The 125,197-nt window shown below is 45.8% G+C and overlaps 3 protein-coding genes across 5 annotated transcripts; 1 reads left to right on the forward strand and 2 right to left on the reverse strand.

Annotated features, from left to right (window-relative positions):
* Positions 1-6,422: 6,422 nt before the first annotated feature.
* Positions 6,423-25,847, forward strand: LOC116980161. Its single transcript, XM_033032270.1, has 7 exons — positions 6,423-6,545; positions 11,189-11,339; positions 16,637-16,730; positions 18,248-18,366; positions 20,613-20,755; positions 23,740-23,937; positions 25,229-25,847. Exons 1-7 carry the CDS (start codon positions 6,535-6,537, stop codon positions 25,338-25,340), a joined length of 828 nt encoding a protein of 275 aa, XP_032888161.1. The 5' UTR covers positions 6,423-6,534; the 3' UTR covers positions 25,341-25,847.
* A 5,417-nt stretch (positions 25,848-31,264) lies between these two features.
* Positions 31,265-59,412, reverse strand: LOC116979609 (transient receptor potential cation channel subfamily V member 6-like). The gene is made up of 15 exons (XM_033031206.1): positions 58,811-59,412; positions 57,963-58,057; positions 56,943-57,065; positions 55,418-55,558; positions 53,088-53,186; positions 51,313-51,485; positions 49,983-50,129; positions 44,801-45,007; positions 41,988-42,074; positions 41,797-41,873; positions 39,840-40,005; positions 38,224-38,290; positions 35,765-36,033; positions 31,759-31,868; positions 31,265-31,665 (listed from the first exon to the last, which is right to left on the reverse strand). The coding sequence occupies exons 1-15, from the start codon at positions 58,843-58,845 to the stop codon at positions 31,524-31,526; spliced, it is 1,938 nt and encodes a 645-aa protein (XP_032887097.1). The 5' UTR covers positions 58,846-59,412; the 3' UTR covers positions 31,265-31,523.
* A 10,104-nt stretch (positions 59,413-69,516) lies between these two features.
* On the reverse strand, positions 69,517-121,542 carry golim4 (golgi integral membrane protein 4). Of its 3 annotated transcripts, none has more exons than XM_033031208.1 (14): positions 120,841-121,541; positions 112,156-112,230; positions 103,162-103,211; positions 100,610-100,660; positions 98,834-98,984; positions 97,362-97,444; positions 95,443-95,526; positions 93,466-93,651; positions 90,524-90,862; positions 86,302-86,498; positions 84,595-84,677; positions 82,833-82,930; positions 73,451-73,513; positions 69,517-69,891 (listed from the first exon to the last, which is right to left on the reverse strand). In XM_033031208.1, the coding sequence occupies exons 1-14, from the start codon at positions 121,025-121,027 to the stop codon at positions 69,718-69,720; spliced, it is 1,821 nt and encodes a 606-aa protein (XP_032887099.1). In that variant the 5' UTR covers positions 121,028-121,541; the 3' UTR covers positions 69,517-69,717. The 3 variants fall into 3 exon arrangements, with proteins under 3 accessions (XP_032887099.1, XP_032887098.1, XP_032887100.1); XM_033031207.1 differs by having other exon boundaries at positions 100,610-100,663; XM_033031209.1 differs by lacking the exon at positions 73,451-73,513 and having other exon boundaries at positions 100,610-100,663; positions 120,841-121,542.
* Between the last annotated feature and the right edge of the window lie 3,655 nt (positions 121,543-125,197).

Here is a 125,197-nt window from a genome sequence, read left to right on the forward strand (position 1 = left end):
TAGGGCTCTTGAAGATAGCGGAGTCAGTGGGGATATGGGGAGAAGGCAAATCGTTATTGTTTGGATCTAAATAACTGCTTTAGCAAATTAAAAAAAGTAATTTTCTAATTGTTTGCTTAAGTTGTGGGTCCACCAGTTATGGAAACAGAGGAATTCTTGATGATAGTCTTGGGGAAAACACAAGATACTGGAGTAACTCAGCGAGTCAGGCAGCATCTGTGGAAGGGAATGGGCAAGTGCCGTGTCAGCGCGGGACCCTCCCTAGGACTGATCAGTCTGAAGAAGGGTCCCAATTCAAAAAAGTCACCTGTCCATTCCCTCCACAGATGCTGCCTGAGCCGCTGAGTTACTCCAGCACCTTGTGTTTTGTGCACCTCTTATACATTATCTCCTGAAAGATTTTTACAGAATCCTTTATAAGAATTCATGTTTTGCTCTTAAGGTCAAAACATGAATTCTTATTAAGGATACACAACATCAAATTCAAATTGGAGAAACAGCACCTCATATTTCACTTGGGCAGCATACAACACAGTGGTGTGAACATTGACTTCTTTAACTTCAAGCAGCCCTTGCTTTCCCTCTCTCTCTGTCCTTTCCTCATCCTTGTTCTCCGACCAGTTCCGCTGTCCTCCTGATTGAATTTTACTTTGTGCACCTCGTTGTCAGCTTCCCCTCAGCTAATCCATTCTACATTTTCATTAAACTTCTTTCCCTCCGATCGCTCGTTTTCACACCTCACCCTTCCATATCTCTATCTCCTGACTCTCAGTCTGAAGAAGGTCCTCGACCCGAAACATCACCCATTCCTTCTCTCCAGAGATGCTGCCTGTCCCGCTGAGTTACTCCAGCATTCTGTGTCTACCTTCGATGTAAAACCAACATCTGCAGTTCCTTCCCACCCATCAAATTTGATGTTTCTTAACATTGATAACTTATGTTTATTAAATTGAAGTGCAGAATCTTACTTTATAAAGTTAGGATTAACGTTCTTACCTTAGGTACTATGCTTGATCATGCTTGCATAAGATCTCACAGTCCAGTGTGAATGACTCCTGAATCAATGCTTGAAGGAGGGCTTTTATCTGTCTAATTGTTTTCAAAACAATCAGGTCAACTACTTGGCATTCTTCAATTGTATTGTGGACGCATATTTGTAGTTGCATCTAAGTGACAATAAACAGGAGGAATGACTGACCTGCGGAAAGGATATTTAGGCAGCTTTAACATTATCGCTCACCTTAGCTGTTATTGATCAGATAATCAGCAATGTGTTTTTGTGTTTTTTATGACTGTCAGCAGATCATAGAAACATAGAAAGTAGGTGCAGGAGGAGGCCATTCAGCCCTTAGAGCCAGCACCGCCATTCATTGTGATCATTGGTGATCGTTCCCTATCAATAACCCGTGCCTGCCTTCTCCCCATATCCCTTGACTCCACCAGCCCCTAGAGCTCTATCTAACTCTCTCTTAAATCCATCCAGTGATTTGGCCTCAACTGCCCTCAGTGGCAGGAAATTCCATAAATTCACACCTCTCTGGGTGAAAAGGTTTTTTCTCACCTCAGTCTTAAATGTTCTCCCCTTTATTCTAAGACTGTGAGAATAAAGGGGAGATCAGTTTCCCCTCCTGGGATAAATAATGTTTTTTTTAGTTTAGCGATACAACGCGGAAACAGGCCCTCCGGCCCACCGGGTCCGCGCCGACCAGCGATCCCCGCACACTAACACTACCCTACACACACTAGGGATCACTTTTACATTTACCCAAGCCAATTAACTTGCAAACCTGTGCGTCTTTGGAGTGTGGGAGGAAACCGAAAATCTCGTAGAAAGCCCACGCAGGTCACGGGCAGAACGTACAAACTCCGTACAGACAGCACCCGTAGTCGGGATCGAACCCGGGTCTCCGGCGCTGCATTCGCTGTAAGGCAGCAAGTATCATTTAGTATCAGTTTAAATAAAACATACTCTGGCAGTGGAGTGCGGCCAAACACAAATTGTAGGAACAGCACCTCATATTTCGCTTGGGCAGCTTACAACCCAGCAGTATGAATACTGATTTCTCTAATAATAATAATAATGGATGGGATTTATATAGCGCCTTTCTAATACTCAAGGCGCTTTACATCGCATTAGTCATTCACTCCTCAGTCACACTCGGTGGTGGTAAGCTACTTCTGTAGCCACAGCTGCCCTGGGGCAGACTGACGGAAGCGTGGCTGCCAATCTGCGCCTACGGCCCCTCCGACCACCACCAATCACTCACACACATTCACACAACTTCAAGTAACCCCCGCATTCCCTCTCTCTCCATCCCTTCCCCACCCAAGTCGTACCAGCTTCAAAGTCGTCTTGTTGAGTCTCATTGTCTGTAACTGGTTTTCACCCAGCCCACAGCTAACAATGGCCTGTTACATTTATCATCATTACTTTTTTGCATATCTTTCATTCATTTGTTCCACATCTCTCTACATCAGTCTGATGAAGGGTCTTCAGCCGAAACATCACCTATTCCTTCGCCCCAGAGATGCTGCCTGGCCCGTTGAGTTACTCCAGCTTTTTGTGTCTATCTTCGGTTTAAACCAGCATCTGCAGTTCCTTCCTACACATTAATTAAAAACATATTTGTTTCAGAAGAAACTGGCGACAGTTGAAGACCACAACTGGGAGAACAGATCTATGGCTGTGAGTTTCTTACGCAATTCTCTCAAGTCTAAAGTCAATTATTGAGAAATTGAAACAATTAGTGTTCATGTTTCATGCTCTGACTGATTTAACCTGGAGTAACAACATCTTGTAAACTCCTAAAGGAGCTGTCCCACTGCAGCGACCTAATCCGCGAGTTCAGAAGACTGTCTTCGACCTTCAAGCTCGAGGGCACTCGCCCGCAAAAACTCGAGCTGGATCGACCGTCAGCGATGAAACCGCGAGCTGGATCGGCCGACCGCACAACACACACACACACACACACACACACACACACACACAACCCCACAACACACACACACCACACACACACACACACACACACACACACTCACACACACACACACACACACACACACACACATCCACACACACACCACACACACCACACACACACCACACACACACACACCCACACACCACACACACACACACACACCTACACACACACACCCACACACCACACACACACACACACAAAGGCGGGGGCCATGGAAAGCGGGGAAGCGCTGCCTGAAATTCACACCCGCGATGAACAAGAAGGTAAAAGATGGCAGGCACATAATGGTAAGTCCTTTAAAGAGCACGGAGGGGGGGGGGGGGGGGGGGGGGGGGAGAGGGGGAGAGAGGGGGAGAGAAGGGGAGAGAAGGGGAGAGAAGGGGCGAGAAGGGGCGAGAGGGGGGGAGAAGGGGCGAGAAGGGGCGAGAGTGGGGGAGAAGGAGTGGATACACAGCAGACAACTTTTAATAATGTTTAGCAGGCATTTAACATTACCAGTCGGTTTACTTACCTTGTTTTCTCAACAAGCTTTATTTTCGACTACCCTCAAGTTCCTTCGACTACCCTCGATTACCTACGAATAACATGCCGACCTACTACAACCTACCTCGACTAAACCTACGAGTAAAAATATATAGATTTTTTTCCATGGCGACCTTTATTTACTTGCGGACATTTTTCAGCATGTTGAAAAATACACCACTACCTAGCTGAGGCCCCGAGTACGCGGGGACTACTCTCGAGCATGAAGGAGAGTTACGAAGACCTCCTAGGACCTCGTGTCGACCATGCTGCGAGTATGAGTCGAGGGCAAACTCGCCAGAACGCGCGGATTAGGTCCCTGCAGTGGGACAGCCCCTTTAGAGTGAAGATTGTTACACAGTTACTGAGACCACATTATATTGAACTCTAATTATTATTAGTTTAGTTTAGTTTAGAGATACAGCGCGGAAGCAGGTCCTTCGGCCGACCGAGTCCGCACTGACCAGCGATCCCCACACATTAACACTATCCTACACACATAGGGACAATTTACATTTATACCAAGTACATTGAGGAAAAACTGGAAAGAGTGGGCTTGTATTCACTGGAATTTAGAAGGATGAGGGGGTATCTTATAGAAACGTATACAATTATAAAAGGACTGGACAAGCTAGATGCAGGAAAAATGTTCCCAATGTTGGGCGAGTCCAGAACCAGGGGCCATAATCTTAGAATAAATGGGAGGCCATTTAAAACTGAGGTGAGAAAAAAACTTTTCACCCAGAGAGTTGTGAATTTGTGGAATTCTCTGCCACAGAGGGCAGTGGAGGCCAAGTCACTGGATGGATTTAAAAGAGAGTTAGATAGAGCTCTAGGGGCTAGTGGAGTCAAGGGATATGGGGAGAAGGAAGGCACGGGTTACTGATTGTGGACGATCAGCCATGATCACAATGAATGGCGGTGCTGGCTCGAAGGGCCGAATGGCCTCCTTCTGCACCTATTTTCTATGTTTCTCTGTTTCTAATTAGCCTACAAACCTGTCTGTCTTTGTAGTGTGGGAGCAAACCGAAGATCTCGGAGAAAACCCACGCAGGTCATGGGGAGAACGTACAAACTTCGTACCGACAGCACCCGTAGTCAGGATCGAACCCTGGCCTTTGGTGCTGTTAGCCTTGTAAGGCAGCAACTCTACCGCTGCGCCACCGTGCCATATAAGGAATCCAAATTTCTTTAGACTGGGCAATAACTTACAGGACTATTTATGGCGCTATACACACATGGGTTTATTGATGCAATAGTAAATGATTCAATTAACTTTTTGGCACTTTGTCGACGCCAGAAACATGGCGGGTCTCTGTGTACCGTCTAGGTGAGGACTGCTACTTGATTTTAATGGGTTCTGAGCAAAACAGACTATTTCACCGCACCCAGGTACAAGTGACAATGAAGTATCATTGAATTCCATTTGTTTAAACCAAAGTTATCTTTAGGGCCCACTTCTAAAATGTCCTGTAAGACCATAAGACAAAAACAATACCACAAAAAATATAGGTGCAGAATGAGGCCATTCAGCCCATCGAGTCCACTCCGCAACTCAATCAGCGCTGATATATTTTTTTCTATCAATCACATTTTTCTACCTTCATAGAGTCATACAGCATGGAAACTGGCCATTCGGCCCAACTTGCCCACACCAGTCAACCCAACATGTCCCAGCTTCACTAGTCCCACATGCCTGTGTTTGGTCCATATCCCTCCAAACCTGTCCTATCCATGTACCTGTCTAACTGCTTCTTAAATGTTGGGATAGTCCCTACCTCCTCTGGCGGCTTGTTCCATACATCAACCACCCTTTGTGTGAAAAAGCTACCCCTCAGATTCCTATTACATTTTATCCCCTTCACCTTAAACCTATGATCCTCGATTCACCTACTCTGGGCAAGAGACTCTGTTCATCTACCCGATCTATTCCTCTCGTGATCTTAAACAATATAACCATTGACTAATCAAGAACATATGAATCTCGGCTTTAAAAGTGTCCAATATCTTAAGCCAATAAATTCCACAGATTCACCACACTCTGCCTAAAGAAATTCCTCCTCATCTCCATTTTGAAGGATGTCCTTTGATTCTGAGGCTGTACCCTCTGGTCCTAGACTCTCCCAGTACGGGAAACATCTTTCCTCTAGGGTAGCTTACACCCCAGTGGTACGAACACTGACTTCTCTAACCTCATGTAGCCCTTGCTTTCCCTCTCTCTCCATCCCCTCCCCCTTCCCAGTTCTTTGACCAGTCTTAATGTCTCCGACTACATTTGATCTCTGTTTGCTTTGTTGTTACTTTCTCACAACTAACAATGATCTATAGGTGGTTTAAAAAATGCTGGAGTAACTCAGCGGGACAGGCAGCATCTCTGGAGAAAAGGAATGGGTGACGTTTCGGACCGAGACCCATTCTTCAGTCTGGCGTTGCTGGCTCGAAGGGCCGAATGGCCTCCTCCTGCACCTATTTTCTATTTTCTATGTTATATGACCAGAATCGTTACTCATTCGTTCTCTCCAGAGATGCTGCCTGCCCTGCTGAGTTACTCCAGCATTTTGTATCTACCTTCAATTTAAACCAGCATCTGCAGTTCTTTCCTAACGATGATCTATTCCACATCTTCCTTGATCTCCATTCCCCTTGGTCCTGTTTTTACACCCCACACTTCCTTATCTGTACACTTCTATGCACCGCCCTCTCCCCTGTCATCGGTCTGAAGAAGGGTCTCGACCCGAATCGTCACTCATTCCTTCTCTCCAGAGATGCTGCCTGTCCCGCTGAGTTACCCCAGCATTTTGTGTCTATCCTCTGTATGAGCTGGGTTAATCATCACCTCGTTGTGACCTGCAACCCAAGATGCATCTTAACGTCCATCTCATGTGTCCGGCACCGCAGCTTCACGACGTTGCCAGGCAACAGACCAGGCTGCTTCACCGCCTCATGGAGTCAGCACAATTAACCTTGTTTACATCGGTTGTCAATGTCCAAGCAGCTCAGAAAGCAACTGTAAAAGTGGCCCGACATGTCAGAAAGGTAAGAGCTGCAAAAGAGAGAGAGTTAGAATGACAAGGTTGCAACATCGAATAGGGCAAAGATCTCGATGGGACCTACTGAAGATAAAGTCTAGCAGGTTCATTACTTGTTGACTCCAAGCATAAATGTGTAGAGTTACTAACTGACGCAGCAAGAACAACTGTTACCTTGTCAAGGTTGTGTATATATTGGTATTGTGTTTCACAACTGTGAGTTTGGTTCTGGTCAAATAAGCGCTTTGCATTCTTGATTCAGTTACATCTGCTCAAATATCCGGTTACTATGGTTACTTCATGCAGAGTACTGAAGCATAATTGTAATCTAAACCTGAGCAGTCAGTCCTAATGAGCCTGTCCCACTTGGGCAACCTAATCCGCGAGTTCTGGCGAGTTTGCCCTCGACTCATACTCGCAGCATGGTCGACGCAAGGTCGTAGGAGGTCATCGTAACTCTGCTTCATGCTCAAGAGTGGTCTCCGCTTTCTCGAGGCCTCAGCTAGGCCGCGGTGTTTTTTTCAATATGTTAAAAAATGCCCGCGAGTAAAAAAAAGGTCACCATGAAAAAATCGATACTTTTTTTACTTGTAGGTTTAGTCGTAGTAGGTCGTAGTAGGCATGTTAGTCGTAAGTAATCGAGGGTAGTCAAAGGTAGTCGTAGATAGTCTTCATCATAGTCGAAGGGAGGTTGAAGGAGGTCGTCTTCACTCTCCACTATTCGGTGTCCAATTTTCCCGAAGTTAGTCGTAGTTAGTCGAAGCTGACCTGTGGGGCGCTGACCTGTGCGCGGCTGCCCAGCCAGCAGCTGTCTGTCTTTTCATCTTTTTTTAATTTTTAGTTAGTTAAAGTGTTTTTGTTTCTGGAGTTCTAGACTTTTTTATGTGGGGGGTGCGGGGGGGTGAAGGGGGAAACTACCTTTCAGGGTCCCTACCTGGTCGGAGAGGCAGCTTTTCTCCGGGCTGCAGCTTCGACCCGTCCTCGCGGCCTACCAGCAGGCCTGGAGCGGCGTTTCCTGTCGGGCACTGCCCAGAACCACGGCTTCGGCAGCGGCACAGCGCTGGAGCGCTATCGTGGAGCGGGCGATGCCTTGCCTGGGTCGCCGCGCTGGAGCTCCGGTGAGCTGAAGACCGCCGAGTAAAACATCGCGGAGCTGCGGGTTTGAGGAGCGGCCAGCTGCGGGCGGCGGCGCCGAACTTTACACCGGGAGCCTGGGATCTCTAGATGAGATCGCCAGTTGTGGAGCTCCAACCGGCGCGGCCTTGTTGGCTTTGGAAGCCGCGGCCTCCAGTACGGAAGCGGCCGTTCCAGGGTTCCCAGGCCGCTGCGAGGATTCTCCCGACGCCGGAGCAACATCACCCGGCGAGAACGGCCAGGAACATCGGGCCTCCATAGAGGCAACTGTGGAGGCCTCAATGGGCCCGACTATGGGTGAATTGGGGTTGGGGACTGGACATTGTGCCTTCCCTCATGGTGGGAGCCATTGTGGGGGGATGTTCTTTATGTTTAAATTTCTTATTAATGTTATGTCTGTATTCTTTCTTTATGTGCTGCATTGGCAAGAAGCATTTCACTACACCTAGGTGTATGTGACCAATAAATAACCTTTGAACCTTTGAACCTTTGATCTCCAACATAGTCGAAGGAGGTCGAAGGAGGTCTCCAACATAGTCGAAGGAGGTCTTCAATATGTCATTTTTTCAAACTCTTCTAAACTTGCCAATTAGGTCGCCCAAGTGGGACAGACCCTTAACTTTCCTCTCAAAACTAAACATTTTATATCAGAATTCAGGTTCAGAATCAAAGACTAATTTGTTGTCATTTGCACCAGGGTGCAATGGAATTCTTTGTTCGCATGAAGCCCACAGAGTAAACAGTACACAAACAATAATGGTAACTGCAATAGTGAAAACAATGACTGGTGTAAAACAGCAGAGTTGTGCAAAGATTGTGCAAAGAGAGTGCTCCGATCATTGGCCTGGTGACTTTGGCATCGTGGAGCTGTGGTCTGCGGAGCTTCTAGCCGCGAGCGTGGCGTGGACTTACCAACTACGGAGTCTGGGATCCCTTGCCGGGGATCGCCGGAGAAGAGCTCCGACTGCCGGCCTGCGGCCTATAACATCCTGAAGCCGCGGTCTCCGGTAGGAAAGTGCCGATTCGGGCACTCCAAGCCGCAGAGTGTGTTTGACCGTCCCGATGTAGGAGTTTGGATCATCACGACGAGAGGGTCTGTACATTGGGCCGTCCGTAGCGGCGACTACGGAGGGTTCATGGCCCCGACCACGGTTGAACAAAGGAGGAGGACTGACTGAACTTTGTTGCCTTCCACCACAGTGAGGAATGCTGTGGTGGATGTTTGTGTTGAATTCTATAGGGTATGGTGTGTTCTTTTTTTAAGTGTATCGCTGCTGGCAAATTCATTTCACTGCACCTTCGGGTGCCTGTGACAAATAAATTTGACTTTGACTTTGAAGATTGTCGTGCAAAATACAAATGGTGCAATAGAATATTAAAGTGTAACAGAATAACTGTAGCTCAGCGGTAGAGTTGATGTCTTACAGCGTTAGAGACCTAGGTTCCATCCTGACCACGGGTGCTGGCTGTACGGAGTTGGTACATTCTCCCTGTGACCGCATTGGTTTTCTCCAGGTGCTCCAGTTTCCTCCCAACACTCCAAGGCTTGTGTAATTTGTAAATTGTCTCTAGTGTGTGGAATGGTGCTACCGTACGGGGTGAGAGGTAGTTGGCGCGGATTCGATGGGCTGTGCTATATCTCTGAACTAGAGTCTAAAGAATGAGATAGAGTTTATGATAAGAGAATATGGCCGTGTCTATGGGAATGGGGTGTGAAAGAGGTGCTTGGTTCACTCTTGTGGTGATAGCAGTGGGGAAGAAGATGTTCTTGAGTCTGGACGTCCAAGCATCCAAGCTCCTGTGTCCTCTCCCAGAAGGTAGAAGAGAGAAAGGGAACGGCCAGGGTGGCGGGCATCCTCGATGATACCTTCCAGCCTTCAGGAAGATGAACTGGATGGAAGCCCATGACAGGCACAAAGTGCTGGGGTAACTCAGCGGGTCAGGCAACGGGTCCAGAAGACATGGATAGATGATGTTTCAGGTCCGGACTGAAGAAGGATCCCGACCCGAAAAGTCACCTATCCATGTTCTCCAGAGATGCTGCCTGACCCTTTGCGTTACTCCAGCATTTTGTGTCTATCTTTGGTAATAAGTCAGCATCTGCAGTTCATTTCTGTTACATTTTAGATGGGAGCCCATGATGATTGGGCTATGCATCAGGCAGCCAAGAGCAGACCAGTTGCCATCAGTGGGGGAACATCTCATCAGAATACTTTCTATCGTGCATGTGTAGATGTTGTGGACATGCCTTTTAATGATTTATTTCCCATACTTTGTTTCATTGTTATACATCCCGTCATCAAAAGTGGTATCATCGGTGAACTTAAAGATCAAATTCCAGCATCAGCAGTTTGGTATTTAGATTAGAGATACAATCTGGGAACAGGCCTTTCACCGAATCCATCCATCACCCATTCACACTTGTTCCATGTTATCCCACTTTCTCATCCGTTCCCCACATACAAGGGACAATTTACAGAGGGCCAATTGACCGACAAACCCGCACGTTTTTGGGATGCGGGAGGAAATCGAGGCACCCGGAGGAAACCCACACGGTCACAGGGAGAACGTACAAACTCCGTACAAGACAGAACCCGTAGTCAGGATTGAACCCTGGTCACGTGCGCTATAAGGCAGCAACTCTGCCACTGTACCACTGTACCCTGAGCCGCCAAGACAGAGGCTTGGAAGGCAAGTCCTGCGAAATGGTCTAGGATAATCTTGGTGGCAGAATAAAAACCAGATGTCCGTGAAACACTCATTGTGGGTTATGAAGGGTTTTGTGTTTCGAGTTTACAAAGTAATGAATGGACAAGGAAATAAAACCAACTTCACTTTGGATACATAGTCTGGATATTTTTTTGAAATTTGATAGGAATTATCTTGAATCAGATATCCTCATTGATTTGAATCAAATGAAGTTGATTCAAATCAACTCAAAATTGTTGAGATAGACAGTGCTGGAGTAACTCAGTGGGTCAGGCAGCATCAATGGAGAATAGAGATGGGTGACGTTTCAGGTCAGGCCCCTTCTGCAGACTGAAAGTAGAGGGGAGGGAACTGGAGGTAAGGAAAGGCCAAAACAAATCAGGGCCAGCAACAGTTGACCAAGGAAGGCTGGAGCCCACAATGGCCCATTGTTGGCTGGGGAAGAGTGATAACGAAGGGATACAAGGATGCGAACAGAGGAACTAGAAGGATGACTAGAGTGAGGGGGAGGGGAGGGGCGATTGTATGCAAGGGTTACTTGAAATTAGAGAAATCCACGTTCATACCGCTGCGGTGTAAGCTGCCCAAATGAAATATGAGGTGCTGTTCCTCTAATTTGCATGTGGCCTCACTCTGACCGTGGAGGAGGCTCAGGACAGAAAGGTAATTGGGAATGGGGTTGAGAGGGTGCGATAGATCAGCCATGATAGAATGGCGGAGTAGACTCGACGGGCCGAATGCCCCAATTCTGCTCTTTTTGTCTTATGAGCCGATGTTAACTCGTGCTCGAACAAATTTCTGTTGCAGTTCTTCAGGGGTGAACATGAGTCGTCGGACTCGGTCTAAGACTCAACCCTCGCCATGGTCCGACCTCAGTGACCGCAGCAACCCACAGGCCGTGCCCTGCGGACGCAGAGACACCTTGCAACAGCACAGTGATTCTGGAATAGCATCACCTGTAAGTCCCGCAAAGGCTTGCCCTCTCTGGCCAAACATGCAGACGGCAGCAACAATGGAAGAGAGTAGAAACTAAAATGTCAGACATTTTCAAATGGTTTTGCAGGTAGAAAAATAAAAAAATCACTGCTATATAACAATTGCGTTGTTAAACAAGGCAAGTGCTCTGAAAGTTCATATAATTTGTGGGATTTTGAATGAAAAAATGAACTGATGTTCAGTATGTTTCACTGCTATTGTCATGTACAGTGTTCAATCCAGTCATTGAAATTCATATTATAAAAACATAGAAACATAGAAAATAGGTGCAGGAGGAGGCCATTCGGCCCTTCAAGCCATACTTCATCTTTTCACCCTGTATTGCCCTTTTGTTACCTTCTGTTGTCCTTTAAAAGTTTACCAATCCTCTGGCTTCCCGCTACTCTCTGCTCTGTTATACACCTTATTCCATCCCTAACTTCCTTTGTCAGCCACGGTTACCTCCTACTCCCCTTAGAATCTTTCTTAATCTTTGGAATGAATATAGGAGCAGAGTTAGGTCATTCGGCCCATCAAGTCTACTTTGCTATTCAATCATGGCTGATCTCTCTTTCTCTCTTAATCCCATTCTCCTGCCTTCTCCCCATAACCCTTGGCACCCGTACTAAAGAAGAATGTGTCAATCTCCGCCTTAAAAATATCCATTGACATGGCCTCTGATGAATTCCACAGATTCACCACCCTCTGACAACCAAGCCGTCCACAGTGTTGATACAGGAGAGGGGAATAACGTCTAGTGCAAGATAAAGTCTAGTGAAGTCCGATAAAAGATTGTCCAAGGGTCTCCAATGAGGTGGATAGTAGGTCAGGACAGCTCAATAGCTGATGATAGGATGCCTAATAGCAGCTGGGAAGAAAATGTCCCAAATCTGGAATAACAGCTGGGAAGAAATTGTCGCTGAGCTGCATACGTGACAATGAAGAAGCATTGAAGCACTGGATGTTCATGTTTTGTGCAAGGCCAGGGACCAGGGGTGAAGTGCTTCACATAGCTCTGTGCATTATGCTGCGGGAAAAATTAAGTGGCTTGGAGTTAGGGAATTTGGGAATTTGAGGTGGCCCAAAGTTTGTATAACCAATGAACCAAGCTTTAAAGTGTGGCCACCTATATAATATAGGAAACACAACATCATTTGATAACGGCAAGATAATTTACTTTGGGGATAGAATAACCTTGGCTGGGATACCCAGAGAACATCCTTCCTTTCAGAGTGCGGTGGCGCAGCAGTAGAGCTACTGCCTTACAGCACCAGAGACCCAGGTTCAATCCTGACCACGGGTGCTGTCTGTACAGAGTTTGTACATTCTCCCTGTGACCTGTGTGGGTTTCCTCTGGGTGCTCTGGCTTCCTCCCACACTCCAAAGACGTACAGGTTTGAAGGTTAATTGGCTTAATTGGGTAAAATCATGAATTGTTCCCAGTGAGTGTTTGTGTACGGGGTCGGTGGGTTGAGGGGCCTGTTGCTGCGCTGTATCTCTAAGGTCTGAAGTCTAACAGTAATGAAAGACTTCCTCACAAAAAATAGAATGTATCGGAACCTTTCATTGATTTTTTAATTTTGTTTGAGCTCCAATTCTTTTGACCGGACAGTGAAATATAATTCCATGTCTGTGTGTAAATCATATTTGATTTATTAACCTCGATTTTGTAACCACAAATAAATGTGACAAGGAAGAAATTTCAAACAATAAATTTGGGGGTTACTCGCTCAACCGATGCGAAACATTTGAGTTCGATTTTTTTGTGTAATTTAGGTTATTCGGCGATTCCACGTGTACTTTTGGTTAAGAAAGAACTGCAGATGCTGGAAAAATCGAAGGTAGACAAAAATGCTGCAGAAACTCAGCGGGTGAGGCAGCATCTATGGAGTGAAAGAATATGTGACGTTTCGGGTCTCGACCTATTCCTTTGCTCCATAGATGCTGACTCACCCGCTGAGTTTCTCCAGCATTTTTGTCTACCTTCACGTGTATTTTTGCTCATTTCAACGATGGTTAATAATTCGCCACTTAAACACAGTTGTGATTGTGAACCTACAAATGGAGTTGGCTTTTTCCATTTACGAGCTTGGTCTTTGTTTTGGAAACATACTGCCTGCTCAGACTGCGCAACCTGCTTGCGGAAACAAGGTCGTATTTGATAATATAAATATCACGTGAAGGCAAGAGAGGAACCTGTCTAATAACAAGGGGTCACATTGAATATTGTTGAAGAGCTGTGAGTGTTTTAGTGTCATAAAGTATGTCCCGAAACGGAACAATGACATTCTTACCTGCTGCAGCACGACAGATGTGTAAACATGTTTAAGAAGGAACTGCAGATGCTGGAAAATCGAAGGTAGACAAAAATGCTGGAGAAACTCAGCGGGTGGGGCAGCATCTATGGAGCGAAGGAATAGGTGACGTTTCGGGTCGAGACCGTTGTTCACAGTACTCTGCAAAATCTGTAATAGAGTCATAGTCAAACAGCATGGAAACTGGCCCTTCGGCCCAACTTGCCCCCCCCGATCACATGTCCCATCAACACTAGTCCCACCTGCCTGTGTTTGGCCCATATCCCTCTAAACCTGTCCTATCCATGTACCTGTCTAAAATGTTTCTTAAACGTTATGATAGTCCCTGCCTCAACTACCTCCTCCGGCACCCAACACCCTTCGTGAGAAAAAGTTACCCCTCGGGTACCTCTCAATGCCTCAGGTATTAAATCTTTCCCCCCTCACCATAAACCTATGTCCCCTGGTCCTCGATTCACCTACTCTGAGCAAGAGACTCTGTGCATCTACCCGATCTATTCCTCTCAGTATTTTGAACACCTCTATAAGATCATGAATAAACAACAACAAAAAAAGTGTTGTTTTTTCAACTTACTGAACTTTTTTTTGTTGCTTAGTCATGTTCTTCTATATATATATATATATATATATATATATGTGTATATATATATATACACAGAGTGATCACTGGTCAGCGCAGACTCGGTGGGTCGAAGGGCCTGTTTCTGTACTGTTTCAAAAGTCTACAGAAATATATAAACCGTTAAAATTTACTTATCCAGCCCCTTAATTGCTTTCTCATTACACGTAGTTTAGATATTTTAGTTTAGTTTAGAGATGCAGCAATGATAACAGGCCCTTCGGCCCACCCAGTCCACGTTGACCTTCTATCACCTGTTCACACGAGTTCTATGTTACTCTACATCGTGTCATCCGCCTCCTACACACTTGAATAAACTCAGAGACTAAGAGCGCTCTAACAGTTCAGCGCACTCTATGGTGGCACTAACTGGTTGTTGATTGATTGAGCAACGAGGGGGATGGGTGGTTAGTAGGTTAGTTGGAGTTAGTTAGCTGAAATTGGAGAATTGAACGTTCATACCGCTGGGTTTAGTTTAGTTTAGTTTAGTTTAGAGATACAGAGCGGAAACAGGCCCTTCAGCGCACCCAGTCCGCACCGACCTGTGATCCCCGCACATTAACACTATCCAACACACAATTTACACATTCAGCAAGCCAATGAACCTACAAACCAGTGCATCTTTGGAGTGTGGGAGAAAATTGAAGATCTTGGAGAAAACGCACGCAAGTCACAGGAAGAACGTACAAACAGACATGCACCCGTAGTCAGGATCGAACCCGGCTCTCCGGCGCTGCAAGCGCTGTAAGGCAGCAACTCTACCGCTGCACCACCGTGCTGCTACCCAAGCGGAATACGAGGTACTGTTCCTCCAGTTTGCATGTGGGGTCAAGGGAAGAGCTTTCATGTCGCGACCCTGTTTCCACCAATCTTTCCACCACCACGCACAAGAAGCACAAGAACACCATTGTATGCAGATGCCGAGAAGTGTGGTCAGCTCTGGCTGAAAAACCTCTAATCTTGTGTGTGGACAATAACTAAGGGAGCCCGCCAGCGGCTTTTTTTCCCCAAGAAGACTGAGGAAGTTTGGCATGAACGCCAGCATCCTCACAAACTTCTACAGTTGCACCATCGAGAGTCTGCTGACGGGCTGCATCACAGTCTGGTACGGGAACTGTTCTGCCCACAGTCGCAAATCACTACAGAGAGTGGTGAAGGCGGCACAGCACATCACTGGCAACTGTCTCCTGGCCATTCAGGACATTTTCCACAGGCGGTGCCTGCTGAAGGTACACAGCATCATCAAGGACCACAGCCACCCAGCACACAGACTGTTGTCCTTGTTACCGTCAGGCAGACAATACAGGAGCATGGCTGCACGCACCACCAGACTTAAGAACAGTTTTTATCATCAGGCCATCAGGCTTCTGAACTCATAAACACATCATATATGTTGATTGCTTTATTTATTATTGTCTTTTACCTACCAATGTAGGTAAATAACCTTATCTTATTTTATCTTATTTTTTATCCTTGTTATATCATTGCTAAGGTGACCCGTGGTCTTGTCTAACACATTTCATTGTACCATTGACCCTGTGTTAACCTATGGATCATCGGGACAGAGCTACCAGCCTTGGAGGGCATCTACCACACGCGGTGCCTCAGGAAGGCCCTCAGCATCCATAAGGACTCATCACACCCCTGCCACGGTCTGTTTCAACTACTTCCCTCCGGCAGACGTTACAAGGCCTTCTACGCCCGAACCTCCAGACTCAGGAACAGTTTTATCCCAAGAGCTATAGCGGCTCTGAACCGGCCCTAATGAGTGCCCCCCCACCCACCCCCTTTGGACAGTCTCCCTCAGATGGTCACGTCAATCAATTCAGCTTGCTTATTTATGTATTGTATTTATTTACCTTTCTTGTACATCAGTGGAGCTGCATACTAAATCTCGTTGCACTGACGTGCAATGACAATAAAAGATATTATTATTATTATTATTATTATATAACAAATAAAACTGAACTGAACTGAGCCGGTAAGAATAAGAAGTTTGCATGTGAACTCACTCTGGCAATGGAAGAGGCCCAGGACAGAAAGGTCAGTGTTGGAATGGAAAAGGGAGTTTAAATGGTTGGCAACCGGGAGATCGCGTAGGCCTTGACAGGCCGAGACCACGTATTAGTAAGTAGCTGGGAGGCAAGATGATTTATTAACCACAAGATACAGCCAAGAAAATGTTTTTTTAATTAATCTGTATTGATTTAAGCAATTAATGTGGAATAATTTTGTGTCTTTTGAGCATATCATCTAGTATTAGATTAATTAAATATAATGGTGTTTAATTAACAGTGAAATGCTGGACAATTAAAATCTCTGAATTTCTTCATGGTTTTTTCGCAGTTACCATCTGGCAAATTTAAGTTTAAAATCTGGCACGAGATTGAAGGAAACAACATCAAAGGAACTCAACTACATTCTCCAAGAGTCAGAGAAGGTACATCAACATTAACAGAAAATACACAGTATAGAGGTATTGAGTGTAGATGTTGGGAGATCGTGTTGTAGTTATATAAGAAGACTCAAGGGTCAAGGGTCAAGAGTGTTTTATTGTCATATGTCCCAGATAGAACAATCAAATTCTTACTTGCTGCAGCACAACAGAATATATAATCATAATAAATAATATAACAAAAGCTCAGGAAAAAAAGAACAAACAGTAACAGTGCAATAATAATAATAACAGTCCATTGTAGTTCATGAGGTTGTCGTGTTTAATAGTCTGGTGGCTGTAGGGAAGAAGCTGTTCCTGAACCTGGACGTTACAGTTCTCAGGCTCCTCCTGTACCTTCTTCCCGATGGCAGTGGTGAGATGAGTGTGTGACCAGGATGGTGTGGGTCTGATGATGTTGGCTGCCTTTTTGAGGCAGCGACTGCGATAGATCCCTTCGATGGTGGGGAGGTCAGAGCCAGTGATGGCCTGGACAGTGGTCACAACTTTTTGCAGCCTTTTCTGCTCCTGGACGTTCACATTGCCGAACCAGGCCACGATGCCCATAAATATGCACGCCCAGGAATTTGAAGTTCTTGACTTGGTGAGGCCGCATTTAAAGTATTGTGTTCAGTTCTGGTCACCCTGTTATGGCAAAGATGTTGTTAACTGGAAAGTTGTACAGAGGAGATTTACGAGGATGTTGCCAGGACTCGAGGGTTTGAGCGAGAGAGAGACGTTGGACAGGCTGGGACTTTATTCCTTCGAGGGCAGGAGGTTGAGGGGTGATCTTATGGAGGTCACGGTGGCGCAGCGGTGGAGTTGCTGCCATACAGCGAATGCAGCGCCGGAGACCCGGGTTCGATCCCGACTACGGGTGCTGTCTGTACGTTCTCCCGGGACCTGCATGGGTTTTCTCCGAGATCTTCAGTTTCCTCCCACACTCCAAAGACGTATAGGTTTGTAGGTTAATTGGCTTGGTAAATGTTGAAAAAAAGTTGTCCCTAGTGGGTGTAGGATATCGCTGGTCGGCACAGACCCGGTGGGCCGAAGGGACTGTTTCCACGCTGTATCTCTAAACCTCTAAGGTGTATAAAATCACGAGCGGGATTTTGTTCAGTTTAGTTTAGAGATACAGCGCGGAAACAGGCCCTTGGCCCATGAGTAACAAAGGTCATGAATTAGGTCGGGAAAGTGGGACAGGCCCTTTACAGAGACCCGGGTTCGATCCTGACCATTGGTGCTGTCTGTACGGAGTTTGTACGTTCTGCCCGTGACCTGTGCGGGTTTTCACTGAGTGCTTCGGTTTCCTCCCACACTCCAAACATGTACAGGTTTGTAGGTCAATTAGCTTCTGTAAATTGTACTTTGTCCATAGTATGTGTGTGTGTGTGTAGTATGGTGCTAGTGTACGGGGTGATCGCTGGTCAGCATGGACTCGGTGGGCCGAAGGGCCTGTTTCAACGCTGTATCTCTAGACTAAACAAAAAAATATGAATTCAATACAATTTCCTCGTTAATAGGTCCTCCTCCTGGGGATCTCTTTCCCAAAGACGGGAAAAGATCTGCACTCGTGAAGAAGGAAAGTCGGGATGAAGAAGCAATGAAACAAAGAAGGCTGGAAAACTGGGAGAACTGTCTGGTATGGGTTGGCAATAGGGGCATTCGACTGTATAATAAAGGGATCCAATAAGGGCGGCGCGGTGGGTTTTCTCCGAGATCTTCACTTTCCTTCCAAAGACGTACAGGTTTGTAGGTCAATTGGCTTGGTAAAAATGTCCCGTGCATGAGTAGAGTAGGATTGTGGGCGGCGCCGACCTGCTGGGCTGAAGGACCTGTTTCCATCTTTCCTGTATCTCTAAACTAAACTAAACCGCTTGATAATGCATATTAAAGAAACTTTAATACAGCACAGGAACAAAAACTTTTCATTATATCACAGTACAGGTGATTCAAATAACTATCGTTATAATCGTATCCCTTATTGCCGATTGTCCTCTATAACCAAGCAAGGTATTCACTCCAACCACCTAGTGGTCACTCAAGAGACAAGTCAAGTCAAGAGAGTTTTATTGTCATGTGTCCCAGATAGGACAATGAAATTCTTGCTTGCTGCAGCACAACAGAATATGTAAACATAGTACATAACGGGAGATAAACGTTCAGTGTGTCTATATGCCATAGACCATATATATACACAATAAATAAACAGATAAAGTGCAATAGGCTGTTATTGTTCATAGTTTGTTTGATGTCGTGTTTAATAGCCTGATGGCTGTGGGGAAGAAGCTGTTCCTGAACCTGGATGTTCCAGATTTCAGGCTTCTGTACCTTCTTCCCGATTGCAACGGGGAGATGAGTGTGTGGCCAGGATGGTGTGGGTCTTTGATGATGTTGGCAGCCTTTTTGAGGCAGCGACTGCGATAGATCCCATCGATGGTGGGGAGGTCAGAGCCGATGATGGACTGGGCAGTGGTCACAACTTTCTGCAATCTTTTCCGCCCCTGGGCGTTCACTCCGTGAGACGGCGAGTTGCTTTCAAATACCAAGTTCTTATCAACAGCTAATAATGTTTAGTTTAGTATAGAGATACAGTGCAGAAACAGGCCCAGCGGCCCATTGTGTCTGCGCCGACCAGCGATCCCTGCACTCTAACACATACTATGGACCAAGCCAATTAAATTATAAACCTGCACCTGTCTTTCGAGCGTGGGAGGAAACCGAGGTTTCCCAGAGAAAACCCACGCAGGTCACTGGAAGAACGTACAAACTCCGTACAGACAGCACCCGTAGTACTGGAGTAACTCAGCGGGTCGGGCAGCATCTGTGGAGAAAACGAATAGGTGATGTTTTAGGTTGGGACCCTTCTTCAGACTGATTGTGGGTGAGAGAGAGAGAGAGAGCTGGGGGAGAGGAGAGGCAGGACAAAGTATGGCAGGTAACAGGTGGACACAGGTAAGGGGGGGCGGTGTTGTTGATAGGCAGACGGTTGGAACAAAAGCCAGAGATGGAGACAGAAGCTGTGAGACAAAAGGATGAAGAGCTGTGAATTGTGAAGCCAGAGGAAGGAATGAAGGAGGAGGCGTCCAAGTTGGACACTGGAGAAATGGAGTCATGGGATGGGGTGGAGGGGGTTTGGAGAAGAAAGGGGAAGAGTTGTTGGTCATTCAATGTTCATACCGTTGGGATGTGAGCTACCCAAGTGGAACATGAGGTGCTGCTCCTCCAGTTTGCCTGTGACCTAACTCTGACGATGGAGGAGGCCGAGGCCAGAAAGATCAGTATGGGCATAGGAAGGGGAGTTAAAATGGTTAGTAACTCGAAGATTCAGCAGGCGTTGGCAGACCGAGCTCAAGTGTTCAGTGAAACGGTCGCCAGGATGCTTGGTTTCGCCAATTTGCCAACTGCAGATGCTGGTCTAAACCAAAGATAGGCACAAAAAGCTGGAGTAACTCAGCGGGACAGGCAGCATCTCTGGAGAGAAGGAATGGGTGACGTTTCGGAACGGGACTCTCTGAAGAAGGGTCTTGACCCAAAACGTCACCCATTCCTTCTCTCCAGAGAAGGGTTTTGGCCCGAAACGTTGCCTATCTCCTTCGCTCCATAGATGCTGCTGCACCCGCTGAGTTTCTCCAGCACTTTTGTCTACCTTCGATTTTCCAGCATCTGCAGTTCCTTCTTAAACAACATGCTGCCTGTCCCGCTGAGTTACTCCAGCTTTTTGTGTCTATCTTCAATACAGTTTCATATTGGTCAGGATCACATTGCAGGCTACATTTCAATGCTGAACTCTCTCTAACCTTTCTTGCAACTTTGGTGAAAATCGGGGAGTTTTTATTTGTAAACGAAAGTTTGCTCTCTGATGAAGCTTTAATTTTCATCAAATAGGAAGTGAACCTATCTTATCAAGGCCTTGGTGACCCCTATCAGCTGGAAAACTTGTATAAGATTCTTCGCAGGTTGATCCGAGTGGAAAAGCTTCAACTGGCTGACAATTTCCTGACTGATCTCAGCTCTGTCAGACTCCCAAGGTAAAGACCAGCGTTCTTAACAACTAATATTCAGCCCAGTCCATCACATAGACCAGACTCAATAGACAATAGACAATAGGTGCAGGAGTAGGCCTTCGAGCTGGCACCACCATTCAGTGTGATCATGGCCAGAGCTGCCAACTCTCACGCATTGAGCGTGAGAATCACAGATTTCGCCCAATTCTCACGCTCTCACGCTGATCACAGAATGTCTCACGCTCTGTCGTGAGAAATTCTGTGACCAACGAGATTTTCAAAACTAATATCAACTGCTTGTGTGCGCGTCTGTTGACAAGACAGCAGCATTCTTATTCTCTGTTATTCTCACTTGACCGAACCGTCACACACCTCCAAACCATGTCCCAATGCAAATTTACATTGAAAGACACGGATCGGGCAGTGAATGAGTGTCACCCAGCACAGCAAGTGAGGCCATGTCCTGCTCCCAGCGGCTGTTGGAATTTAAGGATTTGTGGGAAGCGGCTGACATGAGCGAGGCTGGCGAGCGGCAGGAGAGAGGTACATAGGCTGTGAAACCGGGGGAGGGCTGCAGCTCCCCACTTTTCTGGCTGGACACGTTTCAATATCTCTGGCTTTGGACGAGGCGCTGCTGTGCTCTGAGCAACCTGGTCGTGGGTGTTGGAGAGCCGGGGAGGAGGGAGGGATGGAAGCAGAAGCAGTGGTGGGGGCAGATGCAGACGCAGGGGAGCTGGGCTGGCGAGTGTTTGCCGGGCTAGCGAGTCGCTCGCTGCAGCTCCGGCCATGGAGCAGCCTCAGTGCAAGAGGCACGGGCCGTCAGAGGCGTCGGGAGCGTTGCGCCGTGGCCATGAGAGTCTCTGTGCCGAATTCGCCCTGGTGACCGTCATGGACCAGGCTGCGGCTCGGTGCATCCTGGAGGACAACCAGTGGCTGCTAGAAGTAGGTACCAAGCACTGGGTAGAAGCGGTGGAAGATAGTGGCCTTCAAATGGGGGTGGTTGGGGAAAACATCCTGCTTGCCTGCTAGATTTTCACTTACTGTAACTTCTGTGGCAGAGAGTTGTGAATTCTCTGCCACAGAAGGCAGCGGAGGCCAATTCACTGGATGTTTTTGAGAGTTACATTTTGCTCTTGGAGCTAGTGAAATCAAGGGAAATGGGGAAAAAACAGGAAAGAGGTACTGATTTTAGATGAACAGCCAAGATCATATTGAATGGCAGTGCTGACTCGGGGCCGAATGGCCAATTCCTGCACCTATTTTCTATGTTTCTATGCCATTCTGAGGAATTTTGAGGCATTCATGCATGGTGGAGGTATAATGTAGTCATAGAGTGATACAGTGTGAAAACAGGCCCTTCGGCCCAACTTGCTCACACCCGCCATCATGTCCCAGCTACGCTACCTGCTTTTGGTCCATATCCCTACAAACCTGTCCTATCCATGTATCAGTCTAACTGTTTCTTAAATGTTAGGATAGTCTCCAACTATTTCCTCTGGCAGCTTGTTCCACACACCCACCACCCTTTGTGTGGAAAAAGTTATCCCTTAAAAAGTTACCTCTTAAAAATACTTCAAACAAACAGCATTGAAATCAACCCCCAAAATTCTAGTGTATACAAGCCCATTCGCTCCATTCTATCAACCTATGACAGTCCCACCATTCTATGACAACCTATGACATGAGCCTCGTGAACATATGCTGCACTCCCTCAATAACAAGAATGTCCGTCCTCAAATTTGGAGGCCAAACTGCACACAATATTCCAGGTGTGGTCTCACTTGGGCCCTGTACAACTGCAGAAGGACCTCTTTGCTCCTATACTCAACTCCTCTTGTTATGAAGGCCAACATGCAATTAGCTTTCTTCACTGCCTGCAGTACCTGCCTGCTCCCCACCATCGACTCCATCTACACTTCATGTTGATAAACACAAAATGCTGGAGTAACTCAGTGGGACATGCAGCATCTCTGGAGAGAAGGAAAGGGTCAAGACCATTTTTCAGACTGTCCTGACCCGAAACGTCACCCGATTCTTCCCTCCAGAGATGCTGCCTGTCCCGCTGAGCAACTCCAGCATTCTGCATCCATCTTCAGTGTAAACCAGCGTCTGCAGTTCCTCCCTATACACTTCATAGAAACATAGAAAATAGGTGCAGGAGTAGGCCATTCGGCCCTTCAAGCCTGCACCACCATTCAATATGATCATGGCTGATCATCCAACTCAGTATCCTATACCTGCCTTCTCTCCATATCCCCTGATCCCTTTAGCCACAAGGGCAACATCTAACTCCCTCTTAAATATGGCCAATGAACTGGCCTCAACTATGGCAGAGAATTCCAGAGATTCACCACTCTCTGTGTAAAAAATGTTTTTCTCATCTCAGTCCTAAAAGATTTCCCCTTTATCCTTAAACTGTGACCCCTTGTTCTGGACTTCCCCAACATCGGGAACAATCTTCCTGCATCTAGCCTGTCCAACCCCTTAAGAATTTTGTACGTTTCTATAAGACCCCCCCTCAATCTTCTAAATTCTAGCGAGTACAAGCCGAGGCTATCCAGTCTTTCTTCATATTGCCTCAGGAAATTAGCCAAGATAATCAAAGACTTGTCCCTCCCCTGTCATTCCACCTCTCCCTTCGTGTATGGCAGAAGATATGGAAGCTTGAAAACTCGCACCACCAGACTCAGGAACAGCTTCTTCCCCTCTGTTCTGAACGGTCCTTCCATAAGCTTGGGTACTGTCCAATTCACCTCCACCCCATGTGGACATTGGATGTCGTCTATGGAACTGATGCGCTACAATGCTGAGAACTATATTCTGCACTCGGGCATCTTCCCCTTTGCTATACCTATAGTAAAGAATTTCTGGCCCTAATTCTTAACATTTTATTCTTTTCCAGCAGACACCTGATTTTATATTTTGTCTCGATTTTTGAGAATTGTATTTATTTTTGCAAAAATACCCGAAACTTGGCTTGTGTGACAGATTCCAACTTTATTTTGCAGGTGTAAAGAACTGAATTTGAACAAAAATTATTTATCATCGTTTCAACAACTGCCGAAAATTCCCCAAATCCAGCACTTGTCACTAACTGAAAACAACATAACGACTTTGAGTGGACTTCATGATCTAGGACCATCTCCTATAAAGTCCCTTACGTTGAAACGGAATCCGTGTGAATTTCAGGACAACTATAGATGCAGGTATGAGCACCGTATCAGTGCTGGGAGAACCTACATTTTGTGGGGCGATGGAATCATTTAATTGCTTATGTGCAAAATCTATTTCATACTTGATGGTAGTTTAGTGGTACAGCGTCAATATAACCCCGAGTCCGCGCAGACCAGCGATCCCTGCACAGTAACACTATCCTGCACACACTAGGGACAATTTACATTTATACCAAGCCAATTCATCTACAATCCTGTACGTCTTTGGAGTGTGGAAGGAAACCAAAGATTTCGGAGGAAACCCACGCAGGTCACGGGTAGAACATACAAACTCTGCACAGACAGCGCCCGTAGTCAGGATCGAACCCGGGTCTCCGGCGCTTCAAGCGCTGTAAGGAAGCAACTCTACCACTGCGCCACCCAGACTAACCAGACTAACTGTGACCGCCCAGACTAACCATTAACACAGTCAGTGGAGACAATTAAAAATATAACTATTAGAATTATTTATTTCTAGTTCCAAGCTACTGTGCGTAAACAGGCCCTTCAGTCCATCAAGTCCATGCCGACCAGCGATCCCCACACTTTAACACTATCCTACACACACACTAGGGACACATTTACATTTTACATTTACACCAAGCCTATTAACCTACAAGCCTGTTCGTCTATGGAGTGTGGGAGGAAACCAGAGCTCCCGGAGAAAACCCACGTAGGTCACGTGGAGAACGTACAAACTCCGTACAGTCAGGATCGAACCAGGGTCTCTGGCGCTGTAAGGCAGCAACTCTACCGCTGCGCCACCGTGCCACCCCAATACAATTCTTCTTTCTACAATTAACCTAGATATCATGTGAAACAAATACCTGTGGCTGAAGTCTTCTTCCTGCCGTACATTTGTTAAGAGCTCAGTAAAGCCACGTGAAATTATGGTTGGGGTGAAATGGGTGTGACTCATGATGGGCCAAGGGGGGTGGAGGTGGGGGAACAAAGGCTTGTCTGTTTCTGCTTTGTGAGCGCTTGTTAGAAGTGTTTAACAATCACATCCTGCATGGTTCAGTTCAGAAAATGCCGACTATTACTGAGTTGAACGGCTGGTTTATGAACCGCTGGTTAAAATCCTGAAAGGTCAGACTGAACCAGAAAAAAAAAACCCACTCCCCTGACGAAGGGTCTCGACCCGAAACATCACCCATTCCTTCTCTCCAAGAGATGCTGCCCGTCCCACTGAGCTACTCCAGCACGTTGTGTCTCCAGCTTTTCGTGCTTTATCTACAAAATAAAACTTACGTTTGAATTGTGTGCTTTCTTATTTTTTTTTTAGAGTTTTCTCCTCATTGCCAAACCTAAAGACATTAGACGGTATTCCTAAACTGCCAGCTGATTGTTATCGACCAGAGACTCCTGTGAAGTCCAAAATGTGCACAGTTTCATAGCTCTTAGAGTCATCGAGTCACACAGCACGGAAACAGGCCCTTCGGCCCAACTCACCCATGCCGACCACTCCACGAACAATCCTATGGAGTTGCCTTTATCATCTTTAATTTTTTTTAATTGTCAGGCATTGCAAAATGTTTTAATACCCCGACCAATAAATAAATAGTTTGAGTATTTTTGTATCACTTTATTATGTATTTTTATCAGCGAAACTTTTAACTTCCATAAATGTTGTGTTTACAAAATTGTTCATGCAGTATATCATTGTTATTTGTGCAATAAACTTAATATTTATATAATCCTGATAAGATTAAATGTAGAATTACTGAACTGTACACAAAAATGAATTTTGCTGTGCCTCAGTACATGTGACAATCAAGTACCATTGACGGCTTTGTTCAAAATGTTTGCAAATAGCCAATAGACAGTAGAAAATAGGTGCAGGAGTAGGCCATTCGACCCTTCGAGCCAGCACCGCCATTCAATGTGATCATGGCTGATCATCCCCAAATCAGTACCCCGTTCCTGCCCTCCCCATATCCCCTGACTCCGCTATCTTTAAGAGCCCTATCTTGCTCTCTCTTGAAAGTATCCAGAGAACCGGCCTCCACCGCCCTCCGAGGCAGAGAATTCCACAGACTCACAACTCTCTGTGAGAAAAAGTTTCACCAGCTCCGTTCTAAATGGCTTACCACTTATTCTTAAACTGTGGCCCCAGGTTCTGGACTCCCCCAACATCGGGAACATGTTTCCTGTCTCTAGCGTGTCCAAACCCTTAACAATCTCATATGCTTCAATAAGATATCCTCTCATCCTTCTAAACTCCAGAGTGTACAAGCCAAGCCACTCCATTCTCTCAGCATATGACAGTCCCACCATCCCGGGAATTAACCTTGGGAACCAACACTGCACTCCCTCAATAGCAAGGTAATTATAGTTGGAAAAAGAACACTTCTTGTCCACCTTAGTTCATCCTCCTCTCCAGTAAGGTCCAAAAGTCAAAAACAAAATGCTGGAAGAACTCAGTGGGTCAGGCGGCATCTGTGGAGGAAATGGACTGACAACATTTCGGGTCGGGACCCTTCTTCAGACTTCAAGCCTGAGGAAAGTTGTCCTGACCCGAAACGTCGCCTAGCCATTCCCTCCACAGATGCTGCCTGAGCTGCTGAGTTCCTCCAGTACTTTGTGTTTCACTTAAGAATCCAGCGCCTCTACAGTCCCTTGTATCTCCCTTCTCCGTCAAGCAAGGCTACAGTTTTGCCCCAACTATTGTCCGCATTTTCTTGCTGCAATATTGCACCTCACCTCCAATGGGGCGCAGCACAGTGGCGCAGCGGTAGAGTTGCTGCCTTACAGCGCCAGAGACCCACGTTCAATCCTGACTACCGGTGCTGTCTGTATGGAGTTTGCACGTTCTCCCCTGTGACCATGTGGGTTGTCTCCACGCTTTCCAGCTTCCAACACTCCAAAGACGTACAGGTTTGTCGGTGAACTGACTTCGGTAAAAATTGTAAATTGTCCCCGGTATGTAGGATAGTGCTAGTGTGCGGGGGTGATCGCTGGGGCCTGGACTCGGTGGGGCTGAAGGGCCTGTTTCTGCGCTGTATCTCTAAAGGGCCTGTCCCACTTACGCAAATTTTTTTGGCGACTTGCCAGCACCCGTCATAGTCGCAGCAGGTCTATGAAAATTTTCAACATGTTGAAAATCCAGCGGCGACCAGAACAAGGTACGACTCTTTGTGCGACTACTCACGACCATACAGGCTTCACCCCGCGTGTCGCCAGGGTGTCGCCTGTATGCTCGTGAGTAGTCTCCTCAATCGCCCAGAGAGTCGTAGTGTCTTTCTGGTCGCCGTTGAATTTTCAACATGTTGAAAATTTTCAGCGACCTATGACGGTTTGCCGGCAATCGCCGAAAAAGTCGGGTAGATGGGACAGGCCCTTACAGCAAAGGAAATCTCCGAGTTGCTTTCTGATTTCATTACTATCGCAACTGTATCAATTGAAACACAGACATTTGCTGTTGCATATAAGATCGGAACAAGTATTAATCAGTTCATAATGAACTCAATTTCTGTCAATAATCCATGACAAAAGACTGGTCTCAAGTTAAGTCGAGTTTATTATCATGTGCATAGACACAAGGAGGTCTGGGTAGCATGAACAAATTCAGCTGGCAGCAGCATCGCAGCACAGCCAAACAAAACATACATAAACTATACAGAACTATACAGAACTCACACGTAAAATTTCCAAAAGGAAGAAAACTGTGCAAAACAAAAAGACATTAGTGCAAAAACATAATTGGCAGAAGAAACATGGTAATAGTCCATGGTAGTGCAAGAGGTGAACTGGCTGAATATAACCTATAGTTTTGACATTAAGCAGGAAGAATTCATCAATTGTCCTTCGAACAGCTTGTATTTTATTTGACCAACGCTAGACCACCTTGAGCAGAAGGGAGAGTCAATTGTACATATTGCATCATTTTTAAATATTAAATAAATTAAATTGAAATCGAGTAGAATCACAGTTGGGACTTTCAGAAAAAGCAATGCAGAACGTCACTATCACCAACATGTAGAATATTTGTATGAAGTATTGCACGCACTGCCCAATAGCCCTTTCCATTGAATTCAACATTTAACAGGTAGCTTGTATAAATCTGCCATTGTTCGCTGGGGCAGCGTGGTGGCACAGTGGTAGAGTTGCTGCCTTACAACGCTTTACAGAGCCAGAGACCCGGGTTCGATCCTGGCCACGGGTGCTTGTCTGTACTGAGTTTGTACGTTCTCCCCGTGACCTGCGTGGGTTTTCTCCTAGAACTTTGGTTTCCTCCCACACTCTAAAGATGTACAGGTTTGTAGGTTAATTGACTTAGTACAAATGTAAAAAATGTTCCCAATGTGTGTGGGATAGTGTTAATGTGCGGGGATCGCTGGTCGGTGCGGACTCGGTGGGCCGAAGGGCCTGTTTCCGAGCTGTATCTCTAAACTAATCTAAATGATCTACAACACAGAAATATGCTCTAATAGGTTCAGTTGAAGAACTGGGGAGAGATGATCTCAAATATGGGAAAGGACTTTGTTGAAAAAAAGCTGGTGGTTTGGAAGAACAGAGAGATGTGAAACATCAGAATGTAATTTCACTGACAGAGGGTAGACACAAAATGCTGGAGTAACTCAGCGGGACAGGCAGCATCTCTGGAGAGAAGGAATGGGTGACGTTTCAGGTCGAGACCCTTCTTCAGACTGAGAGTCAGGGGAGAGGGAGCGACGGAGATATGGAAGGGTAAGGTGTGAAAACACAGGGAAGGATGATTAAGGAAATGTAGAACGGTTCATTGTTAGCTGAGGGGAAGGTGACAACGAGGCACACAATGAGTAATATTTAATCAGGAGGACAGTGAAACTGGTCGTAGAACTGGGATGGGGGAGGGATAGAGAGAGATGGAAAGCAAGGATTACAGAGAAATCAATATTCACACTGGATTGCTTCACTGACTGGTGGATCTGTTTCACGGTTTTTGAATATATTACAGAAACAATGAATTGGATAACATATATAAGAAATTAAATTCAAAATGAGGACAGGTTATAAATACTATTTAATTATGTTTCCAAACGACATTAGCATTGTAAACTACTTTATTATATACGTTTTAAAGGGAAAAAATAGATTTGAATATTTGAACCGCAGCACTTGAAGGAAACACACATGGTCACGGGGAGAACGTGCAAACTCCAGACAAACAGCACCCGAGGTCAGGATTGAACCCAGGTCTCTGGAACTGTTAGGCAGCAGCCCTACCTGCTGTGCAAATGTGCCACCCCCCAGATTCACATCTGGATTGATGCAAAGAAACATGTGGGTGATGTTATAGATAGTTTAGGTTGGTTTAGAGATACAGTGCGGAAACATGCCCTTCGGCCCACCCGAACCGCACCGACCAGCGATCCCCACGCACACTAACACTATCCTACACACACACACACACACACACACTAGGTTCAATTTACAATTTTACCAAGCCAATTAACCTACAAACCTGTACGCCTTTGGAGTGTGGGAAGAAACTGGAGTTCCCTGAGAAAACCCACACGGGTCACGGGGAGAACGTACAAACTCCGTGCAGAAAGCACCTGTAGTCAGGATCGAACCCAAGGCTCTGACACTGTGAGGCAGCAACTCTACCGCTGCACCACTGTGATAGTGTTGATTCATCAAGTTAAGCATTGCAGAGATGGCAATGCAAATTATTTACATACATAGTTTCAGAAACATTTTTCTTCATTATTGTCTGTTGTCTACAAAGCAGGAATATATAAAATAGTCAAACATCACAAATAATCATAATACCACATAATGAGATGTGATTGGAAACTGTAGAGAAATAAAGTGCTGATTAACTGAAACAAAATGACTTGTTCTGAATTATTGGTGATGTTCCCTGCCACATTAAAACATTATTATTTGAAAGTATGAATAATACCATATCTTGCGGATAAACCCTGGTTAGGCCATGGAGGGTAAAATAAATGGTGATTAATGGTCAATAATGGTGCATTTTTTTCTATTTATGCTATTTATATTTCTTGTAGCGATACAACGTGGAAACAGGCACTCAGCACATCAAGGCCATGTCGACCAACAAATTTAAATCAGGTTTCAGTTAAATAAACATTGAACCCAACATTACAAATGAACAATTACAGGTAGCTAACATTTTAATTGTTGGTTGCAAAAACAACGAAGGAAAGATTTGGAATCTTTTCATTAGAGAAAGAAAATTAAGACCTTCGTTGGATATCAGGGTTAGACTTAGATAACTGGTGGCTTATCAAACACTAGTAAAACTAACCAGAGCCCGTGGCAATTCTTGATTAGTACGGGTGTCAGGGATTATGGGGAGAAGGCAGGAGAACTGTGTTGAAAGGAAGAAATAGATCAGCCATGATTGAATGGCGGAGTTGACTTGAAGGGCTGAATGGCCTAATTCTGCTCCTAGAACATATGAACATGAATTATGCAGACCAAGGAGTTGAACTTGGTCGATTGTGGAGAAGAGTCTATTGTGTATTTTCCTAATAGCCATCAGCTGCTTTGTGTTTTGTGGAAGTTACTGCCACAAATAGACAGATATGTTCATAGGGTCACACAGCACGGAAACAGGCCCTTCAGCCCAACTTGTCCATGCCGACCAAGCTACACCATCTACCAGCTGTGCAAATGTGCCACCCCCGGATTCACATCTGGATTGATGCAAAGAAACATCAGCTGCTCTTTGGCCCATATCCCTCTAAACCCGTCCAGTCCATGTACCTGTCCAAATATATTTTAATAAAATAAAATGAATTATGAGCAAACAACAGTAAATTGCCACTTTCAGTCTATAGACCTGATTGTATAGAGATATAGAAACCTCCAGGCCCAACACAAAGGGATGGGCAAAGATTGATATTCTCGGCAAACCAAGCCTAGTCCACGACATTTTAAGCAGAAGGACCCCAGTGGACAGCAGCCTCTGTGGAGGGAGATGGAAGGCTGGCATTTTGGATCGAGACCCAGCATTGGGACTGATGCACGGTCTCGACCCGAACTGTCAGCCACCCCCATGTCATCACAAATGCCGCACGGCTCGCTGACTTCCTCCAGAGTTTGTTTATCGCTCCAGATTCCTGCATTTGCCGTCTCTTGTGCCTCCACCAAACATTAAAATGGTTCAAATAAGATTGTGCAAGGCGAAGATAGACATAAAATGCTGGAGTCACCCAGCGGGACAGGCAGCATCTCTGGAGAGAAGGAATGGGTGAGGTTTCTGGTCGAGACTCTGGACTCGGAGTCTGAAGAAGGGTCTCGACCCATTCCTGAAGAAAGGTCTCGACCCATTCCTTTTCTCCGGAGATGCTGCCTGTCACTCCAGCGTTTTGTGTCTATCTTCGGTTGAAACCAGCATCTGCAGTTCCGCCCCACATAAAATTGTTCGAGGAATCGGCAGCAATGGTGCCAAAGTGGAAATGGTTGAGAGGTCCAAGTCCCTTGGTCTAAATAAATATCACCAATGACGCAACACTGTAATTGTTGATTTTTTTTTAACCTCGCTATTCATTTAAAATAACTAACACAGATTTAGCGATTTTAAAGAAAAGACATAACTCAACAGATGCGATGGACCGCGTTTCCTACAGTCTGGTAGATTCAGCAGATTCTTTCAAGTTTATGATTTTGCCAAGGTTTTTCCGGACTCGATCCCATTTGATGTTGTAGTATTTCTGGGTTGGCGCGCTGGTCTCTTCTTCAGTCTCCGGGAGAATCTCCTCAACCCTGCGTTATATAAAAAAAGGTTCAGATGCAAGATACACACTTGAGACGGATTATGAATTGGATAATAACGTTGAAAAGTAATTTTCTGAATACCCGATATACCACTTGTCATCGTCGAAGCCCAGCGATGATCCTGGAATTCCGGAGCGGACCTTCAGAAATGCTGGCACTCGCTGCTCCAGAAGCAGGATAATGGCTGCAAACTGATTAGTTATAGTTTTAGTTTAGTTCAGAGATACAGCGCGGAAGCAGGCCCTTCGGCCCACCGAGTCCGCGCCGGCCAGCGATCACCCTGCATTCTAATGCTATCCCACACACACACACACACACACACACAGACACACACACACACACACACACACAGACACACACAGACACACACACACACAGACACACTAGGGAAAATCTAAAACAATACCAAGCCAATTAACCCACTAACCAGCACGTCTTTGGAGTGAGGGAGGAAACCGATGCACCCAGAGAAAACACACGCAGATCACGGGTACAAGCTCCGTACAGATAGCACCCGCAGTCAGGGTCGAACACGGGTCTCTGGTGCTGTGAGGCAGCAACTCTACCGCTGCGACACCGTGTTACGATCAATTCTCAGGAGCTAGTTGTCGACTTCTGGAAGCAATGTGGAAAACCATGTGCCCCAATCAGCATCGATGGCCCCCATCGCAGAAGCGTCCACGTCGCGGGGCTGGAAACTGGAAGTATCCCGAGCTAATTCTGCTACCAACATCATCTATTGCAACAAGTGATGGCTCCCACTGATTGGCGCCGGAAGCTTGCGTCCTTGCGTCGAGGTCAACATTTGTAACATGGAAGATGGACACGAAAAAATAAATCAGCATCAATGGTGCCAGAGTGGAAATGGTTGAGGGCCTCAAGTTCCTTGGCATTAATACTTCCAATGATCTATCATGGACCATCCACACTATCGCTATTGCCAAGAAGGCAGAACAACGCCTCGACTTCCTCAGGAGACTGGGAAACATGGGCATGTCCTGCTCAATCAGGATTGCTCAAGGCTATATCCAGTAGCAGAGATGAGGGGGAACTTACTGGAGGGGTTATGTTTGATTTTCAGAAGCCTTCTAATAATAGAAACATAGAAAATAGGTGCAGGAGTAGGCCAGTCGGCCCTTCGAGCCAGCACCGCCATTCATAATGATCATCCAGAATCAGTACCCCGTTCCTGCTTTCTCCCCATATCCCTTCATTCCTTTAGCCCCAAGAGCAAAATCTAACTCTCTCTTGAATGACCCACACAAGAGGATGGAGAATAAGATTAGAATACATTGAAAGACACAGAGTGCTGGAGTAACTCAGCGGGTCAGGCAACATCTCTGGAGAAAAAGGATAGGTGACGTTACGGGTCGGGACCCTTCTTCAACCTGAAGGTGGGGGGGGGAGAAAAGACCAGGAATGATCAGGGCCAGACACAAGTGGTCATTATGGGCCAGAGAAGGTGTGGAGAAACAATGTGGAGCAACTGGGGTACTGGTAAAAACGACAAAGGTGGAGGAAGGGGGCAAAGAGGGAGGGGTTCATTCCACTAGATTGTAAGATATCCAAGCAAAATATGACAAATACATTTCCAACAGATAATCCTCCTTACATTTTCACCACCTCCAACGGGATCCAACCATTGGCCACATCTTCCCATCTCCTCCCGTCTGCTTTCCGCAGAGACCGCTCCCTCCGTAACTCCCTGGTCAATTCGTCCCTTCCCACCCGAACCACCCCCTCCCCTGGTACTTTCCCTTGCAACCGCAGGAAATGCTACACTTGTCGCTTTACCTCCCCCCTTGACTCCATCCAAGGACCCAAGCAGCCGTTCCAGGCGAGACAGAGGTTCACCTGCACCTCCTCCAACCTCATCTATTGCATCCGCTGCTCTAGGTGTCAGCTGCTCTACATCAGTGAGACCAAGCGCAGGCTTGGCGATCGCTTCGCCCAACACCTCCGCTCGGTTTGCACTAACCAACCTGATCTCCCGGTGGCTCAGCACTTCAACTCCCCCTCCCATTCTGAATCCGACCTTTCTGTCCTGGGCCTCCTCCAGAATGAGTCCCACCGTAAATTGGAGGAGCAGCACCTCATATTTCGCTTGGGTAGTTTACACCCCAGCGGTATGAACATTGACTTCTCCAATTTCAGGTGGTCCTTGCTTACTCCCTCCTTCCCCTCCCCAGCTCTCCCACAGCCCACTGTCTCTGCCTCTTCCTTTCTTCTTGTTTGGCCGAAGGGCCTGTTTCAAACCTGTATCTCTCCATGACTTGGAGTGAGGGAGGAAACCGTAGATCTTGAGAAAACCCACACAGGTCACGGGCAGAACGTACAAACTCCGTACAGACAGCACCCGTAGTCAAGATCGAACCAGGGTCTCTGGTGCTGTAATGCAGCAACTCTATCGCTGAGCCACCGTGCCATCTCTTATTTTACAGGCTGCAAATTTAGAGAATTAGAGGAGTTTTGTTTTGTTTTTTAAAGCAGAAGTTGGAAGGTGCCTGGAATACACCGGCAGGGGAGGTGGGTGAAGCAGATACTGTGGCAATGAATACGGGGCATTTAAGGGCCTGCCCACTTCCACAACCTAATTCACGACCTCTGCCGAGTTTGCCCTTGACTCATACTCGCAGCATAACGAGGTCGTAGGAGGTCGTAGGTCCTCATGGCATCAAGTAGGTCGTGCGTTTCTCTAGCGTGATGAAAAATGTCCACAAGTAAAAAAGGTTGTGAAAGTGGGACAGGCCCTTTTGGAAGACACTTGAACAGACAGGGAATAGAGGGATCGGGACCATTTGCAGGCAGATGAGGTCGTGCATCAGGGCCAGTTGATATGATGGTCGGTATAGGCATGGTGGGCTGAAGGGCCTGCACCTGTGCTCTATAGTTCCATGTGTAGGAAGGAACTGCAGATGGTGGTTTAAATCGAAGATAGACACAAAATGCTGGAGGAACTCAGCGGGACAGGCAGCATCTCTGAGAGAAGCTTCCCTTCTGAGTTACTCCTGCATTTTTGTGTCTATCTTCTGTATAGTTTCATGTTCTGTGGTGGGATTTAAGCGTACGTCAATGGTCCAGAACTCTGCCTGCCTGCCTAATACGGTTTGCATTACCTTGGTGTCAAATAATTTAAAAAACTGCCAAAGATAGATGCTTCCAAACAGTGAAGTGGTGCTAACTCACTATGGAGTACTTACCTGGTCAATTAATTTTGTCCTGACCCAAAACTTGGCCTGTCCATGCTTTTCACCCAGAGAGTTGTGAATCTATGGAATTCTACGGCACAGCAGGCAGTGGAGGCCAAATTCACCGGATGTTTTCAGGAGAGAGTTGGAAATAGCTCTTAGGGCTAATGGAGTCAAGGGATATATTGGGAGAAAGCAGGAACGGGGTACTGATTGTGGATTATCAGCCATGATCATATTGAATGGTGGCGCTGGCTCGAAGGGCGAATGACCTACTCCTGCAGCTATTTTCTATGTTTCTAAGCATTTACAACCCAGCGGTATGAACGTTGAATTCTCTAATTTTAGATAACTTACACAAAGGTTCCCCACCTCCCGTTTCTCCATTGAACGTCCATTAGCCAGTTCCACAGTTCACAACAATGTATCCGTCTTGGCATCACACCATCCCTGGCCAACAATTGGCCTATCGGGGAACCTCCCTGCCTAATGTCATCTGATTCCGGCCCTGATTTGTCCTGGTCTTCTTCTTGCTTCCAGTTCCTCCCCCCTACAATCAGTCTGAAGAAGGGTCCCGACCTGAAACATCACCTATCCATGTTCCCCAGAGATGCTGCCTGACCCGCTGAGTTACTCCAGCATTTTGGGACTTTTCTTGCAAACCAGCGTCCAACATTCATTGTCTCTACTTAACGTCGGGTTCATGAATGACAGGAGCAGAATTGGTCCATTCGGCCCATCAAGTCCACTCCGCCATTCAACCATGGCTGATCTATCTCTCCCTCCCTACCCCATTCTCCTGCCTTCTCCCCATAACCCCTGACACCCGTACTAATTAAGTCGATGGCTTTGTTTTATCTGCTGCATCCCAGGAAGAGTGTTTTAAGATAAAGTTGTACCTGGACTTTCCACAGTAGCTCGGCCTCTGAGATTATTCTCCAGTACGAGTCATCCATCATGGCTATCAGCAAATTTAACAGCAGAAGATAGACAAAGAGCATGTACAGGATATAGATGACGAAGACATTGCTTGGTGTTGGCTTATCGTAAGGAAGAGGGATATCCAATAATCCCATCATCAGTTCAAATGTAGTACGCAGCGTCATTGAAAAGTTTCTAAAATAAGGATAATCGGCCAAATCCAGAGTGAGAAACAGAATGTAAAAAGCTGTAAGAAAGAAAGAAAGAAAACTCAACTTAATTTGAGAAAATATAGAGACTTTAATCAAAATATACTGGGCTTGCAGGTTCTGCAGAGGAGCAGCAGAGGACACAGACCTTCATGGCCAGATCAAGATCCCTGCACTTACACCAACGGGAACTTGAAAATGGCGCCAAACTGTACTGTATCTGGGATGCGTATCTAAGTGCGTATGTACAGTGATACTTCTACTGAGATGAATACAAAAATGAATTTCATACCATACATAGAAACATGGAAACATAGAAAATAGGTGCAGGAGTAGGCCATTCGGCCCTTCGAGCCTGCACCGCCATGGCTGATCATCCAACTCAGTATCCTGTACCTGCCCTCTCTCCATACCCCCTGATCCCTTTAGCCACAAGGGCCACATCTAACGCCCTCTTAAATACAGCCAATGAACAGGCCTCAACTACCTTCTGTGGCAGAGAATTCCAGAGATTCACCACTCTCTGTGTGAAAAATGGTTCCCCCCTCAATCTTCTAAATTCTAGCGAGTACAAACCGAGTCTATCCAGTCTTTCTTCATATGAAAGTCCTGACATCCCAGGAATCAGTCTGGTGAACCTTCTCTATACTCCCTCTATGGCAATATACAATAAAGTACCATGCCTATGAAAGTGGTTTTGTTTACTTTCAGGCAACTGAACCATCCAAACACCAACTAGAGAGCAGCCCTGAACTACCATCGACATCACTGGAGACCCACGGGCTATCTTGCACCGGACTTTACTGGACTTACCTTTATCGTGTATCTGTACACTGTGGACAGCTTTATTGGCGTCTTCTGTCGGCTGGATAGCACTCGACGAAAACGCTTTTCACTGTACCTCAGGACACGTGACAATAATTAACTCAACTCAACTTCTAACTCAACTTTTAATAAAGAGTTTAAATTATTATTGTAAAGCAAGGTTTACAGAGCACAAATCGGATGCATATGGTCATAAGGTCACAAGTGATAGGAGCAGAACTTAGCCATTCGGCCCATCAAGTCTACTCTGCCATTCTATCATGGCTGATCTATCTAACCCCATTCACCTGCCTTCTCCCCATAACCCCGGACAGCCATACTAATCAAGAATCTATCTATCTCTGCCTCAAAAATATCCATTGACTTGACCTCCACAGGCAAAGAATTCCACAAATTCGCCACCCACTGACTACAGAAATTCCTCCTCACCTTCTTCTTAAAGGAACGTCCTTTAATTCTGAGGCTGTGACCTCTCGCCCTTGACTCTCCCACTCGTGAAAACATCTAGTGGCAACTAGTGGATGCAAAATGTTATCAACCTTCCCTTCTCTCCAGAGATGCTGCCTGTCCCGCTGAGTTACTCCATCATTTTGTATCTATCTCCGGTGTAAACCAGCATCTGCAGTCCCTTCCCACACGTCATTACTTTTAAGTTACACATCACATCACCTTGCTGAGATCAGCAGAATTTATTAACAAATATTTTACAGGCAGATAAGAACATGATGTACAACCCGTCAAATTACCTAAAATACCGATGATGATGATGATGATGATGATGATGATGATGATGATATTTTAATATTTGGAGCAGTATAAGGGTAAAGGAATTTTAAATTCATGGTGCTATATAAAATTTGTCTGCTGGATTGTGCAATATAATGTGCAATATTTCTACTATCTATTTATTTATTTTATTCATTGATTGTGCTGGTAATATGAGAGTTAATGGTTGATTGTGTTTTTGTTCTTTTAAATCTTTTTATCCTGGGCCTTCTATTGTATACCACTGAAGGAGATGCACTGACATTTTGTTGTACAGTTGCTGTGTAATTGACAATAAACGTATTCTAATTCTAATTCTAAAAAATAGTTTAAGTAGTCTGAACATGAAAAACACATTAAATCTTAAAACTGAAAGTATAAATAATACCATGCTGTAAAATTGACGAACTGCAAACATTAGCGTGGCATTTACCATAATCGTGCATGGAATATGTCCATGAATCAATACAATTAATATGGTTTATCAAAGCAATTCCTAAGTAGATTGACGAGGGAATCATTTCACATCTCTCGCGAAGAATTTTACTTTTACTCCAGCAGTAGATCAGCCTTTCAATACGTTGTTTCATTTCAATCAGTTTAAACGAGATATTTGGTTATTTAGATGAATTACGTACCGAAGGTGAATCCAATGATGCAGATGAACACCAGACAACCCCAATGCATAAGATCTCCAAATAATATCTGTGAGGAAATGAACATCCACAAATGTGATGCTCAGGCATAATGATACAAATTTACAGCTGAAATTTGATATATTTCTCTCAATATTCAAGATGACCCAACATTCAACAGTAATAGACTAATGGTCAAGAATGAGTATGTAAACAGGCATTCGGCCCACAGAGTCCGCACCGAACAGCGATCCTAAGGGCCTGTCCCACTTAGGCGATGTTTTAGGCGACTACAGGCGACTAGGCTGTCGCCACACGGTTGCCGGGGTGTCGCCTGTATGGTCGTGAGTCGTCTCCTCTGTCGCCCAAAGAGTCGTAGCGTCTTTCTGGTCGACGCTGGATTTTCAACATGTTGAACATTTTTCTGAGACAGTCGGTGACCGTGGGTTTGACGCCAGTGAGCGTAGCTTGACTTCTCCTGACGTAGGTGCTGTGGTAGTTGTCGCCAGGTGACCAAGTTTGTCGCCGGTGCCGACTTCAGTTTTTTTTTGTTAAAGTAGTGATTCTATTTCAAATTTTATGTCGAGGGGGGGGGGGGTCCAGTCGGCGTTTTTTCAGCGACCTGCTACGACTATGACAGTCGCCGGCAGGCACCTAAAAATAGCCTAAATAGTACTTTCCTAATAGTAAAGGACGAATATGTAAACAGGCCCTTCGACCCACTGAGTGCGCCGAATCAGCGATCCCATATATTAGCACTACCCTACACATGGGGATAACTTACTATTTTTACCGGTCAATTAACCCACAAACCTCTGTGTATTTGGAATGTGGGAGGAAACCTGATTCCTCATGATCAGGATTGAACCCGGGTCTCTGTAGATCAATCACTATTGCTGATTTGATCCATGTCTGGCTTTGCTGTTGTTCACCCGATCCGAAATCCAGTTCAAGTTTTTACTATACCCTCTGGTGGTGTGTGTCTAAAGGGCCTGGCACACTTGGCCATCAGTTGCGCCTCGTTTACATGTCAAAAATAGGTCGACACGTCGTTACGCACGAAGTCGCACGCAAATCACATGCCGTCTGGTGCGCGTGATGTCATTAGAATACCCTGCGGTGCGCGGCGATGTATGGTTACGCACGTGACATAACCATGCGTCACCACGCGATACACATGAGACGTCGGGACGTCAGCGTACGTACACAATTCGTCAGCATGCGTACGCGATACGTCACGCAGGTGGCGCGCCAGGATTTCGTGCAGCACGAAATCCAGGAGCGCCGCGCGATAGCACCCGCAACTCCACACTCGTCCACGCCTCTCCATGCGCCCATCACGCGCTACCCACATGCTGCCCATGCATCACAACGCGACAACCACATTTTTTGGACGTTACCTATTCCTTCGCTCCATAGATGCTGCCTCACCCACTGAGTTTCTCCAGCATTTTTATCCACCTTCGATCTTTCCAGCACCTGCAGTTCTTTCTTAAACAGTGTTATTCTACAGTCTCTGGCGCCGCAAGGCAGCAACTCTACCGCTGCTCCATTATATCGTACTGTTGATTCATCAGTGAACTCTAGTCAGAGTTAATGATCCCAGACCATTTCCTTACCTTTTGAATCAAAATGGAAAATTTCCCAAGTGTTTTAAAGCCTCTGGCAAAATAGATTGTGTTGCACCATCCAATGATCAGAGCAAAGGACATCGGAAAAGCTTCCTCATCTTCAGAAAGGAGTCTCATGACAACTGCCGCGATAATCAGGAGTGAGTAGCAGATCCTGGGACAATAAGACAATTAGTAAACGTCTGTTAAAAATTAAATAAAAACATAAAAAATAGGTGCAGGAGGAGGCCATTCGGCCCTTCGAGCCAGCGCCACCATTCATTGTGACCATGCTGATCGTCCCAAATCAATAACCCGTGCCTGCCTTCTCCCCATATCCCTTGATTCTACTAGGCCATAGAGCTCTATCTAACTCTCTCTTAAATCCATCCAGTGACTTGGCCTCCACTGCCCTCTGTGGCAGGGAATTCCACAAATTCACAACTCTCTGGGTGAAAAAGTATTTTCTCACCTCAGTCTTAAATGGCCTCCCCTTTATTCGCCCAACATTGGGAACATTATTCCTGCATCTAGCTTGTCCAGTCCTTTTATAATTTTATATGTTCCTATAAGATCCAAATGTGACGCAAAGTCCTGGAGGAACTCGACTGGTCAGGCAGCATCTCTGGAGAACATGGATAAGTTTCATATTCGTGTATCTCTCTAATTCTCGCACCTCCCACAACCTCCCACAACCAACAATGGGCCATTAGTACAACCATATATCTGTGGCCTCCGTTTGCTCTGGTATTTTATTTAATTCACGTGTTTAATAGATAATGTTTTATTATTAATGTTTAATGTTTTATGTGTCATTCCTAACTGTAACTGTATGTCGTTGACACTTGCGGGCGGAGCACCAAGGCAAATTCCTTGTATGTGAATACTTGGCCAATAACCTCATTCATTCATTCATTCATTCATTCATTCATTCATTGTGGGCTCCACCCTTCCTGAGGTCATCTGTTGCCGGCCCTGATTTGTTCTGGCCTTTTCTCACCTAGTCATAAGGTCGTAAGGTCATAAGGGATAGGGGCAGAATTAGGCCATTCAGCCCATCAAGTCCAATCCGCCATTCAATCATGGCTGATCTGTCTCTCCCTCCTAACCCCATTCTCCTGCCTTCTTCCTAGTCTGGCAGGGTTGAGCAGTGAAAATATGGAGCATTTTTAATTTCAGTTTAGGTTAGAGATATGGCATGGAAACAGGCCCTTCGGTCCGTGCCGACTAGCGACCCCCGCACATTAAATCTATCCTACACACACTAGGGACAATTTACACATACACCAAGCCAATTAACCTACAAACCTGTACGTCTTTGGGGTGTGGGAGGAAACCGAAGATCTCTGAGAAATCCCATGCGGTCACAGGGAGAAGGTACAAACTATGTACAGACAAGCACCCGTAGTCGGGATCGAACCTGGGTCTCCGGTGCTGCAAGCGCTGTAAGGCAGGAACTCTACCGCTGCGCCACCGTGCCGCCCACAAATAATTCATTTAAAACTGAAAGCATTTAGATGGGCACGTTAGTGTGCGGGGAATGGAGGGGTATAGACCGCATGTGGGCAGAGGAGTCCAGTTTAAGAAGGGTCTCGACTCCAAACATCGCCTATCAAACAAAGTGTGTACAGAAACAGCCCACTGAGACCATGCACAAGAGTCTGACGAAGGGTCTCGACCCAAAACGTCGCCTATTCCTTTTCTCCAGAGATGCTGCCCGACCCACTGAGTTACTCCAACACTGTGTGACTATTATATTTTTGTAAAACCACCATCTGCAGTTCCTTGTGTCCACATACCTAGGGTATGTGTTTCCTTTTGAGATCAGTTTAACTTGGCAAGAATTCCAGCACGGACATTTTGGGCTGAGGGGACCTGTTCCTGTGCAATATTCTTCTACGTTCTAATATTTTCCAACAAAACGACACCAAGAGTAAAGAGACCAAAAGAATGATGATGTTCTTACAATAATAATGGATAAGGACCTCCATTGGATGTGTTCGCCAAGTAATTTTTAAGTCCTATCTTGGATAAATACATCAGCTGAAACAAAGGTGATAGTTTCATTATATACACGCTCAATGCAACCACAGGAGAATCGGTCGGTCCCTATTTTGGGTTATTTTGATAGAGTTCTGAGGTAATATATCTACTCACCTCACTGATGAGTATTATTAAAGCCCCGACAACAGTTATAAGTTCACCCAGAAGTCTCAGGTAGTCTTCCTTTGTTTGATAGGATTCCTAAAATAATCAGAAGGTCATAGTCATTGGGTCTTACCACGTGGAAACAGGCCCTTTGGCCTGACTTGCTAGTCCCACCCGCCTGTGTTTGGCCCTTATCCCTCTAAACTTGTCCTATCCATGTACCTGTCTAAATGTTTCTCAAACGTCGCAATTGTACCTGCCTCGACCACCTCCTCCAGCAGCTCGTTCCACACACCTACCACCAACCTCTGGGTGAAAAAGTTACCCCTCAGGTTCCAACTAAATCTCTCCTCCCTCACCTTCAACCTATGTCCTCTGGTCCTCGATTCCCCCGACTCTGGGCAAGAGGATCTGTGAGTCTACCCGATCCATTCCTCTCATGATTTTATGCACCTCTATAAGATCACCCCTCAGCCTACTGCGCTCTGAGGAATAGAGTCCCAGCCTGCTCAAACTCTCCCTTCAGCTCAGGGCCTAGAGTCCTGACGACATCCTCATAAATGTTTTTTTTTTTTTTAAATTGATTATGGTTTTGTAGAACTATTTCCCAGCACAACATACAAACATAAAATAGCAAACTACCGAACATGAATTGAACATGAATAAGATTTTCAACAACAGAAATACACTCAATATCATCGCCCATATCCCTCGTTTCCCTTTCCCCCGACTCTCGACCCGAAATGCCAACTATTCCTATTCTCCGTTGATGCCGCCTGAACCGCTGAGTTGCTCCAGGTTTTTGTGTGTCCTTCTTCACTGAGTGACCATGTCAACTTAAAATACAATACTATAGAACTTTATTTATCCCAGGAGGGAAATTGGTCCGTCAACAGTCCTAAAACACAACCTGGGAGCCATTTATGTTTATTGTTGGCATATCATATTATTTTGCTTACATGTATCTTCTAGTATCATTCTGGATGCGCAGGGTGGTGTATATGTAAGGGCAGAGGGGACAGGAAGGGGCAGGTACAGGGAGAGAGTGCATACAGGTCTCACCAGACCAGGGACAGAGCAGCCAGCGACAACTTGCATGCAGAATTAGGAATGTTCATCTCTTTGTTTGTACAGCTACTTCAATAAACAACCAACTAAACTGGAACTAACGACTGGAAGATCTGTTCCGTTGGGTCTGCGTAAGATCATTCTACTGTACCTGTGCATTGATGGCAACTGGGAAAATTCGCCATTACACACCAACAAGGTCCACTTACCATGTAATTAAAGCGACAAGTGGAAAGTCCGGGACTGGGGATGTGCAAAGATTTGGGGAGTGGGAAGGGGAGTCGGTCTATCCCACGACAGAAGGGGCAGGAGTTGCACAGTTTTATTGGCCACAGGGAAAGATGATCTCCTGTGGCGTTCTGTGCTGTATCTTGGTGGGACCAGTCTGTTGCTGAAGGTGCTCCTCCGGGAGCTAACTAGACCATGCAAGGACACTTGTCAACTGTATACTGATCGATAAATTAACAAGAGCATATTGGCAATGATTTGTTATAGTTTGGGTTCACACAGATAAGCTTGCATACAAATTATCTTTCTTTTATCTGTGTTTCTGATGTATATAATGAGCTGCCACTGGGAGGCGTTGCACGAAGGAGGTATGATATGTAGGCCCCCTTCGGTCATGACTGACCATGGGTGATGCATCCTAGTTGTTGGCTGCTTGCTCCAAACCTCGGCTAGAGCAGCAGGTGATGTGTGATCCGATGCAAACCTGGGCAATTTCATATGGAGAACAGGCTGTTGCCCATGCAGCACGTCCCCCCCTCTACACATCACTGATCGATCCAAAGGAACAGCAAGGCCGTTACAGTTGCCGTCGCAGGAGCTGCCAGAGCGAGGTTGTAGACAACGACGAACTGCCTTAGGGGCTCCGACTCCGGATTTTCTTGAGGTTTACTCCTGGAGCCTTTTCCATGACTGGATATGGCCACAAGGCAGTGGAGGTTTTAAATCAGAGTTTTCCCTCTCCTAGATGGTCTGCCTTCCCAGGCTGACGAGCCCCATCTGCCCGAGACTCGTGGGGGCGGGAGCGCCTACGTTCCCGTGCAGGTCTATAGCACCTGCCCACTGCAGGTACGATAACAACATTTAAAATACATTTGGGCAGATGTAAAGGTTAAGAGGGGTGTGGGCAAATGGAGCATGAAGGTTGAAGGTGGCCGGGCAGGGGAGGAGAGGGTCGACGGTTCGCTGGGCGATCTGGCTGCAGGCGACGGCTGCAACGGGCCGCTATGGTCAGCTGTGGCCGGGACTTTGGAAAATGGTGCCAAAACCTGGTGACTCCTGCAGATGTTTAGTTTAGTTTGGAGATACAGCGTGGAAACAGGCCCTACAGCCCCTCGCGGACCAGCGATCCCCCCTGTACATTAACACTACCCTACACACACTAGGGCCAATTTTACATTTACACCAAGCCGATTGACCCGCACAGCTGCACATTTTTGGAGTGTGGGAGGAGGCCGGAGCACCTGGAGGAAAACCCACCAGGTCACGAGTAGAACGTACAAACAGCACCCGTAGTCGGGATCGAACCCAGCTCTCTGGCGCTGTCAGCCTTGCAAGGCACTGACTCTACCGCTGCACCGCCCTTGACATCTGTAGGAATTAAGTGCAGATGCTGGTTTACACCGAAGATGGACACAAAAATCTGCACCTTGGTACAGGTGGCAATGACCTAAAACTGAACTGATACTATAACTGAACTTCCACCACAAATATTGGCTTGGAGATCCTTGGTACTTAATTAGACTTACCACTAAAGTCTTCTGGATTTTAATAACATGTTCGCCAAACTGTCCTTGAGGAACTGGTTTCAATGGTCGGTGCAAGCTTGCGGCGGTGAATACCATGATGTACAGACTATAGGAAACCATCCACATGAAGAAATACTTGTTCGCAAATGAAATCCATTTCTGTTGCACCAGCTCCTTCACTGGTTTGGTTTCGATGAATTTGTGAACCTACAAAAAAAAAGACAACCATCTGATCGTTTTTATAATGAATTAAAAAGTTTGAAATGTCGGAGGTTTCATGATGAGCTATGAAGAAAAGATTAATGTGTCAGAAGTGATCATTGAGCTGAACAGCCTCTCGCCTCCTGCTTTGGTTGATGGAAAGATGCATGGCGTGGAGACAGGCCCTTCGGCCCACCAAGTCCATGCCAGCCATCGATCGCCCATGCACCCTAGTTCTGTTATCCCACTTTCTCATCATCAAAGGTCAAAGGGTCACAAGTGATAGGAGCGGAATTGGGCCACTCGGCCCCTTCAGGTCTACTCCACCATTCAATCATGGCCGATCTACCTTTCCCTCTCAACCCCATTCTCCTGCCTTCTCCCCACAACCCCTGACACCAAGACCCCAGGCAGCTGGATATGTGTGGAATGGAGGAATGTGGATCATTTGCAGGTGGATGAGATTAGTTTAAATTGACAACCACGTTCCACACAGACACAGTGGCCAAAAGGACCTGTTCCTATGCTGCACCCCTTCATGTTCCGTGCACATCTCATTATGTTTTACAATACCAGGTTAAGATTCAGGTTTTTGAATTAGAATTTCATCTACACTTCACGTTGCCCCGGCAAGGCCAGCAGCATAATCAAGAACGAGTCTCGCCCTGGCCACTCCCTCTTCTCCCCTCTCCCATCAGGCAAGAGGTACAGAAGTGTGAAAACACACACCTCCAGGTTCAGGGCCATTTCTCTAACTTCAAGTAACCCCGGCATTCCCTCTCTCTCCATCCCTCCCCCACAAAATCACACCAGCTTCTCGTTCTCACCTAGCAAACAGCTAACAATGGCCTGTTTCCTTTATCAACATCACTTTTTTGCATATCTTTCATTCATTTGTTCTACATCTCTCTATATCACCGTCCATATCTCTCGTTTCCCTTTCCCGACTCTAGTCTGAAGAAGGGTTTTGACCCGAAACGTCACCCATTCCTTCTCTCCAAAGATGCTGCCTGCCCCGCTGAGTTACTCCAGCATTTTGTGTCTATCTACAGTTTATTCCCGGCTGTTATCAGGCAACTGAAGCATCCTATCAACAACTAGAGAGCAGTCCTGACCTACCGTCTGCCCCATTGGAGACCCTCGGACTATCATTAATCAAACATTACTAGACTTTATCATGCACTAAGTATTATACCCTTTAACTGTGGAATTATCTGCTTCAGAGGGCGGTGGAGACCGGTTCTCTGGATACTTTCAAGAGAGAGCTAGATAGGCCTCTTAAAGATAGCGGAGTCAGGGGATATGGGGAGAAGGCAGGAACGGGGTACTGATTGGCGATTGGTCCTAGACTCTCCCCTTAATGGAAACATCCTCTCCACATCCGCTCTATCCAGGCCTTTCACTATTCCAGCATTAATAACTCCAGCAATTTGTGTCTATCTTTGCTATTAAACAAATATTCACTCTCTTCACATGTGTACTCTGTAAAGTTAACAATCCCCTACTTCAGTAGCTCAGCAATCTATATATTACTAAATCTCTGATCTTGACCGCTTTTGGCCTACTGTGCTGCGATTTCCGACAGAACGCCGCCACCTACGGCCGTCATTTTTGGCCACCTCGCCCAGAGCCCCCCTCCGCCTTACGGGTGCGGAGGATTTTTCCCACCTGCTGGAGGGAGGGGGAGGGACTATAAAACCAGGAAGTTGTGTGCCTCACTCACTCTCTGCAAGATGGATGAAGCCAAGGGTCACGTCTCTCTGAGCTCTGAATGACACTGAACAAATGTCTACACAACTGTGAGTACCCTTAATGTGGTTTGAAAATGAAAATATGGTTTGTTTGAAGTAAAAAGGCACTGCCTGCAAATGGTTGTTTGGATGCTTTGGCTTGAAGTTGAAAGGCACTACTTACTGCAAATGGTGGCATGCAGTTGAAAGGCACTACTTACTGCAAACGGTGGCTTGGGTGCTTTGGCTTGAAGTTGAAATGCACTATTTACTGCAAATGGTGGTTTGGGAGCTTTGGTTTAAAGTTCAAAATGCACTACTTACTGCAAATGGTGGCTTGGGAGCTTTGGCTTGAAGTTTAAAAAAATCACCATTCTCACTGCTGCACCTGCTGGAGGGAGGGGGAGGGACTATAAAACCAGGAAGTGGTGTGCCTCACTCACTCTCTGCAAGATGGATGAAGCCAAGGTTCATGTCTCTCTGAGCTCTGAATGACTGAACAAATGTCTACACAACTGTGAGTACCCTTAATGTGGTTTGAAAATGAAAATATGTTTTTTTTAAATAAAAAGGCACTGCCTGCAAATGGTTGTTTTGGGTACTTTGGCTTGAAGTTGAAAGGCACTACTTACTGCAAATGGTGGCTTGGGAGCTTTGGTTTAAAGTTGAATGGGACTACCTACTCCAAATGGTGGCTTGGGAGCTTTTGCTTGAAGTTGAAAGGCACTACTTACTGCACATGGTGGCTTGGGTGCTTTGGCTTGAAGTTGAAAGGCACTACATACTGCAAATGATGGCTTGGATGCTTTGGCTTGAAGTTGAAAGGCACTACTTACTGCAAATGGTGGTGGGTGATTTGGCTTGAGGTTGAAAGGCACTACTTACTGCAAGTGGTGGCAAGTAGTTGAAAGGCACTACTTACTGCAAATGGTGGCTTGGGTGCTTTGGCTTGAAGTTGAAAGGCACTACTTACTGCAAATGGTGGCTTGGGTGCTTTGGCTTGAAGAAAGTCACTACTTACTGCAAATGGTGGCTTGGGTGCTTTGCTTGAAGTTGAAAGGCACTACTTACTGCAAATGGTGGCTTGAGTGCTTTGCTTGAAGTTGAAAGGCACTACTTACTGCAAATGGTGGCCTAGGTGCTTTGCTTGAAGTTGAAAGGCACTACTTACTGCAAATGGTGGCTTGGGTGCTTTGGCTTGAAGTTGAAAGGCACTACTTACTGCAAATGATGGATTGGGTGATTTGGCTTGAAGTTGAAAGGCACTTCTTACTGCAAATGGTGGCTTGGGTGGTTTGGCTTGAAGTAAAAATGCATTATTTACAGCAAATGGTGGCTTGGGAGCTTTGGTTTAAAGTTCAAAAGGCAATACTTACTGCAAATGGTGGCTTGGGTGCTTTGGCTTGAAGTTGAAAGTCACTACTTACTGCAAACGGTGGCTTGGGTGCTTTGCTTGAAGTTGAAAGGCACTACTTACTGCAAATGGTGGCTTGGGTGATTTGGCTTGAAGTTGAAAGGCACTTCTTACTGCAAATTGTGGCTTGGGTGATTTAACTTGAAGTTGAAAGGCACTACTTACTGCAAATGGTGGCATGAGGTTGAAAGGCACTATTTACTGCAAATGGTGGCTTGGGAGCTTTGGCTTGAAGTTTATATGGTTTTAAAAAATCACCATTCTCTCTGCTGCCCCTGCTGGAGGGAGGGGGAGGGACTATAAAACCAGGAAGTGGTGTGCCTCACTCACTCTCTGCAAGATGGATGAAGCCAAGGGTCACGTCTCTCTGAGCTCTGAATAACACTGAACAAATGTCTACACAACTGAGTACCCTTAATGTGGTTTGAAAATGAAAATATGGTTTGTTTGAAGTGAAAAGGCACTGCCTGCAAATGGTTGTTTGGGTGCTTTGGCTTGAAGTTGAAAGGCATTACTTACTGCAAATGGTGGCTTGGGTGCTTTGGCTTGAAATTGAAAGGCACTACTTACTGCAAATGGTGGCTTAGGTGCTTTGGCTTGAGGTTGAAAGGCACTACTTACTGCAAATGGCGGCTTGGGTGCTTTGGCTTGAAGTTAAAAGGCATTACTGCAAATGCACTTACTTCCTGTTTGCACTGTATATTGATTTTAGATAAAACGCTACACTTACGGCTGTGATTTTTGGCCATCTTACTCAGTCCCCCCTCCGCTGAGCAGTTGCAGAGAATTCTTCCCATCAATGAAAAATAAAAGTGTTATTAGTGTTTAAAAAACATTGAGAATCTCTCTCCTGTCAATCACGCCCTGAAAGCCACACCTTTTCCGGTAGGAGGGGGAGGGGTTATTAAACCCGGAAGTGTGGGGGTGGCTCAGTCTCTGCATGATGGGGAGGGAGAGGTCATGACTCTGTCTGAGCTGTGAATCAACTGAACACACTGAATGTCTACTGAACTGTGAGTTTGGTGTTTTTTGTGGTTTTATGGTGGTTTCACCCTGCATGAAATGGTATGAAGCTGCATTTGAATTTGGTGGCCTTGGACCCTGCTTGAAGTGGAATAAAACTGCACTGAATTTGGTGGCCTTGCACCCTGCTGAAAGTGGTATGAAACTGCACTTGTATTTGGTGGCCTTGGATCCAGCTTGAAGTGGTATGAAACTGCACTTGAATTCGGTGACCTTGCACCCTGCTTGAAATGGTAGGAACATGTATTTGAATTTGGTGGACTTGCACCCTGCTTGAAATGGAATTTCAAGGAATAGTCATGAGTCAACTGCCAAGCCCACCAGCCGTGAGTGAGCTGCCAGCAGATCAGGCTTGAGGAACTGAGCTGCCACCCCAAGAACCCATACCAGCACTCCAGAAAGCCTCCCCACTGGCCACCAATATTGGAATTGGTGGAGAGGTGGAATATTGCGTCGGGGGACCAGCCCTCCCGTGTGAACATGGGACCCAACGGGTCCCACTTAGTCTAGTTTCATTATAGTTTCTTCAAAATTTATTTTTAACTATTAAATGTTTTATCTTAGTCAGTTTAGTTTATTGTCACGTTTACTGAGGTAAAAATGAAAAGCTATTTTGTTGCGTGCTATCCAGACAGTGGAAATGTACAGATACAGGACAATAGACAATAGGTGCAGGAGTAGGCCATTCGGCCCTCGAGCCAGCACCGCCATTCAATGTGATCATGGCTGTGCATTAGCATACAATAGCGTACATTACCCGGAGATAATTGTCCATGTGATTGCCTAAAACAGCCTAATCAGATCTATTGATTACCTTGGTGTCCCTGCTTTTGGTTATGATGTCCAGAACTGATTTTTGATCTTCCCAGGTATCAATGCTCGTGAGGTCATAAGTACAGTAAGAAATTGTTCCCATGCGCCAGTACGTTTTCTTCTGTTTTTCAACCAAATAGTTGAACATCTACAAATGAAAATTCAATTAATACATTAAAACGTATGTTACATTGAATACATCTAAGACTTTTAAGGAGAGATTTGATTTAAACTCCCTCTGGCAAATATGCCATCTAAAACCATTGTTCAAGCCTATGAATAACGGCTGCCCTAAATGCAATATGTTAGATCATTGATTGATTGATTCTTTATTTAGTTTGGTTTAGGGATACAGCATGGAAACAGGCCCTTCGGCCCACCGAGTCCTCACTGACCAGCAATCCCTGCACACAAGGAATAATTTACATTAAAGGGCCTGTCCCACTTTCATGACCTAATTCACGACATCTGCCGAGTTTGCACTTGACAAAGGTAGATCGTAGGAGGTCGTGATGCTAGTCGTAGGTGCTCGTGGCATCAAGTAGGTCGGAGCGTTTTTTCAACATGATGAAAAATGTCCATGAGTAAGAAAGGTTGTGAATTAGGTCATGAAAGTGGGACAGGCCCTTTATACCAAGCCAATTAACCTACAAACCTGTACGTCTTTGGAGTGTGGGAGTGAACCGAAGATCTCGGAGAAAACCCACGCAGGTCACGGGGAAAACGTAAAAAAAATCTGTACAGGGAAGTACCCGTAGGCAGGATTGAACCCGGGTCTCTGGCGCTGTAAGGCAGTAGCTCGACCACTGCGCCATCATGCCGTCCTTGTTTGGAAGCTACATCATGGAAATAGGCCCATTGCAGGCAGCATCTCTAAACCTTCTTCCCAGCTGTTATCAGGCAAATGAACCATCCTATCAACAACTAGAGAGCGGTCCTGAGCTACTATCGACCTCATTGGAGACCCTCGGACTATCTTTAATCGGACTTAACTGGACTTTATCTTGCACTAAATGTTTATTCCCTTTATCATGTATCTGTACACTGTGAATGGCTCGATTGTAATTGTTCATGTATAGTATTTCCGCTAACTGGTTAGCCCGCAATTAAAAAGCTTTTCACTGCACCTCGGTACACGTGACAACAAACGGAACTCAAACTCAAACAAAAACTAAAATACACTGATGAATGTGGGCTTGAATCAACTCGCCTCTAACGAGAAACCCAATGCATGCAATTATTGATCAGTCGCCCGTCGATAAGGAGCGGTTTCGATAAGGGGAAGATTTTATTCACAAAAACCATGATCATGCATGAATGCAAACATTTACCTCCATATGTCCCTCAGCGACTGCGAGCTTGAGTGGAGTGTAGCCATCGTTGTTTGTGATGCAGTCGAGGCTTGGCTGTTGCTTCTCAGTCACCAAGGACATAATGAGTTCGTACATAGAATATATGTGGCTTGCTTCCACTTGTAGAACCAGCAAATGGAGAACTGTATTGCCTGGTCAAAAGAACTTGGAGTCCTCATCAAATAAAAGCAGCATACAGTAAAACTCTGGCATTGACGGCCCTCTCAGTTTCAGTTCAGTTTAGTTTATTGTCACGTGTCCCAAGGTACAGTGTAAAGCTTTTTGTTGCCCACTGTCCAGTCAGCAGAAAGACAATACGTGATTACAATCGAGCCATTTACAGTATAGATACATACATGATAAGGAAATAATGTTTAGAGCAAGGTAAAGCCAACAAGTCCGCTCAAGGATAGTCCGAGTCTCTATAAAGTGGATTTAGGTCATAGCAGGCCGAGGCTCCTGTTGCATCATCCCCTCAGTCTTCCAGTTACCTGTTGGTCGGTGTGGGCAAGTTAGGCCGAAGGACCAGTCTCCACACTGTTCTATGACACTATGCTGATCAACGATCACCCACACACTAGTTCTGTCCTGGGGGCAATTTACAGAAGCCAATTCACCTCCATAGTTGGAAACTTGCACAGAAAAAGTCCCTAGAAGGGTCTCGACCAGAAACGTCACCCATTCCTTCTCTCCAGAGATGATGCCTGTCCCGCTGAGTTACTCCAGCATTCTGTGTCTACCCTTTGCTTTAAACCATCATCCGCAGTTCTTTCCTACAGGAAAAAAGGCCATTCGGCCCACAGTGTCTATGATAAACATGATGCCAGGAATTGTAAACTGTACAATCTGTACAACTCCTCCCCCTTCAGTCATGGGGTAGAGCGACTCCTCTTCCCCCCCCCCCCCCCCCCTCCCCATCCCTAAACTTCGCACATCCCCAATCCTTTCCACTCCTCACTTTAATTTCACGATTCCTGTATCTTGTTGTGTTTTATGACTGTTGGCAGAACTATTTCCCTCCTGGGATAAATAAAGTTCTATAGTTATCATATCGTATCGTAAGTCGGACCTTTACCAGCTTGCACACAATCTATATCCCGCCATCCCACGCATATCCATGTGCTCATCCAATAAGCGAGTTCGGTATTCCGAAAAAAACGCAAGGATTCATGGGATTTGTCAAAGGTCACTCACTATAAAGAACAAGAGAACGAAGCGCTGGATGCATAAACTATGTAAATTCTTATCTTTATTCATGATTTATGTGTAAAATTAATTTAATCTGAGGAACGGGGGTGCCAGATAGCGGGAGAGCGGGGTGTAGCAGCGAGAGAGAGGGAGACAGGGGGAGAGACTGGACCGGCGGAGAGACATTCTCGGCTGCTGCATTCTCAGCACACAGACCCGCGCCTCATCCGCAGCCAGGATCAAACCCGGGTCCCCGGCGCTGCAAGCGCTGCCGAACACCTCCGGACAGGGACGGAACGGGACACTCGGGCGGGGACGGAGACGGCAACTCAACAGCACCCGCAGCGATGGAGACGTGGGCCCGACCCCAACCACGGACGAAACGCACGCCTGCGCACAACGCAGCACCACCGTTGCCGAGACTGTTTATAACGAGTGACCTATGACCTAGGCATGCGCAGTCGGAATACTGAACTTGCTTGTCGTCCCTTAGATAAATACAAATGATAATTCCACATGAGTGAGAAGATAATCATCTAATGGCAGATGGCCAATGAAATAATTACCCAAGGAATCCCGTGCATCTAATGGTGCATTGTGGTTAATAAGAGTTCTAACAATCTCTTCATTGCCAATGCATGCAGCAAAGGACAACACAAATTCACCTGCCAGCAATAAAAATGTGGTCAAAACTCTTATTACCAAACAAATGATATAGACAACAAAATATATTTCTGGTGCCGAGCCATTTTAATCTTATTGACATAATACAACATAGCTGTACAACACACATGGTATACATTCCAATCAACATGTCTGTCATGAATGAGTAATTTAATGTACGTAACTCACACATCAATAGATTAAACATAGAAACATAGAAAATAGGTGCAGGAGTAGGCCATTCGGCCCTTCGAGCCTGCACCGCCATTCAATATGATCATGGCTGATCATCCAACTCAGTATCCCGTACCTGCCTTCTCTCCATACCCCCTGATCCCTTTAGCCACAAGATTGTGGAAACAGCGACGACTGTCGCAGGAAGGTTGTTTACTTTATCATCCCCCTCCCGTTCCCACACTGACCTTTCTGCCCTGGGCCTCCTCCATTGTCAGAGTGAGGCCCAGTGCAAATAGGTGAGAACACCACCTCATATTACGCCCGGGCAGTTTACACCCCAGCGGTGTGAATATTGACTTCTCTAACTTCCCTCTCTCTCTCTCTCTCCACCCCCCCCTCTTCCCAGTTCTCTGACCCTAGTCTGACTGGAATGGAATAGAAGGAATACTTTTAATGTCACGTGACAAGTCACAGTGAAATTCTTTGCTTGCAGACAGACCCAAGGTATGTAAATAGCCACCACACATAAAGTTAGAAAGATCCCCTACTGACTCCTCCTTTGTTCCCCCCCCCCCCCCCCCCCCCCCCCCCCCCGCATTCTCTTCCCCCCACCCACTCTCTACCTCCCTCTTTCCGGTGGTTCTCCTACACCGGCTCCTCCTTTGTTCTCAAAATATATAAAAAATAAAAGAATTTTTTTCACCAGTTCAAAAACAATTAAAACATTTTTTTAAAGTTTCAATTACATTTATAAAAGTGACAAGATTGGAGTAGATATCGCGACAATTTTGAGAGTTCTTAAGCATTTTAAACCCATTCCATTGATCTTGGTTTAGTTTAGTTTAGGTAAGAGTTACAGCATGGAAACAGGCCCTTCGCCCTACCGAGACCGCGCCGATCATTTCTGGTACCAGGTCATTTTAATCTGATTGACACAACAGGTACAAGATTGCTGTAATTCACTTAAAGATATACATTGCAATCAACATTTGCCTGTTAGGAGTGAGACATTTAATCACTTGCTCCATGAGTAATGTACCGCACACTATCCAAATCCAAAGCAAATAATTCAGAACTTTAGATCGGTTCCAATCATCAATGGAATGAATGTGTGACATACTGACTAGTGCAGAGTACAATGTCACAGCACAGAGTATTTGTTTACATATCCGTTGTACTGCTGGAAGATAATTAACTTTCTAGGAAACAGGAATGAGCGCGTTAACATATGATGAGCGTTTGGTGGCACTGGGCCTGTGCTCGCCAAAGTTTAGAAGGATGAGGGGGAACCTTATTGGAAGGTCCAAAGAGTGAAAGGCCTGGATAGAGTGGATGTGGAGAGGATGTTTCCACTAGTGGGAGAGTCTAGGACCGAGAGGCCACAGCCTCAGCATAAAAGGACGTTCCTTTAGCAAGGAGATGAGGAGGAATTTCTTTCGTCAGAGGGTGGTGAATCTGTGGAATTCTTTGAAACAGACGGCGGCGGAGGCCAAGTTATTGGGTACTTTTAAGGCGGAGATTGACAGATTCTAAGGGTCAGGGGTTATGGGTAGAAGGCAGAAGAATGGGGTTGAGAGGGAGAGATAGATCAGCCATGATTGAATGGCAGAGTAGACCTGATGTCCTAATTCTGCTCTTATCACTAGTGAAGAACAGAGTTGGCAGCAATAATTTAATGAGGATACATCAAAATACCCAATGTGTCACAAATACAACGGACAGTGTTTCTTAATTTTAGTTTTTAGTTTTAGAGATCCAGCGCGGAAACAGGCCCTTCGGCCCACCGAGTCCACACCAACCAGCGATCCCCGCACATTGACACTACTCTGCACACACTGGGGACAATTTACACATACTCCGAGCCAATTAACCTACATACCTACACGTCTTTGGAGTGTGGGAGGGAACCGAAGATCTCGGTGTAAACCCACGCGGTCACGGGGAGAACGTGCAAACTCCGTACAGACAGCGCCCGTAGTCGGGATAATACCACGAACATTCTGAGCAATATGTCGACATGCCTGCACAGTTTTCAGCACAAAGCGTAAAACCTCACCATAGTAACACTGGCAGTCTTCTCCTGGGACAAAGCAGGAGCCGGTGGCTCGTGAGGTGATCACATCCGCTCCTCGATTCAACAGTTCCTTCACCATTTCCATATCTTGTTTCAAAACAGCAATGTGCATCGGAGTTTCACCTGCACATGACGCAGTAAACAACTCGTGCAAATGAGAATCAGAAGGATCACTGCATTCACACAGCGCAGTAAACGCGCCTAATCCTCAAGTTGGCCGAAAATACAAAATCATGAGAGGAATAGATCGGCTAAACGCGCAAAGTCTTCTGCCCAGGGTTAGGGAATCGAGAACCAGAGGACATAGGTTTAAGGTGAGGGGGGGGGAAAAGATTTAATAGGAACCTGAACAAGGGCTGTCATTGCTAACATTTAGTTGATACACCAGAAGCCCAAGTAAAAATGTCCCAGTTAACACCTCTGCAGTATTTCAATCTAAATAAAAATCACCAAACCTGGAGTTCAAACACTTCATTATCAGCTGAGCATTTAACCTTCTGGATTCCCACCCTGGATTCAATGGATATTTTTAAGGCAGAGATAGATAGATTCTTGATCAGTGCGGGTGTCAGGGGTTCTGGGGAGAAGGCAGGAGAATGGGGTTAGGAGGGAGAGTTAGATCTGCCATGATTGAATGGCAGAGTAGACTTGATGGGCCGAATGGCCTAATTCTGCTCCTATCACTTATGACCTTATGACCCACTGCTTGGTTATCATTTCCTGGGAGTTCCACTTCGTAATTAGCCTTTAAATGGCTGATCATTTACAAAAGCCAATTAAACTACAAACCTGCACATCTTTGGGAAGTGAGAGGAAACTGGAGCACCCAAAGGAAACCCACATGGTAACAGATAGAACGTGCAAACTCCGTACAGACAGCACCCGTAGTCAGGATCGAACCCAAGTCTCTGGCGCTGTAAGGCCACTCTACCACTGTGCCATCATGCTGGTATAGTTTTATATTTGATGTTGACCAGAGAAAGATAGAAAATAGGTGCAAGAGGAGGCCATTCGGCCCTTCCGTCCTTCGAGCCAGCACCGCCATTCATTGTGATCATGGCTGATCGTCCTCAATCAATAACCCGTGCCTGCCTTCTCCCCATATCCCTTGATTCCACTAGCCCCTAGAGCTCTATCTAACTCTCTCTTAAATCCATCCAGTGTCTTGGCCTCCACTGCCCTCTGTGGCAGGGAATTCCACAAATACACAACTCTCTGGGTGAAAAAGTTTTTTCTCACCTCGGTCTTAAATGGCCTCCCCTTTATTCTAAGACTGTGGCCCCTGGTTTTGGACTCGCCCAACATTGGGAACATTTTACCTGCATCTAGCTTCTCCATTCCTTTTATAATTGTATATGTTTCAATAAGATTCCCCCTCATCCTTCTAAACTCCAGTGACAATTTTACAATATATCCTATTGGCAGTAATAATGTAAATATATACTTACAAAATTAGATAAGGCTTCGCCATTGATTACTAAACCGCTAATAATCAATGGACAATTACCTCGGAACTGATCAGACGTCATTGGTTCATCAATCAATGCTGGTATCCGATCCAGAATGAATTCTGCTATTTCTTTATTGCCATTGAACAGTGCTGTGTGTAGGATTGTTTCTTCTAAATCTCCTTTGGAGAATATTTTTGAATATTATTGAAGTTTCATAGATAATATTAAATATCAACACAATCAAAGCCAAGATTTTTTTACAGACCCCCCTTTGACATTGAATTCCACGATGTTTCGCAGGCAGTAACTGATGAACATTAGTTATTGATGAACATTACAGTAAAAATATTGGACTTGAAAACATTTTTGGGGACAGATGTAAACAGTTATTCAAGGCTCCATTACAATTTCAGTTTAGTTTTATTGTCACGCGTACCGAGGTACAGTGAAAAGCTTTTGTTTCGTGCGGAACAGTCAGCAGAAAGACAATACATTTTAAATTTTTAATAGGAATCTGAGGGGTAACGTTTTCCACACAAAGGGTGGCGGGTGTATGGAACAAGCTGCCAGAGGAAGTAGTTGAGGCTGGGACTATCCCAACGTGTAAAAAACAGTTAGACAGCTATATGGATAGGACAGGTTTGGAGGGTCATGGACCAAACACAGGCAGGTGGGACTAGTGTAGCTGGGACATGTTGGCCGGTGTGGGCAAGTTGGGCCGAAGGGCCTGTTTCCACACTGTATCACTCTATGACATAATTACAATCGAGCCATTTACAGTGTATAGATGCATGATAAGGGAATGACATTTAGTGCAAGGTAAAGCCAGTAAAGTCCGATCAAGGATAGTCCAAGGGCCACCAATGAGGTAGATAGTAGTTCAACACTGCTCTCTGGTTGTGGTAGGATGATTCAGTTGCCAGAATGTATTCATGCATACATTCTGAGGCAAAACGTAGAAAGCCACGGGAAGATATCAATAACTTGTTAATGAGTAAATGGTTGGACAAAATAAAAATAAAATTACTGCTAAAAGTCAAGAGAAATATAATTTATAATCTATACTGTATAAATACCTCGAACGCAAAGGTCAAAATCTTCACTCATCAATAAGGCTTTCATGCTGTTGGTGTCATTCAAGTGAGCTGCCTTGAAAAACTCTTCCTTAGGTCTGAAAAAATTATATTGTTTCATTTATTCAAAAAAGATAAATCAGCAATTTTAATCTCATTTGATTTTGCGCAGGCATGGCAAGAAAATCCATGCTGCTCATCTTATCAAATTGCATCACAGTTATTGCGTTAAGAGTTTATGCCAGAGATGCTGCCTGACCCGCTGAGTTACTCCAGCATTTGGTGACTCGTTGAAAATAGTGAATGTGGATACTTATGCGAGTCCTTGCAAAAAAAAGGAAATTAAACAGCTGGGTTTACACTGAATGATAGATGTAAAAACTGTTTTGTAAATCACTGCACATTCAGTTATTACGACTGAATTCTCTCATCTCTTCACCCCCAGGTTCTGAAATGATTAGCACTGCTTTTTTGCAGGGTGACATTTTTTTAAATTTCAAAACATTTTTAGTTCAGTTTCGAGATACAGCGGGGAAACACTGTGCCCTTCGGTACACCGAGTCCTCGCCGACCAGCGACCCTCGTACATTAATACTACCCTACACACACTAGGGACAATTTACATTTATACAAAGCCAATTAACCTACAAACCCGCACGTCTTTGCAGTGCGAGAGGAAATAGAAGATCTCGGAGAAAACCCATGCAGGTCACAGGGAGAACATACAAACTCCGTACAGACAGCACCAGTAGTCGGGATCGCTGCGAAGCAGCAACTATACCACTGCGCCACCGTGCTATTTTAACCAATTATCGATCTGTAATTATTTTCATTGATATTTATATAGTCACCTCCTTGTATTGTCCATATCCATAGTGACATGCATCTGGACGGTGACAGAGGCTTTAGGCGAGTGGATTTCCAGTGAATGTTTTTAAAGAGCTGGAAATACAGGCATAAATATGCTTTAGAGCCAAACAAAATCTTGCTAAAATTCTTATCCTGGATTAAAATACCAGCACAGGATTCAACAGCAGACTCTGCATTGTGGTTAAATTTGCAAAAAAAATTTAAATTTAAGATGAAAATAAATTAGCATTACCACCCGAACATCTTGATGATAGATTTATTTTTTACTTTGATGTCTATTTTCTACACATACATTTAATCTATTTAAAAGTGCACAACATGAACAATAATTCAAGTGAATCACAGTAATAAACAAATTAAAGAGCAAAAAATAAATCATACTTTCCAGCTAACTCTAAATTAATATTGCAAATGGGGAAATGGTGTGTTGTCTTCGAGATGTGGATACCCAAATTTAAAACATCATATTAAAAAATATTCTTACTTACATCTATTTTTTCTCTTCAAACATTTGCTGGACTCCAGTTCTCACGCGTACTTTTACGCACAAAATCGTTCCGTTCGCCCGACCACTGAAAAGTTCAGGAAAGTTTCTTCCCAGCTGTTATCAGGCAACTGAACCATCCTACCAGAGCAGAGCAGTCCTACCAATCGTTGCGTCGCAACTTCATTCCCACCTCCTTGTGTATAACCTACTTGAACTCCTCCAATCTGGCTTTCGCCCCCTCCATAGCACAGAAACTGCTCTCCTCAAAGTCCTCAACGACCTCCTCACCTCTGCTGACACTGGTTCCCTCAACATCCTCATCCTCCTCGACCTGAGCGCAGCCTTCGATACAGTGAACCATAACATCCTGCTCACCAGACTCAAAGACTTCGGCATTGAAGGCTCTGCACTCAGCTGGCTCCGTTCCTACCTTTCCAACAGATCCCACTTCATCTCTCTCCACAACCACACCTCTGCTACAGCCGCAGTCACTCAAGGCGTTCCCCAAGGCTCTGTACTCGGCCCCCTCCTCTTCATCATCTACATCCTCCCACTTGGTCAGATACTCCGCCACTTCAATCTGGACTTCCACTGTTACGCTGATGACACCCAGATTTACCTTGGCACCAAATCCCCCCACAACCCCCCCCTCTCCCATATCAACTCCTGTTTGTCAGCTATAAAAACCTGGATGCAACATAATTTCCTCAAACTCAACAGCGATAAGACAGAATTCCTCCTCATAGGCTCCAAAGCCACACTCAGCAAAATCAATAACCCCACTCTCACCATCGACGGCACCACTGTCTCCCCATCTCCCCAGGCCCGCAACCTTGGCGTGATCTTTGATTCCACCCTCTCCCTTGAGCCTCACATCCGCCATGTCATTAAAACCTCCTTCTTTCATCTCCGCAACATCGCCAAACTCAGATCCTCTCTCACACCGCCCGCTGCTGAAAGACTCATCCATGCCTTCATCTCCTCCCGACTGGACTATTGCAACTCACTTCTCCTTGGCATCAGCTCCACCTACATCAACCGACTCCAACTGGCCCAGAACGCAGCCGTCCGACTCATCACCCATACCAAATCCTGGCATCACATCACTCCAGTCCTCAAACAACTTCACTGGCTTCCCATCTCCTACCGGATCACCTACAAAATCCTGATCCTCACCTACAAAGCCCTCCACCATCTGGTCCCCCCATATCTCATTGACCTCCTCTCCCCCTACCAACCCTCACGGTCCCTCAGATCCACATCAGCCGGTCTCCTCTCCATCCACAAGTCCAACCTCCGCAGTTTTGGGGACAGAGCCTTCTCCAGGGCAGCTCCCAGGCTCTGGAACTCCCTCCCCCAACTGATCCGCAATTCCGTGTCCCTCACCATCTTCCAGTCCCGCCTCAAGACCCATCTCTTCACCTCTGCCTATCCTTAGCCCCACGTCCCCGTCCCTTTTCATCTGTGCATTAATTGCCTCATACTGTGTTTTGTATTGAATTCTGTCTTTACTTTGTGTACTAGTCATGTCTCTATTTATTTCATTCCCCTTACATGTTTTTCCTCTACATGCTCAATTTTTGTAAGGTGTCCTTGAGACTCTTGAAAGGCGCCCATAAATAAAATGTATTATTATTATTACCTCTTTGGTGACCCTTGGACTATCCTTGATCGGACTTTGCTGGCTTTACCTTGCACTAAACGTTATTCCCTCATCACGTATCTGTACACTGTAAACGGATCGGCTGTGATCACGTACTGTCTTTCCGCTGACTGGTTAGCACGCTACAAAGCTTTTCACTGTACCTCAGTACCAATATTGACAATAAACTATAAACTAAACAATTAACAGGAACCCTCTCTATCCTGATAATTCCCTGGCACTTAAAGGTAAAAAATAATCAGTGAACCAAAACAGGATGATAGTCTATCTACACTCGTTCTAACTTTATACCTAATCACCAGTACATTTTTTTGTGGGCACAATCACCAGTCTTTGCGTTCGCTGTCCTTAACTGATTTTCGCAGCCGGTATTTTGTTCAACCTAGCAAGTGATTAAGTGCCTGGTCATTTGTTTAATCCCCGCAGTTATATTTAGTGTCAGATCAAATACACAGCTGAAACCTGTGTTTTGTGTCTTCGTTGAACAACTGGAATTAACTTGCAGCTTTTTGTTCAAGAATCCAGTTTATCGAATTGTTAAAATGGAAACATTGTGTCTCTCATCAGCATTGGCTGGAAGGTGAACTACCAATGAAACCAGAAAGCAAACATGTTGCCACAGTTAGAAAAGGGAGAGGTTGAACAAACGAGGACTTTATTCCTTGGAGCGCAGGAAGATGAGAGGGTGATCTGATCGAGCTGTACAAAATCACGAGAGGAATAGATTGGGTAAACGCACACAGTCTCTTGCCCAGGGTAGTGGAATCCAGAACCAGAGAACATAGGTTTAAAAGGGGTGGGGAGGAAGATTTAATAGGAACCTTCAGGGTAACCTTTTCACACAAAGGGTGGTGAGTGCATGGAATAAGCTGCCAGAGGAGGTGGTTGGGGCAGATGGTATGATAACATTTAAGAGGAGGTTGGACAGGAACGGTTTGGAGGGATATGGGCCAAGCGCAGGCAGGTGGGACTAGCGTGGGTGGAGCAGATTTGTCCGTGTGGGCAAATTGGGTCGAAGGGCCTGTTTCCACGCTGTATGACCCTGTGACCATAACAGTACAGCACAGAAACAGGCCCTTCGGCCCGCATCATCTGATGCCAAGCCCAACACATCTGCCTACACACAATCCACTCCCTGCATTTCCACGTGCCCATCCTAAACATTCAATTACATAATTACACAATTATATAATTATGCAATTATAGATGTTTGTGTCGAGTGTAGGATGCGAAAGTTGGATAATGTAGAACCACTGCACGGGTCGGTGTGGAGAACGCACAAACTCCGTACAGACAGCACCCGTAGTCAGGATCGAACCTGGGTCTCTGGCGCTGTAATGGGCCTGTTGAAAAAAATTTCAGCAACAGTGGCCACAATTTTCGCTGTCGTAGGTTGACGTAGGTGTTGCCGTAGGTTGACGCCAGGTGTCGTAGGTAAATTCCATTAACGCTAGTCCTTGGCAGTCGCCTAAAGAGTCGCCTAAGTGGAACAGGCCCTTTCGGCAGCCACTCTACCACTATGCTGCCAGTGTTAAGTGACATTTGCCTATGTGCCTATATGCGTACTCAGAAATAGCCACATGAATATGCAGGGAATGATTTGCATATAATTATCCAGCTCAATTTTATGACAAATATATTTGTCTAAAATTAAATAATAAATAGGACTGCACGACACCAGCACAGATTTTTGAAAGATTTATGCTTCAATTGCAAAATATGCACAAAATACAGATCATTGGTCGATCATTCAGTTTAACGATGACCAGAAATTTCACAAGATCATGTTCTCTTTAGAAATCTTTGCATTTTACCATATATACCTTCACTTTTGTTGATCAGCATAAGTATTTACATAATATACATTTTACACTGATATAAAATTCAGGAAGCAGGTGCACTTATCTGTACCTGGCCACTAAACAAAATAGCTGACAATTTTCTAAGACAGCAAATCTTAGCAGAAATCTCTATGAAAGGTTTTTGGCATTATTGCCCCACCCAAGCCAACTGTTCCCTATAAAATACAAAATTAACAAGCAAGATATAAATGTGCTTCTATGCCTCCGTTTGGTTAGAAATCTTTGCATATTTTTCTTGTAACAGCATTATGTTACATACTTTGGTTGCTGTGGTAAAGCCATGATCATAATGAAAGGCGGTGCTGGCTCGAAGGGCCGAATGGCCCCCTCCTGCACATATTTTCCATGTTTTCTATGTAAAGCAGAGAAATCATTTAGCAAAACAGGATTATCAGGCTAGAGCTATTATTATTATTAATAAAATACATACGCTGGGACTATTAAAACACACTACTGCCAACCTATCACACATAAATGCAAAGGAGAATAATGATAAATTTAAGTTTACAACAGAATAATAACTGCCCATTTATACTTGGAAAACGGATGGTGTTTCAGTTAGTTATTTCAAATTATCAAATTTCTTGCACAATTTAAAACTGCCCTAAGATTTTTTTTGGGAGAGGGTTTGAGAAACCATGGAGCATTAAGTTTAGTATTGGGGGTCGGGGAAATTGAAGATTCAAAGGGATAATACACAACTTGTTATGTAACACGCAAGAGAGTCGGCAGCACAGATTTCAAAATGGTAGGTTATGCCCAAGCACTCATTGGATTATTCAAGAAGCTAGGGTATTGCTTCCATAAGCTGGGGTACTGTCCGATTCACTTCTACCCCATTGTGGACATTGGACTTTGTCTCTGGGACTGATGCGCTCCAATGCTGAAAATTATATTCTGCGCTCCGTATCTTCACCTTTGCTCTACCAATTGTACTTGAGTTTATGCCTGGTGTTACATGAACTATTTGGGTCGTGCGCAAAAACACAGCTTTTGGCTGTAACTCCGTACACGTGACAATAATAAACTTAACCCTATTTTCAGTTTAGTTTATTGTCACATGTAACCGAGGTGCAGTAAAAAAGCTTCTGTTGCATGCTAACCAGTCAGCGGAAAGACAGTACATGATTCCAATCGAATCATTTACAGTGTATAGATACATGATAAGGGAATAACGTTCAGTGCAAGGTTAAGCCAGCAAAGTCCGACCAAGTATGGTCCGAGGGTCACCAATGAGGTAGATAGTAGTTCAGGATTTGAAGAAGATTAAATAGTAATATTTTCGCCACCTCCAACGTGACCCCACCACTCGCCACATCTTCACATCTCCACCCATGTCTGCCTTCCGCAAAGACCGCTCCCTCCGTAACTCCCTTGTCAATTCTTCCCTTCCCTCCCGCACCACCCCCTCCCCGGGCACTTTTCCTTGCAACCGCAAGAGATGCTACACCTGTCGCTTCACCTCCCCCCTCAACTCCATTCAAGGACCCAAGCCGTCGTTCCAGGTGCGACAGAGGTCCACCTGTATCTCCTCCAACCTCATCTATTGCATCCGCTGCTCTAGATGTCAGCTGATCTATATCGGTGAGACCAAGCGTAGGCTTGGCGATCGCTTCGCCCAACACCTCCGCTCGGTCCGCATTAACCAACCTGACCTCCTGATGGCTCAGCACTTCAACTCCCCCTCCCATTCCGTATCCGACCTCTCTGTCCTGGGGCTCCTCCATGAGCAACACCGGAAATTGGAGGAACAGCACTTGGGGAGTCTGCATCCTGGTGGCATGAACATTGAATTCACACAATTCTGTTAACCCTTGCTGTCTCCTCCCCTTCCTACCTCAGCCCTCGGGCTCCTCCTCCTCCTTTTTCCTTTCTTCTCCCCACCTCCCCTATCAGTCTGAAGAAGGGTTTCGGCCCGAAACGTTGCCTATCTCCTTCGCTCCATAGATGCTGCTGCACCCGCTGAGTTTCTCCAGCATTTTTGTGTACATTAAATAGTAATATATTGGAACTTTCATTGGGTAGTTAAGGAACCATACAAATGTTTTATGAACAGGTCAGAGTATGTGGACACAAGAGATAAGTAGATGAAGGTTTGTTATTCTCCCTGCAGAACAAGACCATAAGATAAGGGCCGTATTTAGACTGGCTAATGACAGTGATCAGTGTGCTGCGAGAATCAATAAAGAGGCTGTCCCACCTGAGCGACCTAATTGGCGAGTTTAGAAAAGTTTGAAAAAATTACATGTTGAAGATCTCCTTAGACTATGTAGAAGACCTCCTTCGAGGGACGGAACAGAGGCTGGCGAGTGATGGGTGGATACAGGCGGGGGGGGGGGGGGGTTGGTCAGCAGATGGTTGGACAAAGGCCAGAGATGAAAAGATAAAAAGTGTGAGGCAAGGATAGAAGGGGGGTGAAATGTGAAGCCAATCAGTTATCAGTGACTGGTCAATAAGGCAACTTGGGGTCCCAAGGCCATTCGAGTGATTGGAGAGGAGTGGTTTGGTTGGTGACAGAATGGGAGGTCCTACCTGAGAAACAAGGACTATGGTAGAAGCAGCTAAGCCCTTTTCTGAAGCAGGTGTCAATTTTCCAGTCGAAACCTTCTTCAGGAAAACCTGCTATGTGCAAATAATATTGTCAAAATATGAATCACACATCATTTCTTATCACGATGCACACCAGGTGACCTTGTTAGTTTAGCTTACAGATACAGGGTGAAAACAGGCCCTTCGGCCCACCGAGTCCGTGCCGACCAGCGGTCCCGCACATTAACACTATCCTGCACATACTAGGGGCACTTTACAGTTATACCAAACCAATTTACCTACAAACCTGCACGTCTTTGGAGAGTGGGAGGAAACCGGAACACCCGAAGGAAACCCACGCAGGTCACGGGGTGAACGTACAAACTCTGTACAGACAACATCCGTAATCGGGATCGAACCCGGGTCTCCGGTGCTGTGAGGCAGCAACTCTACCGCTGCGCCACCGTGCTGCCCAGCAGGTGTACGTTGGACACATGGCATCTAATTTAAATCAGTTAACTACTGGTCCATTCTACCTCTATATCAAGGTTACGGGGAGAAGGCAGGAGAATGGGGTTGAGAGGGAGAGATAGATCAGTCACGATGAAATGGCAGGGTAGACTCGATTTGGACGAATGGCCAAATTCTGCTCCGATGACGTATGAACTGATATCAATATCAACTTCACGGAGCAACACAATGACTGGGCAAAGTGATAGGTCTGTCACGGAGTGACCAGCATCAGAGGTCAAAGGTCGAAGTTTATCCGTGAATAAACTGAAGAAAGAAATGGGAAGGAACTTTTGCCGCAGAAAGTAGTTAGAACGTGGAGTTTGTAATGACCTGTATTTGATCATTAGAACGCAACAAAAGCTTTTCACTGTTGCTAAAAATAAAAAATTATGGGATTGGGGGTAATATATTAGCATGGGTAGAGGATTGGCTAACAAATAGGAAGCAGAGAGTGGGGATAAATGGTTCATACTCGGGATGGCAACCGGTAACTAGCGGGGTTCCGCAAGGGTCGGTGCTGGGACCCCAGTTGTTCACAATTTATATAAATGATTTGGAGGAGGGAACCAAGTGTAATATATCAAAATTTGCGGACGATACAAAAATGGGAGGAAAAGTAGGGGATGAGGAGGATAGGAAGAGTCTGCAAAAGGATATAGATAAGTTAGGTGAGTGGGCAACTTGGCAGATGAAATTTAATACTAATAAATGTGAAGTCATTCACTTTGGGAAAAAAAATGATAGGGCAAGTTATTTTCTAAATGAGGAGGAGCTGCGTTGTAATGCAACGCAAAGGGATCTAGGGGTATTAGTACATGAATCACTAAAAGTTAGTATGCAGGTGCAGCAAGCAATCAGGAAGGCCAATGGAGTTTTGGCCTTTATTGCTAGGGGGATTGAGTATAAAAACACGGAGGTCTTGCTGCAGCTGTACACAGTATTAGTGAGACCACATTTGGAATACTGTGTACAGTTCTGGGGTCCATACTTAAGAAAGGATGTACTAGCCCTGGAGGCAGTGCAGCGAAGGTTTACAAGATTAATTCCTGCAATGAGGGGATTGACATATGAGGAAAGGTTAAGTAGGCTGGAACTCTACTCTTTGGAGTTTAGAAGAATGAGAGGCGATCTCATTGAAACATATAAGATCGTGAGGGGCCTTGATCGGGTGGATGCACCGAGGATGTTCCCAATGATCGGGGAAACTAGAACTAGGGGACATAGTCGCAGAATAAGGGGGGGCTCTTTTAAAACTGAGATGAGGAAGAACTTCTTCACCCAGAGGGTGGTTAATTTATGGAATTCACTGCCCCAGGGAGCAGTGGAAGCAGAAACGTTAAATATATTTAAGTCTAAAATAGATGGTTTTTTAGCTGCCAAGGGGATAAGGGGCTACGGGGAGAGGGCAGGGATATGGACCTAGGTATGGTTAGTATAGTAAGACCTGAGTGATCTCCTGGACAAGTGTCGATCGCCTGGATTGGGGTCGGAGAGGAATTTCCCGGATTTTTTCCCCGAATTGGACCTGGGTTTTTATCCGTTTTTTTGCCTCCCCCAGGAGATCACGCGGTTCTTGGGGTGGAGAGGGGTGATAGCGGTATAAAGGGGAGGGTAGTGTCTTGTGTTCTGTGTCTTGTGTCTACTGTTTGTGGGTAAGTGTGTCTGTTTAGTGTTCAGCCATGAGCGAATGGCGGTGCAGGCTCGACGGACCTGGTGGTCTACTCTCGCACCTACTTTCTATGTTTCTATGTTTCTATCTCGGTACACGTGACAACAAACTACACTGAACTGAACTGAGGTGGCCAGTGTTGACACATTACGGGAAGGGTTTTTTTTAAATATATAGTGTAGGAACCAGCTAATTGACCCAGCCATTTTCTACATCATTTAATTGTGACATAGCACATAAAGCTCACAATATTGAAAATGACCACTACAAACATGAACAAATATTTGTTGGTTCAACGTACCTTATTAATATATTTCCACGTTAATTAAAAGTCCACCAGGGAAAGTAAACAATCTGCCTTCAGAACAACGTCTACCCGCTCTGTCATTGGTGGTTATTGTTTTACAGCTACATTATAACAACTTCAAATTTTAATGCATCATAATTATTCGAATATCAGCACCATAGTGTTTATGGCAAATTGGTACATTTCAAAGTTCAGTTTCCATAGACAAGTCTTTTCTTGACACTTACAAACGCCCTATTTTATTACCATAAATGTAACACTATATTTGAGTGCACCACTTTATTCAGGAGTAAAAAAAAAGTGAAGAGCATTTACAAACTAATAGACACAAAAAGCTGGAGTAACTCAGCGGGTCAGGCAGCATCTCCGGAGAAAAGGGATGGGTGACCTTTCGGGACGAGACTGCAATCTGAAGAAGGGTCTCGACCCGAAAGGTCACCTATTCCTTTCCCCCCCAAAGATGTTGCCTGACCCGCTGAGTTACTCCAGCTTTTTGTGTCTATCTTCAGTTTCAACCAGCTTCTGCAGTTCCTTCCTCCACACCTCAAACTATTACTTGACTTCAGTGTATTTCTTACTTGATTGTCGCATCAATATCATTAAGCTTCAGGCTATCTATAACAATGTAACACATTTCCTAAGGCAATTTGTGAATGGTAGAAAAAGATAATTCTCTGAGCATAACTAAATTGTTTTTACATGAGTTTAGCTTGTATTTTGAGAAATCTTGTTCGACGCCCATTGATTAGAAAGACAAGGTCTAACAACTAAATGATTTCTCGCCTTAAGTCCCCATCTCTCCCCCCCCCCCCTCAGGTTTCTGACCAGAAACGTCACCTATTCCTTTTCTCCAGAGATGCTGCCTGGCCCGCTGAGTTACTCCAGCTTTTTGCGTCTATTTTCTGAGTGATTTCGAATTGGATTTGAGAAAGGCCAAACTAAAGAGTGTGATCTGTCTATAAAATAGGCCTGCGTGAAACATATTTTGTATTTTTAGACCATAATGTAATAATTTTAGACCATAGCTCGAGGCCATCACTTGCACACTATATGCAATGTACAAGATGCCTCTTCATTTCCAATGTATAAACATTAACATCTACATACAGTAGAACTAGTGTGAACAAGACTGTCTTAAGGCAGCACAATGGCACAGCTGATAGAGCCACTGCCTCACAGCACCAGCGTGCCAGGTTCAATCCTGACCTCGGGTGCTGTCTGTGTGGAGTTTGCCCGTTCTCCCTGTGACTGCATGGGATTTTCTCCCACATCCCAAAGACGTGCGGGCTTGCAGGTCAATTGGCCCTCTGTAAATTGCCCCCCTAGTGTGTCGGGAGTGGATGAGAAAGTGGGATAACATAGAACTAGTGTTTGACGGGAGATCGATGGTCGGCGTGGACTCGGTGGGTCGAAGGGCCCCGTTTCCACGCTGAATCTTTCAAACTGCCATAACATTGATAAATATCACATAAGGCGAAGACAGATTTGGAAGTACTTTAGGAATCTTAGATCGCTTCTTAAGTTAAGATTGCTTCAAAATAATTGCTTTCATGTCGAAAACATATCATTAAACACCACATGTGATCCAACATTTCAACATTTTTTAAAAAGCTTATTTGAACTTTCTGTGGACCATACTTTTACACTGAGGCTTATATAAATTATATATCATCTGAATGCCATGTCTTTATTGCATTTAAAAGTCTTTAATTCATTACCTTTAAATATCTCCAAATTTAAATTAACCTAGACGACCACATTAAATACATTTGCATGGAAGTATATATATAAAAGACTGGCTTGTTCAACTTATATTGGGTAATGAAACAAAAATAATATAAAGTCACTTATAGAGACGTCACATTTCTGCCCGCTGGTTTGTCTTCACCGCAAGGGCCTCTCTATCCTCTTCCCCATCCTCTTCTTCTGGCTCCTCTTCATAATTTTCATCTTCTTTGTCCTCTCCCTGGTTGGGGTCTTCAACTACAGGCTCCTCTTCCTGTTCATTCGCCCCCCGTTCCTTCTCATCAGCCTGCAGCAGAGTCAACACAATTTTTTTAGCTTCGAGACTCAGCGCGGAAGCGGGGCCCTTCGGCCCGGGTCCGCGGCGATCACACACACACACTCTAGGGACAATTTACATTTATACCAAGCCAATTAACCTGCAAACCTGTGGAGCGTGGGAGGAAACAGAAGTTCTCTGAGAAAATCCACAGGGAGAATGTACAAACTCCGTACAAACAAGCACCCGTAGTCAAGATCGAACCCAGATCTCTGGTGCTGTAGGAGCCATTAAGCTTAAGTCAGTATTATTATTACCATGTCCGATACTTGTGTAGGTGAGATTTGATACGTAGTGGGGGTGTGTTTTTTTGTTAGAGAAGTCTGGCGCAGACTCGCAGATTAGAAGGTTTAGTTTGTGTCGGAGTTTTTGAGGGCAGATAGTTTTCTACCATGATCACGACACGCATGTTACGAGACTACATATCTTTATATGAAGAAGCTTATGTGATTTATATGAAGTGAATGGAACAGCGATTAAGAACGGAAAGTTATTGAGTTATTTCTTTGTTTTGTATTACTTCAATACACGACTAATTAGTCAAGAAACGATGCCTGGAAGATTCATCTTTGCTGTCTTATGTGTGTCGTGAGTGCGTTAGGCTATACCTTCAAATCATCTCCGATAATTAATGGCTATCGAAGTTGGACTTGGAGAATGTTGTAAAAAGTGCTATTATAGGCGCTGTAAGGCAGTAGCTCTGCCCAATATCGTGCTGCCCAATATCGTGCTGCCCAATATCGTGCTGCCCAATATCGTGCTGCCCAATATCGTGCTGCCCAATATCGAGTAATTGAAAGATACACCGTGGAAACAGTTAACATAATGGAAAGGGAGCTGGAAGCTGGGTGGACCGAGGAGGAGGGTCTCCACCCAGAACGTCACCTACTCCTCTCCAGAGATGCTGTCTGACCTGCTGAGTTACTGCAGCTTTTTGTGTCTATCTAGGGTTAACCCATCTAGGCCTTGACCTTGCCTGCCGCTGACGATGCAAGGCTTGTTGTGTAGAGAGAGCAGTTGCAGGTGGCAGATGTTGAGCTCACCAACTGCCTTTGCATTGGGAACTACACTTCCGCCCAGACGCAACACTGACGCTCTCCATGTTCTGCAGTGATGCTGCCCAAATGTAAAGCACTTTGGCCAACGAGAGTTGTTCTTTTAAATGTGCTATATAATTAAATGTGACTTGACTTGACTTGACCCGTTGAGTTACTCCAGCATTTTGTGTCCATCTTTGGTATAAACCAGTTCCTTTTTATTCCATTGACAAGATGGAGCCCATTGAATTGGAAGGGCAGGAAAGACTGGAAAGCTTCAAAGTTTAGTTTAGCTTTGAGATACAGCGCGGAAACAGGGCCTTCAGTCCACCGAGTCCGCGACGACCACTACACACAATACACTAGCGCTTTCCTAACACCGCACGACCAATTTACCATTTTTACTGAAGCCAATTAACCTACAACCGCGCACATTTTTAGAGTTTGGGAGGAAACCGGAGCACCCGGAGAAAACCCACGTAGTCATAGGGAGAGCGTACAAACTCTGTACATCTACAATACAATACAATACAATTTATTTGTTGTCATTTGAACCTCATTGAAGTTCAAACGAAATTTGGTTTCTGCAGTCATACAACAAGAAAAGAACAAATTTACACAACACAATTTACACAAACATCTAGCACCCGTAGTCAGGATTGAACCCGGGACACTGGTGCTGTAAGGCAGCAACTCTACCGCTGCGCCACCGTGTCGCCCATGGAATGAAGGAATGAAGCCAACAGCAACAACATGCTTACACTCCATCCCCTCCTGAGAAATCCAGGTCAAACAAACCAGCACAACATCAATGGCAGGTTGCTGGACCAACGCTGATGGCTCCCATTAACATGGAACCCATCATCCAGCACAACGAGTGATTAGGCCACAATCTCCATATCATTCAATTTAGTTCTGCACTCATGAGACATGCTACTTATCTCAAATGAATTATTTAGAACTGTTGCCCCTGGGAAATTCCAAGAAAATCAGGTCGCCGTTAATATTTTATAAGCCAACATCTGATTTTACAATAACAACAGGCACTGCTTAATGTAAATCAATGCAAGGATTAATCACAACAAAGATGGGAACTGGAACAAAATCAGGTCTGTTTTTTGTTTTTTTTAAGATTAAGACACTGAAAAGAAAGTTTTTTTTTTCCTACCTTATAAAGCCAAAAGAATCCCCTTTCTAATGATTACACTGAGAGAAGATCTACTGCAGTTGTACAGAGTCTTGGTGAGACCACACCTGGAGTATTGTGTACAGTTTTGGTCTCCTAATCTGAGGAAAGACATTCTTGCCATAGAGGGAGTACAGAGAAGGTTCACCAGACTGATTCCTGGGATGTCAGGACTTTCATATGAAGAAAGACTGGATAGACTCGGCTTGTACTCGCTAGAATTTAGAAGATTGAGGGGGGGGATCTTATATAAACGTACAAAATTCTTAAGGGGTTGGACAGGCTAGATACAGGAAGATTGTTCCCGATGTTGGGGAAGTCCAGAACAAGGGGTCACAGTTTAAGGATAAGGGGGAAATCTTTTAGGACCGAGATGAGAGAAAAAAAGTTTCACGAGTGGTGAATCTGTGGAATTCTCTGCCACAGAAAGTAGTTGAAGCCAGTTCATATTTAAGAGGGAGTTAGATGTGGCCCTTGTGGCTAAAGGGATCAGGGGGTATGGAGAGAAGGCAGGTACAGGATACTGAGTTGGATGATCAGCCAAGGTCATATTGAATGGCAGTGCAGACTCGAAGGGCCGGACTCCTACACCTATTTTCTATGTTTCTACGATGCTGCACAAATAGCTCTCTTGATAGATTCCTGATTAGTACGGGTGTCAGAGGTTATGGGGAGAAGGCAGGAGGATTGGGTTAGGAGGGAGAGATCGATCAGCCATGATTGAATGGCGGAGTGGGCTTGATGGGCCGAATGGGCCAAGTCCGCTCCTATCACTAATGAACGTAAATAATTAAGTGTGTGCTTTAGTGTGGTAGTAAATAATATTCTCAGAGTAAATTTAGAGAAGGTTAGCAACATATTTTCTTTCAAGCCGACTGTCACAACAAAGCAGTAGTCTTTCAAGTAACGGGTAAAATAGTACCAGCATGTCGAGGAATAGATTGGGTTGATGCACAGAACCCCTTGCCCAGATTAAATGAATCGAGGACCAGAGGACACAGGTTCAAGGTGAAGGGGGAATGATTTAATAGGAATCTGACTTTTTCACACAAAGGGCGGTGGGTGTATGGAACAAGCTGCTAGATGAGGTAGTTGAGGCTGGGACTATCCCAATGTTTGAGAAACAGTTAGAGAGGTACATGGATAGGACAGGTTTGGAGGGATATGATACTATTAATATTAAACTCAAACAGGTGGGACTAGTGTAGCTGGGACATGTTGGCCGGTGTGGGCGAGTTGGGCCTGTTTCCACACTGTATCACTCTATGACTCTACGAGCAGAACTAACTAGCGTGCATGTCCCTACCTCTTCCTCATCCTGGTATTGTTCATCTACATTGTCTTCCTGTTGGTCAGGATTCCCATCAATCTGTGAACATCAAAAATGTAGAGTTTTTTTTACTGTTTGTTCCAGAAACAAGAAACCTGTGAGATTGAAGAAAAATGTCTCTTGAAGTTTAGTTGTATTATTGTCACGTGTACCGAGGCAGAGTGAAAAGCTTTGTTTTGCATGCGGTCCAAACAGATCCGATATAGTGTACGTAGATACAATCAGTTCAAACTCAAGTACAGCAGGTAGAGCATAGAGGTAAGATACAGAGTGCAGAATATAGTCCTCAGCATTGTAGCCCAACAGTTGATACAAGACCGTAAGTAAACGTGGACACGGGAAACTGGAGGTACTGATGTACCAAAAAAAGACACAAAATGTTGAGCAACTCAGCGGGTCAGGCAGTATCTCTGGAGAACAGGGACGGCCAATTGTCCTGATCTAAAACGTCACCTGTTCACGTTTTGCAAGTTTTGAAGACACAAGCTCTTCTCTCTTAAACCTCTGTCCCATTTTGCGATTTATTTTGCCGTAGTTGCCCTAAAAACCATCAAGTTGTACGACACTCGGCGTCACCCGCCTTCACAACATAAGGTTACACCGAAGTATAATAATCACATTGGAAATGAACGTATTTACAATAAATCTAAGGACCAGTAACTTTTTAAGAAATAAATTGTTTATTTAACGTCAGCGTCACCCGCAGGACAGCGTACGTCAGCGTGTGACAGGGCGCACGACATAAGACACCCAGATGTCGCCTGAAGATTTTGAACATTCCAAAATCCAGGCACGGCAGGGAGACACCGCGCGTCACTACACGTGTCACACCCCGACCATGCCGCGACAAACTCTTTTCGGGATGTCGCCGAAAATGTCGCCCAAGTGGGACAGGCCCTTAACTTACACCCAGCACTACTCGATGTAAGGGAGCTGGTGGTAAATCCATCAGATAGGTATGTTGCAAAACCTACCTTAAGCGTCGCTGCAGATCTGTCCCAGCCCGTGCGTGTGATTTTGGCGCCGTTGAGAGGGGGGCGGGTTTAAAACGCGATTTTCCCTAGGCTATCAAATCGAGGTTGTTCAGCCGACTTAGTTGCTGACGAAAAATCGCTTGGAGGTTCGTTCACTGCAGCTATTTTTTAAATTTATTTGGTTAATTTAATTGTTATAGTAGGTTAAAAATTATCCTCTAAATCCGCGACCGCCGACAACGGGACGGATCTCATACAGGGGACAACGGAAGGTAGGTTGTTTATTTTTACATTAAAAAGGGCTTCTTAAGATCCCTTTATACAAAGTTTTAAGTTGCGAGTAGCTAATTTGGGGCCCCATTAAATCCCGCAGTATTTTTCTGGGCATATGGGGTACAAATCTACCGTAATGGGAACGTTCCAAACCAGCGCGTTCCAGAGTTCCACAGGATCCCACTCGAAAGCTGATTTAAATGGCCATAAATTTACAGCAATTGAACACTAAATTCCTTCCATTTGGCCTATAAATTAATGTAAATGAGATTTAGAAATCATGTTTTATTGTGAATTCTTTGTGAATGTTATTTGGACACTTAGGCTATTAAAAAATGTTAATCTTTTCTTAAGAATTGGATAGACGTTTAGATCTAGTAATTGAAGTTTGGAATTAGCTACAATTGGGTAACTAACTAATTATATGCTTTAATTTCAGGTCATCCAAGTAAGATTGTTTCATATTTGTTTCAGAATGCTTCAATCTACAATCACCGAAAATTTCTTTCAGTTCTCTTAATGTTTAAGAAAGTTATGGCCATTTCACTGTCCTCGATCACAGCTTTTGTGTTAAGTCAATGGAAAATCAATAGGGAACAAGATGCTAATTTCCGAGTATGAAAATGGCCATAACTTTTTTAATACTGAAGATATGAAAGTGAATTAGGTGTCAAATTAAACTTATTTTTGTGCTTTATCTGATGGGATAAATTGCAGACTTGATTTTTAAAATCTCAACATTTTGTAACATTGCTACATCAGAGTCTGAAGATGGGTCTCAACTTTAAACGTCATCTATCGTGTTCTCTAGGGATGCTGCCTGGCCCGCTGAGTTACTCCAGCACTTTGAGTCCCAACCATTTGGTTTCTTGTGCAGGAGGTGGAAATGGGGACAATTGTTGGAGCAGATCGGCAGAGGCAGGGAGTGCACTGGTTGACTGAAGATTTTGACACAAGTGCTGGAGTAACTCAGCGGGCCAGGCAGCGTCTCTGGATACAAGGGATGGGTGACCTTTAGGTTTGAAGGGTCTCAACCCGAAACAACGGCCACTCCTTCTCTCCAGGGATGCTGTCTGTCCCGCTGAGTCGCTCCAGCATTTTGTATCCATCTTTGGTTTAAACCAGCATCTGCAGTTCCTTCCTACACAGTACTGGTTGACTGGGCAGTGGACCACACCGCTTCTGGCAACCTGGCGACCAGAATTCACTGACTGGGCGCACCTCCAGTTCCAGTTGAGGCCTCCCCACGCACCAGGAACCACACTGATGTGCAACCAGAGCCCACACTCGGGCCTGAGAGATTCCAGTGCCACAACCAACCGCGCATTCAGAATTAAAAGACGTTCTTTTAGGAAGGAGATGAGGAGGAATTTCTTTAGTCAGAGGGTGGTGAATCTGTGGAATTCTTTGTCACAGAAGGCTGTGGATGCCAAGTCAGTGGATATTTTTAAGGCGGAGATAGATAGATTCTTGATTAGTACGGGTGTCAGGGGTTATGGGGAGAAGGCTGGGGAATGGAGTTAGGAGGGAGAGATAGATCAGCCATCATTGAATGGTGGAGTAGACTTGATGGGCTGAAACGCTCATCACATGTTAACCCAACCACACACCGACTGCAGAGGAACTGAACAAGGATAAAGTATGTCCACTTTTTCCAAGGCTGTGCCCTCTGGTTCTAGACTCTCCCACTAGTTCCGTAGACAAAGTCCAATGTCCGCAACGAGGTAGATGTTAGATGTAGGGTCACCAGGGATTAAAACCGCTTGCTCTACTTTGATGTAGTTACGTGGGATACTGTACATCGACAAGAGAGGCAGGTGACGCCTTGGTTTACATATCATCCTTAAGGTGGAACTGCTAACCAAATGGCACTTCCAAGCGGTACAACATAGTCAGCACACATTACTGCACTTATATGGACAGACTCAGAAGATGACCGACGTCCACAGTTACAAACAAGAGGAAAAAAAGGCCGACACACAGTAAACAAGCATGAAAGACAAAACTAAATGGGTCATCTTGAACAATGAGCTTTATTTTAGTTGATGACAGAACCAACAGTGTAGGCATGAAGCTTCCAGCAACGGCTGCAGCAACGGATCAAGGCCAGGCTTTGTTGATAAAGCACCAGATTAGAGAACAGAAGATATAAATAAAGGCTCAAGTGCTGGAGTACCTCAGCAGGTCAGGCAGCAGCTCTGGAGAATAGACAATAGGTGCAGGAGTAGGCCAATTCGGCCCCTCGAGCCAGCACCGCCATTCACTGTGATCATGGCTGATCATCCACAATCAGTACCCCGTTCCTGCCTTCTCCCCATATCTCCTGACTCCGCTATCTTTAAAAGCTCTATCTAACTCTCTCTTGAAAGCATCCAGTAAATCGGCCTCCACCACCTTCTGAGGCAGAGAATTCCACAGATTCACAACTCTCTAGGTGAAAAAGGTTTTCCTCATCTCCGTTAGATATCAACATGGATAGGCGACCTTTCGGGTCGGGACCCATCTTCAGACAGCTTCTGTCTTTCTTTTTGTAACCTATCCATGTTCTCCAGGGTTGCTGCCTGACCCCGCTGAGTTTTACTGCAGCACTTTGTGCCTCTTTTTGTTGTTGTAAAACCAGCATCTGCAGTTCCTTGTATCTCTATAATGGATTCATAAGTGTGCTCTTACTCAATGGGAAATACACTGCTGCATCTTAGACTATTAAAGAAAAATCAAAACATAAAATTGATGACATGATAGATTTTAAAAAATACAATCAGAAAAAAAGATGGGTCTGCGGGAAACAGATAATGTTTAACAATTTCCTCCTCACAATCATTCACCATCTATTATTTAACATGACTAAAATCAAAGCCACTTTAATCTATCAATATTTCATCAGCTTGGTCTCAGAGTTCATGCAGCCTTCATTCAGCTGTTCTATTAAATTCAGAAGTGATAGGAGCAGAATTAGGCCATTCAGCCCATCAAGTCTACTCCGCCATTCAATCATGACTGGTCTATCTTTCCCTCCCAACCCCATTCTCCTGCCTTCTCCCCATAACCCCCGAACTAATCAAGAATCTATCAATCAATCTCTGCCTTAAAAATATCCACTGACTTGGCCTCCACTGCCTTCTGTGGCAATGAACTCCACAGATTCACCACCATCTGACTAAAGAAATTCCTAAAGGTACGTCCATTTATTCTGAGGCGGTGGCCTCTGGTCCTAGATGCACCCTCACGATCTTGTCCAACATTGAGCTAAGTTCCAAACCTCAATTCCAAACCAGCGCCACTCATCCTCCTACACTCCAAGGAATAAAGCCCTAGCCTGCCTAACCTCTCCCTATAGCTCAGGCCCTCGAGTCCTGGCAATGGCCTTGTAGATCTTCTCTGCACCCTTCCCAGTCTAATGGCATCCTTCCTATAGCAGGGTGACCAAAAACTGAACACAATACTCCAAATGAGGCCTCTCCAATGTCACTCTCTCCCCATTCTTCCATTACATTGCATCCATTTCATTAGGCCATTCGGCCCATCAAGTCTACTCCGCTATTCAATGATGGCTGATCTATCTCTCCCTCCCAACCCCATTCCCCATCACCGCTGACACCCGAACTAATCAAGAATCTATCTGTCTCTGCCTTAAATATATCCATTGACTTGGTCTCCACAGCCTTCTGTGGCAAAGAATTCCACAGATTCACCAGCCTCTGACTGAAGAGATTCCTCCTCATCTCCTTCCTGAAGGAACGTCCTTTAATTCTGAGGCGATGACCTCTGGTCCTAGACTCTTCCACCAGTGGAAACATCCTCCCCACATCCACTCTGCCCAGGCATTCTCTGCCACTTTCATCGGATTACAAAGATAGAATGTAGGCGGAGACAGTAAGACTAATGGGAGAACAGGGAAGGGGATGGAGAGAGAATAACAGGTACTTGATTTTTAAGGGGTGTCATAGGTTACAGGGAGAAGGCAGGAGAATGGGGTTGAGAGGGAAAGATAGATCAGCCATGACTGAATGGCAGAGTAGACTCAATGCTCCTACTACTTATGAACATTCAAAAGGCACTTGGACGGGTACATGGATGGGGAAGGTGAGAGGGATATGGGTCAAACGCGGGGAAATGGGACTAGTGTCGATGGGTTACGGCCAAGTTGGGCCGAAGGGCCTGTTTCCGTGTCGTGTGACTCTACAACACACACACACACACACACACACACACACACACACACACACACAAACATTGCACATTTAGCACAAGTAACACTAGATACATTGCAACAACATTTAATTTTAATTAACACAAAAAAAATCTGCCCCATGCATAAAATAAAAATCAAATTATCATGTTCACAGCAAAACGCCTGTGGTCTTCTGATACATATACAGCAGGAGAATTACACTACAGCAGATGCTTCACTCTTTACACCTTGTCCAGTTGCATGTACTACGCTCAGCTATTGTTCATCCGGCATTTTCTAGTAACGGGACAGCAATGTAGCCATTGGCAGCTATGGGCTAGGTGAAAACGGGTTACCGACAATGAGACTCAACAAGACGACTTTGAAGCTGGTAACACGACTTGGGTGGGGGAGGGACGGAGAGAGCGGGGATGCAAGGGTGACTTGAAGTTAGAGAAATCAATATTCATACCACTGGGTTGTAAACTTGTTGGTGGACAAGTCTGTGTTAACAGCATTGATGTACACAGGGATCCTTAATGGCACTGCGGTACGGATGAATCTTGGAGTCCAAGACCTAAAACTCCCTGAAAGTGTAGGAAAGATCCGCAAATGCTGATTTATACTCGACATAGGACACAAAAGGCTGGAATAACTCAGCGGGTCAGGCAACATCTCCGGAGAGAAGGAACAGGTAACATTTCGGGTCGGAGCTCTTCTTCAGACCCGTAAAGTGGCGACACAGATAGACAGAGTGGTAGCAAAGGTGTGCATGCTTTTACAGGTTGTGGCATTGGAAATAAGGAACAGGAAGTCACCATGCATTTCCATCACACGTCATTTAGGCCGCATTTGGAGTATTGCACGCAGCGCTATTCGGCCCATTCCCGGAAGGATGTGGAAGTTTTGAAAAGGCTGCAGAGGGGGTTTATCAGAATGACATGTCTAGGAAGGAACTGCAGATGCTGATTTACACCGAAGATAGTCACAAAATGTTGGAGTAACTCGGCGGGACAGGCAGCATCTTTGGATAAAAGGAATGGGTGACGTTTCAGGGCGAGACCCTTCTTCAGCTACTCCTGCGCCTATTTTCCATGTTTCGATGCTTCTATCTCTGGAGAAGGAATGGGTGACTCGAAACGTCCCCCATTGCTCCCCTCCATTGAGTCTGTCCAAAGCAAGCGTTGTCTGCGGAGGGCGCTCAGCATCACCAAGGACTGCTCTCACCCCAACCATGGACTGTTTACCCTCCTACCATCCGGGAGGCGCTACAGGTCTCTCCGTTGCCGAACCAGCAGGTCCAGGAACAGCTTCTTCCCGGCGGCTGTCACTCTACTCAACAACGTACCTCGGTGACTGCCAATCACCCCCCCACCCCCCGGACACTTATTATCACTTATTATTATTTATTCAAATCATTTGCTATGTCGCTCTTCCAGGGAGATGCTAAATGCATTTCGTTGTCTCTGTACTGTACACTGACAATGACAATTAAAATTGAATCTGAATCTGAATCTGATTCCTTCTCTCCAGAGATGCTGCCTGTCCCGCTGAGTTACTCCAGCATTTTATGCCCATCTTATCTGAATGACGCCTGTATCAGGAGGTATTTGAGGGTATTAGCCACAGGGAGAGTTTGGATGGACTTGAACAGTTTTCTCTGGAATGCTAGAAGTCACGGGGAGACCTGATAATAGACAATAGGTGCAGGAGTAGGCCATTCGGCCCTTTGAGCCAGCACTGCCATTCAATGTGATCATGGAATATATGACAGAAGTGTATAAATTTTAGAGAGGCAGAGATAGGAATGTCAGCCACCACCTTTATCCCAGGATGGAGAAACCAAATACTAGAGGCCATATGGGTCGGCCATTTAGAACGGAGATGATGAAAAACTTTTTCACCCAGAGTGTTGTGAATCTGTGGGATTCTCTGCCTCAGAAGGCAGTGGAGGCCAATTCTCTTGATGCTTTCAAGAGAAAGTTAGATAGAGCTCTTAAAGATAGCGGAGTCAGGGGATATGGGGAGAAGGCAGGAACGGGGTACTGATTGTAGATGACCAGCCATGATCACATTGAATGGCGGTGCTGGCTCGAAGGGCCGAATGGCCTACTCCTGCACCTATTGTCTATAGCTTTGACATTATTAGGTAGAAACTTTAAAGGGAAGTTTTTGTTTTACACAGAGAGTGGTGGGTGCCTGGAACACACTGCGGGGGTGGTGGGAGGCAGAGACGATGGGGGTTTTTACGAGATATTTGGGTAGATACGAGGACATGCAGGGAATGGAGGGACATGGACTGTGTGCAGGCAGATACGAGATGGTCTTGGCTTCATGATCGGCATAGACATGTGATTGAGGCCGTGCAGCGTAGGTTCACGAGATTGATCCCTGGGATGGCGGGACTGTCATACGAGGAAAGATTGAAAAGACTAGGCTTGTATTCACTGGAGTTTAGAAGGATGAGGGGGGGAATCTTGTAGAAACATATAAAATTATAAAAGGACTGGTCAAGCTAGATGCAGAAAAAATGTTCCCAATGTTGGGCGAGTCCAGAACCAGGGGCCACAGTCTTAGAATAAAGGGGGGGGGGGCCCATTTAAGACTGAGGTGAGAAAAAACTTTTTCACCCAGAGAGTTGTGAATTTGTGGAATTCCCTGCCACAGAGGGCAGTGGAGGCCAAATCACTGGATGGATTTAAGAGAGAGTTAGATAGAGCTCATGGTGGGAGGAGCCATCTTGGGGAACGGCAGCTAACCAGCAGCCCTCCGTTTAATTCACTTTGTTTTTGCAGTTTTAGTTAGTCCTGTGCCCTGTTTGTGGGAGAAATTGACTTTTTAATGTGGGGGGTAATTATATTTCTAGGTCCCTACCTGGTCGGTGAGGCAGCTTTTTCTCCGGGCTGCCCGTCGACCCGTCCTCGTGGCCTACCAGCGGGCGTGGAGCGCCGTTTCCTGGCGGGGACCGCTCTGCACCTCGGCTTCGGTGGCGGCACAGCGCTGGAGCGCTATCGCGGAGCGGGCGATGCCTTGCCTAGGTCGCCGCGCTGGATCGACGCGCTGGAGCTCCGGTGAGCTGTGACCGCCGAGATCAACACCTCCGGGCTGCGGGTCTGTGGAGCGGAGCGGGCGGCGCCGACTTTAACATCGGGAGCCTGGGAGCTCCAAACCGGCGCGGCCTTGTCGGCTTCGGAAGCCGCGGTCCCCAGTCAGGAAGCGGCCGTTCCAGGTGGCCCAGCCGCTGAGAGGACTCTCCCGACGCCGGGGCAACTGCACCCGGCCAGAACGGCCAGGAACATCAGGCCTCCGTAGAGGCAATAGCGGAGGCCTCAATAGGCCTGACTTTGGGAGAACTGGGGATGGGGACTGGACATTGTGCCTTCCCCCACAGTGGTAACCATTGTGGGGGGATGATTTTTTGTGTGTAATGTGAATATGTTAGTTTGTGTCCAAGATGGCTGTCGAAAGGGAGAGTGGACGCTGGCGCGCTTTAGCTGCCGCTGCTCTCTCTTCACATTGTGTTTTAGATTTTTTTGTCTTGGAGCGAATTCTGTCTTTAATTTGTGTATTGGTGATGTCCTTATTATTTATTTTACTCCGACTATATGTTTTATCTCTCTTGTTAATTTTCTGTAAGGTGTCCTTGAGACTTTGAAAGGCGCCCGAAAATAAAATGTATTATTATTATTATTAGGGGCTAGTGGAATCAAGGGATATGGGGAGAAGGCAGGCACAGGTTATAGATTGGGGACAATCAGCCATGATAACAATGAATGGGGTGCTGGCTCGAAGGGCCGAATGGCCTCCTCCAGCACCTATATTTTATGTTTCTATGACAGGGGTGGGCTGAAGGGCCTGTTCTTGCGCTGCACCGTTTGAATGCATTATATATTGCAACAATCTGCCCGACACAAATTATAAATCACTTTGAGGTCTTCACCTGCTGCTTGAGAGCTTCATGCTCGGTCTGATGTTGCTCGTTCACGATCTCTGGGTCTTGATCTTCAGCTTCCTCATGTGGATTGTTTTCTTCATCGACTGGCATCCAAACAATGGAAAACTTTGTTACTCAACTCGCCCAATCTGTACTTGAGTTAACATTACTTCTGGAGATACAGCTACAGAACGGGCCCATTGGCCCACCGAGCCCGCGCCGACCAGCGACCACCCCGTACACCAGCACCGTCCCCGCACGCACACGAGGGACAATTTGTCTGGGTCGCGGAAGCCGATTAACCTACAATCCTGTGGGGTGCGGGAGGAAACAGGAGCACCCGGAGAAAACCCACCCGGATCACGGGGAGAACGTACAAACGCCCTACAGACAGCACCCGTAGTCGGGATCGAACCCGGGTCTCTGGCGCTGTGAGGCAGCAACTCTACCCGCTGTGCCCCTGTCGCAAAAGACCATATTGATAAGGGGGTAAGTGGGCACTATTAATGCCTGCAGTGGGCATGAGGAGAAGCTAGGAATTGATTCCGATCAGCTCGCTGTTAGTGCGGCCATTTTGTTCAGCTGGGAGGAAGGTTTACTATCGTCACGTGTACCGAGGTACAGTGAAAAGCTTCGTTCTGTATACCATCAAATCAGATCAGATAATACTATACATCAATACAATCAAGCTAAACTCAAGTACTATAGGTAGAGCAAAGAGTGCAGAATATAGTTCTCAGCATTGTAGCGCATCAGTCCCAGAGACAAAGTCCAATGTCCGCAATGGGGTAGAGGTGAATCGGACAGCACCCCAGCTTATGGAAGGGCCTGATAGCAGAGTGGAAGAAGCTGTCCCTGAGTCTGGTGGTGCGCACTTTCAAGCTTCTGTACCTTCTGCCAGACAAGAGTAGGGAGAAGAAGGGATGACCGGGGCGGGACAAGTCTTTGATGATGTTGGCTGCTTTTCCGAGGCAGCGTGAAGTGGAGCTGGAGTCGATGGTGGGGAGTCTGGTCTGGGCGAGGGACTGGGACATGACTCTCCCGACGCCGGGGCAAGACCACCCGGTGAGAACGGCCAGGGACATCGGGCCTCCGTAGAGTCAATTGTGGTGGCCTCAATAGGCCTGACTTTGGGGTGACCATGGGGTGGGGACTGGACATTGTGCCTTCCCCCACAGTGCTACCCACTGTGGGGGGATGATTTTTTTTTTTGTCTAATTGTAGTCCTGTAGGTCTGTGTCCAAGATGGCTGCCGTGAAGAGAGAGTGGACGCTGGCACGCTTTGGCTGCCGCTGCTCTCTTTTCACACTGTGTTTTTGATTTTCTGTTTTTGGATTGAATTCTGTTTTTAATTTGTGTCTCTGTGATGTCTTTATTACTTGTTATATTCCGATTATATGTTATTCCAATTACTATGTAAGGTGTCCTTGAGATGTCTGAAAGGCGCCCATTAAATAAAATTTATTATTATTATTATTACAACTGCCTGCTATTGTTCGCCGTCTTGGACAGAGCTGTTCCTATACCTCACTGTGACGCTAGCTGACAGTGTGCTTTGTGTGGTACATCTGTAAAGTCTGGCAACATCCGTAGAAGGAAAGGACAGGCATCGTTGCAGGCCGGGACCCTTCTTCAAACTGGTCGGAGTGGGGAGGAGACAAAACCTGCCGAGTGATAAGTGGATACAGGTGGGGGTTGAATGGCACAGGAGAGTGAGTGATAAAGAGTAGAGATGGCAAAGAGAGACCATTGCTAGATTCCACCTTACCCTCTTCCTCCTCCTCCTCCCGCACATCGTGTTCATCTTCAGTTTCAGCAGCTGCACCATCATGATGGAAGTCCGCCTGTCGCCTGTGGAACGATACAGTTAACAATGAATGACCAGCGCAGTAAACCCACCAACACAACAGACCCCGTGGAACGGCACGGTGGCGCTGCGATAGAGTTGCTGCCTCGCAGCGCCAGAGACCCGGGTTCCATCCTGACTGCGGCGGCTCTATGTGCGGAGATTCGGTACGTCAAAGAGGATTCTCTTGAACTCCTACAGGTGCACAGTAGCGAGCATGCTGACTGGTTGCTTCGTGGCCTGGTTCGGCAACTTGAACATCCAGGAGCGGAAAAGACTACAAAGAGTTGTAAACACAGCCCAGTCCATCATCGGCTCTGACCTCCCCACCATCGAAGGGATCTATCGCAGGCGCTACCTCAAAAAGGCAGCCAACATCATCAGACCCACACCATCCTGGCCACACACTCATTTCACCACTGCCATTGAGAAGAAGGTACAGGAACCTGAGAACTGTAACATCCAGGTTCAGAAACAGCATCTTCCCCACAGCCATCAGGCTATTAAACACTACAACCTCATAAGCTATGAACTACAATAGACTATTATTATTATTATTATTATTATTATTATTACACTGTTATTGTTTGTTCTTTTGTTTGAGTTTTTGTTATATTATTTATTATGATTATATATTCTGTTGTGCTGCAGCCAGTAAGAATTTCATTGTTCTCTCTGGGACATATGACAATGAAATACTCTTGACTCGTACGTTCTCCCCGTGACCGGCACGAGTTTTCCCTCGATTCTCAGGTTTCCTCCGACACTCCAAACATGTGCAGGTTTGTACAGCATCTGTAAATTGTACATTGCGCCAGTGTGTAGGATAGTGTTCGCGTACGGTGTGATGGATGGTCGCAAGGACACGGGGTGCTGAAGGGCCCGTTTCCGCGCTGTGTCTCCAAATTAACGAAACAGTCATTGTGAAGCGACTAAAAGTCAAGGACGGGAAAACTGACGAGGTGCCGCAGGTGAATTTTTAGAGATTACGAAGGAGGACCTCAAAAGACAAAATTGTATAGATTGCAGCCCGTATCTTTGAGACTTTGGACTTTAGACATACAGTGAGAGAAAAGCTTTTGTTGCGTGCTAACGGGTCAGCAGAAAGACAATACGTGATAGCAATTGAGCCATTTACAGTGTATAGATACATGAAAAGGGAATAACGTTTAGTGTGAGGTAAAGCCAGCAAAGTCTGATCAAGGATAGTCCGAGGGCCACTAATGAGGTGGATAGTAGTTCAGCGCTGCTCTCTGGTTGTGGTAGGATGGTTCAGTTGCCTGATAACAGCTGGGAAGAGACTGTCCCTGAATCTGGAGGTGTGCGTTTTCACACTTCTGGGCCTCTTGCCCGATGGGGGAGGGGAGAAGAGGGAGCCAGGGTGCGATTGGTCCTTGATTACGCTGCTGGACTTGCCGAGGCAGCGGGAGGTGTAAATGGAGTCAATGGAAGGGAGGTCGGTTTGGGCTGCGTCCACAATTCTGTGCAATCTCTTGCCGTCTTGGGACGGAGCTGTTCCCCAAACCATGCTGTGATGCGTCCCGACAAGATGCTTTCTGAGGCGCATCTGTAGAGGTTGGTGAGAGTTGCCGGGGAACTTGTTGGAGAGTTGCTGCTCGGGGGGCTCACCTGAACTGCTCCTGCCGCGCCAGCTCTTCCTTGCGCTTCTCCTCCTGCTGCAGCCGTTGCTGGCGATCCATGTACTCCCGTAGTCTCTGCTGGTGCAGGGCATCCTGGCGCTCCTTCAGCCTGCGTGCCTCCTCTTCCCGTAACTCCGCGAGATGCTGTTGCTCCAACTGCTCCTCGTACGGTGACTTGTATTTCTTCTGTTCCCCATATAAAAAAAACCCCCGCAAAGCAATTAAATAAACAGAAGATGGACACAAAATGCTGGAGTAACTCAGCGGGACAGGCAGCATCTCTGGAGAGAAGGAATGGGCGACGTTCCGGGCCGAGACACTTCTTCTGAACGAGTCAATTCTGAAGAAGGATCTCAACCCGAAACGTCACCTATTCCTTTTCTCCAGTTGCTGCCTGTCCCGCTGAGTTACTCCAGTACTTTGTGTCCATCTTCGGTGTGAACCAGCATCTGGAGTTCCTTCCACCACAATTAAATAATAGACAATAGGTGCAGGAGTAGGCCATTCGGCCCTTCGAGCCAGCACCGCCATTCAATGTGATCAGGGCTGATCATCCCCAATCAGTACCCCGTTCCTGCATTCTCCCCATATCCCCATACTCCCTATCTTTAAGAGCCCTATCTAGCTCTCTCTTGAAAGTATCCAGAGAACCTGCCTCCACCGCCCTCTGAGGGAGAGAATTCTACAGACTCACAACTCTTTGTGTGAAGAAGTGTTCCTCGTCTCCGTTCTAAATGGCTTACCCCTTATTTTTAAACTGCGGCCCCTGGACCCCCCCCCCCCCCAAGTAGATTGATTGATCGAAATTGATTGTCTCCCAACTGTGGTCTCTTCATTGTCCATTAACAAATGTTGCCGGATCAGTGGACTATTTCTGTGACAGTAAAAGCGCCATTGAACTATTTGTTTACTTTCAGCGTGGAAACAGGCTCTTCGGCCCACCGGGTCTGTGCCGACCAGCGATCCCCGCACACTAACACTATCCTACACACACACACACACACACACACTTGGGACCATTTTCACATTTACACCAAGCCAATTAACTTACAAACCTGTACGTCTTTGGAGTGTGGGAGGAAACCAAAGATCTCGGAGAAAACCCACGCAGGTCACGGGGAGAACGTACGAACTCTGTACGGACAGCAGCCGTAGTCGGGATCGAACCCGGGTCTCCGGCGCTGCATTGGCTGTATGACAGCAATACCGATAGGATGGATAGGAAAGGTTTAGAGAGATATGGGCCAAACGCAGGCAGGTGGGATTAATGTAGATGGGGCTTGTTGGGCGGCATGGGGAAGTTGGGCCGAAGGGCCTGTTTCCACACTGTATGACTATGACTAAAAGAGATAAAAGAGCATGGAAACAAACCCTCCGAGTCTTCACCGACCATCAATCACCCGTTCACAATGGTCCTATCCAATTTTCTTGATGTCCAAAACCTGTACGTCTTTGGGATGTGGGAGCTCCGGAGACAACCCACGCAGTCACAGGGAGTACGTGCAAACTCCACACAGACAGCACCCGAGGCCAGGATTGAACCTGGGTCTCTGGCGCTGTGAGGCAGCAACACTACCAGCTGCACCTTTCTGCTGACCTTGTGTAGACCAAGTTTGAAGAAGGGCCCTGACATAAAACATCATCTATCCATGTTCTCCGGGGATGCTGCCTGACCCGCTGAGTTACTCCAGCACTTTGTACACTTCTATCTATCCAATGTGAACTTTAAATTCTGTGTTTTTATACAAAATATCCCAGCATTAGGAAAACACATATTTACAACATAAAACAGCACAGCACACAGGAACAGGCCCATCAGCCCACATTGTCTGGGCTACACAACATTAGACTAAAGACACCTTGAATTATTAAAATGCATTATCATCTCTATAACCTCCAGATTCATGGGCAGTTTCTTCCCAGCTGTTATCAGGCAACTAAACCATCCTACCATAACTAGAGAGCAGTCCTGAACTACTATCTACCTCATTGGTGACCCTTGGGCTAACTTTGATCGGACTTTACTGGTTTGGAAGAGAGGTTGGTTTGTGTGGTGGTCTGGGCGGTGTTCACCAACCACTGTTGAATTGGTGAGATCACGCTTGGTGTACTATGAGCAGTTCTGGCCACTCAGATACAGAATGGATGTCATTAACTTGGAAAGGCTGCAGGAAAGATTCACTATGATGTTACCTGTGCTTGGGCCATAGGGAGGGCGTAGGCGAGGTGAGGGAGTAATTTAAGTGGGAACTCAGTTGAAACGTTTTCACTCAGAGAGTAGTCCACACCTGGAACAAGCTGCTATAGGACTTATAAAAAAGCTAATACGATAAAATTATGTTTCAAAAGAAATATAGACTTAATCTAAGGATGAATTTTGAATTACTTTGATTGTGTTGCTGCTGTTCATCCTTTGTCATTTGTTTTTTAGTTTAGCTTAGTTTAGAGATACAGTGTGGAAACAGGCTCTTCGGCCCACCGTGTCTGCGCCGACCAGCGATCCCCGCACATTAACACTATCCTACACACATTCGCGACAATTTTTACAATTACACCAGGCCAATTAACCTACAAACCTGTGCGTCTTTGGCGTGTGGGAGGAAACCAAAGATCTTGGAGAAAACGCACACAGGTCACGGGGAGAGCGTACACACTCCGCACAGACAGCACCCATAGTCAGGAACGAACCTTGGTCTTTAATGCTGTAAGGCAGCAACTCTACCGCTGGGCCACCGTGCCACTCAAACTTTTCTCCTATATCTTTTAATTCTGCTTCAGGATCTGTCCTCGAGATTGCTCTCGATTCATCCACTACCATTCACTTCCTGAAACGGTCTCTATTCTATGAGGTGGAAGAAGGGTCTCGACTCGAAACGTCACCCATCCCTTCTCTCCAGAGATGCTGCCTGTCCCGCTGAGCTACTCCAGCATTTAGTGTCTATGAGGATGGGGGGACCTTTATAAGTAGGCATGCAGGTGCAGCAGGCAGTGAAGAAAGCGAATGGTATGTTAGCTTTCATAGCAAAAGGATTTGAGTATAGGAGCAGGGACGTTCTACTGCAGTTGTACAGGGTCTTGGTGAGACCACACCTGGAGTATTGCGTACAGTTTTGGTCTCCAAATCTGAGGAAGGACATTATTGCCATAGAGGGAGTGCAGAGAAGGTTCACCAGACTGATTCCTGGGATGTCAGGACTGTCTTATGAAGAAAGACTGGATAGACTTGGTTTATACTCTCTAGAATTTAGGAGATTGAGAGGGGATCTTATAGAAACTACAAAATTCTTAAGGGGTTGGACAGGCTAGATGCAGGAAGATTGCTCCCGATGTTGGGGAAGTCCAGGACAAGGGGTCACAGCTTAAGGATAAGGGGGAAATCCTTTAAAACCGAGATGAGAAGAACTTTTTTCACACAGAGAGTGGTGAATCTCTGGAACTCTCTGCCACAGTGGGTAGTCGAGGCCAGTTCATTGGCTATATTTAAGAGGGAGTTAGATGTGGCCCTTGTGGCTAAAGGGATCAGAGGGTATGGAGAGAAGGCAGGTACGGGATACTGAGTTGGATGATCAGCCATGATCATATTGAATGGCGGTGCAGGCTCGAAGGGCCGAATGGCCTACTCCTGCACCTAATTTCTATGTTTCTATGTTTTTAAATGGCAGCATATCACCCCTCTGCTGCCCCCTGATGCCAGGTATCTGTAATGGCACTAAATTGCTGATGCATGGAACACCAAACAAAATATCCCACATGGTCACACAAGGAACTGGAGACGCTGGTTCAGTGTCTTCTTTTGCCCCCAGGATTAGAATATCAAAGACTAGAGGGCTTTGGGCAACACGGTGGCGCAGCAGTATAGTTGCTGACATACGGCGCCAGAGACCCGGGTTCGAGGTTGGGTGGTCGGACGTTTAATGGAACAAATAAATGAAAAGAGATCAAAGAGAGGGGCGACATATCCACGTTTATAGGTAGATAAAAATGTGGGAGAAACTCAGCGGGTGAGGCAGCATCGATGGAGCAAATAGGTGACGTTTCGGGTCAAGACTGAAGATCGTCTGAAGAAGGGTCTTGTCCTGAAACCTCACCAATACCTTCACTCCATAGATGCTGCCTCAACCGCTGAGTTTCTCCCGCATTTTTATCTACCTTCAATTTTTCCAGCATCTGCAGTTCCTTCTTAAACATATCCATGTGTACACACGCATTACCTCACTGGGGCTATTTGTGGGTTGATCGTGTTCCTCAGTGTGATCGTTCCCAACGTCCTGGTCGTCAGGCGGGTGACTCTCCACGTCTTCTTCCTCATCAGGTTGTCTGTGGGTGTCTCTCTGCTCCACCGTGTGGTCTTTATCTTCCTGCTCCCACTCACGGTGGTCCCGCCCTTCCTCCTCCGTCTGCTCGCCCTCCGTCTCTGCCGGCTGTGGATTCCGGTGCCAGTTCTCATGTTGAGCCTGTTGCCTCCCCACCTCCTCTCCGCCACCTCCCCTCGTTTCAGGGGCGTCATCTTCTTCCACTATTGGCTTGACGTGTGACGGTTCACCTTCCCTCTGAAACAGAGACCAGCGTGAACTCCGCTCATTATCCCCGCTCTCAACTCATTAGTTCTTACGTAATCTCGTAAAATCCATTGAAGGCTTGAGGGCCTGTCCCACCAGTCGATTCTTTTGGGCGACTGTCATGGTCGTAGCAGGTCGCCGAAAACCCGGCGACTGGGCCATAATTTACGATTACACCAAGCCAATTACCCGACAAAACTGTACGCCTTTGGAGTGTGGGAGGAAACCGGAGATCCCGGGGAAAACCCATGCGGGTCACGGGGAGAACGTACAAACTCCGTACAGACAGCGCCCGTAGTCAGGATCGAACCCGGGACTCTGGCGCTGTAAGGCAGCGACTCTACTGCTGCGCCTCCGCGCCGCCCTTCCTTCCGCCTCTGTTTGTCTCATTGGCTGACTTGGCTTAACCTTTGCTCCCTTCTCCAAGTCTTTTTTTTAAAAATAGTAAATAATTTGGAACCAAGAACTGATCCTTGAGGAACTCCATGAGTTATATCCTCCCAGCCAAAAAAAACCCGTCTCTCGCTCTCCCTCTCTGATGCCAAGAAAACCTTCTTAAATATCCGAGAAACCTTGGCCAGGGAGTTCTAGCAGGTAGTCCAATATTTACATGGACCACTTGATGGATATTCTATAGAAGAACCTTTGTTAAATGAAAGTAAACAGTAGCAGCTGTACAAACAGTACATAGTGGTAAAAGCTAGCAGATCAAACAGCATCAAGAGACAGAGAACTTGTTTATCTCTCCCTGGATACCGTCTGACTTGCCGAGTATTCCCAGCATTTCCGATTTTATTTCTGTTTCACATTATCTGTGGTATTTTAGTTTCGCTTGTGGACCATAACCTCATAAGTTCGTAAGCGATGCGAGCAAAATTAGGCCATTCGGCCCAACAAGTCTACTCCACCATTCAATCATGGCTGATCTATCTCTCCCTCCTAACCACATTCTCCTGCCTTCTCCCCGTAACCCCTGACGCCCATACTAATCATATTTTTTTCCTCCCAGGTCATCAATATACGCAACAGGCCAGTGCAAGGCCAGCAGCATAATCAAGGACGAGTCGCACCCCGGCCACTCCCTCTTCTCCCCTCTCCCATCGGGCAAAAGATATAGAAGTGTGAAAACGCACACCTCCAGATTCAGGGACAATTTCTTCCCAGCTGTTATCAGGCAACTGAATCATCCTACCACAACCAGAGAGCAGTCCTGATCTACTATCTACCTTATTGGAGACACTCAAACTGTCTTTGACCGGACTTTATCGCGCACTAAACATTATTCCCTTCATCATCTACATCTGTACACTGTAAATGGCTCGATTGCAATCACATATTGTCTTCCAACTGACTAGTCAGCCCGCAACAAAAAGCTTTTCACTGTACCTCGGTACATGTGACAATAAACTAAACTCAACTTTGGCAGGGAATTCCACAAATTCACAAATCTCTGGGTGAAAAAGTTTCTTCTCACCTCAGTCTTAAATGGCCTCCCCTTTATTCTAAGACTGTGGCCCCTGGTTCTGGACTCGCCCAACATTGGGAGCATTTTTCCTGCATCTAGCTTGTCCAGTCCTTTTATAATTTTAAATGTGTCAATACGATCCCCCCCACATCCTTCTAAACTCCAGATTCCTGATTAATAATGGTATCAAAGGTTTTGGGGAGAAGGCAGGAGAATGCGTTGGAGAGGGAAAGATAGATCAGCTATGATTGAATGACGGAGTTGTCTCGGTTGTGAACATTCTGTATTGTATGATGTCATTCAAAAACATTCTGTTCCTGGTTGACAGGATTACATTTCTAAAGGTTTAGTTGAGTCTGGAGATACAGCGCGAAAACAGAGTCTGCCCCGACCAGCGATCCCTGAACATTAACGCCTCCCTACACACACTAGGGACGATTTTACATTTTATGCCAAGCCAATTACCCTACAAACCTGTACACCTTTACAGTGTGGAAGGAAACCGAAGATCCCGGAGGAAACCCACGCAGGTCACGGAGAACATACAAACTCCATACAGACAGCATCCATAGTCGGGATCGAACCCGGGTCTCTGGCACTGTGAGGCAGCAACTCTACCGCTGCGCCACCGTGCCTCCCTTAAGGTAATTAAATGAAACATAGAAAATAGGTGCCGGAGTAGGCCATTCGGCCCTTCGTGCCAGTACCGCCATTCAATATGATCAGGGCTGATCATCCACAATCAGTACCCCGTTCCTGCTTTCTCCCCAGTGATGAATGCTGTGGTGGATGTTTGTGTTACAGTTTTATTGTGTGTTCTTTATTATTGTACTGCTGCTGACACCCCAAATTTCCACCAACCCTGGTTGTGTGGCAATAAATTATATCTATCTATCTATCTATCTATCTATCTATCTATCTATATCTCTTGATTCCGTTAGCTATATCTAACTATCTCTTGAAAACATCCACCGAATTGGCCTCCACTCCCTTCTGTGGCAGAGATGTCCATAGATTCACAACTCTCTGGGTGAAAAAGTTTTCCCTCATCTCGGTCCAAAATGGCCGACCCCTTGAAATGAAATTTGCTTTCAATGCTGCCCATCACCTTGGCGACCCCTTGACGTACCTCCTTATCGTCAGCCCTATAAGGAACCTGACCATGCTCTCCCTGCCGCTCCTGATATGGTATTGGGTCAGCTACTCCTGGATGCGGATCATGTTCATTGAAAGAAGGACTCTTTTGTTCACCCTGTCTAAGGCTGGGCATTTTGTTGAGGGTTTCCCGGAGCTGTTTGTATTCTTCCACTTGAGCCTACCGTTCAAAAAAAGAAAATATTGAGGCGATAATTGCTATTAAAAAAAATAAATGTAATTAAAAAAACTGCAACAAATCAACAAGATATCCTGAAGGCGCAAGGAACCGCAGATGCTGGTTTACAAAAAAGACACATTTTGTAGGAGCAACCCAGAATGTCCGGCAGCATCTCTGGAGAACGTTGATAGGTGACGATTTGGGTCAGGACCCTTCTTGAGACTGATTGTAGTGGAGGGAAGAGGCGGGGGGGGGGGGGGGGGGGGCGCTGGAAGAGAGGGTGGGGGCAGGACAAAGTCTGGCAAGTGATAGGTGCATACAAACGAGCTGGGGGGGAGGGGGGGGGGGGTTATTGGCAAATGGGTGGACAAAGGCCAGAGATGGGGCGAACTCAAAAGGCTGTGAGAAAAGAAGTGAAGAGGCAGGGAATATGAAGCTAGAGGATAGAGGTGGTAGTTTGGATTCAGAATTGGCTCACCCATGGAGGAAATGGGATCAAATCCAACATTCCCAATTGTAAAAGTGGTTGAAATGGTCATATTTGATCTTTCGTCAGAGGGTGGTGAATCTGCGGAATTCTTTGGCACAGAAGGCTGTGAAGACTAAAAAATCTTAATTGGTCAACTCACCAAAAGCTGTCAGTCGACTTTTCTAAAGCCTTCAAAAGCCATATCTCTTAATAAAGTACCGTATTTCCCGGCAATTAAGGTGCACCTGCGTCGAAGACACACCCCCATTTTGAGTTGTTAAATTTTGAAAGAAGGTTGGAGGGACATAGAATTTCTCACGATCAAAATAAATAAATAAAGTGACAATTCAATTTGCCCAAGGCTTCCAAATCTCCCTCATTCTCAATTACTGAATGGGTGGTGGGTGGAGGGTGGCAGCAGGTGGAGAGATGGTGGGGAAAACGGGAGCACACCGGGACAAGTTGAATCAGTTGTGATCTTATTGAATGACAATACTAGTTCAAGGGACTAATTGGGGTGGAGAGTTCCTTTCACTGCATGTGGGGAACTGGCCAGGGGTAAAGTCACGGGGAGGGCAGGAGCGTTGAGAAGGACGGGGTCGGGGATCAGGGATCATGCCAGCAAATCACTCACTCACCGCTGCCGCGGCGCTCCGGGCACGGAGCCACCACATTGTGGCCGGGGAGGGAAGCAGCTCGGGTGGCTGAGAGGACCAGACAGCAGAATCGGCCGCAACCTCAGCACCTTCTGCCGGCCCGCTCACCTCTGGCAGTGCTCTCCGTCTGAACATCTCTCACCTGCCGCTCGCCGGCCTCACTCATGTCAGCCGCTTCCCACAAATCCTTAAATTCCGACTGCCGCCGGGAGCAGGACATGGCCTCACTTGCTGCGCTGGGTGACACTGCCCGGTCCGTGTCTTTCAATGTGGACCGGACAGCTCAAGAGAGGGTCAGCGGGCGATGGATAACAGGATAACGGGTGGTGGAGCTTACTCCTGTGTCAGGGCGAGTAACCTCAATTGGTCCCTTGATCGTGCTGAAGAAGGGCTTCGGCCCGAAACGTTGCCTATTTCCTTCGCTCCATAGATGTTGCTGCACCCGCTGAGTTTCTCCAGCATTTTTGTGTACCTTCGATTTTCCAGCATCTGCAGTTCCTTCTTAAACACAAGTGTCAGATTAGTACAGGTGTCAGAAGTTATGGGGAGAAGGCGGGACAATGGGATTAGGAGGAGGAGATCGATCAGCCATGATTGAATGGCAGAGTAGACTAGATGGGCCGAATGGCCTAACTCTACTCCTATTCCTTATGACCCAGGTCTTACCTGAGCAACTGAGAGGGAGTTTTTGTGGTCTTCTAAGGTGACTTGGAGCTGGTCATGCTGTACCAACAGGTTCTTGTGCAGTTGCTGCAACAAAAAAGACAAAGCATATGTGATGTGGGCTAAATAAGAACAGAAGTATTAATAGGTTAAGATTCAAGATTATTTAATGACCACACAGTCAAGCTGGTGGAATTCATGTTCAGTACAGGATTTTACACAATAAGCTGGTTCCAGTCATGCAGACGTACAGAAGAACACAGTAAGCAGAACATAACATAACATAAAACACAGACAACATACATTATACAGTACATGCACGGGGTGGCTTTGTGATATTATCATAGAGTGTTCAGAGTTCGAATTGCATATGGGTAGAAACTGTTTTTGAATCGTGATGTTTTGGCAGGCAGTGAGCTGTAGCGCCTCCCTGAGGGCAGCAGGTGGAAGATGTGGTGAGCTGGGTGGGAGGGATCAGAAATGATTTTCTTCACCCTTGACACGGACCGTTTGAGATTGAGTGATTCTATTGATGGGAGGGGGGTGCTGATGATTTTGGATGCTTTGTTGACAATGCGCTGCAATTTATTACGGGAGTGAGTGTCTAAACTGCTGTACCAAACTGTTATTGATGAAGTGAGCATGCTTTGGATGATGGCTGTGTAAAATCGGATTAGGAGATGCTTCCTCACTCTGAACTTCTTGAGCTAGCAGAGAAAGAAGAGTCTTTGGTTGGCTTTTTTATAAATGTGATCTGAGTTGGTTTTCCATTTGAGGTTATTGCTTATGTGAAATTTGAATGAGGTTATCAAGAATAACTGGATTTTTAAAAAACTTTTTACTTGGTTCAAGATTCAAGAGGGTTTATTGTCATGTGTCATAGAAAACATAGACATAGAAAATAGGTGCAGGAGGAGGCCATTCGGCCCTTCAATCCAGCACCGCCATTCATTGTGATCATGGCTGATCGTCCCCTATCAATAACCCGTGCCTGCCTTCTCCCCATATCCCTTGACTCCACTAGCCCCTAGAGCTCTATCTAATTCTCTCTTAAATCCATCCAGTGACTTGGCCTCCACTGCCCTCTGTGGCAGGGAATTCCATAAATTCACAACTCTCTGGGTGAAAAAGTTTTTTCTCACCTCAGTCTTAAATCTCGCCTCAGACCTCCCCTTTATTCTAAGACTGTGGCCCCTGGTTCTGGACTCGCCCCACATTGGGAACATTGTGTCCCAGGTAGGACAATGAAATTCTTGCTTTGCTTCAGCACAACAGAATATAGTAGGCATAAATAAATACAGAATAGATCAGTGTGTCCATATACCATTGAATATATATGTATACACACACACACACACACACACACACACACACACACACACACACACACACACACACACACACACACACACACACACACACACACACACATATATATATATAAAGTGCAATAGGCTATTATAAAGTTCAGATTTTTGTTTGAGTTGAGTTTAATAGGCTGATGACTTGTGAATTATATTCAGTTTAGTTTAGAGATACAGCGTGGAAACAGGCCCTTCGGCCCACCGAGCCCGCGCTGACCAGCAATCCCCGCACAGTAACACTATCCTACACACCCTGGGGACACTTTACAATTATACCAAGCCAATTAACCTACAAACCTGTACGTCTTTGGAGTGTGGGAGGAAACCGGAGATTGCGGAAAAAATCCACGCAGGTCACGGGGAGAACGTACAAACTCCGTCCGGACAAGCACCCGTAGCCGGGATCGAACCCGGGTCTCTGGCGTGAAAGGCAGCAACACTACCCGCTGTGCCACTGTGCCCGCCCCCGAATCCACATGGGTTGTTGGTGGCCATGTCTCATACCTAAACAATCAGGCAGGCAAGAAGTAAAACTAACAAACAAAAGTTTGATCTTACCTTGGCATCCTGGAGTTGAACATGCACATCCTGGTGAGCCCTTCTCAGCTTCTTGTTCTCTTCGAATAGATTGTAAATATTCTCTGTGAACAAAAGTACGATGAGTTCCACTTTACCACAGTTACATGCTTGCTCTAATGATGATGAATGCCGTCCGTGGTTTGCTTTAGTTTTAGCAGCGCGGAAACAGGCCCTTCGGCCCACCTACCAGCGATCCCCGTGCACTAACACTATCCTGCACACACTGGTGACAATTTACCATTTTACCATGCCAATTAACCTACAAACCTGCACGTCTTTGGAGGGTGGGAGGAAACCGGAGAATCTGGACAAAAAAACACACGCAGGTCACGGGGCGAGAATACAAACGCTGTACAGACAGCACCCGTAGTCAGCATCGAACCTGGGTCAGTGGCGCTGTGAGGCAGCAACTCTACCGCTGCACCAACATCGAGGTTTAAGTTTTCCTTTGTGAAATTTGTTCTCTTAAAACCTTTTCCATCAGATCAACAATGAAAGGGCTTAAAATCCTGAAAGAGTCGCTGCCTCCAGAGACCAGGGTTCGATCCTGACCATGGGTGCTGCCTGTACGGAGATTTTGCACTTTCTCCCTGCGTGGGTTTTCTCCAGGTGCTCTGCTTTCCTCCCAAACTCCAAAGGCGTACAGTTTGGCAGGTTAATCGGCCTCTGTGAAATAATAAATTGTCCCCGGCGTGTAGTGTGTAGATTGTACCTGTCCAAATGTTTTTTTTTAATATTGTGATTGTACTTGTCTCAACTACCTCCCACTACCCTGCAAGGTCAGCTGCAGGAGGCACCCCCGGGAAACATAGGCGGTCGGTAGGTCGGGTGGGCGAGGAGAGAGGGGCGTGTGGGTCGACGGGCCGAGCCGGTCGAGGATGATGGAGGAGGCCCAGTAGCAGCCTGGGGCTCGCCTGGATTAGACACCGTTCCAGTGGACTGAGCACATGGACCGGACTTTGGACCTTTTCTTGTAAATGGCAGCAGAATATGGCGACTCGTGCATGAAGAGTCGCACCCCGGCCACTCCCTCTTCTCCCCTCTCCCATCGGGCAAGAGGTAAAGAAGTGTGAAAGAGCACACCTCCAGATTCAGGGACAATTTCTTCCCCGCTGTTATCAGGCAACTGAATCATCCTACCACACCCCGAGATCAGTCCTGAACTACTATCTACCTCATTGGTGACCCTCAGACTACCCTTGATCGGACTTTACTGGCTTTACCTTGCACTAAACGTTATTCCCTTATCACATATCTGTACACTGTTAATGGCTCGATTGAAATCATGTATTGGCTTTCCGCTGACTGGTTAGCGCGCAACAAAAGCTTTTCACTGTACCTCGGTACACGTGACAATAATAAACAATACTGAACTAAATGCACCAAAGCGCCATTGAAGCACTGATCGCCCCATTTAAGTTTACTCATTAATTCTAAATTCCCATCATTACCTTTGAGTTTCGCAATCTCCTGCTCCTTGGACTGCTGTAGGTTGAGATATTGTCGATTGTGCTGGTTCATTGCATGCCCGTGATCCTCCCCCAGCTGTACATGCTCCCCGTGGAGGTCCGTGTACTGTTTCCGCAGATCCTCATGTTGACTCTGCACACGCAAATCACACGGCCATGAGTTAAGCGTGTTTGGACGTCACAGATACCAGCAACAGAGCAATGGAGCTTAGTTGAGTTTAGTTCAGATTAGTTTAGAAATACAGCGCGGAAGGACACCGAGTCCGCACCTTCCCCGCTGAACCCCGCACACTTGCAGTATCCTACACACTACCGACAGTTGGCAGCGGTAGAGTTGCTGCCTTACAGCGCCACTGACCCATGTTCAATCCCGACTACAGATGCTGTCTGTACGGAGTTCGTACGTTCTCCCCGTGACCTGCGTAGATTTTCTCCAATATCTTTTGTTTCCTCCCACACTCCAAAGACGTACAGGTTTGCAGGTTAATTGGCTCGGTATAAATGTAAATTGTCCCTAGTGGGTGTAGGATAGTGTTCATGTGCGGAGATCGCTGGTCGGTGCGGACTCGGTGGGCCAAAAGGCTGATTCTGGGCTGTATCTCTAAACTAAAAATAATATTTTCTTACAGATTTCCATTCATCAATGAAATTTACATGTCGCCATTTGTAAAACTCATAACATCACTGTTTCATAATTGGATTAATGTGACATTTTATTTAAGTTCAAATGTGGTGATCACAATTTAGGCTTAGATTGGCAACTTTTTTGTCACCAGATTGAACAGAAGCTATTTCTAAAAACTTATCCTGTTATTCCTTAGCCATCGAGATCAACATTGATATTTTGAATGGAAGGCATTCTCAGTATTACATGAGCAGAATATAAATGCAATTCAATAAGGATTACTGACATGAACCTTGGCTGAGCTCATGTGAACAGTGGGAAGTGTCGAGAAGTGGGAATGTCAATGATTCAAGTCCAGTTAAATTTGTGTTCAACCATTCTGTTGTTGAAGAAATTTTAGACTTTACAGATGCAGCGTAGAGACAGGCCCTTCGGCCCACCAAGTCCGCACCAACCAGCGATCCCCGCACATTAACGCTATCCGACACACCTACACACATACACGAGGGACAATTGACAATTATGCCAAGCCAATTAACCTACAAACCTGTACGTCTTTGGAGTGTGGGAGGAAACCAAAGATCACGGAGAAAACCCACGCAGGTCACGGGGAGAACGTAAAAACTCCGCACAGATAAGCACCCGTAGTCAGGATCGAACCGGGGTCTCCAATGCTACAAGGCAGCAATGAGACCGCCGGCGTGTCATGCTGACAATGAACCTATAGAGTCATACGACACGGAAACAGGCCCTTCAGCCCAGATCATCCATGCTGACCAAGATGCCCCATCTAAACTCACCTTATGTGCCAGCTTTTGGCCCATATCCCTCCAAACCTTTCCATGTCCATCAGTCACAGGAGAGGAATTAGGCCATTCTTCAGACTGAGAGTCAGGAGAGGGAGAGACACACACACACACACACACACACAGAGATATGGGTCTCGACCTGAAACGTCACCCATTCCTTCTCTCCAGAGAGGCTGCCTGTCCCGCTGGGTTACTCCAGCCTTTTTGTGTCTATAACTTATTGGAACTTCAGCGGTAAAAGAAAAGCAAAGAGTTTCCCCGTGACATTTGCACAAGTTTACTTTACGGCATGTCCAATGGAAGCAGGGAAGACAACACACCTACCTTCAGCATTTTGTGCTGCACACTCAGGGCGCTGAAGCGGCTGTTGGAATCCTGCTGCAAAACAAAGGTCGAGAAGAATCAGAGGGTGGTGGATCTGTGGGGGACTTTGCCACAGACGGCTGTGGAGGCCAAGTCAACGGATACATTTAAGGCAGAGATAGATAGATTCTTGATTAGTACGGGTGTCAGGGGTTATGGGGAGAAGGCAGGAGTATGGGGTTAGGAGGGAGAGCTAGATCAGCCATTATTGAATAGCAGAGTAGATGGGCTGAATGGCCCAATTCTACTCCTATCACCGATGATAATAACCATTGAACCATTGATGGTAAAACTGTAGCTATTAAAAACTTGAAACTTGATGCACAAATTGGCGACAGAAACACGGCAACTCTGCCTCAGTGACGTCTACTATTCCTACACTACAGTCGTGCCCTCTCTTTTACTTGGGTATGGGGTCAAGGAAAGAGCGTTCACGTCGCGGCCCTAGTTTCCACCAATCTTTCCACCACCACGCACAAGAAGCACAAGACAAACACCATTGTATGCAGATGTCGAGAGGTGTGTTCAGCTCTGGCTGAACAACTTCTAATCTTGTGTGTGGACTTGAAGAGGAAGACGAATTTGAGTGTGATTGTGCTATTGTACCGTATGTTTTTATTGAATTGTAAAGGCATTTACTGAAGAGGGCAGAGCTCGAAGATGAGGGGATCAAAGTTTAAAGGAGATGTGCGGGGTAACTTTTTTAACTTTGTTAATTCTCCAAATGACAGGCAGCATTAGTTCCGGGTCAATTCCCAACCAAAGCTCGCAATGGGCAGCACGGTGACGCAGCGGTAGAGTTGCTGCCTCACAGCACCACAGACCCGGGTTCGATCCTGACCACGGGTGCTGTCTGTATGGAGTTTGTACCTTCTCCCCATGACCTGCGTGGGGTTATTCCGGGATCTCCGGTTCCCCCCCCCCCACCGCACTCCAAAGACGTACAAGTTTGTAGACTAATTGGTTTATTAAATTGTAAATGGTAGGGAGATCGCTGGTCGGCATGGACTCGGCCTGTTTCCGCGCTGATCTCCAAAGCTAAACTAAACTAAGCCAACTCACTCACAGATGGCCACTGCTCTGATCATCTGACAATTTCTGCGAGGCAGATTTTTAGCGGGTGAACCAGCAACATAGGTTTAGTTTAGTTTGGAGATACACGTCCAGCATCGAACACAGCAGAAAATAGGTGAAAGGTGAAGGCAATTAGACGCAGGAAGGTTGGAAAGCACTTTTAATCGGATGACCTCGAGATTAGTTCTCAAATTAAAAACTCGTTAGTTATCATTTGCCTGCAGTTAGCCCACAAGACTCTAAACCCTTCTTATCTTTACATCTTTGCAAATGTCGTCATTGTATTCGCTTCTATAGCTTCTTCTTAGTTTAACTTTGCTTAGTTTAGAGATACAGCACGGAAACAGGCCCTTCGGCCCACCAAGTCCGTGCTGACCAGCGATCCCCGCACACTAACACTATCCTGCACACATTATGGAAAATTTATATTTATACCAAGCCAATTAACCTACAAACCTGTACGTCTTAAGAGTGTGGGAGGAAACCGAAGATCTTGGAGAAAAAGCACGCAGGTCACGGGGTTGAACGTATAGACCCCGCGCAGACAGCAGCCGCAGTCGGGATCAAATCCGGGTCTCTGGAGCTGTAAGTTCTGTAGCTTCAGGGAGAGAGGTGCAAACTTTAACGGAGACATGTGTATTAAACCCAGAGAGTGCTGGGTGTCTCCAACCCACCGTCAGGGGTGGTGGTGGAGGCAGATACGATATATTTAATGTAGACAAAAATGCTGGAGAAACTCAGCAGGTGAGGCAGCATCTGTGGAACGAAGGAAATAGGCAACGTTTTAGGCCGAAACCCTTCTTAAAACGATATAGTTAAGAAGCTTTTAGACAGGTATGTGGATATAGAAACATAGAAAGTAAGTGCAGGACTAGGCCATTCAGCCCTTAGAGCCAGCACTGCCATTCAATATAATCATGGCTGATCATCCAAAATCAATCCCCCGTTCCTGCTTTTCCCCCCAATACCCTTGGTTCCGTTAGCCCTAATCTATTGCCCGATGCAGGGAATGGAGGGATATGAATCACTTGCAGGCAGAGGAGATTAGTTTAACTAGGCATCATGTTAGACTAGCACATTGTGGGCTGAAGGGCTATTCTTGTGCTATACTGTTCTATGTTCTAATATGCCTTCTAGCGACATGGCAATGAGACAAGAGTCATTTCACTTTGTGTCGGGCTCTTCAAACTAAACTCAAGTTTGCATTAAAATTATTCCCACAATAGACTTATTTAAATTAGCAATGATAAAAGTTATAGTCATACAGCATGGAGACAGTCCCTTCGGCCCAACCGAGATGCCCTTTCTATGCTAGCCCCACCAGCCCACGTTTGTCTCATATCCCGCCAAACCTCTCCTATCCAAGTTGTGTGGAGAAAGGTCTCATTAATTACATTCAAGAGCAAAGCATATTGGTTCATCAGCCAAAGATAACTCACCTTTTCTTTGTTCAAGGATTCTTGTGCTTCTAACTTATAAACCAAATAATCTAAAAGTAGAAACAGAAAGAAAGTTCATGTTTAGACTGCTGGAAATGGAAAAAGTCTTAAACTATCAGTCACATAATGAGAGATTATCACACAGAGGGTGGTGGCATGGTGGCGCAGCGGTAGAGTTGCTGCCTTACAGCACCAGAGACACCGGTGAGATCCCGACTAAGAAAAATTGTCCCGAGTGTGTGCAGGATAGTGTTAACGTGCGGGGATTCGGTGGGCCTGTTTCCGCGCTTATCTCTAAACCAAGCTAAAATCTTATTCACTCAGGTTACAGAGAGCTTCTACGTTCTTCCCATGACCCGCGTGGGTTTTCTCCGGGATCTCCGGTTTCCTCCCACACTCCAAAGACGAGCGGGTTTGTACATCAATTGACTTCGGTAAAATTGTAAATTGTCCCGAGTGTGTGGTGCGTGCAGGATAGTGTTGGTGTGCCGGGCTCGCTGATCGGTGCGAACTCGGTGGGCTGAGAGGCCCGTTTCCGTGCTGTGTCCCTGAACTAAAAAAGCACAGAGCAGAGAACAATGTTAAATTTGGCTACCCCATCAAGGTCCCGATTCAGTAACTAAGATATGTGGAGGTTGTAATCTCCGAGCAGCGTGGTGGAAATAAAAATGTTTTTTAATGTATTTATACAAACGCCCATAATTTTGTCCGGATTAAAGGAGGTTGCCTAAAAATCAGTGGTGGACCTGTATTTTGGAGTAGACCGTAATAGTTCATTGTCATGTGTACCGAGGTACAGTGAAAATCCTTTGTTGCATGCTATCCAGTCAGCAGGAAGACAAGACATGTTTACAATCGAGCCATTTACAGTGTTTCGATACATGATAAGGGAATAACGTTTAGTGCAAGGTAAAGCCAACAAAGTCCGATCTAGGATAGTCCGAGGGTCACCAAAGAGGTAGATGGTAGCTCAGCACTGCTCTCTGGTTGTGGTAGGATGATTCAGTTTCCTGATAACAGCTGGGATGAAACTGTCCCCGAATCAGAGATGTGCGATTTCACACTTCTGTACCTTTTACCCATGTTGTTGAAGCAAGGGGTCTAGGTGAAGCTGGCACTGTGAGGGTTCTCTGATGGGCTGTCAACATTGCCCCTCATGGATGGCACTAAAGCAGGGGTGGGCAACCTTGTTCTGCATAGGGGCCGGGACGCATGTCTGTGAGCGGATGGCAGGCCACATCTATCTCTTGTACACATGGATCTCGCCCCTGTCCCGCCCAGGATGGCAGGCATCAAATCACGTGTTCACAGAAGGTCGACAAGAATGCTGGAGAAACTCAGCGGGTGAGGCAGCCTCATGCAATCCTTGCATGTCTCACCCGCTGAGTTTCTCCAGCATTTTTGTCTACGTTTGATTTTTCCAGCATCTGTAGTTCTTTCTTAAACGTGTTCACAGAAGGTGCGCGGCCGTGCCTGCGGCTATGCGCAGGATGCGGTACAGCCAGTGTTCCATGCTCGGCGGGCCGGATGATTACGGGGGGAAAAAAATCTGCCTGCGGGCCGGATGTTTTCGGGTTACGGGCCGCATTCGGCCCGGGGGCCGTAGGTTGCCGACTCCTGCACTAAATACACCAATCAATTGGCAATGGCTTTCAGAGCAACAAGGTGAACCCAAAGGCCCAGGCATGAAGCAGCCAACTGGAGTAACTCAGCGGGACAGGCAGCATCTCTGCAGAGAAGGAATGGGTGACGTTTCGGGTCGAGACACTTCTTCAGACTGACGTCAGGAGGGGTAGGGAGATAGATAGATAAGGAAGTGTAAAGTGTGAAACCAGGGCAAAGGGGATGGAGATGAAGGACATTTTTAGAATAGATCACTGTTAGCTGGGAGGAGATAACAACAAAGCAAACAGAGATATAATGTAGTTGGAGACAGTCAGACTGGTCGTAGAACTGGGAAGAGTGAGGGATGGAGAGAGAGAAAGAGGGAAAGCAAGGGTCACTTGAAGTTTGAGAAGTCAATGTTCATACCACTGGTGTAAGCTGCCCAAGCAAAATACGAGTTGTTCCTTCAATTTGCGCTGGGCCTCACTCTGACAATGGAGGAAGCTCAGGACAGAAAGGTCAGTGTGGGAATGGGAGGAGGAGTTAGAGTGTTAAAGCAGAAGTCTCACTTGAGCTGATTAGTCCTCGCCTGGGTCTGCCAGGAGGTTTGTATCTATGTCAATGTTAACAAGGGTCTGTCAACATTCAGATTGCCAAAGGACTTGGAAACTATTGACTCCACATAGGGGGTGAGGGGGGGGGCGACACGATGGTGCAACGAGTAGAGTTGCTGCCTTAAAGCGCCAGAGACCCGGGTTCGATCCCGACTACGGGTGCTGCCTGTACGGAGTTTGCACGTTCTCCCCGTGACCTGCGTGGGCTTTCTGCGGGATCTTCGGTTTCCTCCCACACTCCAAAGACGTTCATGTTTGCAAGTTAAACAGTTTGGTTTAAATGTACAATTGTCCCCGCGTGTGTGTAGGATAGTGTTGGTGTGCGGGGATTGCTGGTCGGTGCTGAGTCGGTGGGCCGAAGGGCCCGTTTCTGAGCTGTATCTGTAAACTGAAATAAACAGTTGAAGGATCGATTCTGCAATAGAACCAGAGGTTCCAAAGTCTCTGCAGGAAACAGACTGAGGTTGCTGATAATGAATGTAATGTGTGCAGCAGCCAAGCTTATAATCAATCACGCAGTATTGCAGAAGGGTTCAAGGCTTATGCTGATATTCTGGGGCAGACAGATTACTACATCCATTCAACTACAAAGTGGTGTTTCTGTGGTTTGCTGTTTCACAACACAAGAAAGGTCTGCGAGGGATAGTTAAAACAAAAAGCGAGAGGGGGAGGGAGAGCGGGTGGAGAGAGGGGGAGGGCAAAAGGAACTGCAGATGCCGGTTTACAAAAAAAAAGGCACAAAGTGCTGGAGTAACTCAGCGGGTCTGGCAGCATCTCTGGAGAACGTGGATGTAGTAATGTAGTGGGTGATGTTTCAGGTCCGGGCCCCTCTTCAGATATTAAATAACCTTACACCCCAGTATCCACCCATCACTTGAAGATAGACGTACTAATCAAGGATCTATCTATCTCTGCCTCAAAAATATCAATTGACTTGACCTGCACAGCCTTCTGTGACAAAGCTTTTCAAGGTGTGACATACAAACTGAAATACAGCAAAACATCTTAACATAGAAACATAGAAACATAGAATAAGGGCCTGTTCCACTTGGGCGACCTAATCCGCGAGTTCGCCCTCGACTCATACTCGCAGCATGGTTGACACGAGGTCGTAGGAGGTCTTCGTAACTCTCCTTCATGCTCGAGAGTAGTCCCCGTGTACTCGAGGCCTCAGATAGGTTGCGGAGTATTTTTCAACATGTTGAAAAATGCCCGCGAGTAAAAAAAGGTCGTCATGGAAAAAATCGATACTTTTTTTTACCCGTAGTAGGTCGGCACGTTAGATGTACGTAATCGAGGGTAATCGAAGGTAGTCTTCATCATAGTCGAAGGGAGGTCGAAGGGAGGTCGAAGGAGGTCGTCTTCACTCTCCACTATCTGGCTATTTTTTTTACTCATGGACAATTTTCAACATGCTGAAAAAACGTCCCGACTTACCTGATGCCCCAAGTACATACAGCTGGCATTACGAGCTGCTACAAAATATCTACGGACTCCTAAGGCCTCCTATGGACTCGCTACGGACATTCCCAGAGTTTGAAGCAACTCGGGAAAGTGGGACAGGACCTTAACTCACAGCCATTTGTCTCGTCACCTCTGGCCTTTATCCACTCATCTGCTAATCAAACCTCCACACCTGTATCCACCTATCACTTCCCTGACCTCCTCCTGCCTTCATCTCTCTTCCAGCCTTCTGCCCGCACCCCCCTCCCCCCCCCTTCCAATCACAATGTCTGAAGAAGGTTCCCGACACAAAACGTGGGCTAGCCATATTCTCCAGAAATGCCGCTGAGTTACTCCAGCGCTTTCGCTTTTTCTTGCCCAAGGTTCCAGCATCTGCAGTTCCTTCTCCCTACAGTTTATAGACAATAGACAAAAGGTGCAGGAGTAGGCCATTCGGCCCTTTGAGCCAGCACCGCCAGTCAATGTGATCATGGCTGATCATCTACAATCAGTACCCTGTTCCTGCCTTCTCCCCATATCCCCCGACTCCGCTATCTTGAAGAGCCTATCTAGCTCTCTCTTGAAAGTATCCAGAGAACCGGCCTCCACTGCCCTCTGAGGCAGAGATGTCCACAGACTCACAACTCTCTGTATGAAAAAGAATTTTCAACAAGTGTTTGTTGAATTTATCCTCTTTCCTTGGGGACTAGTCAAAAAAGTCAAAATGAATAATTGAAATCTTTTTTTTTTTAAACCTTATAATTTCAGATCCTAAAAGAACAATACTATGACAAGGTACACAAAAATGCTGGAGAAACTCAGCGGTACACTATGACAAGATCTTCAAAATTTCCACTAGAAAGCTCCTTAAATTAGATACTTCATTTGCCAATTCATTGCCACAGGCGATTGTGAAGGCCAAGTAATTGGGTATGTTTAAGGCGCAGATTGATAGATTCTTGAAGAGTAAGGGTTCATAAGTCCATAAGTGACAGGAACAGAATTAGTCCATTTGGCCCATCTACGGCAGCATTCAGTCATAGAAACATACAAAATAGGTGCAGGAGTAGGCCATTCGGTCCTTCGTTGCAGCACCACCATTCAATATGATCATGGCTGATCATCTAAAATCAGTACTCCATGCCTGCTTTCTCCCCATATCCCTTAATTCCATTAGCCCCAAGAGCTAAACCGAACTCTCTACATGCAGTGAATTGGCCTCCACTGCCTTCTGTGGCAGAGAATTTCACAGATTCATAACTCTCTGGGTGAAAATGTATTTCCTCATCTCAGTCCAAAAATGGCCTATCCCTTATTCTTAAACTGTGACCCCTGGTTCTGGACTAACCCCAACATGGGGAACATTTTTCCTGCATCTAGCCTGTCCAATCCCTTGATAATTATATGTTTCTATAAGATTCACCTCTCATCCTTCTGAATTCCAGTGAACACAAGCCCAGTCGATCCATTCTTTCGTCATATGTCAGTCCTGCCATCCCGGGAAGTAACCTGGTGAACCTACTACCTACGCTGCACTCCCTCAGCAAGGAGAGGGTCCAAGCACACAAGGGGCAAATTCACCCTCCGCACATATTAAATGTGTGCACTGCAGGACAGGCAAACACTCTTAAAATAAATTCTCCTGCAATTGGTTGTATTCTTTCTCACCAAATGAATAAATCGTTCCTTAGGGGCCAAGTAAAATATAGACAGCAAACCACGAAACCTATGTGCGGAAAAATAAAGTTTGTTCATGGAAAATGTAAGCAAAAAAATGTAATGTTAATTTACAGAGGGCATGCCTGGACATTGAGGTATGCTTCCATTTTCATGCTTGCTTCCTGTGATATTTATTGACAGTCACATAGAATTCAAGGAATAGATTTCAAGGTATTCAATTATCTCCCTAAAGAAACTATTCGGACCAACTCAGCAAAGCCACCTGGAGGGCCGGTGAGCAGACGGGCTGCAGGGAGGGAGCGTACGGCCTCGACGGGGGAGTGGGCCACTGGAGGCCCAGCAGCAGCCTGGGGCTCGGCTGGACCGGGCGCCGCTCCAAGTGGCCGAGCACGCGGCCTACAGAGGTGGAGCAGCGGCGGAGGGCACCGTGGCTACGCTTGGCCGGGCCGACCCTGCAACGTCGCCATGGCAACGGGCCTTCACAGTCAGGTCAAGATCCCTGCACTTACAACAAAATGGCGCAGAACTGGCGACTCTGTATACGGTCTCAGTATACAAGCTATAGGAGTAGAATTAGGCCATTCGGCCCATCGAATCCACTCCGTCATTCAATCATGGCTGATCTCTACCTCCTAATCCCATTCTCCTGCCTTCTCCCCATAACCCTGGACACCCGTTATACTGCTGAGCATGACTGCTATACACTTGTACTGTAGCTGAGATGCTTATAATATGTTAACAAGTGCTTATGTATAATGAGCCTTGCACTGAACTGCATACAAATTAAAGGTCACTGTACCTCGGTACATGTGACAAATCATTTACCATGAAAATAAAGTGCCATAACATACCAATAAAACTAATTCAACAATTACTTACATGGGAATGCTTGCGATATTTGTGACTTTTTCGCTGCTTTTTTACAACTGCCAATAGTTGAACACCACTATTTACATAGATACATAGGCAATAGGTGCAGGAGTAGGCCATTCGGCCCTTCGAGCTAGCACTGCCATTCAATATGGTTATGGCTGATCATCCACAATCAGTACCCCGTTCCTGCCTTCTCCCCATACTCCTTGATTCCGCTAGCCCCAAGAGCTCTATCTAACTCTCTTTTGAATGCATCCAGTGAATCGGCCTCCACTGCCTTCTGAGGCAGACAATTCCACAAATCCCTTGGAGAAAAGGTTTTTCCTCATCTCAGTTCTAAATGGCCTACCCTTTATCCTTAGGTTCCTAGTTCTGGACCCCTACCCCTCCCCCAACATTGGGACACCCGGTGGCACAGTGACAGAGTTGCTGCCCGGGTTCGATCCTGATTGCGGGTGCTGTCTGCATGGAGTCTGTACATTCTCCCCGTGACCTGCGTGGGTCTTCCATGGGAGCTCCAGTTTCCTCCCACACTCCAAAGACGTACAGGTTTGCAAGTTAATTGGCTTTGGTAAAGATTGTAAATTGCCCTAATGTGCAGGTGCAGTGGTTCATAAACTAATTCAGTGTCATTCACCCTTGAGTCTTTATCACAAAACTTCATTCACCCTCGACTAAATGTTCTTATGTTTTTTTGGTAATTTTCGTCTTATTCTCCCTTGTGTATAATATCTGAATAAATTAAGTAATTCACCTCCCATTCGCCCCTCTAGTTCCATTCACCCCCAAATAATTTCATTCACCCTCGGGTGAACCATTCACCAGTTTAAGAATCACTGCGCTAGTGAACGGGGATCACTGGTCGGTGCGGACTCGGTGGGCCGAAGGGCATGTCTCTGTGCTGTATCTCCAGTCTAAACTGTTGGAGAACAGGTCAAAGTTAAAACATTAAAAAACACACACAAAGTGCTGGAGCAACTCCGCGGGTCAGGCAGCGTCTCTGGAGAACATGGATAGGCAACGTTTCGGGAGGGGACCCTTCTTCAGACTGAGTACGAGTGGTTGTGTGGGGGGGGGAAAGAGACTGGAAGGGGCTAGACAAAGCCCGACAGGTAAAAGGTTGATACAGGTGAGGGGCGTTTTGAACAGCAAATGGTGGGCAAAGGAAATCAAATCTTCGCAAGCTTGCCCCAGGCAGATAGCAAGCTTCTATTTTTCCACTTCTACATACCTTAGATGTCACTGTCCATCCTCCACGGGTTCAGAGAGTTTAATTTTGTCTAGTTGCGGCACAATTTGCTATTCTGCCAACACAAAATACAGGCTATGTACTCGCCACAGAGGACAGAAACTAATTTCCCCATGCAGTTCTGAGATACAGCATGGAAACAGGCCCTTCGGCCCACCCTGTCCATGTCAATCCTCGAGCACCCACTCACACTGGTTCTGTGTTAACCAACTTCCTCATCCACTCCCTGCACATTGGGAGAAAATTCACAGAGGGCCAACTGACCTACAAACGCGCACGTCTTTTGATGTGGGAGGAAACCGGAGCACCCGGGGGAAACCCAGGCGATCACAGGGAGAACGTGCAAACTCAACGCAGACAGCACCCGAGGTCAGGATCGAACCCGTGTCTCTGGCGCTGTGAGGCAGCAGCTCTACCCACTGTGCCACCGTGCCGCTCCAGAGCTTTTCAATGATTTTATTGCCCCGGATAACAACACTGATTACAAAGTGGTGCATTTATGTGAAGTCTTTAAAGTAAAGGAATGCTGAAACAATTCATAATTACTTAGGTTTAGAGATACAGCACAGAAACAGGCCCTTCAGCCCACCGAGTCCGCACCGACCAGCGATCCACGCACACTAACACTATCCTACACACACACACACACTAGGGACAATTTACATATATACCAAGCTAGTTAACCTACAAACCTGTACATCTTTGGAGGGTGGGAGGAAACCGAAGATCTCGGCGAAAACCCGCGCAGGTCACGGGGAGAACGTACAAACTCCGTACAGACGGCACCCGTAGTTGGGATCGAACACGTCTCTGGCGCTGTAAGGCAGCGACTCTATTGCTGCACCACCGTGCCATGGCACGTAGACAAATCCTTGCTTTTAGTGATGTTCAGTGCCATTAGTATGTCCTTCATAAGATCATGTGATAGGAGCAGAATTAAGCCACACGGCCCATCAAGTCTACTCCGCCATTCAATCATGGCTGATCTATCTCTCCCTCCTAACCCCATTCTCCTGCCTTTTAGCCATAACCTCCGACACCTGTACCCATCAAGAATCTATCCATCTCTGCCTTAAATATATCCACTGAGTTTGCCTCCACAGCCTTCTGTGGCAAAGAATTCCACAGATACACCACCTTCTGACCAAAGAAATGTCTCCTCATCTCCTTCCAAAAAGAACGTCCTTTAATTCTGAGCCTATGGTCTCTATTCCTAGACTCTCCCACTAGTGAAAACATCCCATCCACATCCACTCTTCACTATTCTGTATGTTTCAATGAGGTCCCCCCACATCCTTCTAAACTCAAAGCGAGTACAGGCCCAGTGCCGGCAAAATCTCATCGTGGGTTAACCCACTCATTCCTGGGATCATTCTTGTAAATCTCTTCTGGACTCTCTCCAGAGCCAGCGCATCCTTCCTCAGATATGGTGCCCATAAATGCTCACAACACGTTTGGGAGTGTGGGTAGTCGAGTCAAAATTACTTACTGTAATTATGCTATAGCAAAGTGGCTGAATGATAATTTTACCTTCTTTTCCTTTTTTGTGTTCATTCCTTTCCTTCTGTAATGATTTTTCTAATCTCGATCGATGTTCATAAACAACTGGAAGAAATAATGGGCAAATGGTCAACTAGGTGATGGTTAAGCATTCATCTTACATTTGCATATTAACCCTGATCCTTTCAGACATGCTCATGAGTAAAATGTTGAATTCTATGATAAACCGGTGAAAACAGCGAAGATCGACACAAAAAGCTGGAGTAAGTCAGCGGGTCAGGCAGCATCTCTGGAGGAAAGGAATAGGTGACTTTTCGGGTCGAGGCTGAGAGCAGCAGCATTTTTTTTTAAATCAATTCCGGTGCAATTTGTACAATATACATGATTGGATTTCCTTGTAAATGTAAAATATCAAACATGTGTTATTTAAAGAAAAACAGAACATCATAAGCGTGCTGAAAAAATGCGAGACGTTGGGCAGCATCTGTGAAAAGAAAAAGAGAGTTTACATTTTATATTTCTGATCAATTGCTGGAAGAATTGGTAAAACAAAAACCGTCCGGAGTTAAAACAAGTGGAAGTTGTTGAAATGTCCGACGAAGGGTCTCGACCCAAAACATCACCTATCCATGTTATAGACAATAGACAATAGGTGCAGGAGTAGGCCCCTCGGGCCAGCACTGCCATTCAATGTGATCATGGCTGATCATCCCCAATTAGTTCCCCGTTCCTGCCTTCTCCCCATATCCCCTGACACTGCTATCTTTAAGAGCCCTATCTAGCTCTCTTGAAAGTATCCAGAGAACCAGCCTCCACTGAGGCAGAAAATTCCACAGACTCACAACTCCCTGCGTGAAAAAGTATTTCCTCATCTCCGTTCTAAATGGCTTACCCCTTATTCTTAAACAGTGGCCCCTGGTTCTGGAGTCCCCCAACATCGGGAGCATGTTTCCTGCCTCTAGCGTGTCCAAACCTTTAATAATCTTATATGCTTCAATTAGAATCCCTCTCATCCTTCTAAACTCCAGAGTATACAAGCCCAGCCGCGCCATTCTCTCAGCATATGACAGTCCCGCCATCTCGGGAATTAACCTTGTAAACCTATGCTGCACTCCCTCAATAGCAAGAATGTCCTTCCTCAAATTAGGGGACCAAAACTACCATAATACTCCAGGTGTGGTCTCACTTGGGTCCTGTACAACTGCAGAAGGACCTCTTTGCTCCTGTACCCGACTCCTCTTGTTATAAAGGCCAACATGCCATTCGCTTTCTTCACTGCCTGCTGTACCTGCAAGCTTACTTTCATTGACTGATGAACAAGGACCCCCAGATCCCGTTGTACTTCCCCTTTTCCCAACTTGACGCCATTTAGATAGTAATCTGCCTTCCTGTTTTTGATACCAAAGTGGATAACCTCACATTTGTCCACATTAAACTTTATCCACATTAACCACATTCTCCAGAAAAGCCGCTGAGTTTAGTTTAGAGATAGCATAGTAACAGGCTCTTCGGCCCATCTAGTCTGAGCCTACCACCCATTCCTGCACACTAGCACTATCCCTGCGCACACCAGGGACAACTTACAATTCCACTGAAGCCAATTAGCCTACAGACCTGTACGTCTTTGGAGTGTGGGAGGAAACTGGAGATCCAGGAGAAAACCCACGCAGGTCACGGGGCGACCGTACAAACTCCGTACAGACAGCAGCTGCAGCCAGCATCGAACCCAAGTCTTTGGCGCTGCAAGGCAGCAACTCTACCGCTGCGCCACAGTGCTATCTGAAGAAGAGTCTCGCTCCGAAACGCCACCCATTCCTTCTCTCCAGAGATGCTGCCTGTCCCGCTGAGTTACTCCAGCATTTGTGTTTAGCTTGTTGTGTTAAACACGCACACAGTCAGATCTAAGTTCCAAACTATCAGGGGAATTTGTGAGAGAAAAAAAAAATTGCATCATTCCATCTTTCAAGGAATTATTAATAGAATCTAAAATCAAAGCACAAATAATTCAGCTATTTCTTAATGCATTTGATGGACTCAATTTGAAAGAGAGGTTTGACGTTTTGATTGAACGCTGGAGTTAGATATTGTCCATTAATTGAAGGGCGAGGATGACTTGAGAAGGTTTAAGACACTTCCAGCAAATGACTATGAAAGCTATTATTTTTGATTGCCACAATCACAAAGGGACATTGTAGTCCACTCTCATGCATGGTTAGTCAATTAAAAACCATTTGCGGAAATGCACAATGATATTTAGAGCACAGTTATTTATTTCATATACAATCTCAAATCGCAGTCATACAAAATGGAGAATGGCCCTTCGGCCCAACTCATCCATGCTGGCCAAGATGCATCATCTCATCTTGCCCTATTTGTCAGCTTTTGGCACATTTTCCCTCTAACCCGTCCATAGGTCCATAAGTCATAGGAGCAGAATGAGGCCATTTGGCCCATGGATTCTACTCCGCCATTCAAACATGGTTGATCTATCTTTTCCTCTCAGCCCCATTCTCTTGCCTACCTCCCTGTAACCTATCTTCCCAATCCATGTACCTGTCCAAGTGTCCAATTTGCCCGCATTTGGCCCATGTCCCTCTAAACCTCTCCTATCCATGCACCTGTCCAAGTGCCTTTGAAATGCTGTTACAGTACCTGCCACAACTGGCAGCTCATTCCATATACTCACCATCTTCTGTTGGAAAAGTTACCCCTCGGGTTCCTATTAAATCTTTCCCCTCTCGCCTTAAACCTATGTCCTCTAAAGACATTTAACCGTATCCATTCCGCACATTATATTATACACCTCTGTAAGATCAACCCTCATAAACTCTGAAGTTTCTTTTGTCCCGGGCCTCCTCCATTGTTAGAGTGTGGCCAAACACAATTGGAGGAACAGCACCTCATATTTAACTTGTGCAGCTTACAACCCAGCGATATGAATACTGATTTCTCTAACTTCAAGTAACCCTTGCAACCCCTCTCTATGTCCCTCCCCCCCCCCACCCTAATCATTGTACTAGTTCTAAAGTCTTGTTGAATCTCATTGTCTGTAACTCGATTTCACCTAGCCCACCGCTAACAACGGCCTGTTTCCTTTTATCATCCTTACTTTTTCGCACATCTTTCATTCATTTGTTCTATATCTCTCTCTACATCACCGTCTATATCTCTCGTTTCCTTTTCCCCTGACTCTCAGTCCGAAGAAGGATCTCGACCCGAAACGTCACCTATTCCTTTTCTCAGGAGATGCTGTCTGACCCGCTGAGTTACTCCAGTTTTGTGTGTCTATCATGGATACTCTTTGTGGGCATCAGGAAGTTGTCATTTCACTTCGATATTGAATCAGATAGACTTCAATGCAGCAGGTCAAAAATTCCCAGTTAAATAACCTTTGGGAAAGATATTATAAGGATTTGACTTAATCCAACTGGATAGATTAGTCTCTGTCCGTCCCATCACAGGTATTCCCAAAACATGATTTAAGTCAAGTTGCTGAAGTAGATTTTTTATCAATCTGTACCATCAATCTTGGCATTCAGTAAATATTGAGCATCCTAAAGACATCAGTCTTAATAAAACCATCACTCCAGTGCCACCAGAACAAAAATAACTAGACTGTAATACCTACAGTTTAAGCCAACTTCCAATAAATACTTGTCCATCTAAATGACAGTCTTTCAGAGCAGTTTTTTGATGGCATGGTAATTGTTTATAGAACCTGCGCTAATAGGATTTCACTGCCACATATTTATTAACAGGTCATTTATCTGACAGAAAGATTTCCCATGTGAAAGTGGGGCTTTAATTGACAAAATACCTGACCTAAACATATTCAGGAGATACGAGGAAAACTGCAGATGCTGGTTTATTACAGAAACAGATACAAAGTACTGAAGTAACTAAAGATAGACACAAAATGCCAGAGTAACTCAGCGGGGCAGGCAGCATCTCTGGATCGAAGGAATGGGTGTCGTTTCTGGTCGAGACCCTTCTTCAGACTGAGAGTCAGAGGAGAGGGGGGGGGGGGGGAGACAGAGATATGGAAGGATGGGGCGTGAAACAGAGACATCAAAAGAGATGAAGTTCAAGAAAAAAGTAAAATAGATCATTATTAGCTGGAGGAAGGTAACAATGAAGCATACAGAGATAAAATTTAATTAGGAGGACGAGATGGATAACTTGTAGTAACCATGTAGTAACTATAGGGATAGGACAGGTTTACATCAATATGATAGGTGTAGAGGGACATGGGCCAAACGCAAGCAGGTGGGACAAGTGTGGATGGGGCGTGTTGGTCAGTGTGGGCAAGTTGGGCCGACAGACCTGCTTCCACACCGTATGACTCTAACTCAGCGGGTCAGGCAGAAACTCCAGAGAACATGGGCCATTTAATTATTTGCAGTTATGCTGCATTAAACAAGCAATAAATAAATAAATAGAAATAATAAAAATAAATAAATAGGTCAATATCCAAAATAAGGGTCAAAACAATATTTTGATCATGAAGGCTAAAACTGAAAAATCGTTAAAACCAAACGACGGCCATTTGCCAAATTGAACAGTTAGACAATTAATGGTTCTTCAATCGTTTGATCCACACGTATTAAAAACCTGAAGTAATTCTTAAACAAAAGAGATTTAAGTGGTTTATGTAAGTTGCTGAAAACTATTTTTACAATTAAATTCCAAACAAGTTTCCATCACACAAATATTTGTAAGTATAATCCAATATCCACTTAATTTTTACTTATATTTATAAGCACAGTCAAAAATATGAGGCTCAAACATCTGTCAATACCATGGTGATAGCTCAGGACATGAAGGGGATTTTTTAATGTTATATCTGCTGTCAAAATGTATGCCAGTGAAGATTAACACAAAGTTATACTACAGGCAGTGAACTGTATTCTGTAACATTGGGTAAACTGAAACACTACTTGGATGGAGTTATAGACAATAGGTGCAGGGGTAGGCCATTCAGCCCTTCGAGCCAGCACTGCCATTCACTGTGATCATGGCTGATCATCCCCAATCAGTACCTTGTTCCTGCCTTCTCCCCATATCCCTGGACTCCACTATCTTTAAGAGCCCTATCTAACGCTCTCTTGAAAGCATCCTGAGAATCGGCCTCCATTGCCTTCTGAGGCAGAGAATTCCACAGATTCACAAATCTGGGTGAAAAAGTTTCTCCTCATCTTCGTTCTAAATGGCCTACCCATTATTCTTAAACTGTGGCCCCTGGTTCCGGACTCCCCCAACATCGGGAACATGTTTCCTGCCTCTAGCGTGTCCAATCTCTTAATAATCTTATATGTTTCAATAAGATCCCCCCTCTCATCCTTCTAAATTCCAGTGTATACAAGCCCAGCTGCTCCATTCTTTCCACATACGAGTCCCGCCATTCTGTGAATTAACCTTGTGAACCTACGCTGCACTCTCCCAATAGCAAGAATGTCCTACCTCAAATTTGGAGACCAAAACTGCACACAATACTCCAGCTGTGGTCTCACCAGGGCCCTGTACAACTGCAGTCGGACCTATTTGCTTCTATACTCAACTCCTCTTGTTATTAAGTCAAACATACCATTAGCTTTCTTCACTGCCTGAAGTATTTAGGGTTGATGCACAGATGCTGGTTTACAAAAATGGCACACGGTTCTGGAGTAACTCAGCAGGTCAGGCAACATCTTTGGAGAAAGACACAATATGCTTGAGTAACTCTGCGGGACAGGCAGCATCTCTGGAGAGAAGGAGCGGGTGACTTTTCAGGTCAAGACCTTTCTTCAGACACAATGGAGGGGAAAGCAGCCTTGAAAGTCACATCTGTAGAGGCCAAAAGGGAACCGAATGAGTATCTGAAGGAAATTCTTGACCGGGCTGTGGGAGAGAGCGGGAGATTTAGAATGCGGGACTGCCCTTAGCGGATAGTGAAAGGCCTGGATGGAGTGGATGTGGGGAGGATGGTTCCACCAGTGGGAGAGTCTAGGACTCGAGGTCACAGCCTCAGTATTAAAATACGTTCCTTTAAGGAGGAGATGATGAGGAATTTATTTAGTCAAAGGGTGGTGAATCTGTGAAATTCTTTGCCACAGAAGGCTGTGGAGGCCAAGTCAGTGGATAGATTTAAGACATAGATAGATACTTGATTAGTACGGTGTCAGGGGCAATGGTCCAGAAGGCAGGAGAATGGGGTTAGGAGGGAGAGATAGATCAGCCAAGATTGAATGGCTGAGTAGACTTGATGGGCCGAATGGCCTAATCCTGTTCCTATCACATTATGACCTTTACAGATGGCATGGACTTGACAAATCATACAGCCACCTTCCACCCTGTTAGCCTGTGTGATTCCTGTTCTCTCTGTGACACAGACACTTCCAACAGCAATAGCCCAACCTCCAGACACCAGGAATCTCTCGTCGACATTGGTTCAGTGACAGCTAACGGCGTGCAATGCAGTATTGTCCTGGATAGAACTTTAGAGGGGAATGGTTTGGAAAGTAGACGGTTCCAACAAGAGTCCATCTGTCAACACGTCCACTGGTGCTCATCGGGTCTTGACTCTCCGCGACCTCATAGCTCTGCGAGCGAGCCGGGGCCGGGCTCTGTACAGAGTGGTTGTTGAGTCGGCGACCTTGAAGACAAGGTTCGAGAGCTGCAAGATCAATGGATGGCCATAGGGAATCAGTCGCTCAGAGGGACAGTGAGTGAGGGGCCGGTGTGCCCGACAGAGAGATGCCCGACCCGTACTTAGACAACGATTTTATATATAGAAGATAGACACAAAAAGATGGAGTAAGTCAGCGGGACAGGCAGCATCTCTGGAGAGATGGAATGGGTGATGTTTCAGGTCGAGACTGTGTGTGTGTCAGACATATACAGTGCCCTCAAAAATGTTTGGGACAAAGACCCATCATTTATTTATTTGCCTCTGTACTCCACAATTTGAGATTTGTAATCACATGTGGTTAAAGTGCACATTATCAGATATTAATAAAAGCCATTTTTATACGTTCTGGTTTCACCATGTGGAAATTACAGCTGTGTTTATACATAGTACCCCCATTTCAGGCACCATAATGTTTGGGACACAGCAATGTCATGTAAATGAAAGTAAGCATGTTTAGTATTTTGTTGCATATCCTTTGCATGCAATGACTGCTTGAAGTCTGCAATCCATGGGCATCACCAGTTGCTGGGTGTCTTCTCTGGTGATGCTCTGCCAGGCCTAGCTTGCTTATGCTTGTTTTGGGGGCTAGTCCCCTTCAGTTTTCTCTTCGGCACATAAAAGGCATGCTCAATTGGGTGCAGACCGGGTGATTGACTTGGCCACTCAAGAATTGACCAATTTTTAGCTTTGAAAAACACCTTTGTTGCTTTAGCAGTATGTTTGGGATCATTGTCTTGCTGTAGAATGAACAGCCGGCCAATGAGTTTTGAGGCATTTGTTTGAACTTGAGCAGATAGGACGTGTCTATACACATCAGAATTCATTATGCTACAACCATCAGCAGTTGTATCATCAATGAAGACAAGTGAGTCAGTACCTTCAGCAGCTATACATGCCCAGGCCATAACACCCCCACCACCGTGTTTCACAGATGAGGTGGTAAGCTTTGGATCTTGGGCAGTTCCTTCTCTCCTACATACTTTGCTTTTGCCATCACTCTGATACAAGTTAATCTTCATCTCATCTGTCCACAAGACCTTTTTCCAGAACTGTGGTTGCTCTTTCAAGTACTTCTTGGCAAACTGTAACCTGGCCATCCTATTTTTGCAGCTAACCAGTGGTTTGCATCTTGCAGTGTAGCCTCTGTATTTCCATTCATGAAGTCTACTGCGGACAGTGGTCATTGACAAATCCACACCTGACTCCTGAAGAGTGTTTCTGATCTGTCGGACAGGTGTTTGGGGATTTTTCTTTGTTATAAAGAGAATTCTTCTGTCATCAGCTGTGGAGGTCATCCTTGGCCTGCCAGTCCCTTTGCAATTAGTAAGCTCACCAGTGCTCGCTTTCTTCTTAATGATGTTCCAAACAGTTGATTTTGGTAAGCCTAAGGCTTGGCTGATGTCTCTAACAGTTTTATTCTTGTTTCTCAGTCTCATAATGGCTTCTTTGACTTTCATTGGCACAACTTTGGTCCTCATGTTGATAAACAGCAATAAAAGTTTCCAAAGGTGACGGAAAGACTGGAGGAAAGACCAGGTGCCCCGAAATAGGGGGGACTATATATAAACACAGCTGTAATTTCTACACGGTGAAACCGAAATGTATAAAAATAGCCTTTAATAAAATCTGACAATGTGCACTTTAACCACATGTGATTTTTTTCTATTACAAATCTCAAATTGTGGAGTACAGAGGCAAATAAATAAATGATGGGTCTTTGTCCCAAATTTTATGGAGGGCACTGTATGCATACCATCGCTGTCTGAATGTATGTTTGTATGTGCGTGTGTGTCCGCTATGTATATATACCCACACATGTACATGCATAAATATACACCCGCACACAGCACGCCAGAGCTCACTGTAGCTCCAGCCACACACTTTAACGTGTAGACAGCACAGCCAGACTTTCCTTGGCAAGTTCGGAAGGCCATGTCTTATACTTTGTCTAAAACCTGAAATAAAGCGAGCAAGAAGCGGCGGGTAAGATGGATACGTGGAATCACCAACAACACACACACACACACAGGTCGGAGCCGTCCGTTTACCTTGCAACTGGGCGGATAAAGCCTCCTGGTGTTGCTGGTATTTTAACGCCAGGTTTTCCGACTTCTTTAACTGGCTGTGCATCTCGTAATAGAGCAATAGACCGTAGAGGAAGCCAAACACGATGGTGAGGAAGAACAAAGTTTGGAAGATCTTTTTCTGCCTCCGGGAACACATGCTGCTCCCCATTTCTCCCGGTCTGCCTTGTCTTCCCAGTCCAAAAGCGAGCAGTTTAGGAAGAGTTCGGGGTCTTTCCCCACCCACATACACTCACTCACACTCGCAATCCTGCCCGCAGTTGAACGAGTGGAGTATCAGAGCGCTGGGATCAGTCGCTGGGAATCATTCCGGGGAGTTTACTTGTTTCCTACCCACCCCTCCTCGCTGTGAATTCGTGCCTCTAGCACAACTTTCAGTTGACAAAACAAAAAAAGTCTCCAATCCAAGAGTGGGAATGGAGCGAGGAGCTAAGTGTGACCCATACACTGCACACACCGCTTTGTATTTCCTCGGCTTCAATGCAGAAAGAAGCTCGCTGCTAAAACGCTGCTTTCTCAACCCACACCATCATTTAGCCTTGCATTCTCCACGCAGAGAAAAACTAAACTTGCAGGCCCTTTTTTTTTTGTTCTCCCCCAAATCTTTACGTGTCACTTCCACTCCTCTCCAGTTGCAGGTCGGACAGGAAATCCCACCCATCCCACAGCGATTGGCCGCAGTCTCACCCTTCCCAGCGTTTATTGACGGCGGAGAGGGAGGGAGAGAGAAAGGGGGAGAGAGGGGGAGAGAGGAAAAGAGAGAAAGAAAGGGGGGAGAGAGAAAAAGAGAGAAAGAAAGGGGGGAGAGAGAAAAAGAGAGAGACAAAGAAGAGAGAAAGAGAAAAAGAAAAAGAGAGAGAAAAAGAGAAAGAAAAAGAGAAAGAGAAAGAGAGAAGACGAGATAGAGATAAACAAGATGGGTGTAGAGAACAGAGCGCACATTCATCCAAAAAGAGGGCGACAAGATGAGAACCCCTCTGCTAGCTATAAACGTAGCAGAGAACAGCCACAGACGCCCGCACAAACACCCACGCTCGAAGACCCACGCGCGGCTCCCCCCCCCCTCCCCCTTTCATCCCCTCCTTCCCCCGCCTCGCGCCCCCCGCGCGCCCTCTTGCCCCCCCCCCCCCCCCGCGCGCGCTCCACCCCCCGCCACCAAGCGCGCGCGACCCCGCCCGCCCCCACGCGAATAGGACAGAGAGAGAGAGAAAGAGAAAAATAAAAAAAGAAAGAGAGAGAGAAAAAGAGAAAGAGAGGGAAAGAGAGAGATAAACATCCAACATCCAAATTCCTAATTAAAATCTGGCTTAAAACATTTGACAGTGTAATCCAGCCTATTGCGCTTTATGGTAGTGAAGTATGGGGTTCGCTCAGTCACCATAGTTATAGTAAATGGGAAAAACATACAACGGAGGCCCTGCATGTGGAATTTTGTCGGAACATCCTCCGTATCCAAAGGAAAACACCAACAAACGCATGTAGGGCGGAATTAGGCAGATACCCACTGATAATAAATATCCAGAAAAGAGCACTAAATTTTTGGAATCACCTTAAATCTAGCCCCCCAGATGCCCTCCAGTTTAAAGCCCTTCAAACACAAGTGGTGAGCCCAGAAAAGAGTTCCCTGTGTCAGTTGGTACTGAGACTAACTACCCCTATCCAGTTAAACCTTATCCAGTTAAATCCTGACCAGCCTCAGATCAATATTGATCCCCAATCACCAGTTAGAGTGAACCAAATTATCAAACAATGTAAAGAAACGTATTTGGAACATTGGGATAAAGAAACCAAAAGCCAAAGCAGATTAGAATGTTACCATGCCCTAAAAAGAGATTATAAATTGACAGACTATCTCTCACCTGTTAGAGACATAAAGCAGAGACAGACCCTCACCAAATACAGATTAAGTGACCACTATTTGGCAGTTGAAAAAGGAAGACAGAAGAGATTCTGGCAACCAAGAGAAAACGGAATATGCGGCCACTGTTTGACAAATGAGGTTGAAACAGAGGTGCACTTCCTCCTAAAATGCAAAAAATTTGACAAAACAAGGAAAGCATACTTTGACAAGCTCAGTGTGGCAACCCCTGACTTTAAAGAACTAGATGATACATCAAAACTAAGAATAATCCTTGGCGAAGGAAATACGGCACATCTTGGTGCACAATACGTAACAGCATGCCACAACCTGAGAGACGGTGAATGACCAACATGCACATATGTATGCACACACTAATTGACATTAACTGACACTAAGAAATTAATATTGAATTGCTAAACTTGCTTTTGTGCTGCACTGCTTGCAGCTGCAAGAACGTGTAGCAATCAATAAAGGGCTATAGGCCTATTGCGAGTTTATGTACAGGGACATATCTATCCATGCACTGGATACTTGTATTTATAGTTATGCATCTTAAATATGTATGTCATGTTTTATACTTTGGCAATATAACAATGTATTTTTTATCATGCCAATAAAGTTTTTTAATTGAAAATTGAAATTGAGAAAAAGAAAAAAAAGAAAGAGAGAGAAAAAAGAGAAAGAAAAAAGAGAAAGAGAGAGAGAGAAAGAGAGGGAGAGAAAATTAAAAAAAGAAAAAGAGAGAAAAAGATAGTGAGAAAAAGAAAACGAGAGCGAGAGAGAAAGGAAAAAGAGAGAGAGAAAAAGAAAAAAGAAAGAGAGAGAAAAAGAAAGAAAAAAAGAGAAAAAGAAAAAGAGAGAAAGAAAGAGAGGGAGAGAGAGAGAGAGATAAAAAAGATAGGGAGAGGGAGAGAGAGAAGTTGGCGGACAAGTCTGAAGAAGGGTTCCCGCCCGAAACGTTGCCTATTCCTTCGCTCCATAGATGCTGCCTCACCCGCTGAGTTTCTCCAGCATTTTTGTCTACCCGCGGACATGTACCATGCAGGCGTTCCACACATGCTGGCGAGTGGGTGACTGGAACATCAGGGTTTCCCCACAACAAGACATTCACTAACCACTGTTACATTCGCTCTTCCTCTTTGAGTATCTTTTACCACATCAAGGGTGGTGGGTGAACAAAGGAACAAGCTTGCTAGAGGGGGTAGTTGAGGCAGGGGCTTATCCCAACGTTTAGACAGGTACATGGATAGCGCATTCTGAAGGAACTGCAGGTGCTGGTTTAAACAGAAGATAGATACAAAATGCTGGAGTAACTCAGCGGGACGGGCAGCATCTCTGGGGAGAAGGAGTGGGTGACGTTTCGGGTCGAGACCCTTCAGACATGGATAGGACAGGTTTGGAGGGATATGGACCAAACGCGGGCAGGTGGGACTAGTGTAGCTGGGACATGTTGGCCGGTGTTGGCAAGTTGGGCCGAAGGGCCTGTTTCCACACTGTATCACTCTGTGACAGGCACAAGCGACCATGATGCTGTTATTGTCCAAGCCAAAGCAGTTAGACCACCGAGAAGGAAGATTTTCCTCTACAAAAAGGCAGATTTCTCTTCCATAGATGAAGTCATATCAGAATTGAATGAGAAATTAACAGGAGATTATGTGGCAGCAACAGACATAAACACGCTGTGGTTGGATTTTAAACACGTTCTAGTCCGAGCCATGGACCGTTTTATTCCATCAAAAATGTGTTCCACCAGATATAATTTACCGTGGGTAAATTCATCAATTAGGCATGCAATTAAGAAAAAACAAAGGCTTTATAACAAGAGCAAGAAAATCTGGGTCAACTTCCGCGTGGACAGATTTCAAGAAATGTTGGCGTTCAATTGACAGACAAAATCAGGAAAGTGCATCATGAATCCATCCATGATGTGATGGGGGAAAGTTTAAAATCAGAAGACAAGTTCAAGTTCAAGTGAGTTTATTGTCATGTGTCCCTGATAGGACAATGAAATTCTTGCTTTGCTTCAGACACAAAGCCTTTCTGGAATTACATCAAGCAAGTGAGTCAGGATGTATTTGGTATCTCACGCCTTACATCGATGGGGCGGGCGGACAGTATCTTTGGCAGCAGACAAGGACGAAGTGTTAAACCAGCAGTTTTGTTCAGTTTTTACTGAAGAAAATCTAGATGAATTCCCGTCGTTGAATGCACAACTAACTCCAGAAATTGCGGATCTGAAGGTAACAACGAATGGGATGCAGAAATTATTGGATTAAATAAAACCGAAAAAGGCATCAGGCCCAGACCAGATACCAGCCAGAGTTTTAAAGAATTGTTCAGCAAGCTTAGCTCGTTATTCCAAAAGATTTTTCAGAAGTCTGTGGGTAGTGGAGAACTCCCAGAAGATTGGCTGAGTGCCAACATTGGCCCCATCTATAAAAAAAAAGAGACAGGATAAAT

This window comes from Amblyraja radiata, chromosome 13 (genome assembly GCF_010909765.2).
Source record: "Amblyraja radiata isolate CabotCenter1 chromosome 13, sAmbRad1.1.pri, whole genome shotgun sequence".
In the NCBI taxonomy this organism is placed as follows: Eukaryota; Metazoa; Chordata; class Chondrichthyes; order Rajiformes; family Rajidae; genus Amblyraja; species Amblyraja radiata.

Excerpts from the sequence above, each read along its gene's own strand:
- LOC116980161 (XM_033032270.1), top strand. Across the intron at positions 16,731-18,247 it reads TTCTCCAAGAGTCAGAGAAG|GTCCTCCTCCTGGGGATCTC; the intron begins GTACATCAACAT and ends CCTCGTTAATAG. Across the intron at positions 18,367-20,612 it reads AAAACTGGGAGAACTGTCTG|GAAGTGAACCTATCTTATCA; the intron begins GTATGGGTTGGC and ends TTCATCAAATAG.
- LOC116979609 (XM_033031206.1), bottom strand. The coding sequence starts at position 58,845 with ATGCATGTCACTATGGATATGGACAATACAAGGAG. Across the intron at positions 53,187-55,417 it reads AGACTGCCAGTGTTACTATG|GTGAATTTGTGTTGTCCTTT; the intron begins GTGAGGTTTTAC and ends TATTGCTGGCAG. Across the intron at positions 38,291-39,839 it reads TTTCCATTTTGATTCAAAAG|ATATTATTTGGAGATCTTAT; the intron begins GTAAGGAAATGG and ends ATTTCCTCACAG.
- golim4 (XM_033031207.1), bottom strand. The coding sequence starts at position 121,027 with ATGGGGAGCAGCATGTGTTCCCGGAGGCAGAAAAAGATCTTCCAAACT. Across the intron at positions 95,527-97,361 it reads TTCAACTCCAGGATGCCAAG|CAACTGCACAAGAACCTGTT; the intron begins GTAAGATCAAAC and ends TTTTTGTTGCAG. Across the intron at positions 86,499-90,523 it reads CCACAAATAGCCCCAGTGAG|AAGAAATACAAGTCACCGTA; the intron begins GTAATGCGTGTG and ends TATGGGGAACAG.